At 39.4% G+C, this 144,179-nt stretch overlaps 3 protein-coding genes across 3 annotated transcripts; 2 read left to right on the plus strand and 1 right to left on the minus strand.

Moving 5' to 3' along the window:
- Positions 1-229: 229 nt before the first annotated feature.
- Positions 230-50,724, minus strand: cfap74 (cilia and flagella associated protein 74). The gene is made up of 38 exons (XM_061734878.1): positions 50,631-50,724; positions 50,440-50,512; positions 49,991-50,143; positions 49,067-49,165; positions 48,854-48,958; positions 47,714-47,887; positions 47,430-47,537; positions 46,209-46,311; positions 45,552-45,709; positions 45,175-45,388; positions 44,931-45,086; positions 42,918-43,055; positions 42,612-42,730; positions 34,242-34,308; positions 32,309-32,398; positions 31,851-32,036; positions 31,420-31,543; positions 30,177-30,271; positions 28,516-28,638; positions 28,248-28,369; positions 21,713-21,841; positions 15,750-15,837; positions 11,072-11,245; positions 10,554-10,687; positions 10,180-10,438; positions 8,782-8,892; positions 8,508-8,629; positions 7,893-8,027; positions 6,774-6,883; positions 6,624-6,679; positions 5,998-6,117; positions 5,659-5,814; positions 5,351-5,489; positions 4,813-4,967; positions 4,472-4,595; positions 1,766-1,893; positions 1,425-1,559; positions 230-591 (listed from the first exon to the last, which is right to left on the minus strand). Exons 1-38 carry the CDS (start codon positions 50,722-50,724, stop codon positions 487-489), a joined length of 4,881 nt encoding a protein of 1,626 aa, XP_061590862.1. The 3' UTR covers positions 230-486.
- Positions 50,725-56,076: 5,352 nt separating this feature from the next.
- gabrd (gamma-aminobutyric acid type A receptor subunit delta) lies at positions 56,077-93,678 on the plus strand. Its single transcript, XM_061736681.1, has 9 exons — positions 56,077-56,489; positions 75,550-75,665; positions 78,906-78,973; positions 80,669-80,889; positions 81,004-81,086; positions 83,808-83,945; positions 84,429-84,584; positions 87,662-87,873; positions 92,719-93,678. The coding sequence occupies exons 1-9, from the start codon at positions 56,422-56,424 to the stop codon at positions 93,043-93,045; spliced, it is 1,389 nt and encodes a 462-aa protein (XP_061592665.1). The 5' UTR covers positions 56,077-56,421; the 3' UTR covers positions 93,046-93,678.
- Positions 93,679-102,472: 8,794 nt separating this feature from the next.
- LOC133456403 (transmembrane protein 26) lies at positions 102,473-115,439 on the plus strand. Its single transcript, XM_061734879.1, has 4 exons — positions 102,473-102,669; positions 110,396-110,540; positions 114,568-115,297; positions 115,399-115,439. Exons 1-4 carry the CDS (start codon positions 102,473-102,475, stop codon positions 115,437-115,439), a joined length of 1,113 nt encoding a protein of 370 aa, XP_061590863.1.
- The last annotated feature ends 28,740 nt before the right edge of the window (positions 115,440-144,179 follow it).

Below are 144,179 nucleotides of genomic sequence, written 5' to 3' on the forward strand. Positions count from 1 at the left end.
TAGATACAAGGCCCAGTAGTATTATTTCTTTCTTTGTCTTTATTTATTTTTACAGGTCAGTGGTCTCATTTTTTAAGAGCTACCTGTTAATTATTCTTACTCCACAGGTACCATATAGACAACTTATAAATAAAAAACCATAAAAGATATATTCATAAACGTTTAAATATGAAGCAAGCCCCTTCTTTATTCATTCTTCACTTTTGGTCCAAAATACAAGTTTAATAATAGAAGAAAAAAAAACAAGTCACATACAAATCAGTTCTTTTCAATATTTATAAGAAAAGAAGACACAAACATCCTTTCAAATGTCTTTTTGAGCATTTTGGGAGAACTGAAACAAAACTGACACCTCATTACCTCAGACAACAAGCTTAATAATTAGGTTATTTATTCCTCTGTGTTATATCTATATATACGTCGTGTGTGTTTGTGTATTTTGTCAGAGTACATGTGAGCAGACTTCTCATCCAGGGACTGTGGAGGTCAGTCGGCAGTCACAGAGACCAAAGCCATCAGGGTGACGCTGTAAACATTGGTCTCATCGCCCTTTAGAGTAAGAGGAACGCACATCTGCACCACCTCAAAGGGCTGAAATACACACACAAACTCAGTCACTCAGAGAAATGCTCCCTCACAAACCTGAAGTAAAAGTGAAAAATCAACATTCGGACACAGGACTTGAAGTATCGATGGTGGTCTCCATGTCAAAGCAGTAAAAACAAAATAACTCACAATGACATCGTTGTAATTTTCAAATGCCACCAATAAAAAAGACTGACAAAACATGAAATTGATTTTAAACAAAAAAAAAAACTGTGAAATTACATTTACTTTGTCAGTAAAGAGAAAGTAAAGGTTTGGCCTTTTAAGACTGTTAATATTATCTTTGCAAACCATCCTTGTGTTCTGTTGGATGTGTTCTTGTGCTTCATTTCCTTCTAAAGACCTAAGAGCTTCTCCTCAAATCTAGTGTTCTGATACTAATCAGTGATCTCAAAATAATACATTTCAACAAGCTGTTTGAAACAGATGTAAACTTATGTTATGATTGTGTTGCAACTTTTGGAGTTGACAAAAAAAAAACATCAATGTTCTCAGGCAGCTGTTGAGTCTTTAACATAAAAAAAACAACTTCAAAAACGTATGTAACGATGCTACGACTAATGTAATCAAACTGATGCCCATAATTGTGTGAAGTGTATATTTCATGTTTATTGTGTTTCACTTAATTATTGCATTTTTTGGTAGCTTTTCACAAACTTTGGACTTTAATAAAATTATGCAAAAGAAAATCACACTTGCTGTAGATCTGTTTCCATTAACGCGAGTTGTGACTGACTTATGTAAACATTTCCTTATTGCTCATTTGTAATGAATGTTGCGCCAGTAAACAGAATGAACAAAGATGATGTAGGTCTCACCTTGTATCCACTGGGGGGAGTCCAGGTGATGCTGATGGTGCATCTGCGTCCTGCCTCCACAGTTCCCTTAATGGGCTCCACACTGAATCCTTGCTGCTGCACAGATGCCACATCCTCCCAGTAAAATTGGCCACTCTGGAAAAACAAAACACACACGCACAAAGAGACAAATACTTATTTCTTTCACTAATCATAGTTCAGTGATGGTAGTTAGTGTTATGTTAGTATAAGTTGCCAGCTTTCTTTAAAACCAAACATGGTGAGTGCGGTTGCTGACAGCAGGGAGTTCATCCTCTCTGGAGAACAAGTGTCTCTGTTGAGCTAAGACGTCGTCCCAGTACCTTCCTACTGGTCCTTGTGGAGTGGATGCAGCCCACCTGCAGCTCCCTGACTGCAGGCTTGATGACACCAGCTCTGCAGTCGGCCCGCAGGGTCACCAGAAAGGGAATACTCTCCATCACCTCCGACTCTGCTGTATAAAGAGGAAGGCTTTAGGTCTGCAAATATGATGCACCACTTTATATCTCCTTTAAAACCGATTCAGGTTCTCTACATAGCTCATTCATGCCTCAGCTCACCTTTACACATTGCGTTAAATACTCAAAATCAACACCGTTCATCAGTTTAATTTACTTGAAAACACAACTGTTCAAGTACAATTTTCTATCAGTCATAAAGTGGCTATTTTATTTTTGCTTATACTATTTTAGAAATCAATTTGTTCAAGTTGCTACTGCCCTTACTTTTTAACAACTTGTGCTTTTTATTATTTTACCTCTTTTCTCATCATTTTATTTGTTATTTACTGTTAAATTGTGTCTTGCCGCTTTTAATGTTGATGTAAAGCACTTTGAATTACTTTGTGTTGAATTGTGCTATACAAATAAACTTGCCTTGCCTTTTATTCATAACGCTAGTTTAAACAAATCTAATCTCATTTTTTCCAGGCACTTTCCAAATACATGCCCAACACATTTATAATCAATTTATTTTATTTTATTTATAAGTGCAGATAATCCAAACAGTGGTTCTGTTTGTGATAAACTAGATGTCTGCATGGCTGCACACATATTTCCAGCTCTTTAAATCACACAGGGGGATATTTTGAACTCTGCACACTCTTTTTTACATGTGTAGATTACAGACTTTATCTGGATTTTGCATCCTCAGCTGTATGGAAACAATGAACTAGAATTAACTGCAAAACCACATAAAAATAAACTGACTTTAACAAGAATCAATGGCAACCTCCCACTTACACAACTTGAACACGTCACAATAGTGTGCTCATTGATTTGGACGTCATTTAGAAATGAATGGAATCAAAGGCTATTAAGAGTGGGGGAAAATGCACATCATACTTTTGCAAAATGTTAGTACAATGTTATTTATGCAACTTTTTCCCACTCTTTTGAAAATATGCATAACAAAGCAAATTTCACGGAGTTCAATGAGAGGCCTAAAGACTTAATATAGGATCTATTTTTCCACAGTCCTTTTTCTGTTACACAATCATGGAAAGTGGGCCGTGCTGTATTTTCCAACTGATGACGGCATTTTAATGCATTAGCGAGTGTTTGATTTAGTAAAACTTATTAAGATATTGTGAATGGCTCTGCTTATGTCCACACATGGCTTTAGTGGTAAAATATGATTTGACTGCTGGTGACCAGTATCAGGGCTGTCAGCACGCTATGATTAGCATGTTTTATTTCATCACACACTCTGTCCTTGCCTGAATAAAGCATGGAATGTGTCTGAAAGACATTAATCATGTTTAAAAACGTCAATATAGAAAGAAATTCAAGTCTTACCGAATACGCCTGAACTTGATTTCACAGATTAATTTCAATGGGTAAATGATAAAGCATGGCTCTGTTCCTCAGCAACTACAGTCATGTGTAAAAGTTTGTGCCCCTTCTTTTATGTCCATGTGTTTTTGTGCCGAAGCATAATAAAAATCATCTGATTATAGTGGGTTGTGCTATTGGGCAAATGCAGCCTCAGATAAACAACAACAATAATCTTTTTTCAACATGCCATTATTAACTGAAAATAAATAAATAAATGAAGCTAAGGATTTAAAAAGGTAAGTTAAAGACCTCTGTTAGTGTGTTGGCTTGGAGCATTCAGGTGTGTGTTAACACAATACCAAGAGGGACAGACATGAGCAATAGTCTTAAAGAAGCAATCATTGCTGCTTATTAATCCAGAAAGGGTTATAAAACGTTCTCCAAACAAGTTCAACATTGTACAGTTACAAAGATTAATCATAAGTGGAAAGCATTCGAGACAGTTGCCAGTCTTCCCAGGAGTAGATGTCCCAGAAAATGTATCCAAAGGTGCTTAGAGAAAGACATAAAAAGCAAAGAGCGACATCTCAGACCTACAGGCTTCATTGAACATGATGATTTGGAATTGTTTCGCAGCCACAGGACCTGAGCACCTCGCAGTCATTGAGTCAACCATGAACTCTGTATGCCAGAGTGTTGTTGAAGCGAATACGAGGCCATCTGCCTGACAGCGAAAGCTTGGTCCAATTTGGGTCATTGCAATAGGCAATGATGCAAAGCACACCAGCAAATCTACATTAGTCTAGTCATAGTCCAGACCTCAGGATAATTCAAATGCTGTGGATGAGCATCTAAACATAAACATCAATAAACAGACAAAATGTAAAGAAGAATGGGCCAAAAGTCCTCCAGAATGATGTGAGACTGAAAAAGTCATAGAGGAAATGCCTTCTTTAAGTTACTGCTGATAAAGGTGGATCTATTAATTACTGAATAACAGGGATACTTATGTTTGTTGTTCTTTTGTTAGTTTTTTTGGCTGGCTTACAATCTGAGATTGTATTTGCCTAACATTAAGACCCACTAAAATCAAATGATTTTTCTGAGGCTTTTACTCACACACGCACAAAACAACAGGATTTAAAGAGGCGTGCCAACTTTCCCACATTGTTTTCTGTATTCCTTTTATTCACAGCTTAATTCACAGCATATGTGGTGACCCTCAGGAAGTGATGAAGCGGGAGTGTTTGATACCTGTGAGCTGAGGCTGGCTGGTGATGGATGGTGGGAGGAGAGATTCAGTGGGCACCGTCAGGTCTCCTCCACATAGATACATGATACGTGAAGAGGCTGCTCCCTTCAGCTCCATCACTTTATGCTGGGAGACAAAAAAAGGCACAGGGCTCTGGTTGTTACTTCATGGGGATGGAAGTGAAAGCTTTACATATGTACATAGGAGATAAAGTGAGTACATAAAGTGAGGTGATCACTTTTACAACCAGTGATGGATGGACATGGGCAGGTTGAGTATAGACGCGTATTCAAGTATGAAAATGTGCATGTATGTGTGAGTAAGGGCGTGCAGTTCTGCTGACCTTATTCGGGAGCTCTATGGTGAGCCTGTCACAATAGTTGACAGATGGGTGGTCAGGCTGAAAGGTGATGGTGAGGTCTTGGCTCTTACCAGGAGCAATGCTGCCCTCTACTGGCTTTACGGTGAACACACTCAGCCCGCTGTAGTTCTGGGTCCCTGTCCAAAACCAAAATTCAAAGTCTGTTACTATGTCTGCTACCGCATCATCACATGAGGAAAATAATAAGTAAATAAATCACTGACTTTGGAATTGTGACTGAGGCTATTTATGTACTGCACTTTTCATAAAACAGCTTTGAACAATTAGAAGCAAATTAAATAGAAATTTCAGGGGAATTTTTGATAAACTCAATGTATGGGAAAAAAATCAGCAGGTCCTTTTATGCTTGAGGAATTTGTTTTTAGTGTATTTGACTAATTTATTTATGTTGGTGCATTCATTTTTCATTGGAATCCATATCCTTGATAAAAGCAGCTAAAGTATGAAAATAATGTTGAATATTTTCCGGCTATGTGGAGATTTTCTTATTAGATCTTACCCTTGGTAAGCTGGAGCTGCGAGCCTCTGTATCCATCCAGGGGTAAGGCCAGTGTGTCAGCTCCATCTTGTGACCTGGAAAGAGCCTGGCTGGCCAGCAGCGCTCTGAAACCCACGGCCACTGCTGAGCTGTTGTGTAACTGTAAGCAGAGCAGGACCTAAGGTCAGTGCTAGTTATTCCAACTCATCACAAGTGTCATCATAACACTCAACACAGCCCTGCATATCTGGATTGGGCTGTTTTAAATTACATGGGAATATAGAAATACTTGTAACTAGAAATATATAAGCTCTCTCTTGTTGACTAACCTGCACACGTTGTGAGGCGGTTTCTTCCTTCAGCACGTAGCCAAAGTCCAGCAGACCACCAGAGGGAGATGACGTGACTGCAGGATCCACACCCTCGCCGTGGAGACTCATTTGGATGACCATTTTATGGCACTGCAGCTCCAGAACATCACAGTACTACAGAACAGTAATGACTGGGTGGGTCAGATACTACTGACTTTACAAAATGGTATTACTTACTATGATTTATTATTTGGTTAACATTGATTATCACATTTTTTTCAATCTGTTTCAGCCTGTTTGTGTATCCAAACATGAAAGTCTAAGTACTAAGTGTTAAATTGTCCACTGATTCCTGACCTTTTGGACCAGAGTAGGTCTGAATGCCACCGCTAGAGTCTGCTCTTTTCCAGGTCCGATGGATCTGAGGGTAGTGAGGAGCTCAAAAGAGCCATGTATGTCCAACACTGACGACTTCAGCTGATCAGTGGTCAAAGAAAAGCAGTAGTGAAAAAGTCAGTAGCATTTTTTTTTTCATTATTTGTAGTGTCGGTAAGAATAGAGGGATATAATATCCAAAAGTATTTGGTGTAAACTGCTGCCATTAATAAGTTGAACAATATGAGAAAGGCAAAGCTGTCTTGAGTTGTCTTGTGGCTGTACCTTATAGGCTTACATTCAATTTGGTGTCTGTGTTTTCTGATGTATACAAGTATTCAAAATAGTTTGCACCTAAAATAATACATTTTCAGAAATATCAGCTTTTTCTTCAACACTATTTTGTAACATATAGACCATTTAAAGTAACAATCAAACAGAATATCTATCTCCTAAAGAAAGTTTCATGTGTGATATAAATGTGTGTACAACACACTCCACCAGGCACGGTTTACTAAAATCAAAACTTATATTTGTCTAGCAGTGAAATGAAACTATTTAATTTTGTTCTAAACAAGTTGATCAGTATTTTCTGGAGTGAAGGATACATCCAAAGACTCCTTTGAAATGTTCTGAACTGTAAACTTTTTAATAAGCTTCTCTCCTGCAGATGAAGAGACAAATACAACACAGGTTGTAAGCAAAAAATCAAATGCATGAGATGAATATGATGAACAAACCTTTAAAAATGTTCTCACCCACAACCACCTGCTGGAACTCTATGACGTTGTGGCCATTGTTGGATGTCACCACCAGAGGGGGCTGTAGAGCAGGACAGTGAACCTTCAGGTAGAGGGTGTTTGTGGGACTGAGGGCATAAAAAGAAGAAAATAAGTGAGATCAATCCATCCATCAACCCATCCACCCATCCACCCATCCATCCATCCATCCATCCATCCATCCATCCATCCATCCTCCCGTTCAGGGTAAGAAATGAGATGTGTACTAAACAGATCTGATTCTTTGAAAACAACAGTTTTAATGCTGATGAATGCAGACTAATACAGCTTCTAAGATTTTAAGGTGTCAGCAGCATCCCCCAGTGAGCTTACAGAGTAAACAAAAGAGCACAAAATGTATGTGAAAAGATGCCAAATGCTTAGAATAAATAAGACAAACATCTGGCCACTTTGGTGCCCTGGATAGCTCAGTGGGTTGAAGGGGCGCAAGAGTTTGCTGCCCTTGTGCAGGCAGTGCGGGGTCGAATCCCGGGCCTGTCGCTCTTTCCCGCGTGTCTTCCCCCCTCTCTCTATACTTATATCCTCTCTACCTAAAGACCACTAGTGTAAAAAAAAAAAAAAAACATTTGGCAACTTTGTTCAGCCACCACAGAGTGATGTAATCCATGAGGACATTCAAATGAGGACTTTCATACCCCAATGTGAGCAGATCAAGTCGATTCGTGCCCTTGTACTACAGTAAATGAATCCAATGTGATGCCCTTTTTCTAACCCAAACTGAAAATCACTTGCTTGGATGACTCATATTTTAAAGTGAGATAATCAGGACAGGGGAGTTGAAAGAAACAAACAAAAAGAAAGACAAATATCTGCAAACAGTTTCACTGCAATCATTTCAGTCACTTGCCTGTTTACTAAGAATTGCTCAGAATCATCTTAAAAGGTAGAGTGAGTGTAATTTCTGGATGGCATTATGTCTTTTGGCAGCAAACATGGAGAGCTTGCACCCCTCTGTGTAAAGACAGTTGGCAACTATGGTACAGTACTAGGACTAAAATGTCTGTTCACTGTTTCCTCACCTGATTCAAAAACACTTTCAAGATAACAGATCTGAGTAAAGGTTGACTATTATAGTACCTCCAAGTTGGCCGGAGCTGTCTGTCTGTCTCTGAAGGGTCGTCGTCTGACACAAAGCAAGGAATGGTGTACTCTCTGAAGCGCTGGCTGAAGGAGCGGAGCAGAGAGACCTCCGCCTCCTTCCACTGCGCTGACCTTCAAAGGAAAAGACTCACTTTCAGCATGAAATTTATGACAAATTTATGACACAAATGAAGATTCTCCTTAAACTAAAAAGAAAAACTTTTCATCTTTCCAGTGAGACTGGCCAGTTCTGCTAAAACGCTATTATATATGTGTGATTAAAGCAAATTAAAACAAACGGGAATACTGATGACGGGAATGAATCACCAGAAGTCAAAGCTGTGTGAGTACTTAATATTTCAGAGTTGTAAGATCTCAGATTTTCTTTTAAGTTATTAACTGGTTCAGACTCATCTCCAACATAATAAAGAAGCATTTAGAGAGGAGATGGAATACATTTCCTAAAGAATAATTTATGTTTTTTCTCTGTGGTGCTCTCTGATAAGTGGCTACAGAATAATAATTAATGAGTATTTACTTCCTTGACATTAAAGTCCAGCAAACTGGAAGTATCTAACGACATTATATAAGAAATATAGAAAGGAAACTTACCCCGGCTGTATGTGGACTGGAACGGCTGATTCCTTTAGTTTGTTTGTTTTTTGGTCTTTCGCTGTTCTGCTCTTTGGATTCATAATTCCCCTTTTCTCTTTATTAGGTTCCACTTGGGTTCTCTTTTTTAGTCAACAGATATTATGAAACATGTAACAAATACATTTTTTTAAATACATTTTTTAAAATGGTTATTAAACTTCTTGAAGAAATAGTTTGTTCCTGCGGATGAGTCCACATTTGAAAGAAGGTGAGTGAATATGTGCAGCTGTACCTCCAGTTTTTCCTCACTGCGCATCGTGGCTTGGTGGGCGAGACGTAACGCCTCCTCTTTAATGTCTTGCTCCAAAAGTCTTGGCTTAAATGCCACCATGACACAACATCTCTATGACAGGAGGGATGGTAACAGTTATATTTATAGGATACACTGATAAATTGGGTATTACTGAATGATTTGTTGCATGAAGTGGAGATTTAAATGAGTTCTGAGAGGAATCCTGCTTTGGGGTTTCTCCAGCATGGGGCAATTAAACTGGACTCAGAATGATAATCCTTCTGTTTTCTATTTGCGGCTATTTACTAGATTGCTCCCACTGGACCACTGTTACGAGGCAGAAACAAACTAATGTGAAGTGAATTAATTGTTTCTTAAGGTTGAGTCTGATGAAAGTGGTCCACACTCAATTAATGGAGATTAGCATTTAAAACTCAACAGTGGCAACCCATGACAATAAACTCATCCTACATTCAGCAAAATTAAATCTGGAATAAAGAACAAACAAACAAGAAAAAAAACAACGTTTTAGTTCCTTCACTTCCATCAGGTGTCCAGCAGAGTGCATCATTACACTATGGAGGTTTCTATGGCGTCTCAGCGACAGCAGGACGTTTCTGTGTCATCGTGTGGGACTGTTTTCGGCTGCACTGTGACTAGATTGACCTCTGAGATTGGCGTTAAACATTATTATGTGTTTCATTGTTTCAGATCTGGTTTCCTTATTCAGTAAAATTAAGGGCTGTGTTTATAAACCCAGCTAGTTTGTTGAGCAGCTGTACTATTATACTTGAGCAGCAGTTACTTCGGTAATAAAACTCAACCTCAGGGGACTGAACTCCAAAAAAAATCATTGAGATGAAAGAGGGCCACATAGTGCCAAAAAATATGTCCAGCTTCACCATATTTTAAAACGAATATTAAAGCTGCACCACAGAAATGTAGTATTGCACTTTCAGAAAGACTGGAGAATTTGTAAGAAGAAAATAGTCTAAATAATGCAGTAGTGGATGGATTTCAGCCCTCTATATGTGTCCTTTCTCATTGTCTACGAAAGTTCATTCTTAAGGAATTAAGGGTATGAAAAAGCCATCTTAGCTAATGAGAAGTGAGCTACATATTCCTTGCATTTCTAATTCCATCCTATCGGTTTTCTCATGTTATGGAGGCTTATGACCCTGTGATGCATTTAAAAGATCTGGAATTCAGCTGAAATCTGTTGCTGAAAAACAGATATTGTGGCATGTTATAAATGTGTTGTCTCCACGTCTGAAGAAGTCATCAGGGTGGTTTACCGTCAAAGCTCCATCCTCCAGACCAGGAAACCACTCATTCAGTATAAACTTGGTGGCCTACCTTGCCTTACATAGGTGTAAACATTAGAGGGATCAGTCTCACCTCTCCAGGGTCAAGGCGTCCTACAGAGGGAGTGATGCTGATGTCCGAATCTTGTGGGAGAGTGAAGCAGAACCCTCTGGCATCTTTGACTGCTGAAGTGACTGTTAGTTTTGGCTGGTTATGGTCGGCATGACGATTGGTCAGGTACAGTCTGGCAGTTGATTGGTCACCAACTGCTGTGGCCCTGAACTGAACCAAAGAATGTGAGAGCTCCAGTGGTGGCTGGACACCCACCGCCTGGCAGGACAGCACAAGGTCCCTGATGACAACCAAAAAGTAGTTTAGTTATGAATCAGGTCCTTTCGATACAGCATCAGCTTATAAATCAAAATATAGGACATCTATTACCACCTAGAGAAAGATCACAAGTTAACCTGTTAGTTCCAGACTTGCAGTTGAACTGGAAATGGTAGTTTTTGGTTGCCTTTGCACTGAAAATCAGCTCGATCTCCAGGGTTTCTTGTGGGAGCAGAGTACCAAAGCCATCATTGGGCTGGACCTCAATGAACTGTCAGTTAAAAAAGACATTACATTTAAATAAAGTATTATCATTCTAACCCAAGATTGTCATGAACTAAGTACACATGTTTCCATCTATTTATGATTGATTAAAAAAAAATGCATTTACTGTATTTTTATTCTGTAATAATCTCTTAATACAAAGCTTTTGTTGTTGGAGTTGGAATATTTTATCCCCACATGCGATCCAAACTGCCGTCTCACGAAGATGATGAGTTAGTGCAATCAATCTATTTATAATTGGTTATTCAAATAGCACAAATACCTTTCAGTACTTTCAAAAATCCACAAAAAGTCAAGTGAAGGTCAGTTTTTAGTTAGGAAAATGTTTACATGATAACTAAAAAAGCGTTAACTAAACAGGTAAAAATACCTCTGGAACGCCCACGAAGCCGAAGTCTTGAGGCAGCAGCGACAGGTTGGTGAGGCGAACGGTGCTCGTCACTGATTCGTAGACGGAACAGTAACCAAAGTCCACTTCAGTCTGGTCCAACTGCAGGTCCGATGAGGTCACAATCGCCTGAACTGTGAAATGGGCAGGTTTCACCTACACCAACATGCAAAATAGAATTAAATAAAAATCTGTCCTTCACACATACCTGCTCATTCTTCATTTAACTGTACAACACTGCTTTTGATCTAGATTGTCTATACTTCATTTTATCATCCTTATTTCATTTCTTAATGCATTCTTATATTCTGATCCTGCAGGAGAGGATGCACTCGGTATAGACAAAGTTTTTTTTGTTAAATCTTATATAACAAAGACTTGAATATATGCACTTGAAACATCCATAAATTCATATTAATTGATGAAGTGGAGCAATACTTGTGTGTGCTGAATCATCTTTCATCACTGGGGGGCTACCCATGTGAGTGTGTATGCAATCAAGCAAAGTTCTGGCTCAAAGTTATCTGAAAACATTGAATATAAACACCATCCACTTAAAAAAAAATATATATATATATCTCAAATCTCCTTTCTTCCCTTGGCTGCCGGCTCTCTGCGTAGGCTGCTGCCCTGGCGGCCCCCAGCCGGATAAGTGCAAGATGATGGATGGATGGATGGACTTTCTATAAATCCCCATGGAAAACAGAATTCTCCAATTTAATATATCAGTGCATACCTTCTGTGGTCCCACTCCAGTCCGTGTTACCCAAACTTGGGTAAACTTGGAGATACACAATCACCGTGTACCATTTTATCGGGTACACCAGGTCACCAATGAGTGTAGATCCTAACATTTTTAGAGCAAGTATTTCTCAAGCAGGAGTAAAATAGCACATTTGTTGGAGACTATTTCCAGCATAGGATTAATATGCATTACATGCTCAAGTGAATATTTATGTTGACAGAATGATGTTTGGTACTAAACTAGAATAGAATAAGCAATTAAAAATAATAAAAATCATGATGATGTTTGTAAGTAAGCCTGTCACCCAGTGCCACAGTGGCGCTCATCACGTTTGTAACAGTTTATGGTCATCAGCAGTGTTTTATAGCAGGCATTTGATCAATTTACATTTAGTTTCAGTCATGTCGGTGCTCAGCCAATCAATGTGGTTTTGAGTCATTCCTTCCTAGGCTGCTGTGGTGTTCAGTGACCAAATGGTGGGTGTATGAATGTGTGTTTTCATAGTTTAATGCCAAGAGCTTAGAGCCTGGGGCTGGGGGCAACAGCTTTGGTGCTTCACAGGAACATCCTGGCTCCTCGCTAGGATCTCACACACACACATGCATGCACGGACACACACACACACACACACACACTCCTCTTTCTGTTCTGGTAGAGACATGGAGAGGAAGGTGACAGTTTGGCAGGAAAATGCACCAGATTTAGATTTACTTAAAAAGAGAACTGGCAAAAATGCAACACAAATGTTTCAGCAGCTGCTCTGGCTTTTCTTCTTTTTTTCTAATTAAATAAAGTCTGCTGTTTTCATATTCTAAAATGTTAGTTGGAACTTAAAAATAATATATTCAGATTTGAACCTCTAGGGATAAGATAATTAAAATCATGCCCCTCTAAATGTTTGAGCACTGAAGTCAATAAGCAGATGGTTGCAGATTGAAGGACGAACCTGTGCACTTGATCCCTCCTGTGAGAGGATCCGGTGGCTCTGCTGTGGAGGATATTTTGTTTATATACATTATTGTATGGGATGGTTTGGATCCACGTGAGTCCTTAAAAAGAAGGGTCACTACAAACTGATTTGAAACATGCTGGGTGAATTAGGCCCAATGTGCTAGTATACATACATATACACATATATACATACATATATATATCAAGGTTCAAGGTTGAACCTTGATATATATACATACATACATATATATATATGTGTGTGTGTGGGTGTGTGTATGTCTGTGTATTCTGAAACAATTGGAGTGGCCTGTCTTTTGAAGAAGCATATAAAAAGAAAACAACAGGATACTGCATATGTACAGGCCCAGCTATTTATCCAGAATGAAAGTAAGACAAATATGACAACTTTTAGGCTGTGCTGTATCCAACCCAGGTGCTGCTTTGCTGAACTGATGCAGCACAAATGCAAACAACAGCAAAAGTACATTTTTATCCCTCTCTGTGAAAGCATTAAAATGCTGACCTGCTCAGGCCTGTACCTGATAAGTTGCACGATGGCAGAAACACGTTGTATACTGTGTAATAAAACAGCTGAGACCAAGAGCGGGTTACCGGTTACAAGAAAGTCTGATTAATGGCAGGGATACACCCAGAGGTTGCATAAGAATTTGTTTTGTGCGCATTTGGACTACAAAATCTGATGATGGAGAGGGCAGAGTTTTGGAGAAAAGGTAATTTATTTAGCCATAAAACAGCGTCTGGGAGTTAATGGTGGACAATCTTCACAGTGTGTATTCACTCTTCTGCATAGTTCATTGTAATTACGCCATCGTTTTTAAACTTATATCTACAGTAAAAACACTCTACAAGTGTCTCAATTCCAACCTCACTGTTCTTAAACTTAAAACCCAACTCCCCCCTGTAGATTTTGATTCTGTGGATGGGGGGATAAATTCTACCCCCCTATATCTTTTAAAGTCTGATAAATTATGTTTAAACGCATCCTGAACACCAAACCTCAAGTATGTTTTCTCATTAAAGTGTTTAAAGTCTTCACTACGTGAGTTTTCTGACTAAAAAAAAATTTTAAATTCAAAAGAAACAAAAAAGGATTTCCATGATGTCACTCATATTACTCACAAATGTTAAATTGGTGCCATGGTTTATACTTTTTTGGTTATTCTTGGTTTTCATGAGTTTTTCTTGATGACTTTATTGTGTGTTTTATTTGGAAAGTATCTGACCAGCACTCATCTGTTACCCCTCGTTTCTTTCCTCCGCTTGTTCACCCCTGTGTCTCGTCACCTGCTGTGATCATATATATTATTCTCTCATTCCTCCTTCCTTCCTGCTCGTTCTGCTCCCAGTTTGTTTCTGTCTTCTGTCCATTAAACTTGTCCCTGTTCTTTGTGTATGGGACATTACTCTTACCATTAAGTTTGGAAAGGTAAAAAATTGTAATTGGATAGAAAATTGTAATTGGTGCATTTTGTTGGGAATATATATATTGTAGCCATTGCAGGAGTAACAGAGAAATAAAACAAAGATTAAAGAGGCCCAAACATCATTTGGGATTTGTGACCTCAGGGAGATCAGCGACGAAGGGGAGACAAGAGTGGTTACTTGGGTACAAAGCCAAATTGACCCAAGTTGGTTTTCAAGTGCATATATTCATGTCTTTGGGGCGAAAGAAGATCAAGAGAGCCGAGTGATTGGGACCAATCAAGGCTCCAACGAAGGGAGGGCAACGTCTAAACCACGGTTCCTCTCCATCAATTATATTGTAATCATATTTCTAAATATTAGCATTTTTCAGTAGAAAACTGCACATTCTTAGATGTGGTCTTTTCTGAGAGGTTGTCTGCCGAACTGAAAAGGTCAGTGTGTAAGTTTGCTTTGAATCTCCAATAAGAAAAACTTTAATAGAGAGAAGTTGTTTGTCTTTATTTCTAACTAAGTGTTTTCTTCCTGATATCAACGAGCACACAGGTTTAAAATATCTAACAATTTCTGTTTAATAGTTTTACGAATGGTTTGTGCTCATTAACACTGCAGGAACCTGATTATACAGCAAAGACACAGGCATGTATCATGTATGTAGATGCAAATAACATAAAGAGAGCAGTTAACTTTTTAACAACCAAGAGCATCGGACTTGTGTGTAAATAATCAGTAACCGTAGCTCAAATCCAGCCAACATGCTGATGAAACTTAATAAGTTCAGTCAAATATTGCTTAACTAAACATGAAGAAATTAAAACCCTTTCATCACATTTTACGGACTAACTCATCTTTAATAACAAAGTGACGGCCTCAGACAGAGGTTGATCTATTTACGAGAAAGAGTTGGGCTTTACAGATAGATGCTGGTTCACAGGTTATTAGTGGCAGATATTTTTTATTCAAATAAAGAAATATTAAAAGAAACAAAACTGAAAAATTATCAAAAAAGATTTTTAACGCATTTAATAATAAGTTACTTTACAATGAAACTTTGCAAATCCAACAACCTTTTTGTTTTCTCCACGGTAATGATGGTCGTGTGGCTCATGAATGTCAGTAGTAAATTTGTGTGAGACCAAACTGATACGACACGTCTCAGTAACAACAAAGACATAAAGATAATTACATCATCAAGTCATTTAAAAAAAAAAAAAGAAGAAGAAGGAAATACATGCATTCCAGTCTTTTTGTGCCCACTCTGCATAAATTAGGGCATTTTCAGTAAAACAATATGGGTTAACCTTTATGCTTGGCTTATTAGCGCCCATTGGGTAACTAGGCCTCAAGGGTGAGAGATAATTTTAGCTTGTTACCAGCAAAATAGGTTACAACCTTCAGTGTCTCTGCTTCTGTTTGGTATAAAGTAGGACACAAGCGCTGCACTGCATGAAAAGTGCAGTCTTCAAGATCACAAGTATGCGACTTGTATGCGGGTTATACAAATGATAATACACTACAAACCTGGCCGGCTACGTAGACTGTCATTGGAACCTCCAGAACTCCTGTATCAATGTCAAAAAACTGCTCAGCATCTTTGGACAGGGATCGTCTGTGAGGAAGCAAAGAGGAGAGCAGCACTAGTTCATAAAACAGTTTCATCTTGACTGTCGTGAGCAGAGGAAAACAAAGAATAATTAAGCTATGAAAACAAACACAACTCCAACAATGACTTCAACGATTGTTCTTTTTTTCAGACGACAGATATCAACAGTCAAAAGCTAGGAGTCAGTCTTGAGCTTTTGAAAGATGAGGATTCAGACTCTAAAGACCACATTACTTAACTTGAACCCACAACTGTGGAATCAGCTTGCCAGAGAAAGCAAGGGAGAGAATGAAGAGTGCGCCTCCACACTACTGTAGGTTGTAGCCATGGTGATGAGAGACGTAAGTATGATTCAAAGAGGACCAGTAGTCATGCACAAGCTTATGTAAAACTCCAGCCCCTCAGTATCACTGCGTGTTGAAAGCTGCTCTTGTGATAACATATGGACTGCATATAAGTGTCCATGCATTCATTAATGGTAAACAACAGTCAAATATGGAACACAGTTTGTGGCTCGGTTACACCCAGCACCCCTCACTCTCTCTCCTTCTTGCCAAGACTCTTTTTTTCTCTTCTAGTCTTAGCTTTCCCTTCTTCTTCTCTCTCAACTGTCTTCTCTGCCTTTCCTTTGTGATGCTCTTAATACTGGTTGAAGTCTTGAGTGCTAATGCTGTAAATGTCAGTGGTTTAAGGGCTCTCCACACGTCAGTTTGTTTTTTCAAAGCGCAACAACTGAGTTTCAGCTGCACACTCGCCTGTCAGTGGGATGTGTTTGTGTTTCTTATTTCCCAGACCTCATGCTGCTCTACAACAACACCCCTAAGAACTCAAATCCGGAATGGTCACTTCCTAACCCATCAACCTATAATCTCTGTATTTACAAAAAAATATATTTATATCATTTTTTTCCCCCTTTGATAGCTTGACCAATGAGTGCAGAGGGTGTATTTAAGGAAGGACTCTTCCTCTGCCTACTAATAGAATCACTGCTGGAGAGTCACTCTTGAATTAGCTTGGCAGGGCAGAGTGGAAAAGCCTAGTGGGGCGTCGTTTGGTCCATATGTTCAGGAGCATTCGTAGATGCATCAGCGGTGTCAGGGTCTTGCATTGGCTTAGTTTTCTGCTCTTCTCATTAGGCAGATTATACACAGTCATTTTCCGCTGTAGTTTAAAATGGTACTACATAAATTAATGCAGGCAACAGGAAACAAGACCAAATTCATGAAAAAAAAACTAAAAAGGTAAATTACGTACATGCTATGCATGTGTTTATACATTTATGATATAAATATTCATTTTTAAATATGTAACTTTTCTTAGATTCTATTTCACTAGCAGGAAAAGTGATTATAAGGGATTACAAAACAGATTAACAGTCTTTAGCGCTATTCACCATGGGATAATGGATGGGTAAAGATGGAAGGAGATAACCATGGCTACTGATTACTAAAAATCATCATAAACAAACCCTTTTCCTGTTTGTCTGGTTTTCATGTAAGTCCTGCCACCATTAAAGTTTCCGGTACTGACGTGAGCAGTCTGTTAGCAGTAAAACGCACTGGTAGAGCCGTTCAGTGTAATCTGTAGTAAATCATCCTCGTAATCTCCCTTTTATCAGCCGGAACTGCCTGGGCTGGACCCAATGCCCGCTCTTCAGAGATTACACGTAAAACCGCTCAGACAAGCAATCCCATTCAAATGGTCCTTTCACCAGGTTTACACAGCCAAAATAAGGAAACTACAGTCTTTTTGTGTGATACATTCAGAATATGTTTGCAAATATATTCTGAACTACTACTACTCCAACACCATGTGAGCCAGAAAGGAAATGTAATCCATATTTTAAAAGATATAGGAATGGTGGACCAGGTGGACCAGGACAGGTCCACCATCCACAAATGCATAGATCATCCAGTTTAATGGCTAAGCAGAAGTCAAAACCATGTAGACAGTGTGGCAAACATTACAGAAAAGGGTTTGGTCCAGAAAACAAGTAAGGATTAAATGTCCAGAGGTGATCTATAATGTTATGGGTTAGTCAAAAACCTAAAGCCAGAAAAGGCAGAGATTAAAAACCTATACGGAAACACAGGTGGACTAAGGCTACACCAACAGTAATATCCACATTACTCTTGGAAATCCAGTCCTTGAAATAGAAAAATATCGATCTACTGCAGACCCTGAGTTTGTAAACACAGCTATTGCAGTTTTGGGTGGATGGTCAAAACGGTATCTTTCCTGACACTGAGCATGAATGTTAGTATTGATGCAGATCAGTTTTGTTTAGAAACAGTGTTTTGGAGGAAATATGAATTCGTTTGGATATGTCCCAAGGTTGGAGAGCTAGTTGTCGTGAAAGAAGACAGTCTGGCAGAGAGCACATCTACGCCAGGAGAGCAATAAGTGACAACAGAAGTGTGAGAGCAAGAAAACAATGCAGACCAGAAGGATTTTCAAAACAAAACAAAAAGAGACACTGAAAACCATCACAGGTGCAATCTGTCTTCACACAGTTAGAGAAATAACAGATCAAGAGATGGAGCATCATCCTCCTGAAAGGTTAGCAGTCTAAAAAAGAACAGCTAAATATGCTTATAATAGCAACTATTTGAATTAACTTTTCAAATTATTTGCTATAATGGGTTCTGACACTCCAGGAAATACCAAAATAAGACAAAATAGAAAACAAAATCTTCTCCATAACTCACAAGTACAACATAAAACAAAACTGATGACTCAATCTGATTGTGTTCATCTTTTAAATGAGAAACATTTCACCTTGATGGAAAGCATTAGAAACACATGAGCCATTTCTCCTGATATGGAGAGAGAATTATGTGAGGGGAAAATGTGGGCCGGATGGTGACAAATGAAGGTGGAGGAAGGCTGGCAGAGAGGGATGAAGCAAGAGGAAGCAGCTGAACGATGTGGGCAGGTTGAGTGCAATCCTTCAGAGCAGGAAGGAAGACTCACCCTCTCCCTAAAGCCTGAGGAGGGTAGGCAAGACACAAACACCTGGGTAAAAAAATGAACGCTATGAGTCATTTTAGAATCCACATCTAACAGTTTATGAGTGTGTGCGTGGATGTGACAGTGAGTGAAAGCAGCACAGATAATGAGGATTTGGAAATCCAGCCATGGGCTCTGGTTGGGAGAACTGGCAGTGGCATTTTAAATGACACACCAAGACTGCGTTCAACAAAAGCAAACCCAGCACCAGCCATCAGATTGGAACGGAAGATCCAACCCCGACAGGGATGACACATACAGAGACGCAAGCTGGTGATGTGCTAGGAACGTCTTTCCAGTCCCAGTCCCAACTGGGGGACGTTTTGCTGCTCATGAGCTGAAAATAGTCATTTGGAGTCTTGAAGCTGAACTGTATTCATTTTTGTTAAATTTTATAACACTAAATACCCCCAACCAGAAGTGTCATAAAATCATTATCATTAAAAGGCTTTTTTTATGAATAAGATAAAACCCAGGGATTAAGAGCGGAGGTCATGTTGACATACGTGAGGAGGCACATTTATATATTGTGTTAGGACTTAGTGAGTCCACAACCTGTGAGGTCATTTAACATAATTTACTGATGTTATTTTTCAAATGCTCAAAGACTTAACTTCTTAATCTGGATAAAAAAAATTCCCCATCCCCCACACAGATTCAAGATTTTTAACCAACTTTGAAAACTGAGGCCGTTCACTGACGTGTACATATTGTATATGGTTACATATATATGTACATAACCACAGACGGCAGCTGAAATAAGAATGTGTAACAATATCTGTGGCAATGTTTAAGTCACTGATATACAGTTCAGTCTAAATTTATTCCTAGCCATGCCAATGATAACTGATAAGTTTCTTCCTGCTTGAAATTACAGTTAATAAACAATGGTAAATGTGGAATGAATAAGTTTTTTACAATATTATTTTTCTTCCCATAAGTGTAGTAAATTTAACAAATCCCACATTATTCTCAAAAGTCAATGACAAGGCTTTTATTTGCTATCAAAGGTATCAAGTTGATCTCATGGAGTAGTTGCTAATAAGCTTTTTACAAACCTTTTTAGGATTTTAGACCGCTTCTTTGGATGCCTCATTCTGACCTTTAGCTCTCATTACAGAGTTTGACATTCAGGTCTAGATTCCTCTTGGGTCAACCCAAAATGTAATTCTGTTAACCTCTTTGTTGCTGCTTTAAACCCTGTTTTTCAGATCCCTATCTTGTTGGAAGGTGCAATTCAGCCAAAAGCCAACTTTTCTTTCCCCATACTGTCTGATCTTTTCCACAAGAATCTTAAAGCAGTTCATTTATCCAAAGATTTTCAGAGTTGATGCAAATCTTGAAGAAGTTGGGGCTTTTTAGTTGATTCGATCAGTATCACCAAATATATTACCATATAGAGTTAAAGTGCCATATTTCTGTCAAAAATGTACTCCTATGAAACAACTGCAGTTTAAGAGACAGATCCTTTATGACAAAGTAATCCTTTGAAAAAAAATTCAGATAGTGTAAACACAATTTAGAAAAGGAAACAGCAATTTAGATAATCTGCTTATTGTCTCAGAGTTATTCTTAGTGGTTTTACTAATTTCTCACCACTCAGCATTTAACAATGCAAATATAATATTATTATATAATTGAAATTGTAATAAACTGGAGTCATTCATCTTTAACTGGGTGAGGTGTCCCTGGTTATACAAGCAGAGTCATGTCCAGCATTGTGAAGAAGAGAGGAGTTTGATATTAACCGAAGGTGGCAAAATGAATGTAGAGTGTGAGGAACTGTTAAGGTGAAGAAATAGAAACCTAAAGAGAAAAATATATAGCTAAGCAAAGAGGTGAGAGGCCAAGAAAAAGGAAAGTATGTGTGAGACGAAGAGTTGGAGAAGACAGCACATAAGTGAAAGAGAACCAGAGCGTAAAAGTGTGATACAGAGGGAGTATGGAGGAGGTGAAGCTGTGGTTGTGTGTACGTGTGGGTGTGTATGTGTGTGTGCTTGTGAACGATGGACTGTCTCAGCAGCAAAGTAAAGCTGTAATTTAATCCTGGCATTAGAACCTCTACTGATTCACAATGGCAGATTGCTGACATTTTCCCACTTCCCTCCTCTGTACCACATGTTCTGGGCATGTACAACGGCCAGTGCATGCCTCTAACGTGTTTCAGTGTGTAGAGAAAAAAATACTCCAACCCAGCTATCAAGGCACAAATCTACTGAAGTGCAAACGGGAAACAGGAAAGTGGCTAGAGGAATACTTGCATCCACACAGTGGTCTGATACACTGGATGCCTCTCGTATTTGCCCTGGGGGGGGGCCTTGCCTGCTCTTCTGGCATTCAAACTACCGCTCATTTCATACCTCTCCATCTAAATATAGAACATGGACTTGTTGAAAGAATTACCAGGTCCTTCAAAGTCATTAGATGCCATTATCAGAAGCCGTCATGGCCCTGTGCCCAGAGTGCAGCTGTGTTGAAGGAACTCTTATACCCACTAGCTGGATGCAAATTGTTGCTATCGGACTGCACAGCTTCCCTTCAAAAAGGAAACTATTGTATGAGCACTATGGTGCAACAATACATGTGTATGACTTTTATGTACTACAATTGCTAAACATCCATTTCCAAGAGCCTTTAAACCATGATATTATGAGAATGGTCTTTTTGTGCAGTCTGTAAAGTACTTTTGGTGAGGAAGAATAGCCTGGGAGCTGATTACACTGTAAGCCACACAGCTTGAGCACAATTCTCCTTTTGGAGTGAAACTGTTTCACAGAAGGTCAACAGAATCTTAACAAGCTGACTTCACAATAAGATTATCACTGCTCCAGTGATTCCATTATCATTGCATCCTCTGTGTGTCCTTCCTTACCTCGGCATGAACTTCAGCTGAGCATTAAAGCTTGATTGAGCCTGGATGACGCTAGTCTTTGGTAGAATCTCCATATGTTTCCTCATTTCAGGGCACACCTCAAAAGTCAGTTTCAAAGCTGTGCTTGCTCTGTAATGTGAGAGGTACAGTTTCATTAAACACAAAGCAAACACACAAAGTGAGGTTGTGTATGAAAGAGGCAATCAAGAAAAATGTAGTGACACAGGAAACAATGTAGAAGAGAAATGAAAAGTCAAACTTTGTTTTAAAAGTGCAGACTGACATTCCATATCCTGGGATGGATTTATGGTAGTGAACATTTCACTGTCTATATTAAAGTTGTATTTCTGACTACTACAACTTCAATCTAAGCCCAACCTGACAAGGGAGACACCTGAACTCTGCTTTTTTGTACATTATTTCACAAAAATATGTTTTTTATTCTATATTGTTCCTGGGACTGCGCTCTTCTGGACTGACACTTGGACTGGATTTATTCCTGGGATCTGCTGGAGCCACTCTGAAGGACACAGCTCCAAGTGCTCCAGCTACGACAGTCACCACTGTCTTTACCCCCTCCATCTTCTCTTCCTTCCTTCTCGATTCCTCCTTCAACCCATGGTAGTTCTCGTGTTCCTTCTTCTTGATATGGCTGCCAGTTGGGATTGCCACATCAAACATCACTGCTCTCTTCTGTAGTTTATCAACCACCACTATGTCCAGGTGGTCAGCTATCACCATTTACTTTGGATTTGGAAGTCCCACAGGATCTCTGCTCTTTCATTTTCTACGACCGGCAGAGGTACATGGCATATCTCTAAACTAAGAACAGTTGTTTCCAAAAATGATCTGGAGGTAATTATTCATGCTTTTGTTTCATCTTGTTTGGACGACTGCAACAGTTTGTTTTCTTGCTTGCAAGCAAAAACTGGCTCGTCTTCAGCAAGTCCAAAATTCTGCAGCAAGGCTGCTGACCTGCTCTGATAGAAGGACTCACGTCACTCCAATTTTAAAAACTCTTCATTGGCTCCCCGTCCCTTTTCCTTTTAACTTTAACATTTTGGCGCTGACATTTAGAGCTCTGCGTGGTCAAGCTCCCTCCTACATCAGGGACCTACTACGCCTCTACACTCCATCTCGGAGGCTGAGATCATGTGACCAGAGTTTGCTCATGGTCCTTCGTACCCGCTTTAAGACGCGAGGAGATCGCTCCTTCCAGGCCGACGCACCGAGGCTCTGGAACCATCTCCCGCTGCCTCTATGTTCTCTGGACTCCATTGAGGCTTTTAAGAACAAACATAAAACCCACCTGTTTCTCCAAGCTTTTAAACATCAGTAGTGAGAGGGTTGTTTTATGACCAACATGTTGATTTTATGTACTTTTATTCTAGGAGCTTTTATCTGTATTGTCTTATTTTTATTGTATTTCTACTTTTATTGTAGTGTTTTATTTGTGTTATTGTTGATGCTGCTTTATTTTTTGTGAAGCACTTTGTGACATTCCGTTGTCTGTGAAAGGTGCTGAATAAAATGTACTTTTTTACTAATTTCCCACCTTGACTTCGGACTTCCAAACCATATTGAGTGCAGATGTTATAGATACATACACAGGGGCGGGCCTTCAGGGGGGGCTGGGGGGGCAGTACTCCTCCGGCCCGGGGCCCAATGGGGCCCCTGAGGCAGCAGGCTCCGCCCGCGAGATTTTTTATTTTTTTTGTGACACCACTTGGTTCATATTAGGTATAAAGCATTGTATAATATGTTGTGCTGAGATTTTCACACTCCCAGTTAACATTAAAACAAAAATTGCAAGTGAATCTCCAAATCTATTTTGGGTAAAATTGTTCGTCATCAACAGCCGTCTATCAACTTCATACGTCATCATCACTTGTCAACAGAGCACAGTAATCCTACAGCGTAAACATGAGCGGGAGTTATAAACACAAAAGTGGAGCGGAAAAACGCAAAGAAAAAGAAAAAAGGTAGCAAGAAAAAGTCAAATTGCCCAAGCTAGACGAATATTTTGTTGGCCCTAATCCTCCTCCTGTGGGAGATAAACTTGACGTTGTTAGCAGCGATTCATCCCCGGACCCGGGCCCAGGGATGAATTAGGTCATGAGACGAGAGGCTCCAGGCTGCAAAGGGCCCGGTCAGATGCCCCCCTGCCCGGCTCTGATATGTTCCACTACTGTACATACATACACAGTATATATGTTATATGTGGTATACTGTGTGAGTATTGAGTCTTGTGAAAATATAGTGCAAAGAAGTTGGTCATCATAGAGCTGAATTACAGAGTTCCAGACTGCGAGCGCCCACAGTTTCAGCAGTGTCTCTGGCCTTTCTTAAAGATGCCCAGGTGGCTGTGCTTGCAAACTCCACATGCATTTCACAGCACCATGGGACACCAGACCCTACATGGCATATGCTCTGGGCAACTGCAACTGTCATCATAATGCAGCACTGTCCACTATATATTAGAAAATACATACATAATATGTAAAAATGACCAGCTTCAAGAAAAGATTGTTCATTAGCATATGTGCTTAAAAAAACAAAAACAAGGCTGAGGCTCCACCGAGATGAGGAATAGCTGGCACATTACAAATACTGTAAGCAGAGAGAAACCAAGGACAGAAGGCTTACTGACAGAAAAGAGTAGGTTGTTTGTTTTTGCGGCCGTTTTGTGGAGTTTGGGCAGGAACGCTCAACCCCTCAGATGGTGCCAGCCGAGACGGGCTTGAAAGTCAATGCTGAGTGTTTGAAATATGAAAAAGAAACTCTGCCAAGTGTGTTCAGAATAATTCCATCATTGGCTAACAAGCAAAAGTAAAAACTGAATTTCTTTAAGCCTCTTGAAAATACATTCAATGACTAGGAGATTCAAATAACTGGCTCATGGGATAGATATAAGCGTTCAATCATGCTTCGTAATGTTCTTTTAAAAATAAAACATGTCACAAACTAAGACTTGTGGGATATCTATCTACTCAAAGGAAAAAGTGACACATTTTGTGATAGCAGCAGCTTATTGTTTTTCGCAAATGCCTGCCAAGTTTTTCTGCGTTCACATTATTGTCTTGGAGGCAGAGTGACACATTGCATGGTTTGCTGGTCCAAGCATTAGCATTTCTTTACTTGAAACGCTGCAGTTCCCACTGATGCTGTCATCATCATGTTGTCATGTGTGCTGGTGTGCCAGTGCACCAGATGGCAGTTGTCACAAATCCCCTGCCCTCACATATGCAGTCCCTCCCCCTCGTGATGTGACACAATAACTGGCTAGGTGACGGAGCAGACTTGTGCAAATGTTACTTCCCCTGGTGCATTCTTCACCTTTGTTGTGCATCACAATGTATCACGTCTATAATCAAAAGGGATTTACTTCAGGTCCCTGCTGCTGTTCAGTACAGGCCAAAGAGGACTGAGAATCATCATTTATATCCTCCTTTTTTATTAATGAATAGTTATCAGCTCCATTTCTATTTTTATTTCACTCACACATTTGTCATATATCTAAATGCATTCCTTAGTTCTAAGAATAGTTGCAGAATTTAATGTTGGGCATGAAAAGTAAGCGGGCCCTGTCAGTTTTAAGGGATTTCCATGAGCTATTATTCTGTGAAAAAGCCCGTTATGGCTGAAACTGGGTATGTGAAGCTGTTTTAGTGTTGCTTTCAGATAAACCAGCATTCTACACCAGCGATCAATGCCACTTTTCAAACTCTATTTCAAGGATGTTTCATGCATGACACAACGAATAAAATGGAAATGTGACATGCATCATTTTTACAGTCATCTTAGTGGATACGGCTTTCATACAGCCTCTAAAATAAGTTTAAGCTGTCATTTATTCTACTTTTCTGATATAACATGTACAGTAAAACTACACATACAGTAGTAATACAATGAAGAAAAAATATGTGAACCCCTTTAGAATTAACTGGTCTTGTGCATTCATTTCCATTAAACAACTGGTTGAACCTCCTTTGGCAACAATAACGTCAAAAACTAAACAGCAGCTCTGGGTCAGTGCTGAGGAAAGAGGAAACTTTAGAGGTCATCACACAACTTCCCTGTGGGGTAAATGGACTATATATGGTGCATTCCTCGTCTTGTAGATTACTCAAAGCCATTCACCCTTGCACACATATATGCAGTCATACAGCGCTCTCCTAATCTACAGGAAGAGACATTTATTTTGTCTGGGTAGCTTTTTCTAATCGTACACAACTTCAAACACTGGTGAACAAATCAGAGACAATGTGGGGTTCAGTGTCTTTCCCAAGGAAACCTCAACATAAAGACTACAAGGCCAGGAATCCAACCACTAACTCTCAGGTTGGCAGAAGATTGCTTTACTTCAGGGGTAGGCAATTCCGTCCTCGAGGGCCGGTGTCCTGCATGTTTTAGATGTTTCCCTGCTTTAACACACCTGATTCTAATTAATCATCGTCATCAGCTTGTCATCCAGGGCTGCACAATTCTGTTAATGACACAGGTACTTTTATCACGGTGTGCTGAAGCAGGGTAACATCTAAGACATGCAGGACACCGGCCCTCGAGGACCGGAATTGCCTACCCCTGCTTTACTTCTTAAACCCTTTGGACTCCTTTCTTTAAAAAGCATATTTTCCTTTTATAAAGCCATCCTGTGGTAGATTTACTTCAAAAAAAGTATTTATCCTGCTGTATCACCAAACTAGTACTAATCTTAACGTGTACAGTCACTGAGATGAGATCCATTAGGACATTTTGATAAAACATGAGAATTCCTTTTCTTCTCAATGGCAAGTAGTCCAGGCCCAAACAATGATGTTCCCTTCACCACTAACTAATAGGATGTTTTTTTCATTGCATGTGCTGCATGATTCTAACCCATGATGGCATAGTGTGTTACCAACAGTAACCTTTGAGACTGTGGTCCCAGCTCTCTTCACTTCTCTTCTTTGTCATTGTGCAGATCCTTGGACAGCTCTTTGGTCTTGCCCATGATGGAGAAGTTGAAGTCTGATTGATTAAGTGTGTGAACAGGTGTGTTTTATACATGTAACAAGTTCAACAGGTGCAATTAATACAGGTAATGAGTGGAGGGTGGGGTGAACAAACAGGTCTGCAAGAGAGAGAATTCGTATCTCATGTAATCAAATGCAAATTCATTATTTTAAAAATCATACAATTAGTTTTTTCTGGATTTTATTTTTAGATTTTGTCCCTCACAGTTGAAGAATACCTATGATGAAAATTACAGATCTCTCAATTTTTTTGGAAGTGGGAAAACTTGCAAAATTGTCCGTGTATCAGATACTTCTTTTCTCCACTGTAACAGATTGTCAAGGTGTTGTTGTCAAAGAGCAGCAGCTTTCTCCATGGCAACTGTCTGTTCAATGATTTACGTATGTTTTTAGCTAGCAGTTATGGGTTTTTAACTCATGAAGATTCTCCTATGGAATCATCTTGGATGGCCAACTGCTTATAGGAAGAGATACCACGGTACTAAACTGTCTCCCATCGGGCATCTATCAGTCCAGTACTGGAACGACGGATACTCAAATTACTCTGTACTGTATATCTTTCCAGCCCCACACAAATCCTCTACTCTTGATCATATGTCTTCAGAGGTTTCCTCCTTGCGAAGCATTGTTCACATCAGACGAGCCTTATGAACAGCAAACGTTACGTGTCTATCCCATAAGTAGCTCTAAAGCCCGCCTCTAAGATCACTTTTTGTTAATTGGACTCCAGTTGTGCAAACTACTGATTCCAATTAATTTTTGTAGAATGAACTTGACTATGGGTTCATTTCACTTCCACTGTGAATGTTTGAGTGGTATCAGATTATGTACATTGAGCTCGTCTATTATCTTGACTTGGATGAAAATCAAACCACACATTATGGCAAATGAATGTAGAAAAAGAAATTACCTCCAAAGAGTTCACATACATTTTATATCACAATGTTCAGGATTTTATGTTTTACAGATCCTATGATGCTTTGTTTGACTCAGTTGTGTATGTGTTTTATTAGTCATTAAAGATAATGTTAGCTCATCATTAGCTGCTGAAACTCTTGGCATTGCCAAAACAAAGCATTCACTACCTCTTTTTGCATTACTTCCATCTCCTACACACTTCAGTCTCCTAAACACATCTACCAAGTGTGCATTAGATAGTTTCCAGTTTTTTTTTAAATATCGTATTGTCATAAAATAATATAACTGATTAAGGAACTGGCTCATGGTTTACTGCATATGGGTTGTGCTCTACCTTCTAGCTGAACTATAGCACAGATGTTAAGTGCTTTCATTCATTAACAAATTGTAATTGGTGAACAATCCATACAGTGAATTTGTTGCTTACATTTTTGCCATCCAAATTTATTTCAGCCTTGGAAGACTATAAAGTTTATTCTAGGTTTTATTAATAATATTTTTGTTTAATTTCCCATATTACATGAACTTAAAGAACAGCAGAGTGTGGTTAGTAGTCTAAACATATTCAAAAGTATTTAGAAGTCTGAGATTTTGGGACATACCTGCTTTGGACCACAACCCTTTCTTGATAAAGGTGGTCAAACATGCAGATTTTCAGGTCAATGTTTGGCTCAACGACCCATACAGGAATGCTGGTGGTCACAGCCCTCACTTTGATGGGTATCTGAATAAGTCCGAAGCCACAAAAGGTATAAAAAGTGTGAGTGGCAAATAAAAATAAATCAGACCTATTGCTTCAGTAAGTTTTAAGGTTATAAGCATATATTGTCTTATACCTGTGACATGAGCAATATTACAAATACATCTTACTGGTCTGGTGTTTATGTCAGAGAATTTGATGTAGAAATCCAGTCTGGTCTCTCCAGGAATGGTTGGAGTGAATAAAACATCAAGTCTGATGCTCTGAAATGGTCCAATCTCTCCTTCTCTTACCTGTGAAATATAAAATAATGACAAATTAAAAAAAAAAGTTTGCAGTGTAGTAGCCTACAAGCTTCTATGAAAAGGCCGTCTGCTCCTCCGTAAACCATCAATGTGTTGAGAGGAATAATAAAAACAATAGAGGAGTAAGTCACTGGTAGACTGGTGAATTATCTAAACAGCAGCCTTCAACCGTTCGATGTGTATGTATCAGTCAGAATGGGAATAATGAAGCCGAGGGCATGCAGACACATGTAGCACACAGAGTCACGATAAGCGCACAGAGAGTTGATGCACCATTAGTCCCCCACTAGAGAGACGTAATGAACCCTGAACAGTTTTTCAACAACAGTTTTACATGAGCTACAAGGAACAAACAGCATCATTGCTATAAATGATAACTGAGAAGCTGAGTCTTCCACAGATAGTAGCCACACAATGCCATCTTTGCACCCAGAACTTGCTTTAATATGTCGAGCTGATTACATTAGGAACTTCACTACTATAAAAATAAAAACTATAAAAATGCTTCTCATTTTTAAGCTTTAGTTAGAAGATGCTTCCTTGTAAGAAATGCATGTAGGCAACAATGTGCAAGTATTTCCCTTGAAAAAGGACAAAAATCAATGACAAATGTACACTGATAATTTCAAATAATCTTTAAGGATACAGTAACGTTAATATCACCAGTGGTGGACAGTAACGGAGTCAATTTACTTGAGTACTGTACTTAAGTACATATCCAGAGGATTTGTACTTTACTTGAGTATTAGATTTCTTTGGTACTTATTACTCTTACTTGAATACATTTCCAAGACAAATATTTTTACTTTTACTCGAGTAAATTTCTAGGAAGGCTGAAAAGTACTCGTTACTTTCAGGTCTGCTCTTTTTTTCTTCTTCCCTAAAATCCTATTGGACACAAGCTGTTTTTGAGGAGACCTATCACAGTGCACGCTCTCCACTGGGATGTACGTAAAGCGGAAATACGTCAAGCCTCCTCAAAACGATACCGCCAAAGTAGCCTGCGTTTGTCAAGACAGAGCCGCAACAAGTCAAGACAGAGCCGCAACAATGGCTACGCCTGCGTCAGGAGAAGAAAGACAATCCGCTGAGTCATCTGAGTCTGATAATGAGCCGGACTCGGAGCAGGGACTTTCACAAAATCCTTGGCTGTATCTTAACTCAATGTTTGAGTTCGACCGAGTAAAAAACGAGGGCTCAGACAAACCACAGACATTTATTTTCAAATGTTTATTGTGTCTGCCGAAGCAGAACTACCTCTCTGCTTTGAAATTTACTCTTACTCTTACTTTTACTTAAAGTAAATTTAAAAGCATTTACTTTTGGATACTTAAGTACCTTTAAAAGCAAGTACTTTTCTACTCTTACTCGAGTAATATTTTGACTGAGCTACTTTTACTTGTAACGGAGTAAATTTTGACCAGTAGTATTTGTACTCTTACTCAAGTATTGGGGTCGAGTACTCTGTCCACCTCTGAATATCACTATTGTAAATCTGATACTTACATGTCCAAGTCAATACTTACAAGTCCAAGTCTAATGTCACTGGAGTCTGAAGAGTCTATCTGGGTCTCCACATATGAGGACAGAAAATCATCAGACATTCCTTCTGGACCTTCTGCTGTACAAAACAATGAATTGACAACTGATCAAGAATCACACAGCACAAAACCTGATCATATAATGGCACAACAAACTAAATTTGACCCCTTGGCAATCAGCAGCTTTCTTTTTATTATTACATTCATACACCGAGTAGCACTGTGATTGTATTGACAGTGCTGTGGAAAAATGAGAATGAGCAGACACACAATTAACTCCAACTGTTAGTCTCTAAAAAAAACCCTACTCACTCCCCATGGGAATAATCAGATCTGTGATCTAAAAAATGACATAAAATATGTTCTATTGTCAGCTTTAGATCAAAAAGCAACATCAACTACCTAAAACTGTTCAACATCAGAGGGCCTTGTCCTAGAATAGGTATTAAAATGAAAAAAGAAATAGTGACAAAGCCATGCAAAAATGTCCAAAGCCAGCAGAACAGTGGCAAAAGCCTGAAGAGCTTATCAAAGCATCAGCAGCGGAAAGTGCTGAATGCAGCGATGAAGACTTCAGATGTGAGAGAACCTTGAAGAGGAAAAGCACCCTTGTTACCAGCTACAAGAGCAAGGTGAACCCTTCACTTTCTGTGTGTACTCTTTAATTTATCTGCTCTTACAAGGACCCAGTGTCCTCACAGGAATAGGCCGGTGACAAGATAATGTCAGTACTCTCTTCCTGCAGTTTTAGGAAAACCAGCTCACCAAAATCATTATCTGGGCCAAGATTTGGTATTTAAGCACAACAGCTTTGAGCTGCCTGATGATATGCTGCTGAGGCTTTGCAGGTATCACTTTCAACATTTGAACCATCCTGGTACAGCAGGTTAGCATGTTAGCCTAAAGTTAGGATGCCAATAGTTGTGTAGGTCATAAACAAAATAATAGAACAGATAATAAAATATACCTCATAGAGACACAAGGTCACTAAAAGCTCAGTAAATCATTTAGCAATTTATCTTTCACTCAAATCCTTGTCAGCATGCTGTGTCCATGCATATTGTTTCAAGGACTATTCAGTAGCCACTGTGAAAGGACAGCATGCTGTTCTCTGGTTGTGAACCGTGTCTGAACATTTCAAACACGGGACTCTGTTTGAGTCCCTTCAGAACGTTTGGAACTGCTAAAATTGTTGTCTATGTGTATATATAGTGTGCAGCATTTTTACCGGGCTTCTCTTGCTGTGATGCCTCACAGAGCTCCTGGCTCTGCTGCTTTGGCTGGACTTCTCCAGCATGTGTGGAAATAAAGCTCTCTTGGCTATTACATGACGTGTTTTCACTGCATTTTTCCTGTCAGCAAAACACACACAGTCGCACACTTATTTATTCATCCTTATATTTTGTAGTTTAAAATAGAATATTTGGAACTTTTGGGTAGAGCATTGTAGTACATAGCCTACAATATAATACTTATCATCCTTTAAACATGAAATACTTTTACCATTCAGTCAAGGTTGTACAGAAAAATGATGTGAGAGGAAATATAACCAACAATAAGCAAAAATATGAATTGTAACCATGTATTAAAATGAACATTTCATTTGACTGCTTTAATCAAATGAATCAGCAACTCTATTGTTTCATATTGATGTCTGACCAGACTTATGCTGGCAGAGATGTGGGATGGCAGCTGAACATGGCTAGTCTCTGGAGTGAGACACTCAGAGGTATCCAGGCTGAAAAGGGTGCCCAGCGCTCCCTTGTTGGTCAAGGTGACAGTCCGTGAAATAGTCTGGCCCACCATGTGCGAACCGAAGTCTATGAACTGGCTGTCAACCTCCGGCTAGGGAAGAGAAAGGATACATTCACATACACAAATTAACAAGCTGCCAGCTAATGCACATGCTTTTACCCACAGTACATTAATCCATAAACTGATTAATGAAATACAATTATATTGAGGTATCAAAGAGGTAAAATTACTAGTATTACCTAGCAAGAACATTTTAACTGCACGTACGTAGCCAGAAAAAGACAAAAGTAATAAAACAAATGACACTGGCTGTGATAAGTAATGTTCAGTAATTTTCTGGGTGTGTATAACATGATACTTACTCTGCACGTCTTTATAGTGCATCTTACAGGCACTGAGAAGGGACCTAAAGGTGATGTAAAATGGATCTCTCCTTCCAAGTTCTCATTGATCTGCAGAGATCAGGGAATGGGAGAAAGAGATGCAGAGAATCCAAAAAAGAAAGCCTGACATGTGATCACTCTGTAGACTCATAAACAATGAACCATAAATAATTATAAGAAAAAGAAGCAAGCCGTGATATGAAAGCTAGCAATATCTCACCTTAAATTCTGTATGCTAAGGCATAGAAAAATAAATAAAACAGCTACATTATGTGTGAATTGAATTAAACATTCTGAGGAAAGAAAGCTGTACGTTGCAAAATAACACATTAGGACTTAAATATATATGTACAAGCATGCTAAAATGTGTACATAGATGCCTGGAACATATATCACGTTTAAATAGAGCTCAAATCAGTCAAGCTTTAAAAGAGCGAGACCAAAGGAAAGCCTGACTTACACCAAATTGCAAGCTATGTTTTTGTTGCCAAAGCTTGGAACAATCAGGATTTCAAAGTTGCTGAAAATCTCTTATGTAACAATCTTGGATGATGTACAGTCAGTTTGTAAAACAAATTTTGGATATTACATTAATCTACAGTATGTTACGTAAAAGTTGAGTATTATGACCTAAAAAAAAATAAAAAAAATAAATTTGTGCGACTGCACAAAATTGTGTATACCAAGCACAAGGTATAGCCACCGGATATTTTATGTTGCCTGACAATTTTTCCTTTTAACTAAAAATGTTGTTTAGTTGAATTTGGCAACATTATCCACTCTGCACACTGACTTACAAGTAACAGTTGTGGCTGTTTCCAAATTTAGCTATGTAAGTCACTTTGTACTCATTATTACCACAAGATGAAAGGCGTTGTTTTTAAGTAGACCTCGTATATGACCAGAAGCTACTGTAAAGTAACCCAGAAAAAACACAAAAATGGCTTCATTTACTTTTCATCTTAAACATTTCTACTACTTTGCATCTGCTTGGAATGATTTTTACACACTTAAGTCATTAAATAGACTGTTATCCAGTTTATTCATATATCTTAAAGGCTCATTCAAACTTAACAAGCTGTACTTGGTTTAAATGCCCAGGCTTCGGGAGATGGACATTCAGCATGGCATGTTGTCACGATGGTTAGCCACTATCAAACACTGTAGTTATGTGAGAAAAACTGACACGATGTGAAAGAAACTTCAGAAACAACCCAAAAAGATAAGTGCATAATTACCTAAACCTCCAATTTTTGCCTTTTTTTGCTATTTGACCAATTGACTTCATTTTCAGAGGCATAAAGGTGTATATGTAATATGAAATATGAGATAACTGACTGGACCGTGTTAACATGAAAGGGAATTATAACAAATCAGTCAAGCTTTAAAAGAGCGAGACCAAAGGAAAGCCTGACTGATTTATAATGGTATATGTTCAAGCAATAATAGCGATCAGGGAACTTATATTTACAATTTTACAAAAAAAAAAAGGTAATTTATGGTGTATTCATATTCCTTCTAGAGGAATAGTTCAAATGCCTTTTTTTTTTTTTTACAATACTCTTTTTTTTTATTTTTACAATACTTTTGTCTCCTCTTCAGGAAGCAGCATAATAACGAAACCATCATTATCCATTTCATTTATGCGCATTTAATGTATGTACACACAAAGACAATACATTTATAGAATACTGTTCAACAATGATGGAGGTATTTTATTACTTCTTAAAACTGTTACAACTATTGATGATTACTTAAAGGCCATTTCACTGACTGATCCGAGCTTTAAGTCTTAAGCTATTAAAACCTGTTCCAACATAATGAAATACCCGTTTCACGTTTAGAGGACCCCTCGGGTTTTTATATGTTAAATAATGTATAGATGTCAAAGAGTTGTAGCGACACTACTAACCATTGGCCGGAAAATAGCCTGCACATTATAAGACATCCCAGTGGACAAGGGACCAGGAGGATCAAAGCTGAAACACAAATCATAGTGAGGTATGAAAATCGCCATGATTCAATTACTACATTAACTATAAATATATTTACATATACATATTTAAAGTTGGAACACTGCCCTAATATTTCATAATATTGTAAAATACCCTTGTTCCTTGTATTGTATAATATTTGAGTTTGCAATATTTCATTATCTCCGTGTGTTTTTATAAAATGCTATATAACAAAAGGTTATAAATTTACACTGTAAGTGACATAATCATACCAAAATAACTACATTTAGCTTTTATTTATTCATGCATGCCAGAAACAACGAAGAGCAAATAAAAGGCAGTTCTTTCTTTAAAGCACTGGAGGAGGAGGGCAAGGAATTATTTCACGTTTAATCCTCATTCTTTCACACTATATCTCATACACAAAAATAAAACTTTATTCTTAGACGAGCAAAGAAGCATGAAAACTGAGCTATTTCATAGCAACATGTGAATCCCACAGCACATGTTTATCCCAACCTTAATGCAGCCTCGAGGAGCTTCTTTAACTTCCTACCCTTCCAAAGACAAAAGAGGGCAGATCGATATAAATATAGCAGGCAGTCAGCCAGCGAAGCAGAAAGGATTCTCAAAATATCATAAATGAACAAAAAAAAAAAGCAACCATGAATACAATTAGGATTAAGCAAAAAGCTACAGTATATAGTGGATGTGTACTATATGTACTAGGTCTGAGATGTAGTATTGTGCTGTTACAAAGATAAAAAACGTATAATTTCAATCTTGCTGCTGGCTGTTGTTTGCAAATGAAATGTCTTAAGCTTATGCTTTTGTTTGAAAACACGAAACCTAAACAGCCAAAATAAAGCTATGGTAGTTTGTTATTTTTCAGTCTTATCTAGTAGCTGAAATTCACCGATGTGGCATTAGAATGTTTTTCTGGCTTTAAAAAAACTACATACAAGAGACAGAAAAATGTATGAAAGACGACAGATGATTCTGAACCCATTTTATGTTATGTGCCAGTTTTATGTGTTTTTATATGGTCCATCCATCCATCCATCCATCCATGCATCCATCCATGCATGCATGCATGCATGCATGCATCCATCCATCCATCCATCCACCCATCCATCCCAGCTCATTACAGGTGAGAGGCAAGGGTACACCCTGGACAGGTCCATTTTATGTGGTCAAACCACAATTATACTAAATTAATAGATTTGGATTGTTGTTGGATTGTAGGGCTGTGCTGAAAAAAAAAATCGATTTTCCGATTCTAAATCAATTCTCATATGAATTCCTAAAAATCAATTCGTATGTCTAAAGATCAAATTTTTTTTTTCATCATTACATGACAACTTTTTTTTTGTTTATGCCCAAAAAAGGAATGTTTTATTGGACATGAGAATAACTTGTGCCATGTGTTTGCCTTTAAATATGTTTAAAGGTATGAAAACATAAAATTTTTCAGTTATAATTGCATAAATTGTCTATATTTCATTACTTTATATACTGTCTTGGGGTTACCGTACATTTGCATAAAATGCTAAAAACCAAATTCTCAAAAATTAAAAACAGAAATAGACTGAAAATGGAAAAAATAAAAACGGAATGTGGGAAAAACTAAAAGCGATTTCATCCGTCTCTGTTTGCTGCCCTGGATCTGTTTGATAATTCTGCCCCACGATGTTTCTGAAAGCAGTTCTATCAGCATTCTGGGAGGTGATTGGTCCTTACAGCATCATTAGCTGCAATACTTGCTGTTTAATCTCAATATAATACTAGTAGTAATATTTTGCATAACTAATAACAAGTCATATAACTCATGCAACAACTCAAAAACTGTTTTAATAACACTAACCTAAATCGATATTGGAATCGAATCAAATCTTGATAATCGATTCTGAATCTTAAGAATCTGAATCAAATCGATTCTTCACATTTGAATCGATCCCCAGCCCTGTTGGATTGTAGTTGAAGAAACTTCCTTTGACAAACAACAGAGCAACAAAAATAAAATACCACTCTGTCCATATTATCATCCCTGCGGATGAATGACCATCAACACAGTGGGGAAATGGGGAGTTGGTTTGGTTTGAGCCAGTTATTTGAAGCTGTTGGTCCAGGTGTCAGGTGACAAAGTTGGGGCAGGCTGGCTGAAGCTGCCAAGCATTCATCTCTGTGATCTGGAAGTATATGAAAGAATTTCACCTGCTAGGGTAAATCTGGTGGTAATTCGAAAAGTCACGTTGCTCTTTCATCAGATTTTTTTTTTCTTTTGGCAAAATTCCTTATCGCTTCTTTTGTTCTTCCTAGCTTCAAGACAGGTGGCATACAAAGATGTGACGGAAAATAGAGCAGTTCACTTGGGATTAAATGCTGAGTGAGGCAGTGTTTGAAAAAGCCTGCCACAGCCCTATATAAACTGCTGCAAATGAGGCCATTCACAGTACGTCCTTTGCAGGGGACTGAAATGATAAGGCTGAAATTGTGGTTGCACAATATCCCTGACTACATTGTTTTAAATTATATGTACACAGCGCTCCTCACTGGCTTCTCTTACAGCAAATCAATAAGCCATCCCTGACATAATTCAGCTCAGAACATAAACACTCATTCTGAGCCCCTTTTGAAAGCAATCTCCATAGAAACATCAGAACTCTGATGTTTGTGAAGTTTGCTTGAATAATCTTACTACTGCACACAGCTCAAATGCATGAGGGAAATGACACTCTCTCTACAGGAAACCCTTATCCTTATGCGCGTTTGTAGTTTGAGGAAAACATTGAAGTCACAACTAAAAAAACTCTGAAGGAATAATCTCTTCAAACCCTAAAGACTACTTTACTCTTATGTTGTTCTTTGGAAATATTATGGTTTTGAGTTTCAATAAAACCAGAATCTGGCTACTCTACAACATGTCCACATGGATTGCTGAAATAAACACATACCAGGAAATAAGAGTCTATCGAGCTCTGGATGATGCAAATACCAAATAATATTGATAAAACAACAGACACAGGTAAGTGTTTAGCTTTCTGATGCCAGCAATAACGTGTCAGATTTCCACTTCATGAGATTAAGAAAACACTCTTTAATTGTAAAAAATGTCTTTAAATGCTAGACTTTATGTGTTATCTCATGCTGCAGTGGTGCCACTAATCAGTGTCACTGTCAGGTAACTAAAGTTGCTGATACTGAGGGCGAGAGACCGCAAGAGCTAGATGATACTAGCTCTTATATAATCTAATATTTGAAAGTGAAAAAAAAAACTTTTTTTTTCACATATAAAACAAAAACCATAATAGTACTGTCCCGGGTTTGTCTGCTCTCATTAAGTTTAGCCATGTAGTTCAGGCTTTGTTTCAGACTGGGTCAGACAGTTCAAACTTATGAAGATTTCTTTTAGCGAGCATCATAATTATAGATGAACTGTAAAGTTTAATTTCTTTTAAATAATTCTCTCAGCAAACTTCTTCAATGAACCCAATTAAAGAAAAAAAAAAAAACTTAAAATGTGTTTATTCCTTGTACAGTCAGAGGCGTTATCTCACATGTGAGCTCAGGTTACACGCATCACAGAAGGGTCTTTCTCTCAGCCGAGATGTGCTAATAAGTGCCATTAATCACAGCGTCTGTACAACGGCTTTTTACCAGGTCTGGCATGGTTTTTGATTCATTAGTGAAAAGATACAGCAGAGCCCACTCTGGCATAAGTGCACCTACGCTGGGCGGGGGGAGGAGAGCCATTTTTAGAAATTCAGGGGGCGTACAGGGAACCATGGGCTGGTGTGAACAAGCCCAGTGTGTTCCCAGTTCATGTTTCTCTCTCCTGCTGTGCTAATGTTTTTTTGCTGGGTGAGCCATAACGACTTGTTGTCATGATTGATCTCGGTATAGCGGGTTCGTGTTTGTGAGTAACCAACATTTCACAAAAGACAGTGTAGAGGAGATGGTGGATTTAAAGATTTACAAGAGGTGAATCTGTTTGTCAGCACATATCAACATAATTCTGTTCTTAAATCTTATATTCCTGCTGTTTTCTACAACATTTGTAATGGTGCTGACGTAAAAGCAGTTATTGGTTTTTAAAGCAACAGTAGTACAGTTTCCAGAAATACTATGTTATTTAGATATTACATGAGGAAAATTATTAAAAGAGAATCCATCTCACCAAATTGCAAGCTATGTTTTTGATGCCAAAGCTTGGAACAATCAGGATTTCAAAGTTGCTGAAAATCTCTTATGTACCACTCTTGGATGATGTACAGTCAGTTTGTAAAACAAATTTTGGATATTACATTAATCTACAGTATGTTACGTAAAAGTTGAGTATTATGACCTAAAAAAAAAATAAAAAAAATAAATTTGTGCGACTGCACAAAATTGTGTATACCAAGCCCAAGGTATAGCCACCTGATATCTTATGTTGCCTGACAATTTTTCCTTTTAACTAAAAATGTTGTTTAGTTGAATTTGGTAACATTATCCACTCTGCACACTGACTTACAAGTAACAGTTGTGGCTGTTTCCAAATTTAGCTATGTAAGTCACTTTGTACTCATTATTACCACAAGATGAAAGACGTTGTTTTTAGGTAAACCTCGTATATGACCTGAAGCTACTGTAAAGTAACCCAGAAAAAACACAAAAATGGCTTCATTTACTTTTCATCTTAAACATTTCTACTACTTTGCATCTGCTTGGAATGATTTTTACACACTTAAGTCATTAAGTAGACTAACTGCCATCCAGTTTATTCAGATATCTTAAAGGCTCATTCAAACTTAACAAGCTGTACTTGGTTAAAATGCCCAGGCTCCGGGAGATGGACATTCAGCATGGCATGTTGTCACGATGGTTAGCCACTATCAGACACTGTAGTTATGTGAGAAAAACTGACACGATGTGAAAGAAACTTCAGAAACAACCCAAAAAGGTAAGTGCATAATTACCTAAACCTCCAATTTTTGTCTTTTTTTTTTGCTATTTGACCAATTGACTTCATTTTCAGAGGCATAAAAGTGTATATGTAATATGAAATATGAGATAACTGACTGGACCGTGTTAACATGAAAGGGAATTATAACAGGGCAAGAGATTGTAGCCCTAATTTATTTAATCCATTTTGATCTCATCTTATCTTTTTAAAGTACAGTGAACAACAACATGCCTGTGTTCACCCATTTACGATAGAAGTGCCTTTTGCTACATCCGAGTTAGGACTAGAGGACTAGAAGGTGATATGTTCAGACAAGTGGTCCCGCATCAAGGCTCAAGAACAGCATCAGTAGTTTCTAGCCGACTCTTCACTCACTCAGGCGGAAAGAGGAATAGAGAGAAAAAAACAACAACATCCAAGTCATGGGAGAGCTGATGTGAAAGTGATACACAGTGAGTGACCTGGAGAACAATGCCTTTCTGCTCGGCCTGTGGGCTGCTGGCAGGCTCAGAGAGTGAAGATAGAGGAGACATCGACTGACTCATTTAGATGAGACTCATAACAGGAGTTGTGTGCACCGTGATCCAAGCTGGCATCCATATGTGGGAGGAAAGACTTTGCTTTCATGCACACTACATCATCTTAAAAAATGACAAACTGTGGTTGTGTTTCTAACTGTGGATATATCAGCATATCTTTCCATATTATAACTGAACAATTCCACAAGCTCATTGGACCGCTGTTATGTTATCAATTTACCTAACTCTTCCTCTGCTGTTGTTATACATGTAAATTATGTTTTTGAAACCAAATTCTAGGTACATGACATACGTTATTCACAAATATTATAATATTTGCAACCTCAATCATAAGGCAGAACCTCTGAACCATTTTAGTTATGTTTGAGTATTTATATGGGTGTCTTTCATTTCAATAAGACAAATATGTTAACAATATATTTGTTAATATTTGTCTATACTAAAGACTATATTTTTCCTGTAAGACAACCATTTGCATAAATGTGGGTTCTAGAGAGCTACTTCGTGCCATGTTATGACTATCTGACCCCACGGAGTTTCAGGATTCCTTAAAAACATAAAGTATACATTTTTATCATGTGTTTATTAGCTGCAGTACACACAGCAGTAATGCGGTGGCAAGAAAAACTATGTGTCCCTCTTGGAATTAACACATTTTATGCCCTAATTTGACATAAAATGTGATATGTCACAATAATACACAACACAATGTGCTTAAGATGAAAAGATATAAGCAATCCTAATTTCTCTTTTCATTATTCAACACACCAATTAAACATTCACAATGCTGGTGTTAAAAGTAAGTGAACCCATAGACTGATTACTTCAGTGAAAACTAATTGGAGTCAGTGGTTTGCAAACCCGTAGTCAACCCAATGAAATGAGCCCAAAGAGCTAAGTTAGTGTTGACAAAAACACTATTTCCATTTAAAGTAGAGACGCACGTCACGCACCAATTGCCATTTTCTTTGCTGATTCTGGTCTCAATTCTCCTGGTGTCTGACCTGCCAATACCAATTTTGACTGATGCCTGCCTGCCTCTTAATGTTTGTTTGATTTACACCATGGAGCATGCTCAGTAGAGTGAAGTTGTTTTAAGTTTTGGACTAAGTTGGTTGTCTAGATTACATAAAATTACATACATTTTATTTAGCATTAATGAATAAGTTATTTATAAGTAATAAATTCTCTCTTTTTTTCCCACAAAACATTCTGTATTCACTCTGGAAAACTTGCCAACATACTTCCCAGTGATTAAATGTATCATTATATGCCTACTGATGCCAAAATGAAAAAAATGTGATCAAAGCTTTTAAACGGATGCTTTATCAACAACTTAAATATATAAATTAACAAATAAAAATGTTCAAGGCTGTACATATGGCACGTAGTGAAAAAAAATTACAAAAAAATTGCAAACCAGTATTGTCTCTCTGGTGCAGCTCTAATTTTCAAGTTTGTTATTTATAAGAAACATTAGCTGATGTAAACAATACCATGCAAAAAGTAGATTTCTGAAAACATGCATGCACTAAAGTTTTCCAAAAGTTCCTTGGAGATCCACAACACTGCCAGGAAAATGTTCTGAGGGCTCTTGAAATAAAAATAAAAAAGTTCTGGATTACCAAAGTACTATGTACAGTATGGAACAAGAATTTTACCAAGATCATCCCAGTGTGGTGGAGAGAAAATCATGATTTGGCCGTGCTTAACTGTGTCAGCGCGTGAATAACTTGCTATCATCAAGGTGAAAATTAATTCCCCACCAAAGGATCCTTCAAGATAACGTCAAGGTGGTCGCCTGCCAGATGAAGCTTTGTAAAAGTTGGGTGATTCAGCAGAACCCCAATAATCAAAGTAATTACACCACAGAATGGCTTCAGAAAAATAAATTCTGGCTTTTGGAGAGGCCCAGTGAGAGCCCTGACCTTAAGGCCAAAGATATAGTATGGAATGAGCTCAAAAAAGCCATTCACACCAGAAATCCAACACATTTCTCTGAATTTAGGCAGCTCTGAAAATACCAATGGTAAACTAATTTTCTTGAATGTTGTACAGGTCTGACCCAAGAACTTGCTTGAAGTCAGTGCTGCCACAGACAGTTCGACCTGCAAGTAACTAAAAGGCTCCCTTATTTTTACTTTCTAAATCCAATGCTGAGCACATGTTTAGAGGCTAATCATTTGTGAATAGCAGGGTGAAATAGCCAGAAACATACCCTGATTTACCATATTTTGTATTAAAATGTAGTTTACCAGCTGGTTCAAAGTCTTCTTTATTTAAGAACAAATTTTATTTATAGCCTACTATTGTAAGAGTCAACATGTGTTTGATGACATCCTGGCAATCAACAAAAAGAACACCAGTAAAAAAAAAGAAAGACATTTCAGAGCCCATGAGTGCCAAAGACTGCTTGGCAGGGTGTCTTAAGTAATATGCTTTTTATAATTCAAAATTGGCAGTCTACTGTCATGTTAATTGAATGTCTAATGTGTGCCGGTATTTATAACCGAGATTGATAATTTCATAGAGAAATGGATTCCTACCATCCATCTACTCAAAAAAGGCAAAGACACCAGTAATACAGAATGTGATTTAGTTTTTTGGCATTCTTAGTACAAACAACATGAGTGATGGTAGGAAAACAATGTGAGGCTCAGCAGAATGGGCGTGCATGGAAAGGGGAGCTATTTTTTGATTGGCCATTGAATGTTTTGTTTTTTAAATCATTTATCTATCTTGTCATTACAGCTGTTAAATATGGATGAGCACTTCTGCTATGTGCTTTTAAAATAAAGACCTGATGTGATGTATTTATAGATCCTAATAAGAAAAATTCTTACTTGATAGAGATGAAATCCTTCAACTGAGCTGAAACCCTGACAAACTTGCAGTTGTTGACCGTGTAGCTGATGTTTATGAGGACAATTTTTTTCTTATATATTTTACCAACTTCAAAATCCTAAACAGGAAAAATGAAAAACCACAAGAACAAAACATTTCATACAGTGCATGATTAATATGAATAGAATTAGTGGCATTTATTTGAACAGGAATGTCTGTTATATCGTAGCTTTGCTTTATTATTCTTTGTTTGTTTTTTTAATTTTTATTCTTAACTAAAAAGAAGAAAAAAACCACATGAATACCTCGAAGAAGATGACATCTGGTTTACTGATGAACGAAGGCCCTTTCTTAACAGTGCTGCTGAGCTTTCCGCCAACCATCGAAGGTTCTTCTTTCTTTACTTCTGTTTCCGGTGGTGTAGTCTTCGCATTGACAAGCTTCTACAACCACACAAGAAAACTAGTTTATGTAAAACACAGAAAAGAAGCAAAACTTAAGTAGGAAATAAAAGTAACTACTATAAAGGGTAATCCAGAATAAATAATTTCAAAAATTGATATCATAACTTGTCTGATTCATGCTTTTTCATCCAGTAAATTAATGCTTTTGGATTGGTTTGCTGTAAGATAAAAACATGACTAAACGCATAAGTTGAATCATATTTTTTCCCAGTCAGCTGGAAGTGAACATGTGATTAAATCTTTAAGAGACATTTGGTGCAATGTAAATAAAATATATCTATTGTTGACATTTGAGGCAGCACTGTGGCTTGCTGATTAGCACTGTTGCCTCATTAAAAGAGGGTTCCTGGTTGGATCCCTGCAGGACCTTCCTGTGTCGGGTTTTCATGTTTTCAGCATGTTGGTATGAGAGTTTTCCAGGTACTCAGATTTCCTCCTATATTCAGAAACGATGTATGTCAGGTTAATTGGTGAATCTAAATTGCCCCCAGAAGTGAGTGTGAGTGTGTGTGGTTGTCTATATGTGGAACTGTGATGGACTGGGAACAGGTCCAGGGTGAACCTCTGCCTTTCACTACGCTCCTGCAGATCCCCATGACCCTAACTAGGAATTAGTCGGTATAGATAATGGATGGATGTTATGATATTCTAATTATCTACATGCAAAACTGCTTGGTTCAGTAATCTGATTCTGCATTGCATTTTCCTTTTTCTTGTTTATATATGATATTTTATTTTGTCTTGTGTGGTACTTTAACACAAAGTGAAGTGCTGAGGTCTAATCATTTTTTGCCTTCCTCACGAATAAACTCATTAGCTTTGTTGCAGAACTGTGCTCATCATTTGTACTCGGCCGTAGCCTTTGGTGGGGGCATCAGTCTGATCTGTATTTATAAGGAGAGATCTCTTCCACTTGACTTGTCACTTGCTCAGATCTGAGCTGTAACACTGCGCTAGCACTGAGACCTCAAAGACACTAACACAATGAGAAGTGATGCCTGTCTCCCCACATTTCAACTATGCAGGGCTGCTGGATGAGGCACGAGCTTCACATCCATAGCCGTGAGATAATGAAGTAAACAATTTGACAGAGAGGATGCCAATTAATTTCTTTTGACTTTTTCATGTATAAATTACTCAACTAAGCATTTCAGAACTCATCAATAACAAATTCTTACGTTTTAAACTAATACGTTTCTACACAAAAAAGAAAAATTGTCCTAGTACTCGAAAACCTGGGTTGTTGGCGATCCCTCTAATTCTCTTGGCACTGAGGCTGATTGTTAGCAGCTGTGACAGCCTGGCAGGTGTTGTTTTCACGTTGTGACTCTGTGTGTGTTTGTGGGTGTGTGTGTGTGTCATCATAGGAATATGTGCTCTCAGTGATACCTACAGGAGCAGGTTATACTACAAACATGGTTTTGAATGTTTGGGAGGCGGTGATATATCTGCTTTTCATTCTGTCTATAGATGATAGATTCCTTCAGCTCAGTAGCATCCCATGTATGGCAGACCGTCATTCATTTTTTGGTGTATATAGTTTATACAAAATCTTTGAAGGGTGGAGTGCAACCTGAAGAACGTTTTCATGACTCCAGAGTGGTCATCAGTTAAAATGTGACATGTTGTGATCCCATCACAAACTTCTGATTTGCAGACAGACTGCTACTTGATCTTATACATGGTATCTTGTCACTCCCCACCCTAATTTAAACAATTTAAGGTACAGCCTGGGCATAGCCCCATCAAATAGCAAGAGTTTTTTTTTAATCCACAGTAAAGTTATATAATTATATGATTTATGAGTGCTTAAAATTCAGTAGCTTGTATGAAGTGGCGGTTCCTTTAGAGCACCTTGTAGTCTTGGTTCCACAGCCCAGAAAATTCAGGTTCAGCAATGCTGTCGGCAAGACTCTGGTGGTCCACATATCCCTGGATGGGTTCTTCCATTTCCTCTGAGTCCTCAGAAGCTGATGAGGAGCTGCTTATGTCCCTGATTTTTCTAAAAGTCTGGAAAAATGGACATACAAACACATGTGGGTCATAAACAGTAAAGATGCACATTCAACAGATGTCTGAGTTGTTAAGAACTCCTCACAATGAGAGCTGTCTCCTCAACAACGGGTGGGGGAGAAGGATCCAGGTAGGAGAGGAGCTTCTCTGCGTCCCTCCTCAGAAACAGGGACTTGTCATTGGTTGATGGTTTGAGAGGTGGAGGCTGGTTACTTTTTCTACTCTTCATCAGCTGTTCCTCCTGAAGAAGTTTTGCCACAATCTCCATTCTCTTTGACTTTTGGCTCTCCTCAAATTTCCTGGGAAGTGTAAATCAACAACACTGCAATATGCTGAAATGGGGTCATGTATTCCTAAGCACACAGCGAGAGAAAACACCCACACATTGCTGCATGGAGTAGGAGTGGAGGACATGCATGTAGGAGAGGAGAGGAGAGTAGAGGAGTGGAGAGGAAGACATACTCTTGTTTTCGTTTTGTCTCCTCTAGTTGGTTCTGCTGGTACATATTTTTGATACTGTAGATGCCCTGGGCCTGCAGAGTCTCTTTCAGTTCTCTTTGTTGTAGTTTTTTCTGCTGAACATTTTCTTTGGCTTTGCTTTGCTGGATCTGTAAACACTCCTTAAATAACAAAACCTAATGATTAAAGCTGTACTTGATCATGTGCAGCCTTGACATTAAACAGTACTTTTGAACTATTAGAAATGAATGTAACAGGGACACATTGTCTAAACGTGAAATTCATTTTGACAAAAAAAAAACATAATGACAAGAAGTGACAAAAAGAAGCCATAGAAATTAATTCAGATAAATGCAGTATAAAAAAACAGGAAGTTCTTTATCAAAATGTATCTGGTGCATTGTTAAACAATTAACACTACATTGAAGAAGTTATGATCATTAAAAACATGATGAAGCCTATATTTAGCTCTATTGGCGCTTTTAACAACTGCACGGTTGAATATGTGATCAAAATGTGGTAACAGCATATTGTTTTTTATATTCATGCCTCAGAACAAAACAAAACAAAATGGAAAATCCGTAAAAAAGATACTTCTGACTTCTGTAAGACAATACTTAAAGTGGGGTGGTGTTATTATGATGCGGTTCTGTTGCTTACTTGGTTGGCTTCTATGTTATTTTTTAAGGACATAACAGCCTGAATCCTTTTTTCCAATAACTCCCTGTTCTGTTGCTCCTTCTCCGTGGCTTGCTGATTTAATCTGGAAAAATATTGAAACATTAACAAAACACAGAGTTGTTAAATAAAGTTAATATTGCTTGTGAGTGAAACTTTCAGGGGTTGATCTTAAGTCAAAGGCTGGAGTTGGCATGAAATTGAAAAGATCCACTATTCACTCTTGTTTAAGACGATATTCAGCAACATGGCTGACTCCAAATGAATCATGTATTTACAATAAAAGAAAATGAAAAACTGCTTGCATCCCTCTGGCTTATTTGGTGTGTTTTAAATATCCTTCGACTTCTGGACCTTGGTTAAACAAAACTAAAATGTAATAAAAACCTTAATGTTAACTATATTCACCTTCAACCAAATTCTTTTGGATTGGACCTAAGATTTTTCTCAGCTTCCCAAACTGCTGCTACTAGCAGACACTAGTAACTAAACAATAAATCTGAATTTAACAACGATAAATGATATATTTCTGAAGCAAGCATGCTGATAAAATGAACATAGAACTCTCTGGTCTAGTTTGGAGGAAGAAAGAGCAGAATTTTATGGAGAGATCATCTCTGTGGATGTCAAGCATACGGTATGGATCAATCATGCTTTGGGTCTAAGATGAACTGGGGACCCTTTGCTGAAGAATGGATTCTATTAAATAACAGCAAAGTCTTAAAGCAAACATCCCACTGTCAGTTAAAAAAGCTGAGGATGAAAAGAGGATTTTCTTCAGCCGTATGATGGGTGGGAGGGGATTACTTAGTAATAACCGAGAAACTTTTTGTCCGGAAGCTTCTACTCATTTGAAACTGTGAAAAGATGAAATATGACAATAAGCAATGTAACATTGCTTTAACTGGTAAAGATAAATGTCACCTTCAACTTTATGGCTTTTAGAAATCAAGAAATACTTCATGCCATACATCATGAATTAAATAATTTTTTTCTGCTCAGATCTGTTTGGCTATTCCATTTAAAACCCTGGTGTACAGATCTAAAAAACCCTTTGAAGTGTACTGTCTACCTAGCATACAGTACACTTTGCCAGTATAAGTAAATGATCAATAGGACGCGTTGGCTCTCAACTGAGTCTTCAGACATCATTCATATCTTTGTTTCATTGTGACACTGCGCATTGGTTTAACAGCTGTTTACCTTTTAATGGTCTGTTTCAAGTGTTTGGCAGCTTTCCTCTGGCTTGCTCGGCTCTCTTCAATTTTTCTCTGACACTCAGCCTCCTCCTTCAGCATGGTTTCCTGTTTGCTTCTGGAGAACAACCACAGACACTTTTATCTATATGAATTTTCTTTTTTCATGCTTGTTACAGAGGGCTGTGGTAAAATACATGTTCTAAGTACATATAAGAGAACTATAATGTATCTGACCATAATAAAACAGTACACAAATGCAATGTAAATTGCAGAAAATGTTTGTCTTACTCCCTAAAATGCTTCATTTTCTGCTGCAAATTCTGTCTGACTTTCTTCTCCTGCTTCAGCCTTTGTGTTGCCTTCTGAGCTTTAAAGACTTGAAATAGCTGCTCTTCTTCCTGCAGCTCCTGACGGAGCAAGTCGACCCTGCCAAGCTCCTCTTCCACCTCACTCAGTTCCCGTCTGGAGATCAAGGTACATGTAGACAGAACAAAATATGTGGACCAAACAGAACATTTACTGATGATGATATAAACAAGCACAGTGATACCGAAATCAATTAACTGTATTGTCTTACTTAATCATTATTTAAAAAGCCAATGAAACAGCAGCAGAACTTCACAGAGAATCTAAATTATGTAATATTCTAAACAGATTTAAGAGACATAAAAGTGGTTTATAATATTTATTAGTGTGGAGCTGCACTGTATTGACTAACCCAGTTTTGTGACTAAAGAGTGCAAGGAACAAAACAGTAGGGGCTGTGATGGTTTTTAGATTTAACTGATTGATAAACTATCTAACTCTAGATTGATATCTCAAACACCCAAACAGAAAAACATTTTAACAATGTTTGGTAATACTGTGCACTGTAACAAAAGCAATTATTTTATCTTCTGACATGACAACCTCAATGAACAGTATATATGTTGAAGAAGACTGGTCATGTAATAAAGTTGCGGCATATTGGTGAACTCAAAGCTTCACAGTCACAGTACATAGTGACAAAAGTTTTGGTAGGTTAAAATGTTTTTCCTTGATGACCATGTGAATAGTTTTGTTTGAGGCCCTTGTTGTTTATTTGCCTTCAGCATTAAAGCAGTGATCTAAGTGAAGCCAATGAGAGGGCTACCCTTTTCACAAAACAGTAATGCTTGTCAAAGTAAGACCTTTCTGCCAAACCATTTTATTTTATTTTTTTATTTACTTAGTTGTTGTTTTTTTTTATTTTTAATTTATGTTATTTGTGAATTTATTTCTTGGAAAAAGGGGCAGCTTAGATAAGATTCTTCTTCTTTCTGCTCCCTTTTCATTCACAATTTATGAACATTTGTATTTGTATTGAATTGTTTGTTTTATTTTTTTTTGAATGAAATAAAAAATAAAATGAAAATGAAATGAAATGAACCATATCCCTCTTGAACTCACTCTTGTTGCCTCAGTTTAGTGTTGATTTGGCCTTCCAGCTCTTCCTCATTCTGCAGCCTTTGACACAAGTGCTTATGCTGAGCTGGCAATCGTAACACTGCCACACTGGAGGATGAAGCAAGGAAGGAGTGGGGGAAAAAACACAAGGGTTAGAAAAATAAAAAACAAAAGTCCCATTTGTGGATATACAAATCATGTTAATTCTGAAGTCACCTGTTGTCTGTCACTTTCTGGTGCTCTATTTCTTTCTCTAAGTTATCCCTCGTCTCCAGTAAACTCGTTATATTTTGACGGCAGAGTTTCAGGTTTTCTCTGCAAGAGAAACAAAAGGCTACAGTGGTGTTGAGAAGATCATGGATATTTTCAAGGCAACTGAATTGGAATGTCGTCATGGTTATCAAGCTGATAGGTTTCTTTGTGGCCCCTACAATCAAAGGGAGGTGAAGCAGTTGGATGGTTAGGTAATCTACTGAGTGATATTCAAAATGTGGGAGTTGGCACACTCATCCCAAAAGCTCTGAATCGCCCAGTGTTCTCTTTGCAGCCTAAAAATGTGCAAACCAACAGTCTGTGACTGGGTTAAAAGACCGCCATCAAAGGCAAATTGTTGCACATGGTAATATAAGAGCTTCAAATTGGTTAAAAGCCAGGTGTGCTTTGGCTCCATTAAAGCAATGTTCAATCAGAGTGCACTAAAACCCCACACTGACCATTTCAGCTTTGTGCTGAAGTATGATGGTTGTCATTTCTGATGGGGACTGCATCAGGGTTCATCAGGTACTTAATGACTTGCAGTGTTGACAAATAAAAAGAGGGAAGAATAGTGAGGAGAAAAGACATTACAGGAAATGTTTTCTCCTCAGCTGAAATTATCTCTGGGAAATTTGCTGAATGAATTTGTACAGAAATGATTGGCCTTCTGTGATGAGGGCAACAGAAGGAACACTGGGGGAAAGTGGAATAACAGAGGGATAAAAAAGTCATTTGAGAAAGTAAAAACATTCAGCGACAGCTTGTAAAAAAGAGGGACACATTTCTGCATCTGTACTGTTTCCGTAGAGACAAAAGGCACATTAAATCCTATCTAAGTTAAGGAGTCGCTTCAGCTCTAGAGGTGTATTACTGCAAGGTCCAGACCTGGCTTTTTCCACGTCAAGCTCCTTCTGTTGCCGAAAGCTGTCCAGCTGGTCCAGGTTTCGTCTCAGCTTGAACATCCGTGCTGTCTCGGCATAACTCCACTTCTCGCCATGGTCAGCTACAAGTGCAAGGTCACCATCATCATCGTCCTCTCTTGAGACAGATGCAAAAGGACATTTGGGAAAGGATGCATGTTTAGGGGACATACAAAACCCCATGGATACACCAACTGTGCCTGCTTAAAGTCAGGTATATAACACAGAAAACATAATATATCCATGTGGCAAAAAACAGACAAGTTGTCTTGTTTTCAGTTATTTCACACACATAATCCAATCGATCCACAGTGAAATCTACAGTAAACTGACAGGAGTTGAGTCTAATACATAAGCCTTAATATTTCATTGACTTAGTTTAATATCAGTCACACAAAAGGAAGTAATACCAACTCGTATAATTCTTGTAACCACTCCAAATCAGGAGTAGGTTCTTCCTCCTTCACATCGTTGGATGTCCCCTGTCCTTGAGCACCATCTGAAATATGAGTACATAGACTGTGAATATCTTGTCTTTTGAAACTCTGCATGTGTATCAGCAGCAGTTTGCAAGCTGGCAGGTACTGAGGCGGGCTGAAACTCACCTTCTGTGTCCTCACCAGCATGAGGGTGGAGGTCCAAGACTCCACACGTGTCTGACACCACATCAGATGAGCTTTTACTGTCTTCAAGGTCCATTTTACCTTACTAATAAATAACACAGGCAGACATAATAAGCATAACTAGCGTTATAGGTCACACAAATTTCTATGAATAATCTAAAAGTACTCTACTGCCCTTACTTTTTAACAACTTGTACTTTTTATTATTTTACCTCTTTTCTTATCATTTTATTTGTTATTTACTGTTTTTTTGTCTGCATACATATTAATGGTTAATACCAATATACAGTACTCGAGTTGTAAAAAAAAATCAGGGGGGATGGTGGATTTTATCATATGGGGACAGATCATTTGTGCTGATTACAAATAATATTATATATTACAAATAATAGCACTGACCAAAACACCTGCAGAAATACTGCAGGAATGACATAGCAGCAGTTAAATGCAGCCTTCTGTAAGCTTTAAATATCCACTGGGCTTACATCAAATACATCAAAACACAAAAATAAAAACAGTTTTCTGAACTTTTGAATCACTGCAAAAACTCAAAATCTTAACAAGAATATTTGACTTATTTCTAGTTAAAATGTCTCATTTTAGTAAAAAAATCTCATTACACTTAAAACAAGACTCATCACTGGAAAAAACAACAATTTTCACCTGTTTCAAGTAGATTTTTACTTAAAATAAGTAGAAAAATCTGCCAGTGGAACAAGATTTTTTTGCTTGTAATGAGAAGATAAATCTTGTCCCATTGGCAGATTTTTCCTACTTATTTCAAGTGAAAATTTACTTGAAACAGGTGAAAATTGTCAAATAAGTTATTTTTCTGGTGTTATTTTTCTGGTGAAATCTAAATGTTGAAATAGCAGTAATACCACATTCATTGATGAAATGAGATAAGGGATGGAAAGGGGGGATGGCAGTTTTACAGGGGGGATGATTTGGACCGTTTTTATTTCAGGAGGGATGGCATCCCCCCTCAACTCGAGTACTGCCAATATAACCATATAAATACATTTTAATATATAATTAATTTAATATATAACATATATATTTTTTTTTGTTATTTACTGTTTAATTGTGTCTTGCTGCTTTTAATTTTGATGTAAAGCTCTTTGAATTACCTTGTGTTGAATTGTGCTATACAAATAAACTTTGCTTGCCTAAAAGCAGATTAACACTTGTGTATCTTGCACTTCACGTGAACTGAATGATGGAAAAAAGGTTAAAAAAAAATGTAAATTAGTTTCTAACTAAGTTTAAATCTAAACTGAGCCCATACTTGACCCTCGCTAGTTCTCAGGAGGTTTTAAAACTTTTCACCTGGATACACGTGGATACACGTAAAACGCCATAACTCGAGGAAATAGAAAAACTAGACGACGATATCTGGCTTGCGTTTTAGTCGTATACAGTTTAAGTAATAAATAGGTAAACACAAAGTAAAGTACAAACGAGTAAATAAGAGAAAACCAAAATAAAACTGTTACCTGTATGACTCTCCGCGACACAACGACCGTCCGTTTGTTGGCGTTTCCATGGAGACGAGGCGTGAGGGGCGGGGCTAAAGGCTGACTTATGGTTCCACGTTACACCAACGCAGAAACTACGGCGTAGGGTACGCGGCGACGCACTCCGTACCATGCGCGTCGCCGCGTACCCTACGCCGTAGGCTCTGCGTCGATTTAACCTGGAACCATAATTCAGGCTTCAAACTAACGGCCCTATTTGAAAATCCAACTGAAATGAATTTCTGTTGGTAAAGTAGTGACAGTAAATTACTGTCACTACTTTACCAACAGAAATTGCACCGTTTACCGCATCGATTTCATCTATAATTTTTCATGCCGTAAACGGTGCAGCAAACTTCTCATTCTAGACAAAGTTACATATTTTAAAAAATGTTCCTAATGCTTAGTCTAATGTAAGCAGTAAATGAAAAACTTTTCATTTACTGGATGACACACTGTTACTGTCAAAGCATAAAATAAAGCATAAAATAAATAAATAAAACTCTCAGCTGATTCAGAGAGTGATAAAGTCCTGCGTCATTAGATTAGATTAGTCCTTTTTTCATCCCTCAGTGGGGAAATTTGCTTTGTGCAGCAGCAGTACACACATGCAGCGAAGGAAGGATGAAAAAAGTAAAATATATATTATTACAAAATATAAACAATATATAGCCTGTGGAATAAAAAATAAAAGTAGTGCAGTACGAGAAGAAATAAAAAAGCAAAGTCATGCAAAGTCTTTTTGTACTGAGGCACCAAGCTTCTCTGATTCACACTAGAGACATCAATTTCTACTTTATCAGCTGTGTTTCACACCACCTCAATGGACTTTTTACTTTTAAGTTATATTTACTAATCATTACGTTTTATTTTTTATTTTTGTTCTCACTAAATCCCATAGGCCATAAACTATAGGCTGGTGTCATAATAATAGAGAGAGAAATTTCTGCCTGAATTCATATTATGCATATTTACACCTATAATACTCTGGGCATGCCATATAATTACTATCACTATTATTATTTTGCCTGTAGTGACTCACTGCACATTCAAGTTCACATTTGCTTTTTTTATCCACTGTGGGAACACCTCTGCATGTTTCTAATTTTCAGCGGAGCATTCACTGATTGACTCAATACAATTAATTTCATTCTGGTAATATTTTGAACCATTTGTATCCCTTTAACTGATTATTGAAGATCAATAGACTGGAAAATAGGGAAAAGAAGAAAAACAAAAGAGAAGGTCATTAATTGAATATCTCAGCTCGACACAGTGCATATAGATGCAACTCCTCTATGTCTATCTTCGTGAATATGATTCTTTTTATAAACTGTTTTTTTTTTTTTTTACTGTACTTTTATTTAATCTTTGTGGGGCTCCTCTGGAGACTACACTAAATCTTTTAAAATGTGGTCTTTGATCAGTATTTTAATACTTTCTGTCAGAAATAGGCTGGGTACTTTAGAAACAGACATACTATAACAGTCTGGGATGGAGGGATGGCTGTTAAGGTGGATTGTTTCCAGTTTTGGCTTTAAAATGGGACCACATCTTGATAGATCATGTAATGAACCAAAAGCTATTTGAAGGGGGCTACAGTTGAATTCCATGAGAATCTAATCATTTTCACCACTAATAATCCTTGTTGGATGTGAAACATTAAATATAACATATTTACTCACACATGTGTTTGACTTTATAAAAAAAACACCTAATAGTCTTCAGTAAAGAGGACATATTATTTATTTATTCGGGCTGTTTGGGTGTCTTTCTAACGTTGCCAATGAGAGACATTTGGAGGTCCTCTAGTAAATGTTTGTCAGCTACTCGCTGCTCCACCTACGTGGATCTGCTGAAACCGCTCGTTCTTTTGCCCATTCAAACACGGGACTTTGTACTGTGAGGAAAAATAGTCTTCAAAAGTACTCTTCAGAAGACATATGGCACTTTTCCACTAGTGCCTACTCGGCTCTACTCATCTCAGCTCAGCTCGACTCAACTTGGCCTGGTTTCTTTTCCATAACAATTCAGCACCTGGAGCAGAAGTAGGAGGTTGTAGCGAAGCTGCTGTGACGAATTTGGTTGTGTGATCTAAACAAAGAAGACAACAACACTAAAGATGTAGAATCTGGAGGAGATGATATATGTGCTGCTGGGTCTGTGGCTTGTGTTCCATATCAAGTTAAAAAATGAGAGGGAGAGAAGCTTCAAGCAGTGACACTTTTTTAATTGTTTCAGTTTGTCTCTGCGCTGCTGAAAAGTCCATTGGTAGCGGCGAGCAGCTATGAAGTGACAGAGCTCGTGGTAGATCTGGTCGTTCCTTGTCGCCCGTCTAGATCCCTTTTTAATTCTCTCCTCAGTCACCAGGTTTATGAACATCTGCACCTCAGAGTTGGATCACCAAACAGACTTTTGCGCTGCCATTGCCTGTTGAATAAAATGAACAAGAAGCCGACGTCAGAGTCGCTCTTTCGCTGATGTCACATCCTGACTCAGACGTCTGACTCCAACCCCCCGACCAATCGGTGGCCTGTAGTGTGATGACATCAGATACAGCCCGACTCAGCAGCTTAGAACCTCTGCAGAGTAGTTACAGAAAAAGTATCTACTCGGCACGGTTAGACCCCTAGTGGAAATTAAAAGAACCAAACCGAGTGGAAGCGAGCCGAGCCGGGCTGAGTAGGTACTAGTGGAAAAGTGCCAATATTGGTGACATGACATCACAATGGGGGGTTGTCCAGTTCTTCTTATACAGCCAATGGTTCTGACGTCCAGATAAAAGAAATTACATATTTACTTTAATGTGAGCATGTCTCTCTACCAGTCTGCACTGAAAAAAATAAATCTAAGCGCATGTAAATATAACATATTTAAATCTGTGATATTAACAATTAAAAATGAAGTTTGTTGCTTTACATGAATACATATAGTTTTGAACTTAATCTGCATTTGTTCAAAAAACAAGACATTGTGCATTTTTTCCTTAACAAGCGGTATTTATGTAATCCCATGCAATCTTTTCATTTACACACAAACAACAAGCAATGATCTTGTTGTATTTACTTTTCCTTTCACAATTTTAATCTATTGGGCAGATTGACCAACGTTTAGATGAAACATGCTTTATTTGTTAAAGTAGAACACCACAGTCAAAAATATTTTGCTTTAGAAAAATTAAGGCAACTTTTTCGCACGAGATTTTTATGTAGATCAAGAAAGACTAGTCTTTGTATAAACTACTCAATTTTTTGTATGTACAAAATTCATTTGCAAGTAAAGTCAACTTCATTTTTGCAAGTAAAGTCAACTTAATTTATTTATTTTTTCCTTTTATCTCTTTTTCTTTTTTTGTTTTTCTTTTTTTCTCCTTTTTTTTTTAAAGTCAACTTAATTTTGATAAATAAAGTAAACTTAACACAATTAAGTTGACTGTACTTGCAAAATGTATTACATACAAAAAATTAAGTAGTTTATACAAAGACTAGTCTTTCTTGATCTACATAATAATCTCATGCAAAAAGTTGACTTATTTTTTTTAAGTAGATCAAGCACAATATTTGTATCACTGCAGTCTGAGGATATCCATATGCCCCTGGTGGTATGTTTTTTTTTTTACATTATGGAATAGCAGTTTACTAGACTACATAAATACATAACAAAGTTCTTTGAAGTTCATAATCAGTGGTGATGTAAATGTGTCATATATGACATATTGGGCCTTTATGGACATGTCCTCTTATGCCCTCCGCCCTCAGTGGTCAGACTGAGATGGATGTTCAGAGGCCAAACACGAAGGGATAGACAGATTAGTGAAACTCCCGCTCTCCATCCCCTCCCTCCTCCTCCTCCTCTTCCTCCTCCTCCTCCTCCATCCTCCCTCTCTCTCCCTCAGCATCCCTCTCTCATTCTCTCTCTGCTCGGTTGCTGGATGACAGGCGGCGGCGGCGGATCTCTCACAGATCGCATCGTTTATGCGGTCGGACCGGGAGTTTTTCTTTCTTTCTTTCCCTTTTCCTCCCTTTTTTCCTGGTTTTCCTTCGCCTCAGGTGCGCTGTGCTCTCCTGTCTCCGGGAGGGAGGACTCGGATCTCAGCATGGGGTCAACATCACCTCCAGCAGCTGCGCACCTGCGCTGGATAACCAAGAGAGAAAATAATTAAAGAAAACACAACTCAGCGGGGTTGATCGATTTCCAATCACGGGGAAAGTTTTTCTTTAGAAAGCCAACGTGACGTTTATCTAGCAGGGTGTGGAATGGAGATCCTAACTTTCCTGCTGTCGGGTCTTGCGCTGCTGTTGTTCGGAGGGGATATTTTCACCAGGTGAGATCAGCCACGCGTTTACTTTTCTTGCAGGTGTCTCATTCTCATATCCCGGTTTAAAATGACGCATTTACAAGCTAAATAAGAAACAAAGACTCTAACATGAGAAAATAATTCTAACACTAGCGTTATGAAATGTTCAGTTCTTTTGAAAACAGGTTATTTTTGTCTCAAAGTTTCACTTTTCATTGTTCATCACCTCCCACACTTACTAATACACATCTGACTATGCTTAGAGTTGAATTGCATTTCCCTGCATTGGTTATGGATGTTCACATTAAGTAGCTCTACACAACCTCAAGCCTGCTTTCTTCATTACTTTCCCTCTGGCACATTTATTTAAACAATTACCAGGCCTAGAAAGAGGTGACTGACTTTTATTCTTCAGTGGGAGATGAGCTGATGTGTTTACTTGTGGCAAGTAAAGTCAGCACTTGCAGTATAATATGGACCAGATGGATCCGATGGCACCATGATGCCTGATGCTTATAGGCTTGGACAGCATTTACATATAGATGCATTGTTTGGGGAGTTTGCCACTTATGATCATTAATATGTTACTGAGCCTGGATTTTATGGATGCATTTCATATCAAGGTCTTCATTTAAGGTGGGACTAAGCTTGTCCAGCTGTTTAAGCTATGAAAATCATACTCATCTCACTAAAAAGCTGTCGTCATACACTCCATCATAGATGACCTTACACAGAAAAGAAAAACTGTCTGCTTCGGCCCGCTGTCTAAGCCACATTTCTAAACTGGGTGTTATAGAGCTGTAAAACTCTGCGGCGATGTTTGCACTGTAAGCCTAGAGGGCTTTTATGTGCATGTTGCTGGAGTCCCCTCATAATCTCGTCCATAAACACTCCCAAGCATCCAATCCGCGGGATAATCGGCATCAGCGACTGCCCACATGCTGGTGAGTGCTTCCTCTGAAAAAAGGCCACAGGGTGAAGCTACTAAACCGAAGGGTAAAACTTGGGCAAACGCTTTCTATTGTCCCCCCCTGGCTGTTCACCAGCAGAGGGAGTAAAAACGACTAATTGGATTTTCCTGCCTCCAGTCACCACTGTTATGATTATTTTCCTCTGCGTACAATGCAGTGTTGGCTTTTTCTTGCACCTCATTACGTGACAGCCCTCCTCTCTCTGTGTTTAACAGACACACACATACACACACCATGGTGCACACACACACATTGCTGTCCTGCCTTTGGTGGTTGCAAACGGCTTCTTTCCTTACTTACACCCTGTCCCTTCATCTCCGAACAGAATTACTCAGATTCTCTTTTTAGGTCCTCGTTTATCTGCTTCAATAGAAGTTGCTTGGATAATTTATTCCTGGCCACCTTCTGAGATGCTCTTTTATTTTCCAGACAATTTTTCTCCATTCTTTGCTTTGCTGAACTCCCTGTTCAGCTCATAAATGTGTGTAATTTTTGCAACAGAAAAGTTAAAATATTCTGCATTAACAACTAATTGCATGAAAATGTTGAAACCAACGATTACTTATCCTAGTATTACCCACGTAAAGGAAGAGCTGACACTGGAATATTGAGCGCTGTAGAGGTTGAGCGATGGGTCTTGTTAGGACAGTGCGGATGTTACAGGCTGCACTTGGGAAGATGGAGCCTAACCATCTTCCAAACACTCACGACAACACACCAGTTAGGACAGGCGGGGAAAATTAACACCCACAACATTCTGTCCAATTATTATAGTCCATTAGCCAATTATCAAAATAAAATCATCAAAATGTTCTGTTTTGATTCATCGGCTCCTTGAATACAATAAAAGAACCCACTGGTGGTTCTCCAGGCCTCAACGGTCAGTCCCTTCGTCTCAAAACCATGGAAAGAGGTGGACGTAGCTGGAACTTCTGTCCAGGACTGGTTTACGCTGCCCATTCAAGTCCAGATGAATCACTCATTGTATCTTGCTCTTAACAGCATGTTTGTTATAGAAAAAAAATGCATTAAAATGGCGGGACTAAAATAAAAAAATGACAAACCGTCTTCAGCTCTGCACCGTCCTGACAGAAGGAAGAAGCCTGCGTTCGGCCAGAGTGTGAGCAAGAGCAGGGGATAAGCACAGCTTTTAAGAAAAAAAGTCAGAAGGGAATCCCAATAAGACAGAGTTAAAGGTTGCTTTTTTTCAGACACACTAGCATGAAACCACCAAGGCATGAAATATATATAATCACTAAAATATAGAAATATTGAGCAGCTGATTTTTTTTTTTAGAAATCAGGACATCAGATATCTGAGTTATGATTCCTATTTTTTTTGGGCTGATGTGTTTGGGCAATTTACACATTTCCTCAAAATATATATATAAAAAAAGCAAACATTTGCAGAACTTAAACACGATATAAAACAGGCAGTCCCTCTAATTAGCGTTTTGCATTTACACACATTTTTAGATAGTGTACAAACTAAATGTCAAAACACGGCGAACAGATGATGAAAAAAAAAACAAACGAAAAAACAAACCCCAGAGCTCTGGATTTAAAAAGTATTAGTGCTCTTGACAGCATTTGTGTGGTGTCTCTCCTGAGCGGGAGAGAGTTTGAGCTCCTGTTCAGAGTCTTGACTCTGAGAAGTCGGTCAAACGTAGCGACAGAAGAAAATATGTAGGTTGTGAGTTCTTCATCCTACATTGGTGTGTGGAAACGTGACGTGACGTCTGCAGCGAAACAAATTCCCCTGCAGGAACAAAAGACTTGATTTTAATCACATATTTCAGCACATTTGTCACTTTTGGAAAGACATTTCATTTTAAAACCTTTCCCGCATGCTGGGTAATTTCTGAAAGGCGTGCATTCATTAGTCATTTTATCAATCACACCTCTTAATATCTTTTTTAATCTTGTGGGTCACGGCCAGCAATTCAAAAAGAAATCAGGCAAAACCAGGCCGGCCATCCACTTCTTCTGTTTTTTTTCTTCTTCTCTTAAAACATTTGAAAATGACAGTGAGAACCAGCACCAGTTCTGAAGATCCAAAACACTGGTTCCAACTGTCCACAGGGCTTTAATGAGCTAAAGTCTTTCCTTGATACATCACTGACAGTATAAAATAGATATTAACTCTTCACTTATTCTGCATACTCGCATTAAAAAGCCTTTTTGAGGTTTGAGTGTACTGTGGAGCGTTTGGACGCAGCTGTTTTCAGTTCAAAATCCCCCCCTAACCTTGTAGGCTGCACACACTTCCACCTGCAGCTCCACAACAATAGAGACTCTCTGTGGCCCGCCACCAGTTGTAAGTGCTTATTGTCAAGCAGCGGTGTGAAGTGTTGAGTCTGCACTGTTAATATAATTAGACTTTACTCAGCTCCGATTGCAGCAGATAAGCGAAGAGCGAGGCAGCTATCTGGTCACGGAGACTGAAAGTGCGCAGTGAATCTTAACTATCCAGGCCAGGCTCCTGTGACGGACAGGTGCAATGAGTCTTTCAAATCCATGATGCTCTAGTTGTTTTTGTCACAAAATTATGTTGCTGTTGTTGTTTTTTTCCCGTGGTTTGATTGAGGTTTATTGTGAGCAGATCATTATATCTTGGGTCTGTGATTACCACTAATTGGCAGGAAATAGAAAGGTGTTAGTATGACTCATGATGTTGCAACGAGCAAACGCAACTCTCCGGATCACCAGGGATCTGAATCTGAATCACTCAGGGCCCCAAAACCTTCAAAACAGAGGTATCATCCTTCACCGAAACCTCAAAGGAGCAAATTAAGTTCAACCTAAAATCAGAAAAAAAGCTTTCAAGGTATGGAGAAGGCAAATGGAAAGATCACAGCACTTTTGAAATTTAGATGTCATTTTTCTTTTCTTTCTTTTTTCTTGCAGTTATCATATATAATTTTTTCCTTCAACATCAGTCCTTTTAAAATATTCCCCAAAATGTTGGTATCTGGGTAATTCAATGGTATTCAGGAGATGAAGGAAGAATTGCAGACGTTATTTTTAAAGCACATAACTGTAATGTTTATTTTGCACAAAGCAGAACCAATGAAAGGCTGAGTATTTAATGGGGATCAGATGGTGAGAAAGTCTCAATTTTGTCAACATATACGTGAGGAAAGGTAAAAAAAACCAACGCTCCGGTTCAAATTTAATTGAATCTGGAGCAATTTGGAAGCCTAAGCTGGACAGCCATGATGACGGCACGTCACCACGAGCCGGGATTCATGAGTAGTTGACATAACCACATGGACGAAGGATTACTGTGGAGAAGCTCTGTCAATCATTACAGTACGGAGATAAGCGTCTCAATTACCTTTCCAACCTTTACTCTCCAGGCTCAGAGGTATCAGGGCTGGAAATGTGATCAGATGAACCAGCATTCCAGATCCGTAATGGAAGACATGGAGCATGTCCCAAAGACAGCGTTTGTGGCAGATTGGGGTTACAGTATATCGCTGACCCTTTCTAAGGTCAATTACATTTCCTTGATTGCAGCATTAATGCAGACAAGGATATTGACATTTTGGAGCAACATATGCTGCCTCCAAGTTTACATCTGTTCTGAGTTTTTAACATGGCGATGCTAAACAGAATTGTGCAAACATTTCAAGGAGACGGCTGAGGAAGGGGAGGGTATGAGTCCTGGACTGGCCCGTCGCCACATACCGGTGTCTCATAGAGATTATGGGGGGTCTCCTGAAACCCCCAGAAAATGCTACCTGACTTTTTAAATGTTGCACGGCTTTAGACTTGATCGCAAGAAAAATACCAACTGACATGCTTTACTGCTATTCTCAGTGTCAGAATGCCTTTTCAGTGCTGTGAGAGGGAATGGCGACATTACATTAATTTGACAAAGAAAAAAAAGGACATATATTATCTTTTTTATGGCATCAGCAAAGAAACAGAAGCCAAACTTCTGATGAAATGTAAAAACAGTAGAAAGAGTGTGGATTCAACGTATTAATCCTTGAGTTTGTGCCTTGGAAGGTTCATCTGACGCTCATCGTAGTTTACTGACAAATAACAGCATCCCGTTTCAGCGCCTCAGGTCAGGCAGAGGAGGAGCTTTCCCGCAAAGATGTGGCAGGAAGATATGATGCCAGAGGGCGTAATCTCGACATTTCCTGATCTTCACGCTTGTCCTTAAACATGGACGCAGGTGACCCGCTTCTCCTGACTAATCTGTGTGAGAGGCTGAGTCAGCGGATAAGAGAGTACACTTCCCAATAACACAGTGATTTGATCGTTTTCCTCCGGCTGCATCAGCCGGCTCTAAACCTCCACTCTGTGCTGCGTGCGGGGGGAGTTGGTGCAGGTGCACTTCAGAGACTCGGCTAAAAGCCTCCCACTTTGAGTTGACCTGTCACAAGTTAAAAACATGCAAATATATGCAGCAAGTAGTAAATTATATTGTCATTTAAATGGTAATTTATTTGTGCTTATGAAATATTCCGTTTTTGATGACTGAATGCATGGTCATGTATTTGGAAAAATGTTTAACGACTGAAAAACTATAAAAAAAAAAAATATATATATATATATATATTATGTTAAAATTAAAATGCCATTTGTGCTGTCTGCAGTTAAACTATAATCACCATATTTAAGGTATTAAAATAATGTAGTTCATTAACTAATTTAGTTAACATGACACTGGCCCTTAAAATGTGACATTATTCCCCTTTTTTCTAAGGGTAATGCAGTTTTTAAGATCTTAATGAATTATTTATAATAGGCTCTGGTGAAAACGCCAGTGAGATACGGTTAAAGAAAAGAAAAAAAATCCCTCACTCCATAAAAGATGTCAAAGAACTAGAATTAGAACCAAACAATGATCTTTTCAGAATGAATATGTAATGTGGATTCTTAAATAAACAAACACAGGAATTCAACTTGATGTGAATCCAGAAATATGCTAAAAAAAAGGATATTTTGAGATTAAAGCGGATTGGCTTCACTTCTTTTACTTGACATGAAATATGATCAGTGTCATAGTTTTCCAGATGTTAAATTAGGCTGTGAAATCTGAACATTTTCACCAAATCAACAGGGGGGGCTCATTTAGGGCAGTGCTTTCCAACCACGGCACGGCAGCGCACCAGTGCATCATGGGAGACTGTCAGCTGTGCTGTGGGAAATGACCCAGTTCCACTTAAGTAGTCCAAAAGTATGATGTCATTCATACATGTCAATCAAAGTTAACCGTGGCTACCGGGCCCTTCAGCAAATCTCCACCCAAATAGCTGCGTTTATAGCGGAATATGCTGATTTTACATGTTTTTAAAACTTCCCGCCATGTTTAGACGACACAGGGTTGCTGCTGATTGCTTCCGTAAGCTTGGTAGCATGACGATTACGGATGAGGAAGTGATAACGGCTAGCCATTGGCTGAGCCGACTGTCAATCAGTTTTATTAGAAATACATTTATTTGCATGGTCTGCTTGAAAAAGGGCAGGAATTAAGAGTATACCCACATCTCCAGGGACCTATACACCACGGCTGCTGCATGAGACTCAACCTGGAAGTTAGATGATTGCTGGTTGGTTTTTCTTCTTCTTTCATATATTAACAGTTGGCAAACAGAAAAAATTATTCATTACTGCCACTAGGTGGTATCGGTGAGTTTAATTATTTCACACATGCCCCCTCTAATGACTTGGTGTATGTTTATTCAAACAGTTTGGTCTGGCTGAAGCACTTTAATTCCTTCAGGCGTCTAGAGACAACATCTGTTGTATTAGACACTATATAAATAAAATTGAATTGAATTGAATTAAAACAGTCCAAAATATTGACTGGCCCGAACATGAACCCGGCAGCATCTCTAACAATGGCCAAAGTCACTCTAATCTGCCACCAGCAGCTGTGCGGCACAAGCATCTGAAGACCCCATCGCCCCTTTTTTATCAATGTTTCAGTTTAGACACTCCTCTGTGTAACTTAGAGGATTTGGCTTCTAAGCTGCTAAAGTGTCCTTGAGCAAGCTGTTGATTCCCGTCCAGCTGTTCTGCGGCTGACCTTTGACTTCCCTGCAGCGGGAGGAGGGCAAGGGAGAATCCAGGACACATTCTTTCCCTTTCAACTACAGCCAATATCCACTAGGCTTTGGCATTTTGAGTCCAAACTGCCTCCATTTTGAGCCTGCAATCACGTTCTAGGCAGGAGGAGGCAGTAGTTGATAGGGACAATGCAGTTTAAACATAGTTTCAGTACAATGACAGCAACTGATGTTCTGCACATAGAGTTTATAGCTATTGCTAATTTGCAACTCCTGTACTGAGTACTGAGGAGGCATGACTGAGGAGGCAGGACTGAAGAGGCAGGACTGAAGAGGCAGGACTGAACCTGCTCGATGCACTGGAACCTGTTCGTTGGACTTTTACAGGAGGCTGGTCAGAGACGCCCTGGGAAAGTATTGCAGATGAAGCTGAATCCTTAGTGTATTTGCAAGAGAGTGGCAGCTCCCAGAAGGACGACCTTGGGTTCTGGGTATACACATGTTCAGAACAGTATCTGGGTGATTCTTCAATTCGGGGCACTTTTGACTTTTGGAATTTTGAAAAAAAAAAGTTCTTTAATCTCTGTTTTTTCTATTTCAAAAGGTTTATCAATTGGTCAGGAACAAAGATCTTAGCATAGCTTTGATTGTACTTCATGATCATTTTGATATTATGATGCTTTTTTCAAAGTTGTCACAGTAAAATGTCATTACCATCACAAAAACAAAACACTGATTTTAATACAAAATGATTTGACAAGCAAAGTTTTCACAATCATTCCAGTAAGTACAAAACATGCTCTTTAAAAATCATGTTCTGAATATTTGTAAGTACATTTAAAATACATTTTAACACCATGTTCTCTCTAACTTTTTAATATATTGCCTTGTCTCAACAATGAAATATTGCATACTAATGAGAATATTTGAATTGCAATGCATATTTTTTCAGAAAATGCAAATTTAGACAATTAAACATTACCACAATGATTGAGGTAAAACCCAAGTTAACAAAAAAGCAAATTTTTTTGTCAAAAAGTGTATTGTGACGGTAATGACAATGTATTCCGGTAATGACAACATGTTTTGGTAATGACATAAAAATGAACACTGGTGTTTTTTTTGTTGTTTTTTTGACAACAAAGATAAAGAAAATACTACTTTTTAAAAACAACACCTTTTGAACACTTAACCTTCCACTAAAATTAATCATTTGGTAAACTACCACAGCATTGCTTATGTAATAATATCTTCTTCGGGCCGGCTGGTTCAATTCTGACATAAAAAAGGATCAAACAAGAGAATTGGCATGCTCAACTCAAATTTCCCATATGATGGGTGTCAATCCAAAAATGATAAAATAGAAAATAAAGATTTCAGCACTCTCCAATTAGTGTGTAGCATTTTAATTCATGCACAGCAACAGTGGCGTGACCCATATTAAAGGGGATCTATTATGGCATTTAATGTCTTTTTTAAACAGGCCTTGAATGTCGTAAAAACAAGCTTTTGATTGTTTTTTCTAAATAAATTGGAAATTCAGCCTCTGGTCCATGTCTTTATCTTTACCGTTTCTAACCTCATTCTCTATACGGGATTCTGAGTGGGCGGGGCTATGATAATGAGGCTCTGTGCTGATTGGCTGCCTGAATGACACGATACACCTCTACGAAAAAATGGCAGAAGCTCCAGCCGGCGGAGTTAAGGCTTATTTATGGTTCCGCGTTACACCAACCCAGAGCCTACGGCAGGGGTGGGCAATCCTGGTCCTCGAGGGTCGGTGTCCCTGCAGGTTTTAGATGTTTCCCTGCTTCATTGCACCATGATACAAGTGACTGTGTCATTAACAGAATTGTGCAGCCCTGGATGACAAGCTGATGGCGATGATTAATTCGAATCAGGTGTTTTAAAGCAGGGGAACATCTAAAACATGCAGGAAACCGGCCCTCGAGGACCAGGATTGCCCACCCCTGGCCTACGGCATAAGGTACGTGGCGACGCGCACCGTAGGCTACGCCGTACCCTACGCTGTAGGCTCTGCGTCGATTTAACGCGGAACCATAATTCAGGCTTTATGCGATGCGAGTGAGCGTCAGCGACAAAATCAATTCCATTGCTTTATTTTCTATTGGACTGTCCTAACTGTCCGCAGCGACGCAGCACGACGCAGCGTGCCGTTTTGAGCTGAACATTTGTCGGACGCCCTGCTTCTATTTTCTTCCTGTCGCTCGCATTGAAAGCCGGTTGAAAGCGCTGTAGGAAACAGTCACGGATGAGGAACGGCTGATCCAGTTAGTTGAAATGAGAAGTTATCTCTATGATTCATCCTCATTTCACTACAAAAACCTCAATAAAGTGGCAGCTGCTAGAGGGAGATGGACAGAGAGCGTCTGATGTCACGCAGTGCGAAGTGCGATGTCAGACGCTCGCATGCAGTTACACGGTTTTATAGTTGTGGCCGTGGTTTGCATTTTGGTTACGTAACGAAAACGCGCCGAATCTTATTGGCTCATAGATCCACATCACACTGGATGGATCATCCGGGCGGCTGTACAGACACTGCAGAATTATTACTGGCCCTACTGTTTCTTTGGTTAACTTTCCACTGTCGTCTCCTGCATCTTTGTTCCCGCTTTGAAAATTGTGAGATGGCTTTCAATTTTCCTGTCTCTTTTCTTTTTTTGTATCTCTTTTTCTCTTTCAAGGTATTGCTGATATTTATAAGGATCTTCCTTGATTTTGTCTCTGTATTTTTTTGACCGTTAAGCTGGTTTAGCTGGGGCCATGTTGACATCTTCAAACAAAAATTATGTAAATTATGGTTTGTCACTGTTCAATTATGTATCATAGTAAAGTAGTGCATGGTGAATTAAGCTAATATATTCTAGTTATAAGGTAATAAACAGATAAATTGTCATTACCATCACTGATAGTCATTACCATCACAGTCACTTTTGTGATGGTAATGACACGTGATGGTAATGACAATTCTCACTCTTTGCAGAAAATGTTGGCAAATTTTTTTGACTAGCTAAGCTAACTGGTTAGCTAAGCACACTGTACACTGAATATATGTAAATAAAGTGAAATTTCCTATTAATGAATTAAAATACTCAACTAGTGACTTGTTTGGTAATGACGCCTAATAAACCTACTCTCAGATCAGGGTGTATAAAACATCAAATTACTTACATATGTGAGCATCAAAAAATCAGGCTTCTGCCTCATGTCTGGGAATGTTCCTGTGGAGCATCTAATTTGCATGAAACAATGTAATTAACTGTTTGTAAAAACTTTATTGCTCTCTAAAATGTTGAGTGTGATGGTAATGACAGATGTATGAGGGACAGCGATATTTAACTATAAATAAATTACAAATTGAACAAATATAAATTATATGAATTTGAAAAATGCCTTTTTAAGTTGTTACAAGGAAATGCAAAGTAAAGTTTTAACGAATTTAGCACTTTTTATTGCTTTATTATAGAGGGGATGTCAAAAAGTCTGGGTTGGGGACAAACCCAAAACAGTGAAATTCTTGCACATTTCAATTTTCAACACACTGAAAAAGTACTAAAATGTCATCATTGAGACACAGTTAATTTTTTCATACCTACTACAACCTAACTTTAACAAATGCAATAATTGTTTTTTCTAAAAAATCTTTTTTTCTTGAAAATCTACCCTGGGGACAGAAAAACTCCCTTAATTGAAGAATCACCCATCTACGCTTATACTAATTTGTGTCAGATACCGCAACATAAACTCTTATATGCACACACAGGCCACTTCTCCCTTTGTGCCCAACCACAGCAGATGTATTGTGCACTGGTGCCTTTACTTACACGAAGAAATGTCTTTTCCTGACAAAAACATGCAGAACTTTCAAAATACATCCTAATGTTAGAAAAAGAGTCGACCAGGTGCTCGTTAGGGTGTGACCGCTGTAAAATGGTGCTCTTGGATCGGACCCGGGAGACAATGTGGAAAAATAGAAGCTAAAGATCCAGGCACTCGAGACAAGGTGGATAAAAAGATAAAAAAGCCTTTATTAGAAGAGGGCTGCCAACATGTTTCAGCCTATCTGGCCTTCATCAGGGCAAGGAATCTGTATAAATAACCACAGGTGTGGTAATGAGCACAGGTGAAAACAATCACTCGTCAAGGCGAAAACACAGGTGAACCATATAGCAACATTTTAAGGTGGTATGGGGAGTTAAACTCATCACAACCAATAATCATTGGAATAATGTTATTCCAATGATTATTTGGATTGTTTATACGGCTTTTTATCCACCTCGTCTCGAGTGCCTGGATCTTTAGCTTCTATTTTGAATTGTATTCTCTGAATTGCAAAATTCAACTCTCAGCTGATTCTTCAACTATTGAACTTTTTAACAGTTTACATTTTTACTTATTTAGAAAAATAGCCGGCCGCTTTAATGTCCCTGTGAAATCTCCGACCACCGAAGGCACCGTGAAAGGAGGGTTTCGCCCTCACAAAAGGTTTCCAATTAGCAGTGGAGATAATAAACTCAGAAGATCCTTCAGAAATGCTCAGGGTCAAATTGGGTCAACTTGTTAGAATAGAAATGCACTTTTCTTTTGTAGGCAGTATTGTTTGGGATTCACGCGGATGGCTCTAAGAGTCAATTCTTTCTGCTTCTGCCTCAGCAGCCTGCCCTTGTTAGATCGGTGCAAACTTACTACTTTCTCTGGTATTTTTTTTCTTAATTCAAATGTAAGAGGAGAGAAACTTTCAAGTTTTAGAAACCATTATTACAGAGTTCTAATGTGGTCATTAAAAATCTGCCTGTGAAGCAGCACAGACCCTTTAGTGCGACACGGTGGGAAGCACACACGAAAACAAATATGAAGCAGCTGCTTACTGATCGTTTCATTCATTTATGCTGCATTTTTATTCATCCGATTGGATGTCGACATCGCTTATTGCAATAGTCTTCATCTCTCACCCGATACTGGTAAAAATGAACTAAACAAAGAGGATGAGGGTTCAGGTAACTGGTAGCATCCATTTATAAAACTAATTAGACTATTAGTTCATGCTGCACATTATGTTCACAGTGATACGTGGTACATTTCAGAGAGGCTGCCACTCTTTGTCACTTGGCTCCCCATCTGGTTAATGCTAGCTCATAAACAGACCCAGACCTCGGGAGGAACGTTTAATGAAAGTGAAATAGATGGTAGAAGGAATAGGAGCGTCTGCTCTCAGCTGCCCGGTCATGGATGAAGGGGCCAGAAAATGGAGAAGTGTAAATGTTCAGTTTGTGTTTAGTAATTCTCCCCAGAACCACAATCGTGTGCACATCTCGTGACGGAATACTGCTCCCTGTCTTTTACCTCAGAGGACTCTCGTCAGTTTACAATGAGTTTGCAAACACTCAGTACGTTTACATGCACTAACAGAGAATCGAATTGTTGCCGTAATCCGACCAATATAACATTTTTAAAAGCCATGTATACACCTTAGCCGGGCCTTATTCCAACCGAACTGAAGCTCTTGAGATGGAGCTTTTAGTTCCAGATAATGCGTCCTAATCCGAGTTATTCCGGCATGTATACGCAACCCACGTTTAGCCGAGCTACTGACTGCCCCGAGACTCCCCATTCTGGAAGTGACGACACTACAAAAGTCAGAATATCAACACAGTTGGAGAAGAAGACAAACAACAAAGAAGGAACCGGAAGAAAGCCAATGCAAAAGTACGTGTGGCGCCACCTAGCATCGCGGAGCCAACATCAGATTAGATTAGATATTCCTTTATTCATCCCTCAGTGGGGAAATTCATATTGAGCAGCAGCAGTACACACAACACACTTTCATACACATACAGACAAAAAGGATTAAAAAAAGTAATATATAATTAAAAAACTATATAAAGTATACAGAAGAATAAAAATAGTGCAGTATGAGATATAAATACAGGGCAAACAGGTAAGATGAAGATGAATGGTATGAAGCATTCATGGTATGTAATTGTGCTGAATGAGGGATGGGGATGGTATTACACATGATAAATATAATAAATTATTGAAGTAAAATATAGGAAAATATTGCACATCTTTGTTATTATTTGTTTATTTGTTATTTGACTGTTTGCTGAGCAGGCCTGATCATACCTCACTGAATAATCGATTTTCTTCTTTTGCACTTACATTTCCTGAAATTCCAGTTTAATCCTTAGCTAAATTGTTGTCAATAGCTGGATTTAGCTGTGCATGTAACCGCACTGACTGAAGTGATCAGCTTTCGATTGAAGCAAATTGTCATGACTGGTGTGGTGAGGACCCAGATGCAGGAGAGCGAAAGGCAGGAGTTCAACAAAAAAGGGTTTATTTACAAAAACCAAAAGCGCTGCTTGGCAGGATCAAAAAACAGGGATCAAAAAACTTAAGCAAAAACTTGGCAGGACACATGGAGGGAAGCACAGTACGGAACCACAAGGACCAAGGGAATGACAAAACCAGATATACACAGGGGATAACGAGACACAAGTGCAGACAATCAGGGCAGATGGGACACACGCGGGGCAAAACAGAAACAAACTGGGGGAAATGTCAACCACTGACACAAATATCTGTGTCACTGTTTATAATTGGGCCTTTTGGGAAGCTACGGGGATAAACCGGAAATTTGCACATCTGAAGGTTTGCCTGTAACAGTGAACTTAAATGTAGAACATCTTTGAGCAGAGTCTTTGTTTAAAACAATAGACTGTAAGATTATTGGACAAACCATCCGAGACGTCAACCACAGGTTGTAAATGGCTGAAACATGCCGACTCCTGTCAGTCCAAGGCAGCTGTGGTACCAGCTCCTTCCACGGTGGGCTTTTTCCACGCAGGAGTCGCTGGAGGTTGACTTGCTTTTGGAGTCAGCCCCCAGTGGTCAGTAGATGAACCGCAATTTGTTACTTCTGTGTGAGGTGCAACGTGCAAGTTTGATGTTGGCGCTTGAGTGAAACAAGCAGATTTAATGTTGTTTGAGTTAAATTTCTACCCTGAACATTTCTAGAATCCTGCACAGTACACACGAGACACGTTTTGAGCTCAGAGACTATTTAAGGTAATATTAACCTACCAGTAAAACATGCATTTGATTAATGGTATTGAAGTTTAATTAACAAAAACTAAATGTTTATGCAGTAGGCTAGACCATAGGTAAATACGTTTTTATAAATGTTAGTTAGCTAACACCATTTATTGACAGTTCAAGATGCTTTATTTACATTACACTTTACTTACACCTCCCAACCACTGAGTGACAGCATGGACACTGGGGGTACATATTACTATTATTATTAGCATCAACAAATCAATGCCGTGCATCAAGCCCGATGTTTAGTGTTTTAAAGGACTTACCAAAAACCTACCAACCAAAAAAGCGAACCCTGTTATACCAATAGAATGCTCCAGACTTTTAGCTACCTGTATATCTGAACGTGGCATTTCGTTTATTCCAGCGCCACACACCTCCACCATCTGAATACAAAATCCCCCAACTTCCTACAGAGAGTTTCTGGATTTTTACCCAATATTTTCTGCCCCTTTGCATTTGCAGCAATAATTATGGATCACAGCTAATTTGATTAAAACTGGTTAATAATGAAATATTTATTTATTTGTTAAATTCTCTCCATTGGATCTTACATATGAAGAATTTTCTGGTCCACAGAACTGTCGGCGTGTTACAGGTCGGTGCAAGCAGAGCTGGACGTGAGCAGGAATACCAAAAATGTGACATGAAAAAGGCTAATGTTGCATTATTTGTTTTCTTATTTGAGTTAGGGGACTCAGAAAACCGGATGGATATAAAGTGTAATTATGGAGGGAGTATTGTTAGATAAGTTTGATCTCTTCCTACCCCATTTTCCAGCATCTTGCACAGTATTTATGTGTAATGTGTATTGTTATGTGTACATCAGTATATAGGTTTATAGATAGGTGTGTGCACATTGGGTATAGATTTATTTTATAAATGTATTTATTTTGTGTACATTTAATTAAGATAGATTAATTTATTTATATACATTTATTTACAAGGGACTCTATGTGTTCAAATTGTGTGTGTATGCATGTGTGTATCTAAGTGTATATAGCCCAATTAGCGCACTTTTAGACGTAGCTTTGTTATACAAAGGGAATATATATATATATATATATATATATATATATATATATGGTCTAGCACTGGCGTGACAGCACCTGTGTCCAACTGGACTCTCAGAATTGTGACCAGCACTTATCCAGCTTGACCCTCCTCTGTGATTTTGTGCTTGTGTTGTTCTCTCAGATGTAAGTCGCTTTGGATAAAAGCGTCTGCTAAATGACAGGAGTAGTACTAGTAGTAGTAGTATAGACACATAGATTCATACTAGGTTTAACGTTGTTATGCTCTGTCAAATGGTTTTGACATGTCTGGAATTAATCAATAAATGAATGAATGAATGAAAGTGTACTTGTTTTTTTAATTTAATTAAATTTGAGTTATTTTAGTTTGTTTTTGGGTTTTAACTCCTGTGTTTCCTCAGTGGCTCTGGTTGGCTCCGGTTGCTGTGTCGCCGGCCTGAGGTCTGCTCCAGCTGATAGTCTGATAGCGTTCCCTCTCTGGTTCTTTTGTGCCCAGCAATGTTATCATTTAGGAAAAATAAAGTAATCATGCCTTATCATTGAAAGGGATTATCGGTGGAAGCGGAAGCTGGATGGGTGGAAGTGGATCTGTTTTTACTGTTAAGCACTTGTGGTGCATTTCCCTGTATGATTAGTGCAGAATAAATAAAGTTAGATTTGATTATGTGTGACTGTACGGCACAGCTACAGTGTTTGAAGGATCTCTGCAAGAGGGTGCTACTACTACTAATAATAATAATAGTAATAACTACAGTGAATTAGCTTTTTGGATCAGTTGAGACATAGTTTGGCAGCTTCCTGGGAAATGAACATCAAATTATAAGAAACTGCTTGATTTATTCCCATTTATCCCTGGCAGGCTCACACTTCGATGCACTGTTCGGCCTCCTCACTGTAAACAGGCCTGCTTGACCTTGGTGGGCTAATGATTTTCTTGAAAGAAAAGCTTCATTTCCAGATTTAGAAACCCCCAATTAGCGAGGAAATGCAGAAGTCACAGAGTGATTAATTAATTCACCCATGCTCCCATTTTTTCCCCAGACATGATGGTGATTGCCAGACTAAAAATAAATCTGTCACTACAAAATGGATCCGCTGAGAAAAAATTAATGACATAGCAGAAATATTGTCCTTCTGCTCCTTTCTTTTTCTTTTTTTCCCCCCCAATTTCTACATAGACAGATTCATATGGTGGTCAATTTCCCTGTAACTGCAATGTCATGGTTTTCTGTAAATGTCAGCTTTATATCAAAGGTCACCAAAAGGCATTGCTATGTTTGTCAACAAGGAAAGGTTTCGATAAACCTGTGTGGTTCATTTCCCTGTTAATGCCAACACTCGTCTTTCTGAATTTAAATGTCAGAGAAACCTGCACCTACAACAGTCAGCTTCTTCAATTATTGATGCTAGAAGTATTTGTAGAATTTGATTTTCCACCACAGCGTTCATCTGAAAATGAACCGTTGTCAAAGGGTAGGTCCATTTCCAGTGAGAAGATACAGTTCAGATCTGCCCTTCCACCATTTTCAGAGGACAAAACTGCCACCTGGTGGTCTGTGGGCTGTGCTGCTCTTATGAAATCCAGCAATTATGATGTGGTTGTGAGCTCTTTTGCTGTCCTTTTTTTTGCTTGCAATGGCTGCAGGGGAGAGCTTTTAAACTAAACAACAGTTTTTATTTCACCATTGTTCCCCCACCAGCATGCTTTGCAGAGGAGATAACACATGCAGGGCACAGCGTGCCGTTGAGCCTGGCTGTGTGGAGTCTGAGGCTGCACTGCTACGCTTGGGTGTGCCGTCGGCCTCCTTGTGGACAAACGCACGCTGTGGAGAATCGCGCTAGCCAGGCTTTAATCAGAGTAGCTTTCATATGCTAATACAAGTTGTTTCTGAAAGAATAGAGATAATGGTTGAAAAGCTGTTCAAACATCTCAGGATTTAATCACAGTCACTGTAATTTTCAGATGACGAGTTGTCGTCATGATGTTCAGTAACAAGACAAACTAATTAAATGAACAGATTTGTTGTCATTGTAGCCGTGAACCTAAGAGACTTCAACAATGGACTGTTAAAAAGATGAGAGAAATTTAGACAGCTTCTCTTTATAATTAGTAGTAAAAAACAATTGATTTACTTTGCATCTTTTGCAGTGTGGAAGAGAACACACATAAAAGTAATCCTATTGCTTTTACTGGAGGATTTAAAAGTGCATTATTTATTTATTTATTCATTTATTGTACTTTAGCAAGCAACTAATTGATAGTGAATATGTGCTGGGCTGACACTTCCGACTTCAAACGGATTCTTATCTTGCTCCATGTCTGATCGATGTGTCAGGAAAGTGTAAAAATGTGCAAAAAAGGAAAAAAGAAAGAGAGACATGAGTTGAAGCGATTAAAGTGGGCCATGTTTACCACCGCGTTGCATCACCTCTTCTTTTAAAAGCATTCTGTAGGCATTTGGAAACTCTCAAGACCAATTTGGTGGGATTTGAAATTCAGGTCTTTGGTGTATTTTTGTCATCATGTATAAACTAAAATATTCTCAACCGAACTTGACTGCAGTTAAACTCAAAAACAGATGGAAAAACTCCACCAGACAAACTAAATAAATGAACAGACTTATCATTGTTGCTGTAAGCCTAATTTATTATTAGATGGTAAGGTGTGTACATTTTTGTTAGAATATGTAATGAATAAACAAATCAAAGCAGGTTTGAGTTTGAACAGAATATATATTTGCAGAAAAATGACGGTTTAAGCCCAGAAAAAAATCTTCCTACGTCAGTATAAATTGCTATTTTAAGCCTCTGGCAACACTTTAAAATGTCACTTCACTTAAATGATAGCGTGAATAGGGTCCTCATATTCAAACCAAGTTAATTTTAACTTTGCAGATATACAAAAATGTATGAAAGGACTCTTTGTACAGGAATCTCTGGAACTGCATCTGCACATAATACATATGTGTACAAAATGGTATGAGAGGCAGGGACCATGAACTTTTCCTCCTTTCGTGTCTTTTTACAGTACTTGCATCGGTAGTCAGTTGTATGTTTTATGCACATACAAAGTTAAAATGATCCTCTTATAGAATCTGAATTGTCCTTTAAATCTTTTTACTCATGCAGATGTTCATGCAAAAAGGGTATTTTAGGCCTCTAAAATAAGCAATGTCTTCTCTGATGAATATATCATTGCAGTGCATTACGTGATGTTCCTAATCCTGTATCTGATGTTCAGTACTTACAGTCCTTTCACTGATGTCCAGGTCAGCCATGACATGTGCACCGAAGCATACTGTCAACCCCTCCCCCTCTTTACCTGTGAAACATTCATCGTCATCATCTTTCCTTTTATGTCTATTTATGTCTCTTATCTCTTGTCATTCATTTGATCAGTGCTAATGCATTCTCTTTTTTTTTCTTTTCTTATTTCATTTGCATTACGTTTGTCCTTTTTAGAGACCGGAACAGATTCCAAATAAGCATTTATTATATATTTATTGTATTGTATGTATTTTATAATTTATAATATATAATAATATAATAATAATATAATATATATAATTTTATATATTTTTATCTAAGATTCATATTTGTAATTGTTTTAATGAGGCCATTTTTTAGCATATCAGCTTTGTTATAAACCCTTTATCATACTTTATTACTTAGTATAATAAACTAAGTATATAAAACTTTATCATAAAGACATTGTCTGCTGTAATGGCTCCCTAAAGTGTTTTCTGTCTCCTTTGCTTGCTGCAGTCTTTTGATGTTTGTTAAAATTGTGGTTTTCCCTGAAAAGCTAACGGCTAGAGCTCTGCTTTGTTTACATGAATGTTCCTAACTACGTTTGAGTCCCTTAGGTTTTCCTTCGGACCCGTGGCGTTGCCAGACAAGCTCTGAAGCCCGCTGTGCTTGCTGTGTGTCTCCTTTAGGGCCATGCTGAGTGACATTGGGGACTATGTAGGTACAGACATTGAAATATCCTGGTTACCTAACCTGGATGATTTAATGAAGGGCTATGCCAGAAATTTTCGCCCTGGGATAGGAGGTGAGTATGAGATCTAGAGCTTGCGGTGTTGGGTTGCAGTTCACCCCCTCACATTTACAGCCATCCTTAGCATGATACAAAGCAGGTCCTAAGTACAGGAGCATGGATGTTCAAATCTTGTTTTCCAATTCAGCTAATCCAAAAGTCTATACCGTCCTGGGTTTTTCTTTCTTTTAATTGAAGAACATTCTGACAAAGCTGTGCTCTGCTTATGTGATTATCAATTGTTTGCCAAGGATGCAAAAACAACATTCAGGTAGAGAGGCTTTGTTGAAAGGATTATAAAAGGATGCTGGCCGTCAAGGACAAGCTGGAGAGGAGGGGGTGACACAAGCACGGTGCACCCCTCCCGGCACTTTGCTAAGAATGGCTGCCAAATGTGAAATATCCAATGACCGCAGCGATAGATTTCTCAATCTCACAGCTTAACTCAGCTGAGGAGAGGTGAAAATGCAGCGGAAGACTGCTGCCATGACCACACGCGCCGTCACGTGCTCCGCACATCTGCACACACCATCAGTAAACAGCATCATGTGATCACCACACCCGTACTGAAGTGACACTGGAATGCGCTGAAAGTGAACGCTGATCTGGCGGGCTGCTGTGATCATCGGAGGAATCATGTGTGTTATTCGGGGCAGTTCCCTTCATTCAATTCACATCCCATAACTCTTAATGTAGGGATATATTGGTGAAATGAATATAACATGAGTATAAAAAGGATTCTGTGTTTTGCATTTAAAAAGGAAACAACATTCATAAGTATTTTTTTTTATACCTGTTATACTTGTGGATGTCTGTATCATTGTTGCAGTGAACAATGAAACCAAGAAAAAAAAAATGCATAAATTCTCTATCACTAAGTTTTGAAGGGGAAACAGTCTCATTAACCAAAGTGGTCCTTTGTTCTACAACAACTAAAACAGACTTGGAATTACATCATCTTTCGTTCAGACACTTTTGTCTAAATGACTTAATTTAAGTGTTCACCCTCCATATCACAAGCCATTAAAGACGGAAGTCTATTTCTCACTAACTACCGGCTGAGTGCATGCTCGGAGCTACGATAGGATCCGTGTAATCTAAAGCATGATTTATGGTTCTACGTTGCAACTGTGTGCTTAGCTTATATGTGACGGATGTCACAGCTCACCTTGTTCTGGAAGTCCATTCATTTCTATTGCAACCTCCATAATCTCTGATATAGTTGCTAAACTCCTGCTTTGCATAATAATTCAATACAATTTATTTTTGTCTTGGCTTATAATTAACTTTGCTGTTTCTTTTATCTCAGATAATGTTTTTAGGTTATTGTTTACCTGACATGTTTCGGTGGAAAACTCCCGCCTTCATCAGAGTGTCAGTTAAACAATAATCTAAATACCTTGTCTGAGATAAAATAAAAGCGATATTAATCCCTCTTTGGGTGTTTTTCAGATTGTTGAAAAATTGCAGTTTGTGCGCTAGATTTCAGAAAGCTTTCATAGCCTATCTGTGCTGCTATTCAGTAGGCTACTATTCAGTCCCAGTTTGAACGATTTTAAAAACGACCAGACTTTTGAAAAACAAGTTGCTTTATGTTTTTCGACTGTATAATAAAAACGGTAGAGGCTACAAGTGTTAGTTGTTAGAAGAAAAGTTTCTCCCCCAAAGCACCAATGAGTTGGAGTTAGCAGCATTAGCATAATTAGCATTAGGATCAAGCTAACCCGTTTTGTGAGGAACTGTAGCCTACTTCCTTTCATTCTGTTTCATGGCGTGCATAAGGTTTTATATTGATCCGTTGCTGTTTGTGTTGCTCTGTAATCACGGCACTGAATGCCAAATGGCAACGCAGCTTCTTATCCTCAGTTTAACCTTCCAGAGGCTCAGACATAGCGAGGGAGCACATAAAGCACTTGGAATCTTATAAATGATGAGCAACACCAGCTTGTATTGATATTGCAAGATGAGGATGAAGTAGATATGGATTCAAGGTAAAACCATGTTGTTTCGATCTGTACTCTCATTTACACGTTGGCAGCATCGTCAGCTTCCCTGCTGATAAGCATTGCTGAACTGCACTCTCGGTCCACTGAATTGCAGTGACAGTGATGCTTTAATGAGAGGCTAAGTGTCAGCCGGTCAAATTGCAGCTACCCAGCTGGGGCTATAGACAATAATGGACGAAGCATTCGGCCATGTGACCCATTGGTTTCTGAAGAGCGGTTTTGGAGCCTGTTTTTGTCCAGGAAGCGGGCGGGAACATGCCCACTGCATGTCAATCAAAGTTAAAATTGCTCCCAGCTCCTTTAGCTAAAACTTGCTGAACTACCGGTATTTACCGGACAATATGTTGACTTGATTACAAAATCAAAAATGACAGTCACATTTAGCCGAGGTTGGGTTAATACAAAGGGCTGGTAGCTTCGTTAAGTGCAGTAACATGAGGATTACGGATGAGGAAGTGATAGTGGCTAGCTATTGGCTGAGTTGATTCTTAATCAATCATATTAGAAATAAATGTAATGCTTTATCTTTTTTGCAAATGCAGTGTTACTGCAATTAAAACATTTGCAAATGTGTGTTCTGTTTGCATAATGTTCATGTTTTGTTTTGTTTTTAAATTAAAACTTTTTTAACTGCAGAACACATTGGAAAAAATAAAAAATAAAGTATTTTGATTGCACCATAAACTCTCTCTGCTGACTTTGTAACACGATAAACATATCATTGTAAATCTGCCCACACTATAAATCCAGTTTATGACCAACAGGAAATTTTAAAATTTGGGAAAGAGTTGAATGAGGGGAAAAAGCAATGTATGATTCCTTGATGTTCAGAGTTATAAGCCTTTCTGCTCTGCATCAATGAACTCTCCTGCAGCTCCTGCGCTCCAACATCCAACCATTGAAGCTCACTCCATGATAATCATTTGGCAAACTGTTGTGAAAACACCACACCTCACGTGTCCGTGTGTGTATGTGTGCTGGAATGTTTTCAGAAGCTCACTCCGTGCGATTCCATGAGAGCCGAGTGCTGTTTATGAATGTCTGCTTAGCATGGTTAAACTGGATGATGCTTAATCTCTGTGCCATGTACGAGTGTTGGAGACGTGGGAGGGCAGAGGGTGGGAGGGTGATGAGGTGAGTGCAGGACAGGCTGATGGATTTGGAATGAGCAGAGGGGATGCGTGCGTGCTTGAGTTGGCTGAAAGAGAAGTGGCAGGTTGGCCTTGTCTTCTCACGTTTTTCTCTACAGGTCCACCAGTGAATGTCGCCATGGCCATTGAGGTGGCCAGCATTGACCACATCTCTGAAGCCAACATGGTAAAATCAACAAATCTACTTTCCTCTACGCTGAGATTATGCATCATCACTTAAGTTCACTGGTGGAGTAAAGATCAAAAATGTTTTCTTATTTGCATAATCCTGATTTATCCCACTGGAGGGTTTGAAACATGGGCTTGAACATGTGTGACATGTAGGCTAAGCTGTCAGATGATTCGATATTTTAAAGGATTTTGTGCAGTGGGAGCCAAATATAGAGAGAAGCTTGACGGGCGTGACTTCCTTCCATGCCAATAATTTCCCCGCTTTAAAGTCAGCATGAGAGCTCAACAAGCTGTAGAATGACAATATGCAAAAAACCCAAACAAAGTAAGAAAACATCTTCAACTCGCCGTTATGTGGATATCAGCCATCAATGAAACACTGCAGGTAATATGTCAAAGCAAAACATGTTTTAACCCCTTATAACCCCCCCCCCCCCCCCCCCCAAACACCACAGTGAAAACTGGTGGCCCAGGTACAGAACCCTGTGGAACAACATAACGAAGATGTATGAGGACGACTCCTCATTTACATGAGCAAACCGGAATAAATCAGAAAAATATGACTCAAATCAAGCAAATGCGGTACCTTTAATCCCAAAAACATGTTCAAGCCTCTGTTTTGGGCACAATTATACTGGGATAATAATAGCCATTTGGTCAGATTTTCAGTGTCCTAATACTTATATGTTAAAGTCAGCTGATTGTTAATGACTCCCATTATATAATGACTATATACACAATATTAAGGAGGCCCTCCCTGTGCTGCCAAAAGACATTAGCGACAAATCCTTTTGGGTCCTTGTGGTAGAGGGCTCTTTGGGGTTTCAGACTTGCTTTCTCAGAGATGTCATCAGATCCCATCATCCCATCCCTGTCAGGGATTTTAAAGTTATGGCTGAGTGTTTGTAAGCACTGAATTGGATACATAGCACCAAGGTCCAGAAGTTACAGGCAGATTTGGAACCAGACCTGATCAAACTATGATCCAAAGACTTCTGACTACATAAGCAGTGTGAAACCAGGAGTTGTTTCATCGGCTGCCTCCCATTTAGTTTTCACTGTCTGACGGGGTTTTGACACTAAAACTACTTGGTGTCTTTTGAAATAACATAATTTCAATTAAATAATAATGGTTAGAGTTGAATAGATCATTTCAAAGTGTTAGACAACATCAATTATTGGTTATTAAATGAATCATTGGCTGCCCAATTAAACCGAATCCATCAATAAACCTTTTTCATAGCAGTCATCATGTCACAGCGGGAGGAGCACAGATGTATTAATGATGGAGCGCTTTCCACAGAGGGGAAGTTCTGCTTTGGAGCGTGCTGCTTCACTCTCATGACCAACTGCGACTAGTCAAAACGTCTGCTTGGAAAGGTTTCATTTGGGCTCTTCAGTGTCAACTTTCCACCTCACAGCAACAATTAATGGGAGAAGCCACAATGTAATTTTCCAGTCCATCAAAGTCTACAATGAAATAAAAAAAAAAATAAGAAATTGGTCTTTTGATGCCAAAGTAAATACACCCAAACACACAGGTTTGTGAGAACAGGTATACTTCAGTTTCCAATCAGTTAAATATATATTTGCTTGCATAAATTACAGAGACTTTGAATCCACTAATCCTTCTTTGTGAACAACTGAAGAGAGGACATTTGCTCTTCATGCTGTGTGTTTTTCCTGACAGGAATACACCATGACCGTGTTCTTGCGGCAGAGCTGGCACGATGACCGCCTGTCCTACAACCACACCAACAAGACGCTCGGGCTGGACAGTCGCTTTGTGGACAAGCTGTGGCTGCCCGACACCTTCATTGTCAACGCCAAGTCAGCTTGGTTTCACGACGTGACCGTGGAGAACAAGCTGATCCGCCTGCAGCCCAACGGGGTCATTCTGTACAGCAGCCGGTATAAACAGATGACCGCTTCGTCTTCTTCTCTTTCAGCGCTTGTCAAATGTAAATCTGGACATCTGTGAGGACATACATAAAGTTTTGATTACTTGTTTGCTTTTGCTCTTAGAATCACTTCGACGGCGGCGTGCGACATGGACCTAACCAAATATCCCATGGACGAACAGGAGTGCATGCTGGACTTGGAAAGCTGTAAGTTGTGGTTTACTTAGAGCAGGGGTGTCAAACTCATTTTGCTTGGCGGGCCGGATTGGACCAATCTTTTTCTCGCGGGCCACACGCTCAAAATAACAAAAACGGTGCGGAAAATATTTGAGTTATCTAATCCAATATCAGTTTAGTTAATTTTAAAGGAAATATGCACTTTGTTTACACTCTAATTATGTGAAATATATTTCTTCAGGATCTTTTCTTGAAATTTCTCGTTTTTTTTCAAATTATGTAAGATACTTTTAATATCATTTTACAAAGATAAACAGAAACAAGTATGTTTTTTTAATATTTCACTTTTTTATAGGAAATTTAATTAAAAGCAAAATCTTTCTTATTACATCCGAGAGTGTTTCTTTGTGATTTAGAGATTTTTCCAGTACAATTAAGTGTATTTATTTTTAAAAATTGGCATGGATATTTATGCCAGTGTGCCGAAAAAGTCAGCACTTCTTTTTTAACTGTTTTACTTCGTCACTATCCTCGTATTCAAAACTGAAATTCTCAGAATAAATATCTTCTATCATCTTTTTTAGCAGTGATATTTTTCCTGCGAAAATATATAATAGTAGTCAGTTAATAAAAATAAACGACCGTCTACAAAGAAATAAAATCGGCAAATGCATTCTAGAAAACTAAAAAAATGTCGAAAACTGCTCTATTTGTGGAATAACGATGGATTTGTAGAAGAAATATATTATCGGATATGCTGCAATTCATGGCAATTATTTATGCCTTCCTTTTTAGTAAATTAAAATTTCGTTTTTTTTTGCGTTGGAAACTTCTCGCGGGCCGCATGAAAATCTCTCTCGGGCCGCACATTTGACAACCCTGACTTAGAGGATTCATTACTTTGTCAAGAAATAATCTAAAACAAATTTGCTGGTACCCTTACAGCTCATTTAAGCAGTTTAATTCCTCCTGAACAAAAATGAAAAAAATAAAATCATTATTATTAGCAATTATCTCATGTTTCCCTGCAATGCCTAAATAGTCTGGACAAATTCAGCCTCAAAACGATGATGTAAATGGAATTATTGCAATTTTTTAAACTTGGTGTCACAGATTTTTTTGGAGGTTTCAAGAGAGAAAATTATAGATGAAGACATTAACGTTAAAGGCAATAAAAGCATCCAAGCACGCCCACGTTCCTGCAACGTCCGACATTGTTAAGAAGGTTCATGGGACTGTTGTGATCTTCAGCAAGAGGAAATGCAACACCAAGCTGCTCAGAAGGACAGTGCAGATGAAAAAGGAAACATTCAAACACATGCAAGGTCATTCCCAGGCCAAGGTACTTCAATCAGTTGCCTTTTGAAGAAAAAAAATAGCTTCACACAAACAAGGATAAACCACAAGGTCTTTGGGAAACTGTCTTTGGGACTGAGGAGACGAGGCTGGAGCTTTTCAGCAGGTCAAATCAGATGTATCTTCACAGATGGAAAAATAAAGCTTCTCCAGAGCATAACCATGTTTAATGTGACACGTGTGAAGGGCTCCATCGGGTTTAGGGCCTATTTGCTGCATCCAGAACAGATGATCTCGGATATGTGCAGGACGCAACAAAGACTAAAGATTATCGAGGTACCGTGGAGTGAAACATACTGTCCAGTGTCTGGAAGCTCGGCCCTCGTCATGTCATGTGTCCTCGTGCAGAGATAATGACCCAATAAGACACCTACAAGCAACCAAAGCGTGACAGATTTACAAAAAGATAATTAAATGTTTGTTAGGGAAAGTGGATCAAAGTACAAGCAGGGAGATCTTGCCAGGTACTTCTGGTAAAGGTTGTGTAAAACTATAGTGAGTTCAGGGCAGAGCTGGGTAGAGTAGCCAAAAATTGTACCCAAGTAAAAGTACTGTTACTTCAGAATAATATGACTCAAGTAGAAGTAAAAAGTAGTCATCCAAATAATGACTTGAGTAAAAGTAAAAAAGTACTCGGTGAAAAAACTACTCAAGTACTGAGTAACTGTTGAGTAACGTCTGATTTATTTTTTTAACACAACCATTCAAACAGACAAAAGTACAAAATAATCATCTTCAGACAAATTAAATCAATAAAATAATAAAATAAATCAAAATTAATAAAAAATAGCTTAAATTAAAATAATCTTAAAGTAAATTCAAGTACTTTAATAAATAAAATAATAACAGAATAAAAAAATAAATTAAGCACAATTAGCACAAAATTTCAAGCCTTTGTACTTTTATTTTTAACCAGGCTCCGCAGGCAGAACTAGAACAAGCCCATGAACTCATATAAACTCCGTGTGTGTGTTTGAGTCTGTGTATATGTAGCAAAACATGCAAAAACAAACGTTTTTCCCAAAGAATCACTCAGTGATGTCATGAGATTGACGCCTATGCGGATAAAAGGGATAAAAGAAAAGTAACAAGCTCAATGTAGCCTAATGTAGCAGAGTAAGAGTAACAGTTTCTTCTTCACAAATCTACTCAAGTAAAAGTAAAAAGTATAGTGATTCAAAACTACTCCTAAAAGTACAACATTTCCCAAAACTTACTCAAGTATTTTTACTACCCACCTCTGGTTCAGGGTGCCATTATGTTTCTCATGTGAAATGTTTAAATTATTGAAAAGTCCAAAGCAAGTGTGATTGATGTTAAACATGGAATAAATAGTGCTGGATGGTATCAGTGTTCTGATTCTAATTTTGTATTCTTTTCAAATCTTTTCCCAAGATGGCTACTCATCAGAGGACATTGTTTACCACTGGTCGGACAGTCAAAAGCACATCCATGGACTGGACAAACTGGAGCTCTCCCAGTTCACCATCACTGACTACCGCTTTGTCACAGAGATGCTGAATTTCAAGTCTGGTGAGAGCAGCCTTATATGTATATATTCTCTCTTCCTTGGGAAGGTTATTGGAGACTCAGCCAGTCTGAAGTCTCTTTCAGTTGTTTTTCCATGCCATTTACCATTTTGAGCATTTGAGCTCAAAATGGTTTCTGAGAACTTGACTTACTCTATTTTTTTTTAAGCCTGATTTATTTAATCTCCGGGGACCTCTGCAGTGATACTGTGTATAGAGGGAATGGACCAAGGCAGACTTACCGCTGAGCCAGAGAGGAGATTTAGGAGCCGACAAGAGTAGCTGCTGGGAAAATGCAGTGAATAAATCCACTTCACAATATGCTTTACATCTTAAGATGATGCGACTTGGGGCACAAGTGAGCAGACAGATGTTCTCCGACGTCCCTGCTGCCTGTGAAGAACAACAGCTTCGTCTATGTGTTTATTATGTATAAGTCTTAGATTCTGCAACCAAAAAACGGGCTCTCTTCTCTTCTTCTTCCCAGCGGGGCGATTTCCGAGGCTCAGTCTCCGCTTCCAGCTGAGACGTAATAGAGGCGTGTACATCATCCAGTCATATATGCCTTCCATACTGCTGGTGGCCATGTCTTGGGTGTCCTTTTGGATCAGCCAGTCAGCAGTCCCTGCTCGTGTAACCTTAGGTTGGTGTTAAATTCACTATGCTATTTTCAACTTGTCCTGTTTTTGATATTTTTTAAGTTTCATAGGGTTAACCTCAACCCCAACCCTAACCCTTGTACTGTATGTGACGTATAGGGTTGCTACCTTTCAGAAATAGAAATAAGGGACGCCCCATTTCAGCAGCGCAGGCGCCAAAAAAAAGGACATCCCCAAAACTTCTAAAATGCATAGAAATGTATTTATTTTATATGAAAAAACAAAACGCTTTCATTTTAAGTTTTAAAGTTTTCTTAAAGTGCTTTAATAGCATTGAACATGCATGACTGTACAAACCAGCCAAACATATAGCAACTGAAATAGCCTCTGCTCCTATGCTATGTATGTCCACATCAGCCCAGATGTAGAATAAAGCTACAGGTGAAGAAAATGGTGCAAAAGTTAGTTTATTTCAATTATTCAACTTAAAAGGTGAAACTAATACATGTATATTACATAGTCTCATTACAAGCAAAGCAAGATATGTTAAGCCTTTATTTGTTATAATTTTGATGATTGAATTGTTTATTGATTTCATAATATATTCTAATTTTTTGAGATTTTTTATTTGGGGTTTTCATAAACTGTGAGCCATAATCACCAAAATTATAACAAATAAAGGCTTGAAATATCTCCCTTTGCATGTAGTGGAAAATAAGTTGAATTTACTACGAATGAAGTTTTGCAATATATTCAAATTTTCCGACCTTCACCTGTATATTATGAAATAAATAAAAAAGAGCATAATATGTGTCTGTATTGGTTCAATACGGAACGCAACTTTTAATTCCCAATTACGGAACAATTCCGTATTTCAAGGGACGGGTGGCGACCCTAGTGACGTAGCACTGCTCTTTCCTGCTAATCCTCCTCATTTCACCTTCTCTTCTGGCTTAACTGTTCCTAAGAAATTGCAGACCTTATCATTTTTTCACAGATCTCATCCCTCTTTTTTTATGGCATCTGAGCCAACTTTAAATTATTGTTTCCATCTTGTGCCAACTTTTGTCCTCGGAGTCATATTTTGAGTCCATCTCTCTAACAGCCCACTGTCACAGACCCATATATCCCCATGTTTCATAGCATTTCACTGCTTGACCTGTGTGTTTTCACGGTGACTACTAAAGGTTAACCACAGAGATGAATGATTTGACATTATAAAATCAGACTGGACATCCAACTGTCTCAACCCCACTCATGCCATCCAAGTGAAGCAAAAAGCCTTCGGGGGTAAAAGTTCAGTTAACAGGATGTATTGGAATGCAATTTGAAGACTGTGGAGTCGCCGTGCTGGCGATCTGCTTGGAAAACTGCATTTCTGCACATGTTCCTAAGATGTGCAATCCAAGTTAAACGACCGTGTAAAACCGTTTCAGTAAACAGTCTCTTGGTACAAGTGTACAAAGGGAACAATAAAAGGCTGACTGACATTCAGTCACTTTGTGGCTCGTGCGAGTACATTGTTTTAGAAGTGTGGATGCGTTCCAGTCCACACTGAAAAACCACCCACTCAAACAGCAAAATGTCTTGGTAAAAAACACAGTCATGCTTGTAGCACCCACAGCTCTTGTCAATCATCTGTTCTACGCGAGGCAGTTTCCCAGCCGTACTAGTAAAGTACTTGAAATGAAACGCCCTTTCCACAGGCTGGGCTGTGAGTACTAACATCAGGGGTTCAGGGTGGGTCCCGTTTTGTGGACTGGTGTCCAGTAGCTCCTCAGATTAAGATGCAGAGGGGCATACTTGGCTTTAAATAGCTCAGAGAGGGCGATAGCAGGCCTTGTCATTGACCCAGTCGTACGTTTTGACCGTATAAAAACGTAATTCTCGTCAGTTGTGTGAAATAACACCTGGAAACAGGCATTGTGGCATAGAATTGTCAAATTGGTTTGATTCACCGTACAAATTGTTACAGATTACGTTTGTAATTGTCACGGCTCAAAGACAGAGAACCCAGATGCACGACACCAAACAGAATCAGAGTCCAAGAGGCTTTAATCAGGGTCAAAGGCAGGCAGGGGTCAAAACCGGGTAGTCAGGCAGATCAGGCAAACAATCCAAGGGGGCAGGCAAAAATCCAAAAACCGGAATCAGGCAGGGTCGCAGACAGACAGGCAGGCAGGCAGAAAACTGATCAGAAATCGGGAACGCTGGAAAGTGAGGCACAAACACTCGACAATCTGGCAAACTAAAAGGTGGAAATGGGCCGATATATGAGGGAACTGCTGATGAGGGAAACCAGGTGTGGAGCAGGGCTGGGGAAGCACAGGTGAAGGGAATGAGTGGATTTCTGGCTGATGAGGGTGGCAGGATCTGGAACGACAGGAGAGTGAGTTAACAAGTAAAAACCATATCCAACTGAGAAACCATGACAGTAATACTGTATAGAAATGTAATTCTTACCATTGTAAGAATGAGAAGTGTACCTGCTGTAATCTACTGCCCTTACTTTTGAACAACTTGTGCTTTTTATGATTTTATCTCTTTTTTCTTATCATTTTATTTCATTTTATTTGTTATGTACTGTTTAATTGTTTCTTGCCGCTTTTGTTTTTAATACTCCTTTTATTGGTTTTTCAATTTTATGTGTACAAACATTAGAACAGAACAAAATGACACACAACAAAACATAAAAATAAAATTAAAAGAAAAAAGAAAAAAAAACCCCACCCCAAACCAACAGAAAGCGCTGCGCAGTACGTATGCATAAAATGAATAAGTAAAATAGTAAGAATGATATGTGGACCTGCTGTACTCTACTGCCCTTACTTTTGAACAACTTGTGCTTTTTATCATTTTATCTCTTCTCTTATCATTTTATTTCATTTTATTTGTTATGTACTGTTTAATTGTTTCTTGCTGCTTTTAATGTTGATGTAAAGCACTTTGAATTACCTTGTGTTGAATTGTGCTATACAAATAAACTTGCCTTGCCTGTGAAGACCAGAAAACCTTTTGGCCTTTATGTTAAGGTTCAAAATATTGTATTTGTAATCCAGTTATATTATTAAACAATCTCTAAAAAAAATCAGCCCATAATTTGTGCCTGTTTTCTCTGCAGGGATCACGACTGTTCTCACCATGACCACCCTGATGGTGAGCGCCCGCTCCTCCCTGCCACGAGCGTCGGCCATCAAGGCTTTGGACGTCTACTTCTGGATCTGTTATGTGTTTGTGTTCGCCGCCCTCATCGAGTACGCCTTCGCTCACTACAACGCTGACTACCGACTGAAAGAGAAGGCCAAGGTGAAGGCCAACAAGCTCAGCTCGGAGGTGAGGAAACCAAGATAACAAGATAACATGCAAGGTTCTGGGCTGAGGGTGCCGTAAGTAATGTCGGCGTCTTCCAGACAGGGACCTGGGATTGGCCTCAAACTGAGGCGTTGACAAGCGTCCGTCCCGCCGACCTTTAACGAGACAATCCAGCTTTACAGAGAAAAATGGGAAAATAGATTATCTCCCTACAGGGGATGAAATTGATTCTTGTCACGTTGATGTGGACGTACATCCTCACTGAAGTGTAAATACAGGAAAACATTGTACACTTTTTGAAAACTGACGTTCCGTATAATTGCAAGCAGATGTTTTGGCAGAATGAATGACAAACAAGTGATGATGAGAGAACTGAGTCCAACCGAAAACGGACAAATTGAGCAGAAACAGCTTGAAAACTGGAACAGCAAAGCTTGACGATGTGATTTCAGATGTTACAGCTGAATTAGAAGAGAAGAGCTTTAACAAACCTGTCTGCATCAGTGGCCAGGAGAATAAAACATGAGAATGGAAACAGTGAGCTTATCCTTATCAATGATAAAATATCATGAAAAATCAAGACTTGGATGGAAAAACAAAAATCAACAAAACACCTTGCAGATTTGGTCCTCTATTTTTATCAGAATATATATCAGATAAATACGTTGAAGCGTGGAAGAATATGAGTGCTCCATTTAAAAATAGTCCAGGACCAATCAAATATTATGCTAAATTTAAATGCGCAAAAATAAATTGATGCAGGTAAACAGTGTCAAAAAAACAAAAAAACACTCAAAGAAGAAAAGAAAACCCAACCCAACAATAAATGTACTTCTTATTGTTAGGGTGTGCCAGTTACTGACATCTAGTGGTCATGTTGGACTATTTCAACGCTTTAAAAAGTGTTGCGTCAAAGTGAATCACACATGAGGCCAAAATCAGGAACTGGGTCAGAGTCCTGGCCCGAGCTGTTAACTGATCGTTATTTTCATTATTTATTCATTTTTTCTTAAAGACAGAAATATCCACCTTGTTTTTCAGACATATTACGTCAAATTGTTCAGCTTCAATATGAATTTAACTTTTCCCAAGACATATTGTAGAGTTCAAAGCAAACTTTGCTTAAATTAAATATAATTTCATGAGATTGAGTTCAAAGTAAAAACCACATCGGTAGCATTTACTTTTTTATGTCTTCCTCTCTAAGAATAGATTTTCATCTGTGTGATAATCAGCTTTATTTAATCATAAAATACTAAAATACTGACACAGGCATTTGCTGCCAAACACTGAGAAGATTTGGACAGCTTGTCTGAAGAGCTGGATCAGTATCTCTATTCATCACATCCAGTAATTCTGATCAGTCACATTAGTTAGGGGAGTCTGGGAGCAGACGGGATACGCGGCTCCGAGGGTTCTGAGCTGCTACGTGCAACAAAACAAAAGAGCAGAGTTGGCGAGACACTGATGAGTCCTGCAGCCGACACCTCTGAGTGCAGAATCGCTGGACATGTTTGTGGAGGAAGTTTAACAACTTATGTGCTGGAGTTTGATGCATCTGCGGAAACACCCTTTTCACAATTCTCCTTTTGCCAGTAAATATTATTTTTTCTTTTCTTAAATTTGAAGCGATGTTATACTTGGTATTGGCTCTGCTCAGATCAAAGAGAGTTGAAACATAAAACTAACAAGGTTGATTCAATTATTGCAAAAACCTTGAGCAGGACCTGGCTCATACGGGACCCTCCTGCTGAAGACCAGCTGGGTAGAGCAGGAAAGGGAGGCAGCACAGAGGACAGGAGGAAGGACACAGAGAGCACAAGCACATACAGGACTGTCTCAGAAAATTAGAATATTGTGATAAAGTCCTTTATTTCCTGTAATGCAAAAATGTCATACATTCTGGATTCATTACAAATCAACTGTAATATTGCAAGCCTTTTATTATTTGAATATTGCTGATCATGACTTACAGTTTAAGAAAACTCAAATAATGGATTCTATTGAGGAAATAACGAATTCTATAGATGCATATAATTATGTAGCTGGGGTATTTATAGATCTTAAAAAAGCATTTGATACTATTAATCATGATATATTATTTAATAAATTAGAACGATATGAGATTAGAGGAATAGTGTTAAATTGGGTGCAAAGCTATTTAAGTGATAGGAAACAATTTGTGAAGTTGGGTGAGTCTGTGTCTACATGCTTGAGCATTGCTTGTGGGGTCCCACAGGGGTCAGTACTGGGTCCGAAATTGTTTATTTTGTATATAAATGATATGTGTGATGTATCTAATATCTTCAAAATGGTAGTTTTTGCAGATGACACAAATATATTTTGTTCTGGAAAAAACTTACAGGAGCTATTGGACAAGGTTACATCTGAATTATATAAGTTAAAAAGGTGGTTTGATAAAAATAAATTGTCGTTAAATCTGGCTAAAACTAAACTAATGTTATTTAGTAATTATAAGATAGATAATCAGGTAAAAATACAGCTAGATGGTGTTGAAATTGAGAGAGTTTCAGAAAACAAATTTCTTGGGGTAATAATTGATGATAAAATTAGCTGGAAATCTCATATAAAATATATACATAATAAATTATCTAGAAGTGTCTCAGTTTTAAATAAAGCTAAGCACTTATTAAATTATAACTCACTACGCATGCTATACTGTTCCCTGGTTTTGCCATACTTGAACTACTGTACAGAGGTCTGGGGAAATACTTATAAATCATCACTGAATGTATTAACTATACTCCAAAAACGAGCTATAAGAATAATACATAATTCTGGATATAGAGATCATACTAATAGATTATTTTCAAATTCATATCTTTTAAAATTTAAAGATATTATTGAATATAAAACTGCCTTGACAATGTATAAAGCAAGACACAATCAACTCCCTAGGAATATTCAGGGGATGTTCTCTGATAGAGAAGGGGGGTATAATTTAAGGGGGGAATTAAATCTAAAAACCAGAGTGGCTCGGACAACACTTAAAACCTTCTCTATTTCAGTATGCGGAGTCAAGCTATGGAACAGTATTCATGTAGAACTCAAGCAATGCTCAAGTATGAACCAGTTCAAAAAAAGATATAAAGAATGCATTATTATGAGATATAGACAGGAAGAGTTACATTAAAAAATAGCGGGTTAGATAATTGAATTTGTATGATGTATGTATGTTGACCAGTATATGATATATGCCAAAGGAAGGCTCTATTTAAATGTATAATATATAAAGTATAATGTATTGCTCCATGGTGTATATTGAGTATTATAATGTATGGAGAATATGAATATGTGTATGTGCATATGTGTATGTATGTATGTATGTATGTATGTATGTATGTATGTATGTATGTATGTATGTATGTATGTATGTATGTATGTATGTATGTATGTATGTATGTATGTATGTATGTATGTATGTATGTATGTATGTATGTATGTATGTATGTATGTATGTATGTATGTATGTATGTATGTATGTATGTATGTATGTATGTATGTATGTATGTATGTATGTATGTATGTATGTATGTATGTATGTATGTATGTATGTATGTATGTATGTATGTATGTATGTATGTATGTATGTATGTATGTATGTATGTATGTATGTATGTATGTATGTATGTATGTATGTATGTATGTATGTATGTATGTATGTATGTATGTATGTATGTATGTATGTATGTATGTATGTATGTGTATATGTATACGGCTTAATTTCGGGTGGCAAATTATATTTTGTGTTGTAAATAACCGGGGCAGGGCTAAATAAGTTTTTTAACTTCTCCCTGCTCCATTTCGAGCATGCAAAAAAGGAAAGAAAAAAAAAAAAGAAAAAAAGCCAGTGAGGCATGTTTTTGTTTATGATTGTTATGATTTGTATTATACTGTATTTATCATGATTATTATTTAACTATTGTTCTTTGGTTTAAATATATATTTGTTAGCATGTTCGAAATAAAGTTTTTCATTCATTCATTCATTCAAATATCCTATCTCAAAAAATTAGATTATTCTGGGAATCTTAATCTTAAACTGTAAGCCATAAAATAATAAAAGGCTTGCAATATTTCTGTTGATTTGTAATGAATCCAGAATGTATGATATTTTAGTTTTTTTAATTGCATTACAGAAAATAAAGAACTTTATCACCATATTCTAATTTTCTGAGACAGTCCTGTATTAGTAGTCGTTATCTGTTAGCTGGAGAACTTGGAGGTTTATGATTCCAAAACCTGTGATTTTACAAATCTACTAGTAAAAAAAAAAGAAAGAAAAACAAATCTTCATCTAAAGTCACAATAACAGGCAAACACCATTATGATTGTTGCCACTGAGGGAAAAAGTGAGTGAACTCACAGGGTTTAGTCCTCCACAGATGCTAATCGGAGTCAGTAGTTTGCACATCTGGAGTGAAGTGAGTTTCCAGGTGTGATTTATGATCTATGATGATGATAATGGAACCAAGTACTCCCTGATGTGCACTACTCCTCAGAAAAAAATGAAAGGGATATAAAATAGTCCCAAAGTGTTTAGGGATCCATCATTTCATTTTAATTATCTGTAAATGTGTCTTAGTTGAAAATCCGATCACATTTTATGGCAAATTAATGGAAGTGCATGATGAGACATAAAAGTTAAATACCACAATCTCGTGCTGGTGACGGGGGTTGTATCACCTGCAATGTTTTACTATAGAGGACGAGACTGCACTGTGAATACGGCACGCTTTAGTTATACGGGGGAAGTGGGAAGTGTGACTTTCCTGATTTTTATAAATGAAACAGAGTTGTAATTTGCCGGGTAAACGCTGACGTGCTTTTCTCCTTCTCCTTACAGTCTATTGTAAAGAACGGCAAACAGGCAATGGTTCTGTTTTCCCTGTCGGTCACCGGCATGAATCAGGGTGTGGTTATTTCTAACCGCCAGGGCCGGCCCCAGCGATCTGGCAGCGAAATTCCCGGAGAGGGGGCTGCGGAAGAGCCCGAGCCGAGGAGGAGAAGGTCCAGGCCGGCGGAGGAGAACGAGGAGAAGAAGAAGAAGTGCTGCTCCAAGTGCGTCTGCAAGCCCATCGACGCCGACACCATCGACATCTACGCCCGGGCCGTGTTCCCCTTCACCTTCGCCGTGGTGAACGTGATCTACTGGGTGGCGTACACCATGTGAAGAGAAGAGGAGGCAGCGGGCCTGAGGGAATGGCTGCTGTCCAGAGCTGTACATAAAAACCAACAAAAACTGCTGGAGTCGAGCCACCACGATGCTGGCAGACTTGTGCAGCTGAACACTGCGGGCTTCGGCAAGAAAAAAACTTCAGGAAACAACAAAGTATATAACAGCCTGTGCATATGAAACCATGTTAATTACTGAAAGTTGCAAAGCATTAAGAGGACTTAAATATATTAAAATGCAGACAGTTGTACTGTATAAAGGAACAAAAGACTGCATTGCTCATCTGAGGTTTATATTCACAGTAAATAAAGGTTAGAACAGGCCACCTCCATATGAGAACAACCTAAACACGGAACAGTGAAGCATTTGAAGCGACCTTTAAACAAATAATCATAGTGACCCCCCCTGGACACCCCCCAGACGTGACTGATGGGGTGAGGTGTGCCCTTATTCTGCATGGCTGATAACACATTCGCCCTCTTCCCCTGTTTTCTATGTCCTTTGGTCCTCCACCCATTTTTTTTTTAAAGTCCATTTTCATCTTCAGGACACCATCTGGAGTGTCTTATCTCCTCTCGCCAGTTCTGCCTGTTTCCTCATCATTAAAGGACTTCCTCCACTACCTGAGTTGGTGTGTCTTTGCATGTGTGTGTGCCTGTTTTTTTTTCTCCCCCTTGTTGTAGATAATCTGTTGAACATTCAATCCACGGTTGCTGTACCTGATTTGAAAAAGGAAAATGGAAAAAAAAAAAAAGAAAAATTGAAATTCCTTCCGGGAGATGTAGTTTGTACATGCATGATTCTCCAAATCAAAAAATTCTTTTAGGGATTATGAATAATTGACCTGTCAGTTGTTATAAGTCGAGAACCGGGATCTATTAATAATTTCACACCCGTGTCTGTCCTTTGGTCCGGACAGGGAAATTGATTTCAGGAAATTTATGGAAGAGAAAGCACCACAGCTTCCCAGGCATATTAGTTTTAACGTTGCCGCGTGAGCGTTTTCTGGTGGAGCTTTTTTTCTTCTTATATTATTGAATGACTTTGAGTGAGAGCATTTCAACGGCTCAAATAAGCAGAAAACTTTGCAGGTTAGATCACCGGTACGTGCAGATTTAAAATTCCGTCAGAAAGCATTTGCTCCTGAAAAAGTTCAAGGTGCGAGCTGATGCTGCATTTTGTCCTGAGTCGTGAAGACGAAAGTTGGGTGAAATATCCTCCTCTCTTCCCGCGCTCCTTGTGACTGCTTTCTTCTCCGTGGCGACGACAGGCGAGGCCTTTGAGTGTACCTGCGGTCTTGTGCGTCTGTTCGCTGAGAGGAGAGACTTTGAAAGAGAATAAGGATGGGGAGAAGGTTCTCCCAGAGACGACAGCCACTCTGTTTTTGAAGCTGCATTACCAACTACATCTGTAACAAGTTGGAAACTGTAAAGCTACTTGTGTCGAAAACACACAAAAAAGTGCTTTTTCTTGCCTCTCTTTTTAAAAGGCTCTACCAGTAGGAGTATCTAAGAGGGGAGCTCATTAGAGCAGCAAAAACATGATTTGATTCATCCTTGGAAGAACATGAGGGTGCTCGCTAAATTTCAGAGCTTCCTATAGGATTGTGTAACTTCATATTTACACACAGTGGTTTTCTTCAAACATTTACCTTCTTATAGGTGAGTCAAAGATGGTCTAATTTCCAAAAGACATTTAACTTGATTTTGAGCATTTTAAACAAGTTTTTTTCCACTGTTCTTGCCTTTCACGGCTTTAGGAATGAATAAAAAGTTGTTTCTAGCCTGGCCAGACATCCTAATTATATTTTCTTCTTTGATGCAATGATTCGTCTGGTTTGTGTGAACTTTGACTCCCAGGGGCCGGAAGAATGTCAATGACATGCACTCAAAAGTGGCATGCACCTGAGCTGGAACGCTGGTGAGCGAATGTTGGCGGCTTCGTGGCTAGAAAAACCGTATTCTGCAGCCGTCGTGGTTGTTTTGAACAGCGGTTATTGGCAGAGGTGTCAAAAGTATTCACATTCATTACTCGGGTAGAAGTATAGATACTAGAGTTTAAAAATACTCCTGTAGAAGTTGAAGTATCATCTCAAGTTTTTTACTCGAGTAAAAGTATAAAAGTACTGGTTTCAAAACTACTTAAAGTATAAAAGTAAAAGTAATGTAAGGGGGAAAAAAGCCATTAAGGACAAAAGCTATTGAAAATGAATGTATCTTAGTATAATGCAAACATATTAAAGAACCATATATGTGTAGTATTGAGCATTAACATGTGTTTCAGAGAGCAGGAGATATGATGACTAGTTGCCTATAAGTATTGTAATGGTGCAAAAAGTCAAACTTCAGAGGCATGTTATCATTTATCCTAACCTTTATTGGAATGTACATCCAAGTTTAGTTGCAGGAATCTGAGGGAACGGATGTAAGAACAAAACTGGACAAGAACATCTGAAACAACCACAACCAAATTCACTCTATCTGGATGGAGCAATTTAACTGGATAGTTTTTGTTTAAAGGCCAAAATGAAATAGAGTAACAAGGCTGTTTTTAAAATGTAAGGAGTAAAAAGTACAGATAATTGTGTGAAAATGTAAGGAGTAAAAGTAAAAAGTCATCTGAAAAATAATTACTCCAGTGAAGTATAGATAACCAAAATTTCTACTTAAGTAAGGTAACAAAGTATTTGTACTGCGTTACTTGACACCTCTGGTTCTTGGACATGCATGCATGAGTCATCCCGTGAAGCCCAGCCCTTTAGGAGAGATCAGAATATGATGAATTTTACAGTTTTATCAACACTTTAAGTGTGAAAACGTGGTCCCAACAGCCCGCCGCCACCCCAGTAGGCCAAAGTTTAATTCTCCTGAAAGGAACCGGCCAGCCATTTGCATGTGTGGTCCATCTGAAATATAAACGAGCTGAAAATATGGGATTGTCCATGGCTTCCATGTTGGCCCAATTGCTCCCAGTAGTCCGGGGGTGATAAATGGGCATGAGCCCAAAACGGGCGTCTTATCTCGGTCCCATTTGGGTCAACCGCATTAGAGAACCCGTGGGGGCAATTCACTAATGTGCAGCAGCAGACGGTCTCAGATGGAGCCCCATTTTTCAGGGCCATTTACATCTCAAACGAGCCCCACGTACAAATGGCGAGGAAGACCGGAAAGTATTTTCGGGAAGCTATTTCCAGACGTCTCGGAAACCAAGAAAACCTGAAAACAGAAAAACCTGCACAAATATTATTCCCATGTAAGAACTTAATTTAGAGGAAAACCTTTACTTTTGTCCATATGTCAGCTACCATATGTCAGAAAAGAGTCTTCAGTTTATTGGAGGGCACATATAAACATGAAACACATGAAACTGGAGTACCAGTCGTGAGATTGGAGAAAACATACAAACAGAAAGACCCAAGTTGGGATTCAAACCCACAGCGCCCCCCCACCGAGTCACTGTGTCCAAACTTTAAAATATCAACATCTAAACGAAATAAATGTGGACTTAAAATGAACCTCATCAATATTTGGTCCACTTTCATTATATTTTTCCTTTTTCAATTTTCTTTCCTCAAAGCCGAAGGGAAGTGTTTCTTTCTTTTTTAGTGAAAAGCCTCTGATAAATCTGCTTCAGGCTTTCTGCTTAGCACCAACTGACAGAGCATTTACCAGCTGAGGAGATGGATGCTTTTTTAAGTAGCTGTGCTGGAGACTGAAACAAAGCTTGGGCTGAGGATAAATATTAGACTTAATGATGATAAAATGCTGGACAGAAACTCCAAATGCATGCATAAATCCCTCACTGGATGCTGCCTCGGCTTCCTCCCAAAAACTGGACCAAAAAATATATTGGCAAGGAGGAATATGGAAAAGTATCTTTTATCTTTGTTTGACTGAGAAAAATGAAGGAAAACATCATTTCAGTGATGTGTCCACTAGGGCTGGGGATCCATTCAAATCGATTCGACTCCGATTCCGATTCTTAAGATTAAGAAACTCCTTAAGATATAAAGATAATGAATGCTGATGTAAGTGCTTTCAGAAACATCATGTGGGGCAGAATTAGCAAACAGATTCAGGGCAGAAAACAGAAGCCATATGAAATCGGTTTTATTTTTTCCCATTTATGAGAATTTGGTTTTTAGAATTTTATGCAAATGTAACCCCAAGACAGTATATAAAGCAAGGAAATATAGACAATGTATGCAATTATAACTGAAAACTTCAATGTTGTCATACTTTTAAACATATTTAAAGACAAAAAAATGGCATTTAGTATTATGGCCATGCAGGAGAAAAAAATATTCGAGAGGGAAGATTTTTTTTATTGTGCACTTCGTGAAAAAAGTCGAAATTTCAAGAAAAAAGTCGAAATGATGAGAAAAAAGTCAAAATGTCGAGATTATAATCGAAATGTTGAGAAAAAAGGTGAAAATTCGACTTTATTCTTGAAATTGTATTTCAACATTATTCTCGACATTTCGACTTTTTTCTCGAAATTGTACTTCAACATTAATCTCGACATTTTATTGTGCACTTCGAGAAAAAAGTCGAAATATCGAGATTAATGTTGAAATACAATTTCGAGAAAAAAGTCAAAATGTTGAGAAAAAAGTCGAAATGATGAGAAAAAAGTCGAAATGTCGAGATTAATGTTGAAGCACAATTTCGAGAAAAAAGTCGAAATGTTGAGGAGAAAAAAGTTGAAATGTCGAGAATAATGTTGAAGTACAATTTTGAGAAAAAAATTTCGTGAATAAAGAAAGGTTGAGAAAAAAGGCGAAATCTTGACTTTATTCTTGAAATTGTATTTCAAAATTAATCTCGACATTTCGACTTTTTGACTTTTTTCTCGAAGTGCACAATAAAAAAAAATCTTCCCCTCTCAAATATTTTTTCTCCTGCCTGGCCCTAATACTCTTCCGTACAAGTTATGCTCGTGTCCAACAAAACATTCCTTTTTTGGGCATAAACAAAAAAAACAACAAAAGTTGTTATGCAATGATGAAAAAAACAAACAAACAATTTTTAGACATATGAATCGATTTTTAGGAATTAATATGAGAATTGATTTAGAATGGGAAAATGGATCATTTCAACACAGGCCTAGTGTCCATGTTGATTGACTGTCCTGGACGGCATCAACCCACTCAGCCTCCTCATTCTGATGCAGCAGCAGCAGCAAACCCACACACTCGTCTCCTTCTTCTCCTGTGGTGTTTCCGTGTGCAGGGAGCATGGCCGTTATCAGAGCCAGCGATGCTGAGGCAGAGCAGGCTGGGGTGGGAGCGGGGCAGGGATGGGCGCTCTCTGAGCAGACTGGTTTTCTCCCAGGCAGATAACTTTGTTCTGGGCCAGGAGAAATGACATCATGACGGATGGCGATGAAGATGTGGGTGCAAAGGGCAGGAAGCCTTATCTCCTACGGTGGCACCGGCGGGGGGGGACGCGGATGCACAGGAATACACTTGTGGATCCCACTGATACTCCACTTCAGTACACTCCAACGCCGGTCACTCCCCACTTAGCACAAACACACACACGGGGATACACACCCCTGATATATCTGCACGTCTCGCAGCTCTACGAGGCAGCAGTCATATAAAAAGGCAGAATCTGACAGATAGAGGCCAGCTCACTGTGTATGACTGCTTTGCCACTTTCCACTGCACTTCCACCGAGTCTGGAGTTCTCTGGAAATACTCCAAGGATCAACAAGAAGTCCAACGTGTACTGAAGGTATGTGCTGCATGCAGCTGTGTGATACATAATACATAAAATCTCAGCACACTTTCAGTGAAACGAGGTAACTTGTCAAAAGAAATCTGGATTCAGTTCGTTTATAATTCAGAAAACTTGCTCGCGAGTTTAGACAAAAGTAGAAACATCCTGTCAAATTGAAAGACTTCTCTGAAATGCATGGCACATATGGATCTTTTTTAATGTTTTAGTTTGATGTTTTTCATTCAGACAGTTACAGCCAGGTTGGGAGAAATCCCTCTGATATAGATACTCCAGCTTCCACTGACACTCATCAGTTCTGTCTCGTGAGTGTTACCGTGACACTTCTCCAGTTGATTAGTTACACCGAGATTAATAAATCTGCATAATGGATTTTGTGAATCAGTATGCAAATTAAGACTTTTTCTGTTAAAAAGCTATTTAAATTCATTACCAGGCAAAAATGCAATGTTGTTTTAAATCAGATTTAAAACCACTTTACGTATAAAAACCACTTATGGCCACATGCAGACGGGGTGCTCTGACAAAAAAACCTCTTCAAGGGTATTTCATTTTGTCTTACATCTGAGGAAAACACATGAACTGTCCTGGGATGTGCTGCCTTGAAATGATCAGAAGTGGTTTTGCTACATAGAGGGGACGAGAAAGCCCTTGTTTTTTTTTTTCTTTATATTTTAAAAGGATTTTAAAAGGAAACGTTTTAATAACTGTAAAATATGATAAAATATGATATTTATTATCAACATAATCACATAACCTGGGTTTGATTTATGGACAATTATTGGTAGAAACTCTCCAAATATAGAAAAGAGAATCTGATGTGTAATTCCCGAGGATGTGAACATTTCTGAGGAAAAATGTAAAATATTTTTTATTGAGAGCCATTATTATGGATGCATTGTTTCTAATGCAGTGAATCACAATGAAACTACTCCAGTTAATTGAGATGTTGGAACAGCCAGTAACAGTCAGAGAGACTCTGAAAACGAACAAAGAAATAAAACCCTGTTTTGTCTTCAGACCTGCCCCTAAAGCCACACCCCCAAAGCACACGTACGGACAAATACTATTCTCTGACGAAAAATACAGTCTGATAAATGAGTGAGCGCTCCGGTGACTTTGCAATGATTGGATGGCTCCTGCAGCTAATATGTGATCCATATTTGATGCTGTGATGTGAGAAGGTTCAATCAAGTGTTTGCTGTTTGTGATGAGAATCTCAGGAAATGCTTCATTCAAAGAAAAGAAAATAACCTCAACTCAACCCAAAGGCAATCTTTTTACATTTGAATAACCTGATAAGACATTATCTTGTCAAATATGAAAAGACTTTCAAAAACCTGATGATTCAAATGATTATTCAGAGCTCAAACTCCCATGTAATGGACTAATGCATTAAGCACTAGAACTACATGCTAATGAGGCAAAAAACAGCTGGAAACTACGTTTTCATCAGATTGACGTTGCCAGTGCAGATGAGAAAAAAGTGTTTCCAAGTGTTTCCTTTTGTGCTAAACAGGATTATCAACATGTCTGTAAAACCAGCTCATGAAAGCGTGGCCCATTTTTTTTAATTAGAGACGTTTCCAATACAGGCGTTTCTGTGAGATAATTTAGCTTTGCGCCCCTTTTCACAGATTTCCTGCTTGCACATTGGCGACGTAACACATGGGTCCTACTCAGAGGTGGACAGAGTACTCGACCCCAGTACTTGAGTAAGAGTACAAATACTACTGGTCAAAATTTACTCTGTTACAAGTAAAAGTAGCTCAGTCAAAATATTACTCGAGTAAGAGTAGAAAAGTACTTGCTTTTAAAGGTACTTAAGTATCCAAAAGTAAATGCTTTTAAATGTACTTTAAGTAAAAGTAAGAGTAAGAGTAAGAGTAAATTTCTTATTTTCCACATCAGTAAATTACTATATTTTTTCTAAATTAATTTAAGTTGTAAAGTTTAAGTTGTAAATGTCTGTGGTTTGTCTGTGCCCTCGTTTTTTACTCGGTCGAACTCAAACATTGAGTTAAGATACGGCCAAGGATTTTGTGAAAGTCCCTGCTCCGAGTCCGGCTGATTATCAGACTCAGACGACTCAGCGGATTGTCTTTCTTCTCCTGACGCAGGCGTAGCCATTGTTGCAGCTCTGTCTTGACAAACGCAGGCTACTTTGGCGGTATCGTTTTGAGGAGGCTTGACGTATTTCCGCTTTACGTACAGCTTGTGTCCAATAGGATTTTAGGGAAGAAGAAAAAAGAGCAGACCTGAAAGTAACGAGTACTTTTCAGCCTTCCTAGAAATTTACTCGAGTAAAAGTAAAAATATTTGTCTTGGAAATGTATTCAAGTAAGAGTAATAAGTACCAAAGAAATCTAATACTCAAGTAAAGTACAAATCCTCTGGATATGTACTTAAGTACAGTACTCAAGTAAATTTACTCCGTTACTGTCCACCACTGGTCCTACTATAGGTCTCCGGTGCTCTCCTGCCAGTGGAAAAGCAAATCAGTTCCTACCTGAACCCGTCTGGAACCAGCTCCAGAGTTGGAGCCTGTTACTGAACCATGACAAACAACCAGTTCCACATGAGAAATGTTGCCTCGAACACAGCAGTGTTGCTATTTCTGCAATTTATCCCCATCCTGAAGTATTCTGACAGGAAGTGTGGTGACAGAGTGATGTATGTGACAGTCCTTGGCCCGAATCGAGCCACGTTACAACGATAAACCTTGATTATTTGAAAACTATAGGATTTCTCTGTTGGTTTTTTTTTGGCACAAGTTAGTGAATCATTCAATCATAAAGAGAGTCAGGGATCAAATTTAAGCACAGCGAAGCCTCCATGAGTGATTTAATATTGACTGCAGATCACTTTGTTTGTCTCCTGCTTACTAATCACAGCTTGCTCTGAATTCTCCCAAAGCTCTGAGGTTTTTATCCTGCTGACTAATTGGCAGCGAGGGCACTTTGCACGCTGACACGTTATGCAATAGTTACTAACAAAGGCTGAACTGGGGTTTGAAGTGTAACAAAACATGGTACATGGCCTTTGAGTATTCAGGCTTCTTATTCACCCATTCACACAAACACTCATGTCACCAATGCTGTTCTGAATGTTTGTGCTCTAATAGTGTGGTTGCATTGGATTTTTTTTGTGTGGATTTAAAGGATTTATTGACTTTATTGCAAGTATAAATGCTCTGATTATCACATTAAACATATCTTATTTAAGGGATATGATGATAAGAACATTAATCATTTATTTTTGTCAACCTTTTTTTTTTCTCAGAAGATTTCATCTTAAAAAAAAGTGTTGGTTTGCAGCCTTTTATTGACGGTTATTTTGTATTCTGTTAGAGCTTTTTTTTCTGCCAAAATGCTAAACTAGTTTCAGTCTCACAAGAGTGATTTCCTGAAAATGAAATATCGGACCAGAACAGCATTTCTCTTGTCGTGTTTTATGCAGCATCACACATTTGAATCACTGGAAATGAGTGGAGATGAATATCTCAGTTGCTGTCAAACCAAGACTAATGATGCACAGCGACTTCCTAAAAAACGCCCCAAACTCACTAAACAATGTTTCCACTTGAATTTTAAAAAGCTGATTAATGATTTGAAGTCGCCGTGATTCTTAAAACCCTTGCAATCCTCAACGAGGCCGTTCTCTGTGCAGGTTTTCTGCGGCGGATGATGTGCCGCCTCCTGAACACCATGTTGGCTTTGCTGAGCCGCTTCCTGTTTGCGGTCCACGGCGTGGTGACGGTGTGGCGGGTGGTGGCCGTCAAAGGGGATCCCCTTTACTGGCTGCTGCTGACCGGCGTGGCTCTGCTGGGCGTGGAAATGGCCGTCACCTTGAAGTGCACCAGAAACGCCGAGTGGAAATGGTAACGCCTATGAAAAATTCAGTCCATAATAAGGATTAGGATGTCGGGAGGAATCGCAGATGGAGTATGTGCTGTTCTTGACTTTAATGTACTGATAGGACTAACTTGTGGTAATCCGAAACACAGCAGGAAGATCGGCACCAGCGTTACCCGGGAGATCAGTCTGGCTGCAGACCGCTGCTTCTGAGGTTTTACGCTGATCTCATGTGTTTTTTTATTTTGGTATTTGGTGCATTATCTCTGGCTCCGGCTGTGGTGCCACGAGGAGCTACCTCCGCTTTGCTAGTCTGACATCAGCAAGGAAGTGGAAAAACCTGTAGTTGTCCAAATGACCACCAGGGGCTGGCTCCAGAACTGCAGAAATAACCATACCTAAAGCCTGGTACAAAATATAGGTTTCGTTCAGTACTCGAGTTGTAAAAAACAATCAGGGGGGATGGTAGATTTTATCATATGGGGACAGATAATTTGTGCTGATTACAAATAATATAATATATTACAAATAATAGCACTGATCAAAACACCTGCAGAAATACTGCAGGAATGACAGCAGCAGTTAAATGCAGCCTTCTGTAAGCTTTAAATATCCACTGGGCTTACATCAAATACATCAAAACAGTTTTCTGAACTTATCAATATGCCCCTGTCCTTCACAGGATAAGTAAAATGGATCACTGCAAACACTCAAAATCTTAACAAGAATATTTGTCTTATTTCTAGTTAAAATTTCTAATTTTAGTAAAAAAAATCTCATTACACTTAAAACAAGACTCATCACTGGAAAAAACAACAATTTTCACCTGTTTCAAGTAGATTTTCACTTAAAATAAGTAGAAAAATCTGCCAGTGGAACAAGATTTATTGCTTGTAATAAGAAGATAAATCTTGTCCCACTGGCAGATTTTCCTACTTATTTAAAGTGAAAATTTACTTAAAACAGGTGAAAATTGTCAAATAAGTTATTTTTCTGGTCTTATTTTTCTGGTGATGACTCTAAATGTTGAAATAGCAGTAAAACCACATTCATTGATGAAATGACATAAGGGAGGGAAAACAGGGGGGATGATTTGGACCGTTTTTATTTCAGGGGGGATACCATCTCCCCTCATCCCCCTCCCCTACTGGTTTCGTTGACATATCTTGAATTCATATCCATCACAAAATGATATAAGGCTGCATTTTATACATTACTTGTACTTTGATCTTTTGATGATGCTTAATGGCTCGCTGTCATTATATAAGCGCTTAGGATTTTAGGTGAATTTCACATCCGAGACACAAATTAAAAGCCAGCTTCAAAGATATGGCTTGATGTGCTGTTAATTCTACTAACTTGCCCGAACAGACTGGATCAGAACACGTCCACCTGAACTCAGTCAGTTGTTCCAGTCTCTCCTTGTTTCTCCCGCTTGTTTGTTCAACACATTTGTCAATCTTTCGATTAACCTTGAGTCATCTCCTGCCAATATGTGGCCATCTAGAACCCCCCCCCTCAAAAAAAATAGAGCTACATCCCTGAAAACTATTAGGGTAGGAGGTTGTCCAGTTCTTTTTACATTGACTGCGTTTACATGCAGTCTATAACGATTTTAAAACCCGAATATTAGCAATAACCCGAATTTGCACGGCCATGTAAACACCAATAACCCCTTTGAATAACCCGAATTTGCTCATATCCGGGTTTTTAAAAACCCGGATATGACCCCTGGGTTACTCCTTTTAAAACCCAAATAAACCCGAAAAGGAACATTAATTAGTTTTCTGCGCATGCTCTGTTTGCAAGGAATCCTGGTCTTTTGAGTCCAGGAAGTTCTTATAAACACGGAGAAACGCAAGACCACGCCACAGTTTTCGAGTGAGGAGGAGACTAATCACTTCATAAATGTAATGAAGGATATGAACATTTTGGCATTTGTAGACGGTAGAAAGTACCGAGATAGCAAGATTTAAAAGAAGGTGAGCGAAAAGTTGCGCGAAGCAGCATTTGTTTTGAATTTGGATACAGGAAGAAGAAGCGGAAATGACGGTAATTGCGTCATCACGTTCTCCGTGCGTCGCTGGTTTGATCCAGATATCCCGAATGATTAATCACCATGTATACAGGGATAACCCTGTTTTCTCACGCATGTAAACGGAATAATCCGAATCTTTCAGTAACCGGAATATTAGCAATAACCCGAATTTTGGCTGCATGTAAACGTAGTCATTGTCTACACCCCCTTTTACATCGGTGGATACCCTGCGTTTAACGCCTGAATTTAGCACGTCGTCTGTCTTTTCGACCGACGGGGAGCCAAACCGAGAGTGGAGGCTGAACCTGAAGACGCCCTGCAGTGGAGTGCAGCAAATCACGTCTAGTTTGAGACTGATGTGACATTTTCCAGATGCTGGTCCTCGTGTGTCGACACAGGAGGGATTCATGAGTCGTAGATCAACTTCATTAGTCCAAACCACAACCACCTCAGTGAAATGCGTGTCAATACAGAGCTCCACGTGATCTTAACAGTCAACAAATAATCTTCCGGCTCACATTTATGAAGCAAGTAAACCACAAAACATTACAAGGTTAGATTTTTTTACTTAAAGGTGCATCTGTTTGTAATGAGAGTTTTTTTTTCCTTTTGGTTTGCATAAAAAAAATGGACACAAATGTGTTGATGAAAATAATAACCTTGGAAATGTTCCTCTTTTAACAAAGCTTCCCTACAAAGGACAATTGGGCAGGATGAGCAGCACACCACAGGTGAGAGCCGCAGAACACAAAGGGCTCCGGTCACCCTCGATTTTGTGTTAATGTGCCAACATAATCAAAGGAGCACGTCATCAGTCAGCTGGCGTCATCCTCTGGTCCCCACTAATGCCAAAACAGAGTCTCACACCATTCTCTCTCAGCAGCTACCCAGATAAAATCCTGATCAGTGGTTGGGAGCTCTCAATTTGTAGCAGCAGACGTTAAATATGGAGGGTTTGGAAGATCAGAGTATTCACATGAAACAGCAAAGCTTACAGAATAACAATAAAGGCACCCTGCTGATGAAGTTAAACAAGGTCTTCAAACAAGCTACTGGGGCATGTACACATGACACATGGCCTGAGTAATCTTTAAGATGATAATAAAAATAATGACTGTAAATATAGTCAGTAAGTTGGTCTTATTCTGCTTAAAGCCACTAAAAAGCTTAAACAGATAAACTAAGAATCACAATTCTAAACCTACGAGATTGTAGCCAAAGAGTGAAAAATGAATTTCAATTGTAGAGGAAGCTGCTGAGAAGAAACTCTGAGAGACACATCTATGAGGTTCGATTTGGATCAAGAACAGAGTCCCCGGAGTGAGTCTGAGGATGTATCAAAGGAAGAATGATATCAGAAGGCTTCATAAACTGAAATGTGATTCAAAATGTAAGGAAACTTTGTTTGAGGTGAAGTCAGGACATTTTTTTTTAAACAGAGCAGCAATGTGTCAACTAAATCTCATTAAAACACACACACACACAGTCACACACACACACACAGAAAAGAAGTGAAATCTGCCGTTGCAAAAAGGATTCCTGCAAACTTTGAAGAAACTTAAAGCATAGCGGTGGAAACATGGCAGAAAGCATCAGCAGACAGGTGCAGGAAGCTGATAAATGGCTAGCAGAAACATCCAGAGGCTGTGGATGTTGCTAAAGGATCTGTCACAAAACATTAAACAGGCCGCGCTTTGTGAGCAGGCTGGGGGACGGACCATTGACCAGCAGACGCCACCTCTCCGTAAATCGGCTGTCACTGGTCAGTTAGCGACACCAAACAGCAACCATCCCAGCCTCAATGCAAAACACAGAGATCACTCAAACGCTATTCGCACAGCACTTTTTACACAGCTGAATAAGGTGCTGCACAAGGTGCTTTAAAGACAGAAACTTGAAAACAGTTAAAGGAGCATGAGGCAGGATTTATGAAAAAAATTCGTATACGTTTTAAGTTTTCTAGTAATAATGTCAGATGAAGCGTTCCAAACCAAAACGTAATGCAATTTATGCAATTAATGCAACGCTGCAATTCTGGGCCCGAATTTCCCACGCTGTCCTGCGGATGTGACGTCAAATGACGCTGCATGCACGTTCTCGACGGCGCACGAGTAAACATTGGATACGCGTTTTGAGTCATGGAGGCAGCTTCAACTTGAATTGGGACTGAAAACAGATGCTGACATGGCTCATTTCCTACTGACCAGGTAAGACAACATTGTAAGTCATATTTAGAGCTTGATTTGAAAATCACATGAGATTACACACGCGCCCCGTGCTGGCTTCGCTGTTGGCTGCAGGAACCCCGACGGTTGTCGTGGCGCTAATGAGTCTCATTTCTTATTCTTGCCTCATGCTCCTTTAATAAAAAATATTTTTTCAAGAAAAAAACAACATTAAAGGTAAGTAATTCACAATGTCCAAGCTATAACACTTTAAGTCATCATTTCATCCTCTAGCTGCCTATCTCATCCGTACCCTTTAAAGAAAACCCAGGCTTCATACCCACCACTGTCTCTGAAAACTGGAAAAAACACAAGGTAGGGGCAGGTGGGGGCAGGTAGGGGCAGGTGGGGGCAGGTAGGGGCAGGTAGGGGCAGGTAGGGGCAGGTAGGGGCAGGTGGGGGCAGGTAGGGGCAGGTGGGGGCAGGTAGGGGCAGCTACCATCCCTCAAACCATAGCAAACACTACTCCAGCCTAGGGCTGTTCGATTAATCAATTTTAAATCGTAATCGCGATTATGTAATTAGAACGATGTTAAAACGTGAAAATCGTAAAATCGATTTTTCACTTTTTTTTATTTTTTTTTTTACCTTGTCTGCACATATATTAATGATTGATGGAAATACCTCTCAATACCTGCGACAAGTGCCCCATCGGAGAGGCTCTTTAGTGTAGGAGGGGGCGTTGGAACATGCCATAAAACTTTATATTTTATTATATTTTTTAAAACTTTTTTTCAACTTATTTTACAGTTTTTAGAGTTTTGCACTTTATTCATTCATTTTTGGTTTAATAAGAGCAAAGTTTGCACTTAAAGCCCCATGGGGCAAATGTTCAATAAAAAAACAGCATATTTGAAATTATTTCTTTGCCTTTTGTCAATTCACAAAATAATCGTAATCGTAATCGAAAATCGGATTTTGAGAGAAAAAAATTGAGATTTTATTTTTGGGCAAAATTGAACAGCCCTACTCCAGCCAATCATGGTTGGCGTGGTAGTGATGGGGAGTGTTTTTGGGGAGAATTGGGGGATGGGGGGCATGATGTCTTTCAGAAACCGCCTACCCTACCTTTAAAAGCAAAAGCATTGTCAAAATTGACGGTTTGACATTGTAAGTTGGTAGCAGAAGCATAAACACATTTTTCTTCATCATGCATGTCGAGTCTGACTTGAACCTTGTACCTTTAATTGTTAACCGTAACTCCTCATGAGTGTCCAGTAGAAAAGAGTGAGGGTGGTGGACTAAACCCTCTGATGAACCCTTATTCAAAATGCCTCAGAGATATACTCCATATTCTTCCGACGCCTTCTTCTTATGCTCAGCACATCACCTGTCTCCATCTTACCCTGTCTTCTGCATCAGTGCGTCCAGAAATCTCCCCTTTGCCCGTCCCTGTATCCCTCCTCCTCCCTGGCAGCTCCATCTCCATCGTCCTTCCACTGACATATTCACTATCCGTCTCAACAGCCTCTCTTAATGCGTCTCCAAAGCACCTAAACCTCAATCTATCCATCCATGTCACTCCCAAGGAAAATCTTAACATCTTCAAATCCACCAGCTCATGAAAACGTACAGTGCCGCATAGCGAGACGCTGAAATAGTGTCATGATGCAAGATGCTGAATGTCCAAGTCATCATGTGATGAAAGTGAGGGACATGTGCTTTTTTTGCTCCTAAAACCGCAAATAATTCACCCATTGGACCAAAACTGCTATTACACAATAACGCCTCAATGACAAACTATCTCCTTTCTTGGTGAAGCTGTCAACAAAAATGTCTTTGTGGGATAAATGAAAAGGAGGCCCGAGGCCTCCTTCAGTTTATACTTTTTACAGGCTTGACATTGAGGATTGAGCTGTTGTAGGCAGACTTTGTAAACCTGTTTTGTGCTGGGATTAAATAACTCCTAAACTTGTTACTGTGAAACATTTTACGACCCATCTGCCCAGGGCCGTGAGAGGCAGCACATATAAAGCCCGTAATGTTCTCTGCCACAAAAACTCTCTGTTTTTCTCAGCAATCCCTTTCTCCCTTTGCCTTTCTCTGTTTCAAAAATGAGGATTTTATCCGAGCTAATGCCGTCAAGCTCGTCATCTCCTCGCTGTCACAGCCTCTCGAGGAGGCGAACATCAAAACGTCCTTTGCTGGTTTGAGTGTCATTTCTGACCAGCTAGCTTTTTATCAAGGTGGGGAAAAAAAATGGCTTGAGTAAACATAAACTAATGTCAAACCTTATTACTGGAGTCCCGAATGGATATGAGCAGAGGTTGACAGAGTACTCGACCCCAGTACTTGAGTAAGAGTACAAATACTACTGGTCAAAATTTACTCCGTTACAAGTAAAAGTAGCTCAGTCAAAATATTACTCGAGTAAGAGTAGAAAAGTACTTGCTTTTAAAGGTACTTAAGTATCCAAAAGTAAATGCTTTTAAATTTACTTTAAGTAAAAGTAAGAGTAAGAGTACATTTCTTATTTTCCACATCAGTAAATTACTATATTTTTTCTAAATTAATTTAAGGATCTTTTAACTATTGTTTCTGAGAATTAACTCTTTGAAACCAGCTGCACTGATGTGCTGCTTTTAGAACCACAATGTTATATAAAACCTGCAGAAACACCAAAAACAAATCAAATGAATGGGATCATAAGAGGACAGTAGATGATGCAGAGTTTATTAACAATCATGAACTGAAACCAAATTAACCTGCACCATCCAACTAAGTCTGGATCCCCCTCAAACCACTGCTTTACAAAAAACTACATCTTTGCTCAATGTTGAAGTCACTTAACTTTACAGGAAGGACATGTACCAGTACAATATAGCAATATAGAGCATAACAAACTGTCTCCCAATGTCTGTCTTGTCTGTCTCTGTGCCTGTCTCCCAATATCCGTCTAAAAATAGGATTTTAGGGAAGAAGAAAAAAGAGCAGACCTGAAAGTAACGAGTACTTTTCAGCCTTCCTAGAAATTTACTCGAGTAAAAGTAAAAATATTTGTCTTGGAAATGTATTCAAGTAAGAGTAATAAGTACCAAAGAAATCTAATACTCAAGTAAAGTACAAATCCTCTGGCTATGTACTTAAGTACAGTACTCAAGTAAATTTACTCCATTACTGTCCACCACTGGATATGAGTATTTAGTGTCCCACTATACGTTCAATAACGTGTTGTGCGTCATTCAGAAACAGTGGTTTTTAGGCACTCGCAGACTCAACAACCCCAGACGACAGCTTTCTTCAGGCCTCTGCTTTTTCTCACTGAGTCTTACTTTGAAGTTCTCTCCTTATGGAGAAGGCTTTGCTCTGTCAAGTGGGATTTGCATATATGATGAGAATAATTTCCTGTCTGAAATTTGATGCTTCTTCTGCGGGGGGGAAAAAAAGGGACTCTTTCTTCTTTGGCAAGTGACAAAAGAAGCCACTAAAAATAGCCGGCTCCCACCTCTCCACCCCCTACCCCCTTGTCCTTCGGTGGTTCTCTTTTAGGTTCTCCCCTATGGTTTTCCTGTACCTCAGTACTGTCATCCCATCCATTTGGTTTCTGGAGCTGAGCCTGTTACAGTCCAAGCTGCCTCCCAACAGCTCCTCTGGCCACGATCTTCACTTGGCGGCTCATATCCCGATCACAGCGGTAAGCATCTCGCCATGGAACCGTCCTCCCCGCCGCGCCCTCCGAGCTGCCACATTAGAAGAGACACCTGATATCAGATAAGATTTAAATCGAGCAGGGGGGGAATATAAACCAGTCATTGCAGGAAATGCGCAATAGACACATGGAGATGGTCCAGATAAAAAATAAATAAAAAAATGATCTCAGGTCTTTGCCCTTCTGGGATGGTTTTATTCCAGTTTCTTTCATGTAAGATTTGGGACCAGCTTTTGCCCCTTGGCTGTACTCAAGGCCGGGAGGCTGTGGGCAGAAATTGAAGGCATTGTGTTTCAGGGATTTGATAAGAAGACATACTCTGTCACCTTGAGGGGCGGATTCACTAGACATCCAGCTAATATAAAACCCAGCGTGGATGTGTCCCGTTTTAGCACCACTAAGGTAAGATGTGGTAACTGAGGCAGAAGAAAACATCCCAGTTAATCACGTTGTTTGGTAGGTCGGTGTTCGCGCACCCGTGACGTCGTTCCAGAAAGTTTTTATAGAGAATAAAATATGACCGCTAATGAGATTCTTGATCCTCAAAGTGCAGAAACTGCTCTCTGCCTTCGGATAACAGCTAAAAAAAAAAAAAAATGTTTTCATCCGCCTTTGTTGTTGCATTTTTTATTATGAGCTAATTCTTTACAATAATCCCTTTAACCCTTTAATGCCGAATGTATCATGTTTGAGATCTCTGTGCCACCCGCATTAAGAATAAAAGATAGTTTCATACAATAAAAATGTGCTAAATTAATCTGCACTAGGGAGCAAAAGTGTGCGGTCTCCTCTCTTTTTTTTTCATACCATAAAAATGTAAAACATAAATAAAATAAAAACATTTAAAGAAAAGGCGTAATTTTATTAGTGTCATAAAGCGCTGAATAATGATACAAAATACAAGCCGCTAAAGACAAAATTAGGTGTTTAAAGTTATATATACACAATAAAAAATAAGTAGCTTCCATTTGAAAAAAAATATTTTCTGTGTATTGTGTCCTATATCAGGATTAAAAAGGTTAATAATTCCAGTGATGGTGATTTTGTTCATTAACAAGTCTAAAGAGCGAAGCCTTTTGTTTTCTTTTAAAATCAAGTAGGTTTTACCAAAGCGAGTTAGTTCCTTTGAAAACTGATAAATTTGTCATCTCTGTTGGATATTTTTCCAATTTTACACAATAAACACGTTTTTTACTTGTTTTTTCAGATTTTAACTTTAAGAAAGAATTTATCACATAGCACACATTTCTCATATGCACTTCCTTAAAATGAGAAGTTTTATCTAACGTTGGCAAATCCAACCGCTGAGGACTCACCAGCTCCTCATAGCGTCCCAAGCCCGGGTATATATGTGGATGTCCTGTCAGGAGGACGGGATCCATCATGTCATCCAACTATGCGTGGAGACTGAGGAGAGTAAACACAGAACAACTTTGCAGGTATTTCAAAACCGGTTCTGTTGCTACCAGGTGAAACTCACTTTAACTGGAGTTTACCGGAGTCAGCAAACTTTTTCAAACCTCTCTTACTACATTTTGGATTGGTTGTCTGAAACGTGGAGAAATGTCCAACTCAATCAATAAATTGACCCGTCATTACTTTTGCACAGTTGATCTTCACAAGAGCGGCAAGACTAACATTTAAAAATTGATTTGCAAGCAGTTTCCTTAACAGTCATATAATATAAAATGATTATAAAGAAATCATGTGTCTAGGTCAGGGGTCGGCAACCCGCTGCTCTAGAGCCGCATGCGGCTCTTTAGCGCCGTCCTAGTGGCTCCTGGAGCTCTTTCAAAAACGTTTGACCTTTTTTTTTTCCTTTTTTTCTTCTTCTTTTCTTCTTTTTTTCCTTTTTTTCTTCTTTTTTCCTTTTTTTCTCTTTTTTCTTTTTCTTCTTTTTTTCTTTTTTTTTTTTCCTTTTTTTCTTCTTTTTTCCTTTTTTCTCTTTTTTTCTTCCTTTTTCATTTTCTTTTTAATCTCGACATTTCGACTTCTTTCTCGACTTTTCGACTTTTTTCTCGAAGTGCATAATGAAAAAAAAATCTTCCCCCAGTTATAACTAATATAGAAACATGCAGCATGTGTTGCCTTCATTCTAAGGCTTATACAAGACTTTTCATTTTTTGCGGCTCCAGACATATTTGTTTTTTGTGTTTTTGGTCCAATATGGCTCTTTCAACATTTTGGGTTGCCGACCCCTGGTCTAGGTTTTCCTTACCTGTCACTGGATATTTGTATCATCATTTTGGTACAGGATTGTGCCGCTAACCGTATGCTGCTTGTTAACCCTTTGGTTCCTTGTATTGGAGCGTTAGGATCATGGACTGTAAAAGAAGAAATGGAGAAAGGACCCAGTGACTTCCCTCATTGGTTTTTCATGTTGTGAATAAGAGGAACGAGCAGGCCAGCGGTAACACACTCCGACTCAGCAGGGCTGGCTAATATTAGACTGCCATGCTAATTAAACTATCAAACCTGTCTAATCACCTCATGCCAACGGTTGAAACTAAAAAAGCTGACACAAGCGCAGTCAGAGCTCCATGGGGACCTGCCATCATTCAGTCGGCTGCTTGCACGGGCAAATGCTCAACTCTGAGAGTTTTTTGTTGGTTATTCACGTTAGTATTTTAGAGGTGTCTTATATCAGATTTCGTTGTGAATAGATGTCTCTTTTGAAGCTCTTTTGAATCTAAACAAAGATGCCCCAGCAGGGAACCTGTATGAAGTTTTTTTTGTCCAGTGGAAGTATAGATATAGGAGTATAGATTCATTATAATGAGAAGAAACCCGAGGAAAAAGGGAGCTACATTTTGGACGATGGCTATGTATGGAGCGATGGCGTCAACATCGGGACAGGCACGTGTGTGGATGAGGAATCAGAGCGAGAAGTGCAGAATTGTGACATTAATCACATAACAGTCAAAGGCGGATGAGATGTGACCCGACAGTTCAGACTGAAGACGCACTGAATCTGTTTTATTACCACGTATGAAAGCGATCCATTCTGATGAATAAAAAAAATCAGATCTTGTGTCATTTATGTTGATCAGACAGCCAGAAGAAGGTCAGATTTAGGTCACTTTTGCCTGCAGTGTGAACTTGAGAACTTAGCCTGAGAAAGGTTCAGGAATGAGGGAGTTGTTGGGCTCCCGGCAGACATCTGCATTGGGATCCCCTGTTTCAAATGTGCTTTCACTGGCATTACTAGACATGACCATTGCACGTTGTCCTCGGACCCTTCCAACACTGAAAAGACATAATAACACTCCCTTCAACCAGTCACGGCGGTATGTTAGTATAATTGATAGCAGAAGAAAAACATACATTCTGTTCGGTCTTCATTGACAGCGCAGACATCAGGACAAAGCTCAGTGCTAAACAGCTAAAGTTGTATCAACTTGACAGAGGTTGTGCAAGCCGTTAATCAAAAGACCACACCCCTAATTATTCATACATTTGTTGCTTGATATAATTTGATCTGATGTGGTGCAAACAAAACCCAAACCTTTTGGACTAAATAGACATTTTTTAATTCTGCTGCAAACTCAAAATATTAATCACTTTTCTAAGCGAACGGCGCTAACGCAGTTCAAACAGCAGGTGTATCCGCCCCTTTAATCTGATTGGTTTACGAGTAAGTCGTGTTTTATCCACTGCTCTGCGTCCCCCACGTGGGGTGCGCTCTTATGATTGGCTGAAACAAAGGAAGACATCTGATTGGTTGCAGATCCTTCTGTGTTAAAAAAAAAAACGTATTTGTGGATTGAGTCACGTCAGGGGAGTCTCAAAAGTCACACGCAAATCCAGCGCAGCTCACAGACAAAAAAACGTTTGTAAATCAGGTTATATTTGCGTGTGCATCAAACATACATTTGTATATCTTGTCCTACGCACGTGTGAATTGTTCTGTGCATTTGTGAAACTTGTCCTGTTCATTTGTGAAACAGTGTGTGCATTTGCAAATTATGAGACTGTTCTAGCTCCATAAGACTGTGCTACTTCTTTCTCCCAGGAGATGGTGAAACTGGACCCAGAGAACTGGGTGGCCGGCCTGGAGCAGACCATGCTCATTGTGCTGGTTCTGGGTCGCTGGCTGATGCCCAAAGGAGACATGTCACGTGATCAGCTCTCCCAGCTCCTCATGGTTTACGTGGGACTCGGCGCCGACATCCTGGACATCTTCGACACTTTCAAGGAACCCCAAGTGGAAACCAACGAAGTGCTCGTCCTCATCGGCCTGACCCTCTTCTCTTGGGCACTCATGCAGTTTCCCGTGGTCCTCACCCAGACGCAGCCCCCAAAAGGCGGCTCGCCTCAAAGGACCGGCCGCGACCTCCGCTGCTGTCCCGAAGCCTCGTCCTCTTGCACGTCCTGCTGCTCCAGTGAAGTGTGGAGCTTGTTGCTCACAGTGGGGCTCCAGGACGGCCCCTTCCTGGTTTACCGCGTTTACCTCATGGTGCAGGAACAGGTGCTCAACCAGCTCATGATTTTCTTCACCTGTAAAAACATCCTCATTGTTCTCTTGGAGATTTACCGAATCTTTGTGGTGCAGTGCGAGCAGCAGGTGCGGGAGGCCGTGTTGGAACGGTGTCACGTCTTGGTGCTCGACAGTCAAACCCAAGGAGCCGGCGAGGAAGAGGAGGAGGAGGAGGAAGTGGATAAAGAGCAGAGCTGTCACACAGACATGGAGAGGGCAGCCAATGGAGAGGAAGATCAGAGAGATACCCAGGTAAAGAAAGGCTGTAAATGTCGTGAGGCTTGACTGTGGCCCTCGGAGGGACGGGAGAGACTTTGAAACACCACGAGAAAAGCTGAACCCCATCTATTATCTCTTACGTCTCAGGCTGGTTCAGAGACAGTCTCAGCTCTCTGGAGGCTCGGTGACTAAAAACAGACCGCAAGAGAAGCGTAGGCTGTGTCCCCATTGAAAAGATCAGTCATGAATTTCTGCAACTCCCTTTGATACAACTCCTTCTGAAACAGGAGGGTTCTCCAGTGCAGAAGATAAGATTATAATATTAAACAAGAGCTGGCTATCTGCCCAATACATGAACAAAATTAATGACACCCCCAAAAAATGCAACGGCTCTGTTCCTTAAAGTTACACTCATTTATTTAAATGGGCCTCATTAGTGGTTAGAACGGGTTTATTGTGCCATCTATATGCATTTAATGAGGATGAATTTCTTTTAATATACTATAAAAATGGATTGAAGCGTTGGATAGCGTGTATTTCTTGCTTGAAAAACCCCCCTTTATAATAAAAAGACATTTAAAAAAAATGCTCAGTGCTGTTTGTTTTACTTTGATTACCATGAGATGGCAGTGTTGCCAAGTCAACTGATGCTCAACACAAACAAACATGTCCTTGGGTTGAACATGCATGAGAGTTACATGGAGGGGGGAAAACAAACCGGGGCAGTGTCGAACCTAAGCGTTTATTTGGTTTGATAATTTCCTCCAAGGGTGTGTTTGCAGGATCTAATGATACAGCAAGGTGCTTAAAAACGCATATCAGAAATACAGTTGACAGTTTCAGGCCGGGGACAGTAATCAAATGCAATCTAGAGACAGCTTATTACAATTAGGAGGAGAGTGAAGAGGTGTGCTTCACTCTTCAAGGTTCATTTTCCTTTCGAGCACAATCAGCCCATAGAAGCCTGCTCGAGAGCTCGGTGCATTTCTATCATGTCTGAAAAAGCACCCTCATGATTATGTGGGAGTAGCATAAGTTCAACGTGATTTTCTCTCCCTTTTTCTCTTTTGAAAGATGGAAGGCGCTTTTGTGAGATCCCATTGCAATCCAAGCCCACGAAAGTGAGAGACTCTTTGAGAGCCTGTGCCGACCGGCAAACATTTGAAATGAAGCTCAGACTCTTCAAGGTTTCGAGGTGCTTCACGACGGGGACAAACAGCAGTGGCACGGTCCTTACATCCACACAATAACCCTCCTGTCAAACGAGGGCTGCGATGCTGGGCCTCGTGCATTTATGGAGGACCCTCTCGGTCTGCGCCTCCGTGTCCAGGCAGGTTGGGATTGAAGAGTCAGCTATATTTCTAACGCTGCCCTGTATTTATGTACGTCAAATTGCTGCACTTCACCCGGCCTGCCGCGCAACGATAGGTGCTGGATGAGTTGGGACTCTTTGTTTTCCATTGAACTCTCGACAAAAAAAAAAGTGGCGAGACAAAGAGGATCCAAGTGTTTTCCTCTCTATCTTGTCTGCGCTCCACTATGAAAACATAGAGATTTTGCTCCGGCTTTTCCTAAACTATGTCTGTGGGCTATCTCTGAAGGGTTTGCTGGAGAGAGCACAACTGAGCCTTACTTTGGTCTGAATAATTAATAGCGGAGCCAACTCCTTAAAAGATGGAGAGAATAATAACGGAGAGTCCCCACTGAGACGTTAATTCCTCCGGCAACAGAACGCCACCTTGGGCCTATAGCACTGATTATTCCCAGTTCACAAAGTCACTCCCTGGGCAGATTGCATCACACAAGGCCAATACGAGGCCGCCGCGCGTCCCATAAACATCTGAGTTTTGGGAGATTCCAATGCTCATGTGACAATGTGATGTGGGCAATTCAATAGGGTGATGAAAGCACCGCTTGCTTCTGCAGAGGCCTTTTCCTCTTCAGATTAACTGCATGCTTTAACAAGATTGTGTGGGTATGTAGGAGGATGGGCATGTTAGCTGATCCATGAGCTGCCCTACATAGATAGAAAAGGCAGGACGAGAGCGTGGAAACTAAAAACCTGCAGATGGGTTGAAAAAAAAAATATGAGTCAACCCTCAAAAGAGCTGAACTGTAAAATTACCTGTTCACATGTGTGAAAGTGAAGCTGCAGCTCCAATCAGATGCCCCTTAAAACTTTTTTTACTGCACCCTCTTATTAGATCATTTTATTAGGCCCGGAAAATGCAAAATCAGCGCCTGTGATTTAATTTCCTTCTATATCTTTCCTTATATGATCATGTCTTTGAGAACAGAGTGAGTGCTTAATCACTGACAACAAATCAGTTGACAGCTTGATGAGTGTATTCATTGCAGTAAATTAACTTAACAAACAGCTTCATTCTTTGATTCTTCAGTCCTTCAGCGAGGGATGTGATCATCTGATCATGGTGGATATTTATATTAGGCATAAACAACATCTCTTGCATCACTGTGGAGGAACTTTGGCCTGTTCTCATTAATGTCAGTCCTTCAGATCATTGAGGTTGTTGTGTATTTGCTTATGCACAGCTCTCTTAAGGTCCCGCCACAACATTCCAGTTGGGCCGAGGCTTGGACTTTGACCTGGTCGCTCTGAAATCTAGATTAGTACATTTTTCAGATTTGCTGAGTTATTCAGTTTCGGCCAAGCTTTAACTATCCCACAGTTGGGTTCATCTTCACCTCTAGAATACCTCTGGTTTCCAGAAGAGTTCATGGTTCACCCTGCAAGTTACCCAAGTCCTGGGGCTATAAAAACAACCCAGAATCATCACCCCGCCCAAACACGGCATCTGGCATTAAAGCTAAACATCTCTGTGTTGGTCTCATCTGTCTACTAAACATTGCTCTGGTTACTTTCTTCTGCCAGTCCTTTTACACTTTAGTCTTCTTCTATTTTTTTGAAATGCTATTTTTTCTGACTAAGCTTTTGGTTGATAAAGCTTTTTGTGTAAATGTGTATTACTCTAAGCATTGCAAAGTCAGACCATAGGATAAGTTGCTTGAATGTCCACTTGGCAACCATCCTAAATGGTTTCCACTCACTATAAAACATTGAATTGTTTTGAAATGGGTTTATAATCTTTTCCAGATTGATGTGCAGCAACCGCTGCTTCTGTACCGCCATTGCTCATGTCTTTCCCTCTTGGCATTGTGTTAACGCACATCTGTCTGTATTTATAGAGGTGATGATTAGCAGCATCTGTTCATCCATAAGCCAGTAAAGTGAAAAACCTGGGTAAAACCTCTGACAATCAGAGATCCTCGGTGGCTTTTCATGGCAAAAATATCATTGGTTGAAAAATGTGGACATATTTACCTGTGGATGTTTCAGGAGCGGTATCAGTATTTCCACAACAACCAGAACTCCCTCAAAGTCCGCCCGAACCACGCAAAGGTTTGCTCATCCCGAGGAGATGCATCTCCACTGACAGTGAGAATCATTTTACCGCATGCCAAAATTTCTGTATCTTGAATCAAACAAACAATCACAAAGTCCCAAGACAGTAAGGTGCAGCTCATCAGCCTCCTCTCGCACAGATAAATCTGTCAACGTGTTACTGAAATGTTACAGTAGAAGAGAAGGAGTGAAAAACAAAAGCAAACTTCAAATGAACTGCACAACTTTCTGACAGGCAGCCGACGATCCGGCTCATGTACCACCATGGATGGAAACTAATGAGCTTTACTCCACTGCTGGTGGATCAGAAGCTCTGCATGGCTGGCTCGCTTTCACACAGTGCAGGGTTTTGAATTTTGAGTTGGCTCCTCTAAATGTCTTTGAACATGGCATATACAGTCAAGTGAAAAAGGAGGATACTCTCTTTCATTTCCAAGAGTTTACAAATCACAGCATAATCAATCGTTACCTGGCTCTAACAGGCCTTCAAATGAGGTGAGTACAGATAAACAACAACAGCACGTGACTGATTTTATGTCTATTGATTAGGGGTGTCACGGTACACACAAGTCACGGTTCGGTACGTACCTCGGTACAGGGGTCACGGTTCGGTACGGGTTCGGTACGGGTTCGGTACAACGGGAAAAAAAATACAAAAAGTCCCAAATGTATAAGACGAGTTTTTTCTTCCTTTATTTTGATCATAGCATTTGAAAGTTAAAGTTTGTTCAATTGGCTACAAAACTAAAAAGCATCTCTTATTAAAGTGTAAAATAAATAGAATAATGGGCAGAGCCGTCTGGGGGCGGAGCATTCTCCATGGGCCCTTATGATATTATGTTATGTCATTTTAACGTTCAACAACATCATCCTACCCCTCAAACAACATTTATTCTCACTTTTATTGAGCTAAGCCTATAGGCCTATGCTGCAGAAAGCAGAGGAAAGTCACAAACTTGTTCAGAAGAACACACACACACGAACACACACACGAACACACACACACACACACACACACACACACACACACACACACACACACACACACACACACACACACACACACACACACACACACACACAGACTCAGTTCCATCTTTGATACAGCTTAAACACAAAAAAAAAAACATAACTGGTCTAAATTACACATCTATTTAGATAGATAGACACAGCGGTCTATAACATCATTTCTGAGCTCTATAACAGAGAATAGACTCGGCGGTCTAGTTGAAAACAACACAAGCACATTCAAATAAGCAGGTGGTCAAGAATACCACAACATTCTGATAAATAAATTATTTAAGAAGGTTACACTGACTCACCAATGACAGTTGACTCTTCCATAACCCAAAATAATCCAGGTAACGTGGAAAACGGGGTAACATTCAAAACTTTGTAGGTTTTAAACTTTAGCGCTAATCTCCTTCACGGCAAATTTGCTGTGACTGTTAAGGCTGATTTATGGTACCGCGTTACACCAACGCAGCGCCTACGGCGAAGGTTGCGCGTCGCCGCATAACCTCGCCGTAGACTGCGCCGTACCCTACGGCGTATGCTCTGCGTCGATTTAACGCAGAACCATAAATCAGGCTTTACAGCCAACCCGCTTTGGCACACGGCGCCGATGCGTTCAGGACAGTTGTAAATTAAGAATTAGAACATTCTGTCGTTATTATAGCCTACAATTTATGATGATATATGAATTGCACATATATTTATTGATATGCACAGACTAGCACACATTTAGGTCTGTAATGGAACGTGACTGTTGATATTTCTAAGGGAAAAAAAAACGATTGATTTTTTTTTTTTTTTTTTTTTTTTTTTTTTTTTAACTCAGTCAGATGTATTCGCCGTATGACTGCGTGAACCGAACCGTGACCCCCGTACCGTGACGGTACGGGACGAATACAAATACCGTTACACCCCTACTATTGATCTATTTTACTAAATCTAAGCTGAAATGCAGAAGCCGTGTTTGAAAAAAAAGGGTAAATATTCCAAGGACTGTGTAGCAACTAGGTGCTGTTAATAAATACAGGCTTGATTGATCACAAACGATTTTTTGCAATGTTGAATCTGAACAAAACACCAGTTTCAGTTCAGTTTTTCAGTTTATTTTTATTTGTTAGAGAGGGACCACGTACATTAAGAAACATTTCATAAAATAAAATGTAAATGTACCCAATTGTAGCCAAAAGGCTAGTTTACATTGGCAGTCCCCCTGCCAGAAATAATAGGCTAATACCTAGTAATAAAAGATTAAAACACAAGTACAAACACATCAGCAATAACATATAACATATATAGTTCAAGCCTTACAATATACACAGTTAATCCCCACATCGATAGTATACACATCAATGTTCACATCTTTGATTATCGATCAACCAATTCCTAAGATATAATTTGAAGACATTGTATGAAATGGACTCTCTAATGTTCTGTGGGATGTTATTCCACTCAGGTGCTGTTTTATAAGAGAAAACCGATTGCCCAAATGCGCTCTTTCTAAATGGGATTTTGCAGTCTCCTCTGGCTGTCCCTTTGGTAACTCTGGCTTCCCCTCCAGTAGCACCAGTTACAGAGGAGCGGAAATGGACTTGATTGCAGCCCTTTGGAAGAATACTATTTGGACAAATGAGACTAAATGTGGAGATTTTTCACCATAATGCTCAACACAGCATTTGACAAAAACCAGACAATGCAGATCAGTGCAAAGAAACCTCATGTAAGCAGTAAAACACGGCGGCGGACGAGTCATTACTTGGTCTTGTTTAGTCCATACTGCAAACTGTACTCTGGAAATGAATTTTGAAGAAGTTATACCAAGCAGACCAGCAAATCTGCAGCAGAATAGCTGAGAAAGAAAATAGAGTTGCTGCAGTGACCTCAAACTGATTAAAAATCTGTAGCGGGACTTTTCTGAGAGCTGCACATAAATAAATAAACACATACATTTATCAGTTTGTTGTACATCGTACTTGTAGTGACTAAGTCCTGAACTGAATCACTACTGGGATTGTTTTGACGTGGACTCGAGTGTAAGTCGCGACGAGGTTGTTGTTCATGATCAGCAGCTTATTTCTTTCCAAAGTCCTTTTAAAGTTCTGTTTCCATTGAACAAAAAAACTAACAAAACTTTCTGTTTACCCATTCCAGTTAACAACATGACTGCTGACCTTAAATAACCCCACATCACATCAGGCCTGCAGCCGCCTCAGACAGAATGCATGAAATGAAATACAGCCCCCTAGTGTTTGGAGGGAAAAACTTGATATGAAACTAAAAATTAAACACGGCTCCTACAGTAAGAATTGGTCAAAATTACTCCACAACAGCATGAGAGAATGAAAATGTCATTTAGAGAAATTCTGGGTTTTTCCTGTTAATTAGAGCTCTACAAGTTAATAAGTCATGGGGTGTACTTAGATTCTTACTCTGTTTATGTGTCAGAAGCAGAGGTGGGTAGTAACGAGTTACATTTACTCCGTTACATTTACTTGAGTAAGTTTTGGGAAATGTGGTACTTTTAGGAGTATATTTGAATCACTATACTTTTTAATTTTACTTGAGTAGATTTGTGAAGAAGAAACTTTTACTCTTACTTCGCTACATTAGGCTACATTGAGCTCGTTACTTTTCTTTTATCCCTTTTATCCGCGTACGGGTCAATCTCATGACATCATTGGTGATTCTTTGGGAAAAATGTTTGTTTTTGCATGTTTTGTCACATTTACACAGACTCAAACACACAGAGTTTCTATGAGTTCATGGGTTGTTCTAGTTCTGCCTGGTTAAAAAAGAAAAGTACAAAGGCTTGACATTTTGTGCTACTTGTGCTTCATTTATTTTTTTATTCTGTTATTATTTTATTTATTTTATTATTTATTAAAGTACATTAATTCACTTTAAGATTATTTTAATTTAAGCAATTTTTTTTATTTTTTATTCATTTTAATTTATTTTATTGATTTAATTTGCCTGAAGATGATTATTTTGTACTTTTGTCTGTTTGAATGGTTGTGTGAAAAAAAAAAATCACCCGTTACTCAACAATTACTCAGTACTTGAGTAGTTTTTTCACAAAGTACTTTTTTACTTTTACTCAAGTAATTATTTGGATGACTACTTTTTACTTCTACTTGAGTCATATTATTCAGAAGTAACAGTACTTTTACTTGAGTACAATTTTTGGCTACTCTACCCAGCTCTGGTCAGAAGTGTGTTTTGTTGAATGATGATGGCACATGTACACTGTTGTATGTTTGTTTTTTAATAATGGCAGCAGTGCTGATGAAGAATTTCTCTCGCTCCCTTTTTCCCTCATTTAGTGAGCAGTTTTTGACACCTGCTGAGATAAGTTGTTTCATCAGTTTTCAAACTAAACATATGCAGATGAACTCTAAAGCCATGACAGAAATGAGCCATCACACTCCAGGGAGCCAGTCATCCATTTAGCATCAGGCCCGACTGACAGGACTCACCGTAGCCCAGTTTCATCACGCTTGCTTCTCTGCACAGGAGACACTTTGGGACTGAAGCCATAGACTACAACTGTACGGTGGGCTGTGACCGACCAAAATGTCACTATTATATGTTTACTGGTTATTTCAAGTAAAGTATACATAATGACTATGGATAAACACTTCAGTCCGGGCTTCACTGAACCTACTTGCAACAGAGGAAATGATTGCTGTTATGTCACGTCAGTGGTCCTATATGGAGTACGAAAGCAAACAACAGCGTTTATGTGATGCAGGTCTTGAGGGAGCTCTGAAGTGGTACATGCTTTCAGAGCCATCTTCACTGTGGAGATTTACCCGGCCATCTGTTGTGTGGAGTTTCATTTTCATGGCAGAAAACTCTAGAAATGAAGACAAACCGTTTACGATAAACAATATCTTATGTTATTAATATGATCTAAATTAATCTTGCATGTGCATGCATGTATGAACCCTTGCGTCCAGCATCTCTCTTTTGAGACTCACTATTAATTTGTCTCCCTATTTGTAGAAACAATAAAATCCACTCTTGTATGTTTCCATGAAATGAATTTCATTCTCCAAAAAGGTCAGAGTGGTGGGTGAAGATAAGGATATAAGACCGGCCCGGCCAGCCATACTAATTCTCTTCCTCCTTTGATCCAAAGAATGAGCCTGTTTCTCCTGGATTTGACTTTGAACTCCAGGGGACAGGACACAGGAGGAATTGCCTCTGGACGCCCCAGAACAGGCACACAACCAGTCAGAGAGAAAAAAAGCATGCGACAAAGGGAGAGCGACAACCACAATAATATCAGCAAAAGACATCCAAAATGGCATGCGGTGGAGCAGAAACACCGGTGGATGCGTTAAAACATTGTTCATCTGAGGTACCAATAGCACTAATGCAGCCTATAGCTTGGCTCTTTTGATTAGTGCGTCTCGGACGATGCTGTGTATCTCATCACGTAACGTCCACCCTCACTGGTACGTTCCGTACCGGTGGAAATGGCTGCCAACAGGAGGCGATCCAGACCCATTTCATGAGAGAGTTTTTATAAGAAGCTTCCATCTGTTACAGATAACCTTCTCAGAGCTGTCACATTATTTACTGCTGAAGCAACAAAGTGCCAGCGTGGAACACCGTTGTTAACCCTTGTGCTGTCTTTGGGTCAAAATGACCCAATTCTTCTATCCTTCTTTCCTCCTGCCATGCTCTCTCCTTCCTTCTTCCTTTCCTCTTTTCCTCCTTTTTACCCTCCTTTACTCCTTTTTCTTCCTACCTCCCTTTCGTCATTTGTTCCTTTATTACCTTCTTTGCTTTTCCTTCCTTCTTTCCTTATTTTCTCCATTCCTTCCTTCTTCCCTCCCTTCTTTCTTTCCTTTTCTCCATTCTTTCCTTCCTTTCTCCCTTCCTTCCATCTTTCCTCCCTTCTTTCCTCCCTTCCTTACTCCCTTTCCTACTTCCTTCCTTCTTTCCTTTTTTTCTCCTTTCTCCCTTCCTTCCATCTTTTTTTCTCACTTCTTTCCTCCCTTCCATCTTTTCTCCCTTCCTTACTCCCTTTCCTACTTCCTTCCTTCTTTTCTCCTTTCTTCCTTACTTCCTTCTTTCCTTCCTTCCATCTTTTCTCCCTTCCTTCATTCCTTCTTTTCTCCCTTCAGCCTCCCTTGACCCAAAGACAGCACAAGGGTTAAGTTCCACATCAAATTTACGTTTTAATGACCTGACAGGTTATTATTCTGTCAGGGTTAGTCAAGTTTAACCCTCCGGGAACCACAAATAGATGATTTTTCTGGGCTACAGCAGACAATTATTTAATCCTCAATTAATAATGAAAAATATTTTCTTTTTAATCATAAAAGGAGCAAACACGTTCCGAAAAGGCAAAAAAGCATTCTTGCTTTCAAAACAAAAAACATTTAATTAACTTTCTCTGCTGCTTTCTACTTGCATCACACAGACGTACCCATCCCTGACCTTTATTTAAAACATTGTAATGATTTAGCGGTGCTTACAGTGATTTTAGTTCACGCATTTAGAGCATTACCTCACGTTCTGAATTAGTTTGCCCGGTTCAAACTGTTTCACTTTTGGATTCAAAGGCAAATTAAAGTCGGCAAAGACCATTAGCTCCTCAGGTTTCCGATAACATTGACTCGTGTTCTCTCAGTCTTATTTATATTCACTTCCGTCCCTCTCCAGTATTAATTGCTTCAGTCACCAATTTTATGCAGAATGCAAAAACAAGCAATGAAAGCGGAATCCCATTCTAAACAGAGCTTTTCTGAATTCCTACCACATGGCGGGTTTGGAGATAACTGCTGTGACTGCTAGCAGTTTAGTCAGTCAATCTCAGGCCACAGAGGAGGTATTGTTGAAATATTAATTGGTCGCCCTTCTTTGCCATCCCCCAGTCCCTCAGAGATGGGAGAGCTGCCATTTTACCCATTTTCAATCTACAACATAGCCCCTGGTCAGAGGGGCCAAGGCCTCATCATGACTCTCTCTAATGGGGAAATACAGTTGACAGTCAGACTGGATGGCATAATTAGAACAAATGAGAGAAGTCGATGAACAAGCACATTTTTGAATCCAGCTCAAATGTTTTTATTTGCTCAGTTTTGCTCATATGCTTTATGAGAGCACCAAAGTGCAATGCTTGAGGGTTGTTTAGTCCTCCATTAAGGGACTTCCTCCTGACACATTTCTTTTGTTTTATCAGAGGAACCTGCGACTTCGAGAACATGGATCCCTGGTATCACCACGTAAGTGCTGCCGAAGCTGTAATTTTAAATTAAACTTGCATTCCAGTCACAATAAACTGCTAGCGTGATGACATAATGTTTCATTAAGTACTTTGAGTCGGTCCATAGTCTGTTTCGAGACCAGTTTGTGTAACCTAAGGGTCCTTGTGACCACACACACGTCAGAAACGTGTTTGAGGCTTGGCAGAATCAATGCTGCGCTCGCTGCAGGGTCATTGTTTTCCTTGAGCTAATCAAGTGCAGCCGACCTAACAGACGACTCACATGAGAGTTATTCAAGGAGCCATCGCACACTCGGGCGGACCAGGCGACAGGTACAACCTTCGAGTAAAAGCACCTGGACGGACACAGAAAAAGCCCTGCAATGCCACTTTCTGTATCCAGTCCTCTGAAATAAAAGTGGGTCATTGAACAAAAAACTAAAATCTGAACTGAATCAGAAAGTGTGGACAATCTCGATGACCTCCACGTCCCGTGATCGTGGCATCTCACTCGTCTGATGAATAAACTAGTGTGCCATTTTACTGTTATGGTGACTGATTTATGGATTTACAGGATACATCCTGTTACTGTCAGATGAACAGATTTGTTATCAATCTGAACAGACAAAAACCACACTGTCCATAGTGTGGATGCATGCTTAAATCAAGCCGTACACGCTTGTAGGAAATGTGCTCCTCGGCCCCACCTAGCCATCTGTGCCACCAGTGAAGCCAGTTTACCACCCATACATTTTCATGTGCTTGCATCAGTTGTATGCGTGTAGGTTACCATAGAAACCAGGATGGAACACTCGGATGGGATCTGATCAGGTCAGGAATCAGAGCCGCTTTACAAATGGCAGCCCATATTCATTGGCACAGTATTGTCAGTGGCTCTTTTGTCAGCACAAAAGCGCTATATGCCCCCCTGTGGTCAGAACTGGTATTGCTGCATAAAGTGACTTTAAATCTTGCAAAAACAAAAAGGTTTTTTTATGAAATCACATGGGAAATTAATTTTACGGGACAATTAGCCCATGTTCTCACTGCTAGACCTAAGTAATAGTTTAGAGATGTTTGATCAGAATCTGATCTTCCTGACCTGATCAGATCCCATCCGAGTGTTCCATCCTGGTTGCTATGGTAACCTACACGCATAGAACTGATGCAAGCACACGAAAACTGAGGGTGATAAACTGGCTTCACTGGTGGCACAGATGGCTAGGTGGGGCCGAGGAGCAAATTTCCTACAAGCGTGTACTGCTTGATTTAAGCATGCATCCACATTATGGACAATGTGATTTTTGTCTGTTAAGACTGATGAAAAATCTGCATGTTCAAAAATCCAATTTGCACTGGCAATCTGAGCATAGCCATAACCATATACACAACACCTGACAGCAGAGGCAGCAGCCCTGGGGGAACTACTGTAAACGTACTCTTCAGGAAATTAAACACACTTTTTATGGACATTTTAAGGACCAGGACACACCAAAGTTGTTACTATTTGTGCTATGAATGAAGCTTTGGCACATTCTGTTACGTGACCAGTGATGTGTCAAAAAAGCTTAAAAGAGGGAAAATGCTTCTATTACATTTTAAATAACTTTTTATTGACCTGACACGCATAAGAAAATGATGGCTGGGCGTGAAATGTGTGTGCATATACGTGCGATATGCTACAAAAAACAACCATTAACATACTGAAAATGTGTGCTGTCTCTTTCGCCGACTGAACCTCGCTCTAATGGCTCAAGTAGCCCCCGAGTGAGTCAATATAATCAATGGTGGCATCACAGATGTGAAAGAGGAAAGCTTGTTCCTGTTAATGGCTCAACCAATGAGCTGTGTTACAGACATGCTGCTATACAGATAAGAAATTCAAAGCTCTTCATCCATCCTGAACCACGATTATGTTTCTTGTAACCCTACAAAGCCTCGGTTTTCGTCAGCTCCTTTCATCCTCCGTCCACATTTATGGCTTGACTAGAATTTAAAGTAAGCGACGCGCTCTGCGAAAACACCTGTGTAACGACTGCGTGGCCCGTAATAAACAGATCATCCGTAGGATGTGTTTGCGAGCGAGAGTTTTATGGGAGCAGCTCATTCACTGCCACAGATCTGATGATGAGCAAGATGCGCAGGGCTGTCAAGGGGCATTTCACAAAGAGTGACACAGCAAGCAGTTTTGTAAAAAACAGAGAAAATGTTGTTGTTTTGGTCTCCAGACAGCAATCATTTACACTGTTAGGAGGAAGCAAAAGAGCCGAGGTCCTCTTGCTGAGTTCTCTTAGCTATTAGAGGACATTTGAATACTTTTAACCATAAACAACAAAAAAAGGAAAGAAAGAAAATTGGATCTGCAGGAAGAAAAACCCTCATCACTGTGGTTTACTTTGACACTTTGATACATGTTTTTACATTTAATGATCAGCCAATGATCAACGGCCATTGATTGCGTGGTAGATTGTGTGGTATGTGTGTTTTTTTCCTCTTGGTTTAGTTTACATAATTACATTATGTAGGACATGGGCAGCCAGAAGCGCTTTTTCTCTTTGGAACACTTCAGAGAGTGAATGGAGCGGATCTATTTCAGGAAGTGGGTTAGTGGTGAGGGGAAGAGGTTTGATTCAGAGAATAAACAGATATTTTACGCATTAAGATATTTGTTATTGTGCCATGCGCCCCCCGGTGTTCCTCCGTCTTTACAAGGTGTTATATACATATATATACATACATCATATGAGGTACATCTTAACTTGGGGGGGAAAAAAATATGTTGCATTGCTTTCACTGTGTTTTTATTGATATAACCTATGCAAAGGTGTCATAAATACGACTAGGTATTAAGCATTTAACATCGTACCTGAGGACATTTTAAAAGCGGTTCTTTTGTGAAAACTCCCCCCTGGTAAAATGACATCCATTATCAATACTGATGAGTATAAGTTGTAGGTAAGGACTAATGCTTATATTGGAGGTAGTTTAGTCCAGCGGTTACAGTACAAAGCAGTCGCAAGATAAATCTGGGGCGACTGCAAGATGATTAATGGGACATGCTGGGAAGAAGAAAAAAAAAAGTAATTTCTTATTTCAGATCACTTTTCTAATCTTTCCTGTTTTATGCTTCAAGAGAAACTTTTACTTCTTCTGGTTTCATAACTCTCATGAGATAAGAAGGGGAATATTTCCCAGAACTACTGTAAAACTAAAATACAGGGAAACAACACATTTTATTTTGACTAAATTGCTTTTAAGCAATTATATCCTGGAATGTAAACTTATTGAATTGAAAGCTACCAGACAAACTTTTTAATGTGATTTTAAGCCATTATTTTATGTCATTTTTCTGTAAAAAAAAAACCTATAAAACGTTAATTACACTTGCCTGGCCAGGCACGCCCACTTACTTCACAATAATTATCTCTTGTAAAATGAGTCTGGTATCTGTCCCATTTACAGCCATTTCCACCGGTATAAAATGTACCGACCCAGTTGCGATGGGTTGGGCTTTTTGCAGTGACTTATAGAGGAGCATCCAAGACTTTCATAGATTGTATAGTTACAGGACATGCTAGTCATAGCAACAGTGATGAGAAAGCTGTGTAAGCTAGCCATTGATTACACCGCCACGTACACTGCGTGGCCTATACTGCCCATAGGATGTAGTAATCAGTGTGTACTGCATTCTGGTCCAGTGATCATTGTTAGTAGCGATGAACGGGCCCTTGCACCTTTGTGCACGTTCGGGCTGCAGTGGAAGCTTGTATGACTTGCATGTAGATTCTTCAGGCCTGGACATTTAGTGGATGAAACCACCCACGACTCTCTATATCAAAAATTCAAAAGTTATGGCAGAAAGTAGGAACTATCAGATATCGACCAATCAGATGAAGGGGCGGGGCTAATTTGCAGCAATTATGGTCAAGGACTCAAAACCATATCCGATGACACCACGGACGACTCTCTATATCAAACCATTCAAAAGTTATGGCAGAAAGTAGGAACTATCAAATATGGACCAATCAGATGAAGGGGGGGGCGCGCTTTTTGGCGTCTATCGTCCCCACGGTAACGCTTTTGACTGAGAAAAGTAATGCCCATTGTTGCAGGATCGAGATGCATATTTTGATGTATAACACACCTGGGTGCACGTTACGGTTTGGGCGAAGAAACGGCCGAAGAAATGGCACGAAGTTTTCTAGGGGGCGCTGTTGAGCCATTAGGCCACGCCCATTAATGCAAACCATTAAATATCAAATTTTTCGCCAGGCCTGGCTTGCGTGCTAAATTTGGTGACTTTTGGGGCACGTTTAGGGGGGCAAAAAGGCCCTCATTTTGTCGGAAAATTCCTACAGATACAATAGGGCCTTCAAACTGTCAGTGCTTGGGCCCTAATTATGGTACATTAGTATGCATAATCAGAGGCTGGTCACATGACTGCTGTGTCTGGCTCTCTGCTTTGGTGCATTACGATATGGGGGATACGGTATGAAGTATTGACTGGTCAGTTGAAGTAGCACACTTTTCAGGTATTTTCAGGTAAACAATGAATTATGCAATCAATAGCATCCTGCATATTGTAAACTACATTTAGGCAAAACCCGTGATGTAGTTTAAGGTTTTTAAAATGGCCAGTTTTCTTCTTGCAGGAGCGTGTATTCATTCATAGGGTTCACTAGAAATGAGACAGCACGCTGGGGTCTATAAATATGTCTGTCTTCTGCACAAATACAAAAATGGCAACAGACCTGCTCTGCACGGTACAATCGTGCCATCATGATACACTTGTCGGAGGAAACTCCAACACGAGTTGTAAGCGATGAATTAGCTCGACCATCTGAAGCACAACCATACTGTGGACAAAAATAAATGTGTTGAGCTATTTTTAGTATATCCTGTAAATGTTGCCATTAAAATGAACAAAGATTTTATCGTGAATGTAGTCCTTATGTAAAATTCAAATAACCAGCGCACATTAATTTGGCCGCAGCATTCTCAATGTACCACTGAAGTATTATTGGACGTCCTTGAAACCCACTTAGTGTGAATTGACAAAACCTGTCCTGTTCTTCTGCAGCGCTGAAAGAGCCTCCCACACAATCGCAGACTGGGCGAAGACCTCATTTCCATTTCCATCACATGATAACAGCCTCGCCTCACTCTTACGAAACAACAGACGGGGATAAAAGCAAAAATCAAAAGGCCGTCAAAATAATTTGACAAGCTAACGGATTTGAGGAACTCATGTTTCTATTCCCAGGTTTCTTTAATATGCCATAGTATGTACAGCCGCACTCAGATCCAGCGGTGAGCAGCTGTGCTGTAATGTACGACGTAGTCTTCGCTTTTCTTTAACAGTACGTTAAACTTAAATAATAACTGATAGGTCTCTGATGTGCCTTGAATCAGGAACATGCAAAACTAAATCCTTTGAAGGCAGAGTCTCCTACATTCCCCAAGTGAGCTCGCCAGGAACAGAGAGCAGACGCACAAGGGGAGTGGGGGCTAAATCACAGACAGTGTCATGGTTCATCTCCTACATATTTTTTGCTGCTCCTCAACCTTTCCAGACACAAAATAAATGGTTATAAAAAAAAGGCCTTGTGTCATTGTCACTTTTTGTCCACATGAATGAAATATCTAACAATAAAAGATCCGTCAAACAGGCCGTCTTGAAGTTGATAATAAGCACAAAGGCCTCCGTCTATAGTGCATTTAAGTGCTTCACCGCTTCTCCATGCAGGATATAAACCCGCACAGAACAATATAATCACATAAACAAACAGCTTGCATGAGCAAGAGGCAAGAGCAAAAACATTATCGTTCTCCTGAAGAAGGTGGATCGTTTCCTTGCAGGACGTGCTGCGATGTGTGTCCCACAGGGACCTCGAGGACTGTTTAATCCAGGGCCGAATCCTTTTTTCTGAGCCTTTGTTTCTGAACAAATAATTGTATTCGCCTACTTCATGCCTCAGGGTAGGGAGAAAGGAAGAAGTTTGTGTGAGAGTGTTGGGCGTACAATTATTAGCATTTCTAGTGTCTTCCTGGTCAGACTATGTTCACACCGATTTAGTTTCTTTTCAATCTAAGCTCAGGGGTTCCTGAGAAGACTGATATTCATTTAATTAAAAAAGCTAATGCTAATCCCTTTGCATTGCTTTTGTTATTTACACTGCCAGCCCAAATCCAATTATTTTGAATTTCTAGCTGTGCAGAATAGATATAAACAAACCAAAATGGAGGATGGTGAACTGACTTTTCCACTGCCACAAGTGGTTGTGTTCAAAGTTTCAAGATTGCAGCAGACACAGAATAGTTTGCTTTGGTTTCTGCGAGTGTGTCAGTGCGGCGGGCTGCATGGTCCAGGCAGGTTAGCTGTTAGCTCATAGACAGCCGAGGGAATCCCCTGTCTCTTCCATCACCTTGGCAGACGTAGTTGTCGTTGGTGTTGGACTGTGAATAACTCAAAAGATAATGTGACATTTTATTTAATTAACCAGACGGTTCAGTTTGAGATGCATCAGTGGAAATACGATTAGATTTGTATTTAATAATCTCTCTATCTGTTAAAAAAAAAAAAAAAAAATGAAATGTATTCGGTCTTTAGCTATTAAAACTGTCGAAGCATCTATCTTGATAAAATCTGGACATGCTAGAAATTGCATTTGGACTGTTAGTGTTTTATTTGAGTTTTTTTTTTGCTTTATGCTCCGCAAGAACAGAGAAATGTCTTCCTGCTCCCAGGGCTGCTAGAAAGATTGACATGATTCTCGGATTAGGAGTTCTCGCAGCGTGTTCTTGACTCATCATCAGTTTTTTCTGGCGTCATGTCTGGCAACTATTCTGTGATTGGTTAGAAATTTGATGAGGTCGTATGTAATGCAAAAAAAAAGAAGTCATTTTTCTCTTCCTTTTACCACAATGGATATTTCTGAGGAGTGTTGAGCAAGTGTGAAAATCTGTATAACACATCTTGTAAAGCATATAAAGACCCACGATGCTTAGTGAACGTGATGTGTCCTACAGTGGGAGGCCCTGTGAGGATTTACTCGAGAAGTATGAAATGTTCTGGTCAGAATTAACTTTGCTCTTGCCAGCTGAAGAAAAACATATCATTTTCTCTGTTCTTGTGGACCTTTAGATTTCGTAGTAGTTTAGTAGTGGTAGTAGTAAAGCTGCAATATTCATCCTCCATTAACTTCCGCTCATCCAAATAGGGGTCATGGGGGGAAGGAGACTCTGCAGGGACACCAGAGCTTCCTCCCCATGGCCATCTCCTCCAGCTCCTCTAAGGCCAATTCCAGTCCTCGTGGTCCGGTGTCCTGCAGGTTTTAGATGTTTTTCTGCTTCAGCACACCATGATACAAATGAGTGTCATTATCAGAATTATGCAGACCTTGATGACATGCCCTTGATGACAAGCAGAGAAACATCATGACACTAGCCTACGAGGACCGGAATTGAGGATTGCTGCTCTAATCTAAGGTACTATCGAGGCATTCCCAGGCCAGCTAAGAAATACACTGCCTGTCTTAAAAGAAGTCACACACAATATTTCGTTGGACCCCCCTTATCTTCGATTACAGCCAGCATTCAGCGTGGCATTGTTCCGATACGCTTCTACAATATTACATTTATTTCTATCCACAGTTGCATTAATTTTTCTGCAATATAATAGTGATGGGAGAGTCGGGACGCTGTACAAAGTCACATCCCAAGATTCTCAGTGGGGTTAAGGTCTGGAATCACACTCCCTGAACTGCTCCTTCACCTTTCAAGCTCCATTAATCTTGGAATTGTCACCTTGGAATATGTCCTTGTGATCAGGGGAAAAAAACATCCAATGAGGGAAAAACCTGGTCATTTAGTATTTTCAGTTGACCTCATTCCTTTAACGTTACTAAACCTAACCCAGGTCTAACTACAACGGTCCTAGATCATAGCCCTGCCCCCACGGGCTTGTACGGTAGGCACTAGGCATGATGGGAGCTTCACTTCATCCCCTCCTCTGACCCTGATGAAGCTGTCACTCTGGACCCATCAGACCACCAGACCTTCTTCCATTGCTCCAGAGTTCAATCTTTATGCTCTCTAGCAAATCCTTGCCTTCTTTTTCCAATTAGCCTCACTGAGTTTTCTGAAGGCTACGCAGCTGTCCCCAATCCCTCGAGTTCCCTTCTCATTGTTCGTGTGGAAACCCTCTAACTTTCCCTATTTAACAACTTTCAAAATCTGATTCCACCGATGTGGGTTCCCCACTCTCCGTCCCAGTTTTTAACGATGCGTTAGACAGTTCATAACTCAATTTATGAACTCAAGTTTTTTTATAGCTTGATGATAATAATTTGACCCTTCCGAAACGGTTCAAAGTCTTTTCCTCGACCACAGGATGTATCTCACTGCATCGATCAGGGTTGAAGGACTTGTTGCGAGCTAAAACGTCAACATCCATGAAATAATGATCCAAACGGATCTTCTTAGTTCTTAGTTCAATCCAGGTGAGGACTTTTCTTTTTGGACGGGCAGTGTATAATCTCCCCAGAGTGTCCTGCGTCGGCCTTGGGGCCTCCCAACAGTTGCATCCAGGGGGGGATCCTCACCAGATTCCCCAACCTCCTTAGCTGGTCCCTTGTGATGTTAAGGAGTCTACTCCAAGTCCCTGATTGTAAGTAGAACTAACAGAGATAATCTAACAGAAAATCTTGTTTTTGGCTCAGCTCCCTCTTCACCACCACTGGCCGCATTGCTGCAGATATCACACATAATGTGAACGGTCAGTCAGAAAGAGCAGATTCTGATCAAATATCCTACAACTGGATGTGGGCTGGCAGTGTGAATCCAGCCGTAAAGCTGGCACAGTTTTCAGAGCAGAGTGCCCCAACACTAGAGAACACATCAAAATTCATCATGCTTATCCAGATCCTCCATGTTTTCTGTATTTTACTGAATTAAGTTACACGCAGAGCCTGCCCCCATTCAAGTTTGAATTGCTTGATTTTTTTGTACTGAGTATGACAGATGAATCTAAATTTAATTAACGCAGCTCGATTTCTCTGGTTCGCTTTTTGCCATTTGTATATTATCTTTTGGAGTGGAACAAAAATGTTTTAATGTGTGAAGATAAGAGCTTGCTGCGACTCTTCTGCGGTCCCCGAATGTGTCATTGAAAGCTTAAAATTCATTTTAATGACTTTATTGAACTTGGAAAGTGTTGCGTTTCCAGGGTGCACGACGGCAAGTCTGTTTCTGTTACACTGACCACTGTTATTTTTCTTCATTTTATATCCACTCCCTATCTGGAGAATCATCTAACAAGCTTGTTTGTCATGCAGGTGTCCACAGAAACCGGACGTGCCCATCAGCTCCCCTGCCACTGAAGGTTGTCTTAATGTGCCCTTGCCAAGATATTTATGTCCGAAGGGGCCTCGTTTTAGCTTTAGGTGGCCTTAAGGAGTTCCTGTCTCTGCATAACGGGATACCTGATATAAGCAGGATGTTTTCAGGTATTCAGAAAGCAAAACCCACTTGGGTCACAATCTTTGAATGATGTGCTTTCTGCATTTTTAAAAACACAGCAGGGAACTCAAGCGGCAGGTCTGACCATTTGGCTTCATGCCTTGCAAAACAAGTGCAACTGTTGCACAGCGTGCTGAGGTACAGGAAAGTGAACAAATTACCTCGAGAAAATGTATCTGCCTCCTTTGATTTGGTGTCTGCTCCTGTGTAAGCAGCTCCTCTAATTGCAACTGTGCACCTGCTGATAATTGCATAATCAGGTGCATCAATTCCCTCTTGTTTTGGCTTCTCTGTTTGCCAACTGTTGTTCGGCTGAAAAAGGGAAGAAGAAGACATTTATTTATTTGATTTGTCTTTTTGTGCCTCTGTATATACCAAACAAACTATAGAAATAAGTCTGAAAAGCACATTTTCAGACTGCTTTCGGTTTTGAAAATGTACATTAATTCATGCATTGCAGTTACATCCTTTGGAAAAGGAGGAAATGCTTTATTTTAGCCGTATGCCCAGAAAGATGGCTGCAGGCTGTAAGCTTAATTGTTTGTGCAAATTACACCTATGCAAAGTTGGCTAACATAACTCCAACACAGCATCACATTTCTGCTGAAAAGAGTTACTGGTTAGCCAAAAATTGCCCATGCCCAATATTCACTTCTGTTTCAGCTCTGTTTGTGGGTTGTGTCTTTTCCTGGGAGATATAACCTTCCCTCAAGCTGCTAAATACTCTGTGTTCTCTAGGAAGTCTCTCACAGTCACTGAGTGCTGTTTTGTGTTGTGTGTAGAGGTTTTAAGAGCAAAAAGAGGAAAAGGGCTTTCTATTCCAGTGTAGGATATTTTAAGAATGAATTAAAAAGAAAATGTTTGTGGAAAAATATTTTTCTCTAAAAGTAATCCATGTATCTATTAATTTCATTTACAAATCAACTGATCCATTTGTTATTTTAACCCAGTTACTCTTATTTAAGCTGGAGCTTATACAAATGAGCTGAACATAACTGACCATCAGTCAAAACTGTGCAACTCTGTTTCAATAAATGCTTAGGGGACCAATCATTTAGAAATAAAACTTATAACTTATTATTTAAAAATAAAACTTATAACTTATCAACCTCTATTTTGTGATTTTGTCAGCTAATTTTGATGCCAGCCGGCAGGGGTGGAGGCATGTTTACTACTCAGTTGCATCACCTCTTGCTTTAACAACAGCCTGTTAGCGTTTGGGAACTGAGGAGACCGGATGCTGCAATTTGAAAGGAATAATATCTCCCCTCTCCGTTTTCTTTGTTTTTCTCTTTCTTTTTTTTCCAAAGCGCAAGGTCTCAAACCTTAAGTCAACTGACTCAGAGTCACTGCGAGCGGCTGATCTTCCCCTCACAAACATATCATGACCTCTCTGTGTTATGGGACTGAAGAAAACTCAGCTTCTCCCCTTTTAAAAATAAACACACCAATTAAAAGTCCTGTCTAAAACCAGCAGCAGTGGAGCTTCAGTGGAAGATGAGCAGCTTTTTAAAAAAAATTAAAAAATCCTTAAATATCTCAGATGCACGTCTCCACACTTCCTGTTGCTTCAGTGCACACAGCGAAGCTTCCTCATAGGATAATCTAGTGTAACACTTAAACGTTGACCGGTTTTATAACCACATTAATCATCGTTGCTCCCACACGCTCTGCGAGAGACCTCAGCTGCTTGCAGGAAGAAAGAATCAGTGAGGCTTCTCAGGAATTAAGACCGAGGCAGACTAGAGGGTGGACATTAGTACATCCTGCTGCACCGTGCTATAAAATCTCATCTTGTCCAATGACATGAAGTCATCTGACCACTTCTCAAGGATGCAGAGTATTTTAGTCATCGCTTTATAGTTAATGCTGAAGTTATAACAGGATAACAGGGCAGGACATGTTAGAGGGATGTAGGGGGAATCTTTGTGTACCATCTGTAGGCAGTCAGTCACTGTCTGTTTATAAAGACATTAAATACATCTGCCACGTTTCCTGAAGAAGAAGAGAAGTCAGGATTGATATTAATGTCTCGATAAGACAGTCAACGGAGATGAGTTAAATCCTGAGCGGCCCTCTGTCACTGCGAGTCTCTGGGCTGCCGTAACAGTCTTTTCCATTTTCATCCTTAAACTTTAGTAGTTTAGTAGTAATGTTACATGGAGCGATTGACTTTTAACCACTGATGCATTAGGATCTTGTGTTTGTAGCCTGGGAACAGCTGAGCTGGTGCTACATGCACTTTAGCAGGTAACACAGGTGAGCGCTCTGCAGACCTAAAGGACAAGAAACACCCAGACTAACTGTTTAACATCCAGGATGCAGGGACGTTCCTCCACAGTAACATGTCCAAGTCCAAGACTACACCATATGTGTCAACAAGACCTGCAGTTCCTAATCTTTCCTTAGCTAGGCAGTTGTTATCATTATAATTTTTTATTTTATATCAACTGGATTCATTCAGCTTTTTAAGTGCCTTGAGATGACATTTGGCATGATTTGGTGCTATATAAATAAAGCTGAATTGAGCTGAATTTAATTGAATTAATAATTTACTTTTGATGCCCTGTCTGTGTTTTCTATCTGCTTTGAAAGGTGTTGGAGACCCAGATATGTTCCAGTAGTCTTCTGTTTTTGAAAAAACTTCATTATCGTCATTTATTTGCCGGTGATCTCCCTTCTCCCACTCTTGCTCGACATCGTTGAGGTGTCCTCTTCAGCTCTGTCTAGATTTGGGTAGATTTGGATAACTAGGCCTATTTTTCACGTTTCCCCTCAAAAATGACACAGCTAATTTAAAATAAGCATAAATCTGGCCTCAAGATAAAGGCAACTCATGTGGGATCACAGCAGAAGTGTAAAATCAAAAATACATCTCACCAGGGCTGAGTAAATGGAGATGCGGTAGAATAAAATCAAACGATCTCATCCTGACAAAATATTATACATTTTGAGTATATATTCTCTTGGATTCATTCACCTAAAAACTCTAGAAATCTATTCAACAATATCTCCCTGACTCATGTACCAAAAGCGATTTTCCTATTGTGTAACAGATTTCCTTGGAGAGTTTTTTGTAAATTATTTTTGTATCAAAATAGCCATTTTGGTTCAATCAGACACAATTTGAAGTTTTTCAGGCAATGAACAATATAATTTGTTACATATGTGTCAATAAGTATTAATTCCTGTCCATTGTAACTGTTTTGGGGTATTTATTGACGTCTTTGAGTATGAGCCTATTCCCGTCCGCCAGGCATAACTCAGCAACCGCTCGATGGGTTGTGTGAAACTTTCAGATCCAATAGAATCAATGGACAATTCACAAATCCTTTTTATTTCAGGTATTATTCAAATAGAATGAAGCAAAGACTGTTTGTTTGTTAGTGTTGATTCTCAGCTGTAGTAACAAAACAATAAAAAACACTGATAGAAATTATCCAAGAGATCAAAAATGTCAGAGTTGTAAATTCATGAATCAATTGTATTTTTTTGTTTTGTTTTTTTTTTTACTATAAAGTGATTTATGATGGCGAAACACCAAAGGGAAAACCGGAAACTGGGCCACCAGTTTTACTCCATTGGCCTTTACATACCGGCCCAAGCAACAGTGCGACTCCACGCTGTGTGCGTGACACGTGATGTAAGACGCCGGTTAATCAATAATGGCAGAGGAGACGATGCCGTCATCTGTCTTCACATTGAGGTTAGCCCTGCCGCTAGAGGTTTGCCCTGCCGCTTGCTTGCCGGCACCAGCGCTCTCTCCCCGTCAACCTGCGGTTCCACTCGATTTATCTGCAATTGATGAACCACCTTAAATCTATCTGTTTGTCATGTTTTCTGCTTAGTCCGCTTAGTCCGCTTTTTCTAGGACAATATGGCCCATCCATGTTTGTCCTGGCCCACCCAAAAAAATATTTCTGCCGACGCCACTGTGTCCGGGTCTCTCTTACCAACTGCTGTTTCCATTTGTGAGTGGGTTTTAACCACGAGAGCTGTTCGTCTGGAGGGAAGTGCGGCTCCTGTGCTTTCGGCTGTGGTTGGCAAACAGCAGGCGGGAAGGGTTAAAAATATTTGTGTCTGTGCAAATTTAATCAGTGTTTTTTTTGACGATTAAAATGCCATACTCAATAATTGTACACACACACACACACACCCACACACACATGCGCACACACTCACACACCATTGTTTTCTTAATCAGCTCACACCCTGTCAGTCTGTTCCTGGAAGAGCAGCACGTTTCTCACATTTGCTGTCCAGAACATCACACCCTGACTTGTGGCAGGTCTGGAGTTTGTTATGAGCATCAAGAGGCTGCTTGAACTTTCTGGTCCGTGTTGCTTTGCAGCTCATTAGCCTTAGCATGTCTACCACCTCTGATTGGATTTAAACAGCATTTGAAGGGATTAGTGGCCAAAATGGGAATTGCATCCTTTCCGTGGGAAGAGCGGTTATTGATTAAGTTCTCTTGTCTTTTGATGTGCCTCTCTTTTGTTCTGCGGGTCTCTGAAAATAAGGAAAAGACCACCTGAGGTCCCTTCCTGCAAGAGCTGTAAGTGCCTGTGTTTCGTTTTCTCCCACAATGTGTTAAGTGTGAAGCAAATCCCCCCACAGGCTGCTTCCGACAAAATTTCAGCACAGACAGCCGGCGTGCAGAGGCTCTCATTGTGCTCGGTGTGGAGTCAAAACCTCCGCCGTCTGATTGGCACCTCATTTATTCAGCCTAATAGAAATAGGCGGGCCCTCGGGTGAAGCAGACACAGGGTGAGTGACAGCCCTGCCACATTGTAACAGACAGTCCCCTGGCCTTAACTTTGTTGTACACGAAACGTCTGCTCAAGCAAGGTGGAATGGAGTTCAACAGCCTCTCGGGTGGGTGGAGTTACTTTAGGAGAGGTGCCATGCTGGCCTGCGTTTACTGTCAACTCTTAAGATGATTGAAAGTGGGTCAAAGAGTAGGTTAAAACAAAAAAACAAAACAAAATCAAAACAGACCCGGGAGCTGTTTAAGACTTGAGTTAAAAAGACTGAAAGTGTCTGGTACCAATCTCGAAATCAAATCTAAAGATAAGACATTTCACAGCATAAAAATATCACACCTGCTCCTGCAAGGTATGTATCGCCGCAACCACTTTTGATTTATGTGCATTTGCAAACTTATCGCTATGACAGTTTGTTTCCTCTCTGAAATGGGGGGAAAAGCACCACAACAACTTCCCTCTGACTTTGTTTTTATTCCTGCAGGAAACTTTGACCCGCACACAGACTGTTTTCGACAACAAAGTTGAACCGTGACCAATTAGAGCGGGAAAGTTGCCAAGGAAACTCTGCAGCCGAGCTAAATGACTGCAACGACATGCAAGGGTGTGCACACGCCGGCACGAGACATGGCCGTGGATTTAAAACACACGTATGTTACACAAACCTGTTCCCTGGTGGGAAGCGTGACGGGGAAGGGCGTCTCGCAGCGGCGTTTGTCACTATTCACGTACACGTGAGGAGCATTTCGGAGGCGCTTCCTCCCCTGAAACAAAATCATGAAAGTGCTTTTGCACAGCTTGATAATGAAGTGGTTCATCTAGATGTTAAGCTCCAAAATCCCCTAAAATATTAACCTCTTGATTTCTGGATTTTCCCTTTTTTTCCTCTCACAAACACATAAGCCTGTACTGTATATGAATGTCATCTTGAAAGTTTTTGTCAACACCAAACAAATGGAATTTGTGAGTTTGCCAAAAAAATGAAAGAAAAAGAAAAAGCTGCCAAACTCGACGCTTTGCTCTCTGCTGTAAAAGGCCGTATGGTTCATTTCACAAGCATTCTGCCTAAACACACCACGCTGCCGGAGAAGAAAGGGCCTTTCTGACAGTTCATGCTCTCTTTTAAAATTACCTCTTGCTTTCATCCCCGTCTGTAATTTCAATTCTGTGGCTTCCTCTGGCTACACGCTGTACACACACACACACACACACACACACACACACACACACACACACACACACACACACACACACACACACACACACACACACACACACACAAATTATGTATTTATTCACTTCCTCTGCATCTTGTTCAAAGCGATGTACACATCACCCTCTCTTGACGTGTGAAGCTCAGGTTTTTAATTATTTATTTGGCAATATCTGAGGCACATAGATTCCTGCACTTTTCTGCTGACAATCTTGGCTCAAAGCGGAGTAAAACGGAGGACAGTTTGAATGTGCAAACACCTCCTACTGTGTATTAATATCATTTCATCTCCCTGGTCTCCTCACTCTTCATCACGATTTTGAGCTCCGTTTGACACGATGGAATAAATCACTTTGCAACGAGATAAACTTGCTTTGACTAACAGAACATCACAAATGCAGCAGTTTTTTTTTTTCCTCGCAGCCTCGTGGGTGTTAAGGTTGTTTTGTGCAAAACAAGACAATAAAAACTGATAATATGCAGCAAGATGCAGATGTACAAATAAATACATGACTGATGCAGAGAAAAGAGCAGGGCTGGACTCTTTACTGTCTAATGCAATTCTTTAAGACCTGCAGGCAGCGCATTTCTTGCTTTTTGTCATGTGCTTCACTTTTTTTAATTCAACTAACTCAAAGTCCCTCAGAATTACAAAATAAACCACAAAGAACAAACTGAATTTCTGGTTTGATGGTAGGCTCTGTCAACTCTGAGTATGTTGAGTTAAACAGGTGCAATAAAAAAGACATCACCATCCCATCACCACGGCAACGACAAATAAACACGAGATCTTTGCACCTTTCATCATGGAAGTAGAGCTGTTATGGCAATATGAAGTGAATTTGAACACATCTTGGAGGGAAGGGAAGAGGATTGGTTTGGGAAAAACTGCGAATTAAGTGTCAGTTAGATATTTAACGACTGTGATATTTTGGTACGATACCTATGACTGACTTTTCATGGAGGTGAAATCCAACCAAAACAAAACATGGAAGCAGCTGAAGTATAAGACATTTATTCACACAGGCAACTCTAATGTGCAAGGCTCCTGTTGTCACTCACTTTAATAACAGTTTAGCTCCGCAAAGAAATAGGACAATGAGTGGCGAGTGTGTCATTCATAGCTCTTAGAGGTTTGTGGTGAGGATATAGTTACTTAGCACACACACACACACGCACACGTACACACACACACAGTTTGCGTAGTGTGGATATACAGTATACGTCAATGTTTTCCACGTATCCGTAGCCAAGCACACGGACATACTGTAGGCTGTATTAAATATCCTACCTGCAGCAGAAATTATAAATTGAAATTAAGAGCGATATGGGGAGTGTTAATGAAGCCACTGTACCGCTGCTGTGCGTAAATGCACAGATAACTTTTAATTAAAAGACGCAATTCCAAACTTTCCATATGCATTTTTTCATAACGGCAGAAAAACTGACCAATTTCAGAGGGAACAGTGTTGTTGGTCTTCTTTTTTTTGCCAGTGCATCAAAGTCTGGAGTTAGTTTTGTTGTGGCCATTCTCAGAATAGATGTGAGGTGTTTGTCAGTTAACTTGGATCTGTGATGCGCTGCGTTGATGTTCATGAAGCTGAAAGTCTGCTCACACACGAAGGTTGAGCCAAACAACACCAGCATCTTCTCTGCCGGAGGTTTGGAAACGTGGCCTCGTTGAGCGAAGCATAAAAATCATTCAGTTTAAGAGTCTTGAACTTCTCCTTCAAGACGGAGTCAGATTGAAGATCGATCAGTTCCATTGCAGCTCCTGCGGTGCTGATTCGGGATGTTGTGACGGGGAACAGGACACCAGCTGAAGTGACTTGTCAATTTTTTCAAAATCACAGAACCAACGGCAGAATTCTCTGTGCAGGTCATCCATTGATTTGCAGTATTTCTTCGCATTTCGGGCGGCCTCTTCATGCATGGCTAGTGTGGGAAAATGTGCGAAAAATTTCCTTGACATTTGCCTGGAAAATAAAACCAGCTTGGATTCAGCTCGCTCATGTGTGAAACTATGTCCAGCGCAAGTGCAAACTCCCAAAGCCAGTGCGTGTCGCTCAGCTCGGGGAATTCGTTGGATTTTCCCATTAACTCCTAAAACATGAGTGGATCTCCTCTTTGGGCTCCCAAACCCTTTGAAACACTTCCCCCAAACTTAACTTAACCAACTTAACCAAGGGAGTGATGAAGTAGGTCCTGGGGATGCGCATCGGTTTCTTACAGGAGCTGAACTAATGAACTGACGATGATTAAGCTGCAATACAGACTTACACAGAGACTCCTGATGAATGATGCAGTGGAGAAAAGTAAGGTCCTGATCAGGACTTTCTTCTTTCAATTTATCCTGGATTCCTTTCAGCAGCCCTACGTTTTTTCCAGTTAAATTTGGCGATCCATCCGTGGGGACTTGGTACATTTTATTCTCTGGATGGCAGCAGCCACCTGTTCATAAAAGTTCTCTCCTCGCGTTTTCCCCTTCAGAGATTCCACGCTCAAGCGCTCCTCTGTTATCTCAAAACTGTCATTAATGCCTTGGATAAAAAATAAAAGCTGAGCAGTGTCTTTTATTTCGTTACTTTCAACCAAAGCTAGTGAATATAAGTTAAAGGACTTTTTTTTTTACTCTCTGACTATATCTCTGTCAACCAGTTCCATGCGGCGAGTCGGGCTCGAATGGCGACATAAAACGAAGTGAAACACGCGCCATTCCAACAACGGTCATTGTGTTTGACTGCGCATGCGCCATCTATTGGGTTAATGTGGGCATTG

This window comes from Cololabis saira, chromosome 12 (assembly GCF_033807715.1).
Source record: "Cololabis saira isolate AMF1-May2022 chromosome 12, fColSai1.1, whole genome shotgun sequence".
Lineage (NCBI taxonomy): Eukaryota > Metazoa > Chordata > Actinopteri > Beloniformes > Belonidae > Cololabis > Cololabis saira.

Bases quoted from the DNA above. Each gene is read 5' to 3' on its own strand.
- cfap74 (XM_061734878.1), bottom strand. From the start codon at position 50,724: ATGGACCTTGAAGACAGTAAAAGCTCATCTGATGTGGTGTCAGACACG. The intron at 6,680-6,773 runs GTGAGAACATTT...CTTCATCTGCAG, and splicing joins GTTCCAGCAGGTGGTTGTGG to GAGAGAAGCTTATTAAAAAG. The intron at 1,560-1,765 runs GTACTGGGACGA...TTGTTTTTCCAG, and splicing joins CCACAAGGACCAGTAGGAAG to AGTGGCCAATTTTACTGGGA.
- gabrd (XM_061736681.1), top strand. From the start codon at position 56,422: ATGGAGATCCTAACTTTCCTGCTGTCGGGTCTTGCGCTGCTGTTGTTC. The intron at 56,490-75,549 runs GTGAGATCAGCC...TGTCTCCTTTAG, and splicing joins GGAGGGGATATTTTCACCAG to GGCCATGCTGAGTGACATTG. The intron at 81,087-83,807 runs GTAAGTTGTGGT...TCTTTTCCCAAG, and splicing joins CATGCTGGACTTGGAAAGCT to ATGGCTACTCATCAGAGGAC.
- LOC133456403 (XM_061734879.1), top strand. From the start codon at position 102,473: ATGATGTGCCGCCTCCTGAACACCATGTTGGCTTTGCTGAGCCGCTTC. The intron at 110,541-114,567 runs GTAAGCATCTCG...TCTTTCTCCCAG, and splicing joins CTCATATCCCGATCACAGCG to GAGATGGTGAAACTGGACCC. The intron at 115,298-115,398 runs GTAAATGTCGTG...CTTACGTCTCAG, and splicing joins TACCCAGGTAAAGAAAGGCT to GCTGGTTCAGAGACAGTCTC.